The 118,659-nt window shown below is 47.8% G+C and overlaps 1 protein-coding gene across 1 annotated transcript; it reads left to right on the top strand.

Annotated features, from left to right (window-relative positions):
- The first annotated feature begins 21,865 nt into the window (after positions 1-21,865).
- Positions 21,866-94,679, top strand: SLC9A1 (solute carrier family 9 member A1). The gene is made up of 12 exons (XM_036746764.1): positions 21,866-22,741; positions 79,103-79,563; positions 83,813-84,063; positions 86,164-86,381; positions 87,471-87,673; positions 89,212-89,301; positions 89,915-89,985; positions 90,109-90,282; positions 90,722-90,836; positions 91,210-91,311; positions 92,051-92,123; positions 92,829-94,679. The coding sequence occupies exons 1-12, from the start codon at positions 22,396-22,398 to the stop codon at positions 93,149-93,151; spliced, it is 2,427 nt and encodes an 808-aa protein (XP_036602659.1). The 5' UTR covers positions 21,866-22,395; the 3' UTR covers positions 93,152-94,679.
- Positions 94,680-118,659: the final 23,980 nt, after the last annotated feature.

Raw genomic sequence — 118,659 nt, 5'->3', positions numbered from 1 at the left:
TGTGAGGGGGAGAAGATCCAGGCTCAACGCTGTGGGAAATTTGAGTGGAAAATCACTTTCAGCTGGGAAAGGGGGTAGAGAGGGACAAAAGAGGAGGCTTCGGTAGCACTTGGGCCTTGAAGAATGTGGTGAGGGGGAAACTTCAACAGACAAAGATGGGGGAGGGAAGGGTACAGCAAGGCATGGATTCCAAGCATCAGGAACAATGTGAGTCAAGATACTAAGAGAGAAACACAGAATTGTAGCTGGAAATAACCTTAGGGATTCTTTAGGTGAACCTCTTCATTTGACAAATAAGAAAATTGAGGCCCAGAAAAGTTAAGTGACTTGTTTAAGTTCTCATAACTAGGAAACAGCAGAGTCAGGATTTGAACCTAGAGGGTAGGATGAGGATGGAGTATGGAAATTAGTCCAATTTGACTAGACTATAGAGTATGTGAAGGATAGTAGTATGAAGTAAGGCTGGAAAAGTACGGTAGAGCCATGTTGTAGAGATCTTGAATGCCAGAGTCAAGAGTTACAACTTATTCAGTGGGCAATAGGGGTGGTGGGGATCACTAAAGGTTTTTTATTTTTAAATTAGAAGAGTAGCATGGCTCTAGTGGTATAATAGGCATCAGTATGGCCAAAAGATTGCTATTTACTCCCTATGAGTATATGACATCTCACCTATTTGGGCCTTGTTTTCCTTCTCTGTAAAGTGAGGGAGTGGGACTAGATTGATCTCCAATAGCTCTTCCAACTTTAAAGTCTGTGATCTTAGTTTGTATGCAGGTGAACCAGTTGAAGCTCTCTTAAAATAATTTATGTGAAAAGAGATGAGGGCTGTAGATCAAAACAGACACGGTGGATAGGGTGCTGGAGTTGGAGTCAGGAATATCGGGGTTCCAATTCCATTTTAGACCCTTATGTGACCCTGGGCAAGTCACTTCTCTATGCCTCTATTTCCTCATATGTAAAATAATGGGGTTGGAGTTGATAGGTTCCAAAGTTCCTTCCAACTCTAAACCTATGATCCTATTCATAGCTGCTCTTTTTTAGAAATCATTGATCAGAGAGTGGTTTAAAAAAAAGTGATGACACAGGAATGTAATAGAAGATTATTGCCCCTTGAAGAATGAAATATAAATAATTCAGAGAATCATTGGAAGACTCATATGAATTGATGCAGTTAAATAAGGAAAATCAAGGTACCTAATGCCTACAAGGATGTAAACCAAACAAAAATAAAACCAAGCTCAATGTTATATAATTATAATGACCGATCTTCACTTTGGAGAAAGGATGGAGGCAGTGTGAAGCCAAGGTGGTGGCATGATAAGAGTGAGCTCCAAACCACAAATTCCTCCAAACAGACCTAGAAAATGAACCAGATCAAATCCTGATGGGGAAATCCAGAAGAAGTCACAGTGAATCATTTGTCCAGCCCAGGTCAGCATAGGGAGACAGATAGGGAGATCTGTGGACACCAGTAATCAGGTTAGGTCAGGAGCACACTGTGTAGGGAGGACTTCAGTGTCCAGGACAAGAGGAGGTCCCAAACCCAAACTAGGGTACCACCACACCCTTACTTGGGTACTGAAATGGGGACAGGTCCCAACTGGCAACTTTGTTGCCCACTTTGTTGCCCAGTTCCATTACACAGATTCATATGGGACTGAGAAGGGGATCAGCTGCAGGGGAATGGAATTTTGGCTAGGGAGGCTCTGGCTATATTGAGAAAGAAGGAAGTTAAGAAGTCAGCAGCCCCAGCAGCAGCAGTGGTGTGGCTCAGATCTCAGGCCCAGAGCAAGGTCTAACTTCCAACATATAACCCAGGTTGCTGTTGTTTGTCCTCTGTTCTTGAAGATGACCATGACATCAGGAAGGTAATGCCATGACTTGCACATGAATTGGTTTTACATGAAGCAGGGCTGTGCAAAGTCACCAGCCTCACTTTCTCTTCTGGAGCTATCTGGGTCCAGTGGCAAGACATAGATCAGGGCAACTGGAAATGGCCCCCACATATATCCCAGCCTGCAGATGAATAACCAAGGCAGGAATCCCAGACCAAAGGGAAGCTTACAATTTTGCCATTCTGAATCAACATAGCTTTCCAGTTGCCTGATGGAGGCAGAGTGTAGCAATTTACTCTTACACAGATCCAAACCCAGGCCCAGAACTTTCTGAGCTCAGACTGGGGGGCAGCAATCATATTTTGCCTTGAAGTAAGTCCCTTGGGGAGGACTGAAAGCTTGTAGGTCCCCAGCCTGTCCCTCAAATCCTGCAATAACCTAACATCCAATAACCCAAGAAATAGCAGCAACAGGACCAGCCCAGACCTTCCATCCTGAAGTGCCACAGAGTCCAGCCCTAACATCGAGTCAAAAGTCAGGAAGGAGGATGAATGAATGGGAAAACAAAAAAAGAACCCCACCATAATGAGCTATCATGGTGGCAGGGATGTTCAAGACACAAACACAGAAGAGAATGACTCCAAAACATCTATAAGCATTGCCTCAGAGAAAAATGAAACTTGGGGCACAAACTCAACTAGAACTCCCAGAAGAGATGAAGTATGAGTTTATACAAAGAACTAAAAAATGTTTTTATAAATGGAATGAAAGTGTGTGAAGAAAAAAATTGGAAAAGAAATAAGAGTAATGGAAGAAAGAATGAGGAAGGGAATTAACAGCTTGGCACAAGAGATACTGAAAATTCAAATGAACCAAACAGAAGCCAGTGATTCCATGGTGCAACAAGAAATACTAAAACAAAGTCAAAAGACCGAAAAAAATAGAAGAAAATATAGGTACTTTTTTAAACCGACTGGAAATTATTTTGAGCAGAAAAAAAAATTAAGAATCATTGGACTATCTGAAGGCCATCACCAAAAAGAAGAGCTTAGATATCATATTTCAAGAAATCTTCAAAGAAAATTGCCCAAGACTTGTAGGACCAAGGAGCCTAAAGTGGAAATAGAAAGAACCCATCATCACCTCGTGAAGGAAACCCCAAAATGAAAACTCCCAAAATATCGGCCAAAATCCAGAGCTACTATGTCAAAGAAAAAAAATATTATAAACAGTCAGAAAGAAAGACTTCAAGTACTGAGGAGCCACAGTCAGGATCACACGTGATTAAGCAGTTACCAACATAAGTTATTCCAGAAGGCAAAGGATATGGGCTTCCAGCCAAGAATAACTTGCCCAGCAAAACTGAGTATAATGATCAGTGGGAGAATTAGACCTTTAATGAAAGAGAGAATTTCCAGGTATTCCTGAGGATGAAAAGAGCAGGGCTTCAGAGAAACTTTGAAGTTCAAACACAGGAAGAAAGAGAAACACAAAAAGGTAAACACGAATGAACAATGATGAGGAGCTAAACGAAAATACACTGCTTATGTTCAATTATAGGAAATGATACATATATCCCTTCTGACGCCTACCACCATCACAGCTCGTAGAGAGTGTCTAATTAGACAAGGCCTTCTAGTGTTCCTGCTATATCTTGACTATCTTAAGAAGAGAAAGGATAGAGGCGGGAACAGAATGCACTGGGGGTGAGGATTATCTCATGCAATCAGGGTGTACCAATATCTATATTGAAAAAAGAAAGAGGAGGTGGAAGGAGTAGCTGATACTTGAACCTCACTTTCACCTGAATTGTTCAAAAAAAAAAAAAAGAAGAGTATATACACACAGAGTAGGGCACAGGAATGTATTTCACTCAACAGGAAAAAAGGGAAAGGGGAATAGGGGGAAGGAGAATTAGAGGGAGGGTAGATTAGTCAGTTAGTCAATAAACATTTATTAAGGGCCAGGCACTGTGTTAAATGCTGGGGATACAAAAAGAGGCAAAAGACAACCTCTGCTCTTATGGGGCTTACAATCTGGTGAGAGAGACTACAAGCAAACAAATATGTACAAACAAGCTATATATAAGATAAATAGGAAATAGTTAACAGAGGAAAGGCACTAGAATTAAGAGGGGCTAAGAAAGGCTTCCTATAGAAGACTGGATTTTAGTTGGGACTTGAAGGAAGCCAGAGAAGCCAGGAGGTAGAGATGAGGAAAGAGAGAGGAACAAGAAAATACCTAGAACCAAGGGATGGAGTGTCTGTCCATGGAACAACACGGAGGCCAGCACCTCCGGATCAAAAAGTATGCAACAGGGAATAAGGTATAAGAAGACTGGAAAATGGTGGGAGGGGGGTAGGTTATAAAGAGCTTTGAATACCAAATTGTGTATACCAATTGTGTATTGATCCTGCTGTTTGGTTGGTTGTTGTCTTTTGTTCTCCAAGAGGACCAAAACTGTGATCCTATAGACAATAAGGAAACAGTGGAGTTTGTTGAGTAGGGTGGGGTAACATGGTCACACCTGCACTTTAGGAAAATCACTTCAGCGGCTGAATGGAAAATGGACTGGAGTGAGGAGACACCTGAGATAGGCAGACTCATTGGCAGCTAGAGCAATAGTCCAGGTGTGAGGTGATGAGAGCCCGTTCCAGAGTGGTGGCAACGTCAGAGGAGAGGAGGGGGCATATTGGAGATGGTGCAAAGGTGAAACTGACAGCTGTTGGCAACAGCTTGGATATGGCGGAGGAGAGAGAGTGAGGATCCAGGATGATGCCTAAGTTGGGAGCCTGAGAGGCTAGGGGGATGGTGTTGCTCTCTGTAGTAATAGGAACGGTGGTAGGAGTGAAGGAAGGTTTGGGGGGAAAGATAGTGGGTTCTGTTTTGGACATATTGAGTTTAACCTGTCTACTGGACATCCAGTATAAGATATCTGAAAGGCACTGGAGATGTGAGTTTGGAAATCAGCAGAGAGTCTGGGAAGGATAGGTAGATTTGAAAATCATCAGCATAGAGATGATAATTAAATCCATGGGAGTTGATGTGATCACCAAATGAAGTGGTATAGAGAGAGAAGAGAAGAGCACCCAGGTCTGAACCCTATGGGAAATTCCATGGTTAGCTGGTGTGACCTGGACGAGGATCCAGCCAAGGAGACTGAAAAGGAGCAGTCTGATAGGTAGAAGAAAAACCAGGAGAGAGTGGTGTCCCGAAAACCTGGAAAGAAGAAAGCATCAAGGAGGGGAAAGTAATCAAAAGACTGCAGAGATGTCAATAAGAATGAAGGTTGAGAAAAAGCCATTGGACTTAGCAGCTAAAAGATCATTGGTAACTTTGGAGTTACTGATGAATAGTTTGGAATAGTTGGAATAGTTTTAATGGAATACTGAGGTCAGAAGCCAGATTATAAGGGGTTAAGAAGAGGGTGAGAGGAGAGAAAGTGGAGGTACCTACTGTAGATGGCCTCAGCAAAACAAATTCTAAGGACGTACAAAAATGTTTATAGCTTTTTATGTGGTAGCAAAGAATGGGAATCTGAGGGGGTGCCCATAAATTGGGGAACGGATGAAGAAGTCATGCCATACAATATGATGGAATATTATTGTGCTGAGCTCTTCATCATAACAACCAACCAGGATTACAGAGGACCAATGATGAACCATGCCACTCACTTCCTGAAAGGGGGTGAGGGACTCAGTGCAGAGACAAATATTTTTTAGGACATGGCCAATGTGGAAATTTGTTTTGATTGACTATGCATGTTTGTAGTGGTTTTGTTTTTCTTGTGTTCTCAATGGTAGTAGGGCGGGGGGAGGGTAAGAGAGTAGATATTGGCTGATTAAAACAAAAGTTTTTTTTTTTTTAAAGAAAACTTGGGAACTCTGATCAACCCAATGACCAACTATAATTCCTTATGATGAAACATGCTGCCCACCTTCAGAGAGAGAAGTACAGGACTCAGAGTTCAGGATGAAACATATTTATTTAGACATGGCCAATGGGGAAAAATGTGTTTTGCTTGACTACATGTTTGTAACAGGGGGTTTATTTTATTTTTTGCTTTGTTTTGCTTGCTTTCTCAATAGGGGTCAGAAGTAGGAAAGAAGGAGGGAGAAAAAGCTGATTTTTTTGTTTGAAAATTGAAATTAAATTAAAAAAATAATAATCCTACAAAAATTTTAATGGGGAAATGCATTTCCTTTTATTGGAGAGGGAAGGGATTCTGGAATATTTCATCCACTTTCAGATGTGGTTGGCATGTTGGTTCGTTTTACTTAACTTTTTTGTCGTTATTAGGGAAAGTTGACTAGGATGGAGTTTTGAGAAATGAATATAACTATAAGTAAGTATGATATAAAAACAAAAGGTATTAGCAAAACCTTTTTTTTGTGTGAGGCAACTGGGCTTAAATGACTTACCCAGGGTCACACAGCTAGTAAGGGTCAAGTGTCTGAGGCCAAATTTGAACTCAGGTCCTCCTGACTCCAGCGTTGGTACTCTCTCTACTGCACCACTTAGCTGCCCCATTAGTAAAACTTTTAAAAGAAAAGAGATAAGGGACTGAACTGGGGTGCCAATCAGAGTAGAAAATAATAATAATAAAGAAAAACACCTATAAGTACAAAAATATTTATAGCAGCTATTTTCTGGGGGGCAAAGATTTAGAAATTGAGAGGATGGTCATCAATTGAGGAATGACTGAACAGATTGTGGCATGTGATTATGATGGAATACTATTATACTGCAGGGAATAATGAACAGGATGCTTTCAGAGAAACCTTGAAAGACTTACATGAGCTGATGCAAAGTGGAATGTACTGTGCACAAAGTAACCGCGCTATTGTAGGATGATCAGCTGTGAATGACTTAGCTATTCCCAGCAATACAATGATCCAAGACAACTCTGAAGGAATTATGATGAAAAATACTATCCATCCCCAGACAAAGAACTGATGGTATCTTGGCAGTCTGATGGCAGGTTGAAGCATACTTTTTAAAACTTTCTTCTAACTTCTTTTTTAACTTTATTTTTCTTAAGGGTTTTTTTTTTTTTGGTCTATGTTTTCTTTCACAACGTAACTGTTATGGAAGTGTTTTGCATGACTACATGTGTATAACCTATGTCGAATTGCTTGCTGTCTCAATGTGGGTGGCAGGGGGGAAGGAGGGAGGAAGAGAATTTGGAACTCAAAGTTTTAAAAATGAATGTTAAAAATTGTTTTTGTATGTAACTGGGGAAAAATAAGATACTAAAATAAATAAATAAATACATGAAGTAACTCTCTTTACAATTAAATAACCCTGGCAATTGAAAAAAGAAAATAATATTGATAATAATTGCTTGCATTTATATAGTACCTACTATGTGTCAGACACTGTGTTAAGCTCTTTACATATATTATAGAATGAAAGCCAGAGACTTGGCAACTGATTGGATGTAAAGATCTTGCCCTTCACAGAAAGAAGAGTTAAAAATGACTCTAAGGTTAAGAGCCTGGGTGAGTGGGAGGATGTTGGTGCCAGCAACAGAAATAGAGAGAGTGAAGGAAAAAGATGACTGCAATTTTAGACAAGTTGAGTTTGAAGTGTCCTGGCTATGGCCCAAAGCATGGAGTTGTAGGGATGGGGGATAGGCTAGAGGGATGACTTGTCTCATGCAACTTCTCTGACTGTCTTAGCCCTTCCTCCTTCTCCTACCTAGCAGCCCCTCTTCTGGAATCTGCCAGGATACTTTCCAAAACAAACTTCTATTTGTACCCTATATCTCTGTCTCTTCCCAGTCTGTGACATCAGGGAATCATGCCTTGAGGGTGATTCTCATATGGCCACTGATTCCCTTCTTTTATGGTCTTAGTCATCTTACCCAAGGCTTAACCCATCCTGCCATCCCGTCACATGTCTTTGCCCCTTTGGAGATCCAGTTCTGTCAATCATTTGGTGACTGTTCCTCTCAATGAATCCAGAGGAATCATGTAGCAAGGCTAAAAGCCTTAGGGCTTTCTGTTTCCTTTCAACGTCATACGGCACCTGAGATATGGGACTTAGTCCTTGAACTTTTAATTCATTTTTGTTCTCCCATTACAAGTGAAGAGAGTGAAGTCTTCAACCTCAATTGGGAGAACAAACCGTAAAACTTCAGGAAATGGAATCCAGGCAGAGTTTTGCAGCAAATGCAGCATTTGTGCCCCAAGGAGTGAGGAGCAACCTTTAGGAATGACCCTAGCCCAGAGGAAGGTCCCACCCAGCATTCATTCTACATCTAGATATGAACTCTGTGGGATCAATTCTTTGTAGAAATTGAGCTAAGTTCTGAGCTTATTTCCCCTGAGACCAAGGTGGTATACAAGAGACTATGCCCCAGAGGTATTGGGGGGAAAGCTTGTATTTGTTTTTGCTATGTCTGAGATATAAATATTCCTTTGCAAAAAACTACCTGATATTAAGTGGTTAAATGGAACTGGGATGCTGGTTAATGGTCCCTAACAATGTAGGAGATGGGATGGGAGGAGGAGGAGAACACAGCTAGTGGAAGCTCAGGTCAATGGTATTAAATAAATAATACACAAGAGCTTCTCAGTATTATCCTTTGGAACCCCAAAGGAAAGATGTAGCAATCTTAATTCTGGAAAAGAAAGCCAGAGCATACAAACTACATGAAGATGGCATCATAGTATAGTGAAAAGAAACAGCCTGGTGCAATGGGGAAAAGTGCTGGATGTGAGGTCAAAAGAGCTGTGTCAAATTCTAGCTTTAACAATCATTAGCTTTGGGTCTCTGGATAAATCATAAACTTCTCTGGGTATCACCTTCCTTATCTATAAGATGGAGATAATACCAACTTAACAACCTACCTCATACATTGATGCAAGTTTAAAGGGGGGAGGGTATGCCCCTTTCTTTTCAGGGGGACAATATCATTCAGAAGTCTGTCCATTAGTGCTCAGAAACTTTTAGCATCCCTGGTTTGAAAGGACAGGAATCTCACAGGGGGATGGAGCTGGAGTGAGAGGAAGAAGAAAAAAAATTGAAAGAAGCTTTCCCCTTGGTTGTACTTAGACTATCCTGGCAGGAGCATTAACAAAAGGAAGCAACAAAGTTTTTCATAATATTCTGTGGTTCCCAAGCCAAGAAGCTGCTCCTTCCATACAATGATGCTTTAGTATTTGTCCAAATGGCATATCTTTAACAACCTTTCTGGCCCCCAGCTTGCAGTGCTGTGAGTGCTAAGAAGCCAGTATGGGGAATAAAGATGAGAGAGTGAGATATTAATCCAGTGGAGATGCTTGTGGTCGCCAAATTCAACAGGTTGGTGCATAAGTGAAATTGCCTGTGCCCCTCTCCCATCGTACTGAAGATAAAAGATGAAGAGTGGACTCAGCCTCCATTTCTGGTGGCTTAGGAAGTGAATTTTTAGGAAGTACATGATAGCATTTGATGCTTGATTTAATTCTTTATTTACCCTGCCTTCTATTTTTCACTAAATGTTCTTTGCTTTAATTTGATATCATGAGATTTATTCTGCCTTGGTTGAAGAGATCCAGTGGAAATAGGGGCTTGTGAGGTAAGCATTGAGATAGACAATTAAGACTTGAGTACTATGGACTTGGGAGTAGCCAATGGGAGGACATGTTGAGGAGCAGCCAGGTGTTACATAGGGAAAGCCCTTTGAAAACTGTTACATACTATAAATATGTGAGCTATCATTACCATTCTTGGAATTCTTCTTTCCTGACCATGACCACCCTACCTGCTGTCTTTCCTATATTCTTGAACCCAAGCCCTCTGACATCCTCTGGGGCCTTGCTCCATCAGCTATCTATCCCCCACTATCTCCTGCCTCTTCGACCACTTCCCTTCTTCCAGGTCCTTCCTTTCAGCCTATAAACATGTTGAGTTTCCCTTTGACATTTCAATGGATCTGTGATTTCATTTGATGTGGGTACACTCCACAATGGCGCATACCACAACTTATCAGGGCCTTGTTATCCTAAGTACTTCTTGTCCATGCCCTCCTATAAATCCTCCACTGGGACCCCCCCCCCCCATCTCTTTCTAGCCCTTAAAACAATAGCAACTCAAACCCCACCCCCCAGCCCCTCCAAAAAAAACAATAGAGACTTCCCTTGACTTCATTATTTCCTTAAGCGGCTGTTCACTCTGACTCTGTGTGTCTCTGTCTGTTTCCATCTCTCTTTTCTATGTGTCTCTATCCTCTATCTCTCTGTCTCTCTGCCTCTTTCTGTCTCTGTTTCTCTCTCTTTGTTTCTCTCTGTCTGTGTCCCATCTTTCTGTCTGTGTCTTTCTCTCTTTCCTTCTGTTCCTTCCAAACTTTGATTCACTCACTTTACTTCCTTATCACTCTTGTTAACCTTTCAGTTTACCTTCTCTCCTTTCCTCTTTCCTCCATTAAAACTTCTCTCTCCAAAGTCACTCATGACCTCCTAATCACCAAATCCAATCATTTTTTTTCAGGTCTCCTCCTGTCGCCCAACCTTCTGCAGTTTTTGATACTATTAACCACCCCCATCCTTCTGAAAACTCTCTTTCTTTGTTTTTTTTTTTTTAACCACACTATTCTTTTTTTGTAAATATTTTTTATTCTACACTTAAATATGTACTACACTATTCTGCTCATTTTCTTCCATTCTCTCTGACTATTCTTCCTCCGTCCTACCTGAGAAATAGAGACATTCTTCAAAAATCCATCTTCAGTCCATGTCTTTCTTCACTCTTTCCTTGGCAATCTCATCTACTCCCACACTCTCAACTGTTGTCTCTGTGTGGATGAACTCTGGAGCTACATCTCCAGCTCTGATCTCTCTCCCGAGCTCTGGAATCATTTGCTGTCTGGACATTTCTGCTTCATTGTCCTGACATCCCATAATCAACGTGTCCAAAGATCAGTTCAGCCTCTTCCCTTTAAAACCAGTTACCCCTCCTGACTTCCCCGTTTCTTTTGATGTCACCATCCTCTCAGTCACCAGTCACAAAATCTTGGACACATTCTTGGCTCTTCTCTCTCTCTCTCTCTTTCTCACCCACCACATTCGATCAGTTGCCAAATCCTGCTAATTTTTCCATCATGATGTCTTTTGCATCTGAATTCTCTTTTCTCCCCACTGTCACTGCTAGAAGCTTAATTGAGAGCTTATTATTTATCCTTTGACTATGGCAATTGCCCTCCCAAATTTGTTCCTTTCCCTATAGTCTCTCCCCGTCCAACCCATCCTGCACAAGGCATCAGAGCACAATATTCTTTTGACAATATTCCCTGTTTATAACCTCTCAATGGCTCCTAATTAATTATGAGATAGAAAGAGAACTAAGCTAGTTCCAGAATTGAGTCACAAGACGGAGTCACTGTGGTTTGCTGAATTCCCACAATTAACCATTTGATGTCCTAATCCCCTTAATTCTCTCAATTTCCTCAGCTCCCCCTCTTGGGAGTGGGCAACCCAATTCCCCCCATGGATCACTTATGTATAAACCAAATTTATAAGGTTTTTTCATATATTCATTATCAGAATTATATAAGTCAAGTTACAGATCAAACTACTTAAAGAGCTCACAATGGACTAATTTTGGGAAGGGAAATTTACACGTCACCAAGGTAACCAAGAAAACTTAAACATAAACACCATGAAACAAAAGGGCAAAACAATACAATAATGATCATCAATATTAACTAACATCAAGTCTCTTTGTATCCTAGTAACCCACTCCCAAAGTCCATTTAATCAGCACATTTTTAGAGCCAGATGTCTCATGTAGTCAGCTGGTCCCTCGGATAGCTTCTCTTGGACATTCTGGAATCAGGACAGCTATGAAGGAGGCTTTGCTTCTCTGGTTCATTTCTAAATAATTCTGCTAGTTTACAAGACTTGATACAATTTAGTACACTCTCTTAAATTTGGTTTTCCAGACCTGAAACTTCAGAGAATTTCAGTTTTTATATACCACTTTCTGTTTTTATCCTTACCTAAACCCTGATAAAAGAATCTTTTAAAAAATTTTTAAGTGTCTAACTTACACAGTTAACCCTTCTGTCTTTTAAAATTATCAGATGCCTTAAAATGGAGAAATAATTTCAATTCTTTACAATTACAATTTTAGATGTAAAATCTTTAATCCAATTTTGAGAACTTATTAATATAACATACTCAAAGCCTGAATTTCCATATTAGATATGTTTGGAAACCAGTCGTATACATATGTATAATTCTTAGAGGAAACAGTCTAATCATACTGCTTTCTCAAAATTTACTATTCCATTTAATTAGAAAAATTTTACGTTACATCTCTGTCTGTTGACATAGGATTCAAACCCAGGTCCTATAATTACAAATTTTGTGCAAGCCCCCTACCTCTCATTGCCTCTCCAAACCTAGCTCAAATGCAACTTCCTCCATGAAACCTGCCCAGATTCCTCGTCAGAAGTGATCTCTCCTCTCTAGAAGTACTCCACAGTGCTTGGTTTACAACTCTCTTATGGTTGTTCCCCTATTATATGTCTTATATACCCTATTTTCCTATATGTGCCATGAGTGCAGGGACCACGCCATTCATCTTTTTTATCCCTCACAGCCTTGCATTTACCTAATTCCCAAAAGATGTCAGTTGATTGAATGAATTAGACTTGGCTCCTGCCCTCAAGGAACATAGAGTATAGTTGGAAAGACTATCAACCTTAACTCCCATTTAAAAAAAATAATAGATTTCTTTTTTTTGTCACCTACATTTCTCAATATATCACTTCCCCTTCTCCCAAAGAGCCATCTTGTAAAACAAAGAATAAAAAAGGGGGGAAAACCAGTTCAAGAAATCTACTGACATATCAGAATAATCTGACATTATATGTAATGTTCAACACCCATAATGCTACATCTATGCAAAGATGGTGGGGGGCAGGGTGATGGAATACTTTCTAATATCCACTCTTTGAGGACAAGCTTGGTCATTATAATTTTGTGCCATTCAGTTTTGTTTTGCTGTTGTCCTTTACATTTTTGTTGTAGTCTTTGTGTGCATTGTTTTCTTGGATTGGCTTATTTCATTTTGCATCAGTTCATATAAGTCTTCCCATGCTTCTCTGCATTCATCACATTCATTGCTTCTTATAGCTCAGTACATGCATGGACCACAGCTTGTTTAGTCATTTCCTGCTGAGGGATATTGACCTTGCTTTCTGATCTTTGTCAGCTTCCTTTTCAAGAGCCAGTTACAGTGCAATACTCAGAGAGGAAGCTAGGTGGAACAGTGTCTAGGGTGTTGAATATGGAGTCAGGAAGATCTGAGTTCCAATGTTTCTTTAGAATCTGTTTTCCCAGATTTTAATATTTTTTAAATAAAGTTTTATTGTATTTAAAAATGTAAAAGCTATTCTTATCTGGGATATACCAAAGGAGGCAGCAAGTGCATTTGGCTCATAGGTTTTAGTTTGCTGACCTCCTGCTTTTAGACAAGTATTAGCCAGATGACCCCCCACAAGTCATTTAAATTTTCTCAAGCTCAGGTTCTTTATCTGGAAAAGGGGGATAACAATAGCACCTTCCTCCCACAATTGTGGTGAAAACATATGTAAAGGGCTTTATTAATTTTAAAGTATTAAATAAATGCTAGCTATTGTTATTATTTCTTACCCAGTCAGAGCTTTCTTCCCAAAAGCCCTGGAAGTATAGGTATTCTTTCCCTCCTATCCCCATTTTATAGATAAGGAAAGTTGGATTTGGGTAGGGGTCCAAAGTTGTACAGCTAGAGCTGGGACTTGAACCGAGGTCTCCTGCCTTTCAAGTCCAGTGATTTTTCTATTTTGCTGTGGTATTATACAGTAGAATCATGTAGGATCACAGGACTTAGAGGTAGATGAGACCTCAGAAACCGCCTAGCTCAACCCCTTCATTTTAATGAGGAAGACAAAGGTCAAGCGGTTCATCAAGGTTACATAGGTGATAATGGAGTTGAAGTTTGTACTCACATCCTCTGTCTTCAGATATAGGGCTCTTTCTAGAGCTATCACTAGGAATTTTGGTGCCCAGGGCAAGCTAAACAACATGTGCCATCAACTCAACATTTTAAGATAAATTCAGTTGAGAGAAAGGGCAAGACTGCCCCATGGTGAGTATTTGGGGGTGGGAGTGGGGGGGGCAAGATCCCAGGACGCTGCAGTCAGTTATAGGATGCTGGAAGGCTTATGCTGAGTAGGTTGTTCAAAAGGCAAAACTGGACCAGGGTGGAGCCAACTTGGGGTATGACTCCAGTAGTGGGGTGGGGGGTGGGGGTGGGGGCAGGGCGGAGAGTGGCCACCTAGTAGCTTCTCATTTTAGCTAATTAGTATTGTTAACTAGACTTTAAGCTCAGTTGCTGCTGAAGGAGCAACAAATGATATCAATGCCTTCTATATTTCATTGCCTTGGGTTAAAATCCTGGTCATACCATTGCTGTGGCTCTGATTCTTTCCACTGTATTATGATACCATCAAATAACAGGCTAGCTAACTTAGTGCTGCTGGTATTCGTTGGAGGTAAAGATCAAAATGGGGCTGGCGTGGTCTAAAAAGGCTTCTCCTAAGTGGCACTTGGGTTGGGCATGGTGGTGGCCACCTCTAATGCCTCCTGTTGGTGGGAAGGCTGAGGATGACGGATCTCTTAAGCTCAAGAGTTCCGAGATTCAGTGGGTTATACCAATCAGGGGGTCTGAACTAAGTTTGGCAACAGTGTGGTGAGCCACTGGGTTGCCTGGAACAATCAGCCAAGATCAGAAACTGAGCAAGTCAAAGCTTCCATGACCATCTGTTGTAGCATTGGGCCTGTAAGTGGCCACTCTGCTTCCAGCCTGGGGATCCAGTCTTTAAAAAAAGAAAAGAAAAAAAAAAGGGCACTTGAGCTGGGCCCTGAAGAATGGTTAGGACTTTAATTGGAAAGAAGGTAGGAGGGCATTCCAGGAAAGTAAGGCCGGTTGACAAGGGGCTCTCTTGCACTTTGGAGACTGGCTGAACCATGTTATCATGAGAGTTGACTGTGGATCTTGATGAAAGGTACCCACTCTTCTCTGAAATCTTCCCCGGTCACACAGAAAATTGTGTGAAAATTTTCTTGGGTCATTTTGTTTGGAACTCTCCGTTTCCCCCATCATTTCAACAGATACACTCCATCCAGCTGTCCTTCTGAGACATCTGGCTGCCTGTCCAGATGCTGCCCCCTGATATTTTCTCCACCTGGATATGCATCCTCCAGATGGAACCTGTAGAAATTTTGGCCCCAGGCTCCAGGACAGTTGATCCACTCAGCTTTGGAACTTCTACCTTGAGACTGAGCTGTCTTGATTATCAAATGAGTAAGTGTGGGCTCACCTAGCCAACTGTACTGCCCCCACAACAGATCCAACTTCGAATCCCATCTAGCCATCCTCCCTGGCACTGTGTGGAGTGTGGTATTCCTTCTTCCTCCCTTTCTACCTCCAGCTCTGGGCACAGTAATCAAGTAAAAGGTATATTAAGCAGCTGCCCCATGGATCAAGCCCCATTCTCCTCTTGTGTCTCTTTACCATTTTAGAATGAGAATGTAAGCTCTTGGAAGACACCTCCTTCCTTCCCTCCTTCTTTCCTTCCTTCCTTCATTCCCTCCTTCCTCCCTCCTTCCTTCCTTTCCTTCCTTCTTTGCTTCTTTCCTTCCCTCCCTCCTTCCTTCTTTCCTGTCTTCTTTCCTTCTCTCCTTCCTTCCTTTATTCCTTCCATTCTTTCCTTCCTTTCTTCCCTTCCTCTCTCCTTCCCTCCTTTCATTCTTTCATTCCTCCCTGGCTGTGAGAGATGGGCAATTTAAAATCTCCCACTGCCAAAGACAGTCCAATGTAATGGACTGAGGTCTAGATGTAGAGATGTAGTGTAAGGAAGACCCAAATTCAAATCCTGTCTCAGACACTTTCTAACTGTGTTATCCTGGGTGGATCACTTAATGTTTCTAGCCTCAGTCTCTGCAGGGACAGATAACAGGGACAATAATAGTGTGTATCTGAGAAAACGTATGTAAAGTGTGAGAAACGTGGTTTTGGCGATCACTGGACTTCCTAGGCAGGGCCAAAGTCCTGAAGAAGAACCCTGTGATAATCCCTAGGGAAGGCTGTACAGACCACAGGACTCCCAGAGGAAGACCACGTGGTAGCCATCCCTTAATCTGTGGGGATCACAGGGCCTCCTAGGGGTCAGACCCTAAGGAAGACCCCAGTGATGGCCCCTTAGGATGACAGTAAGATCACAAGGCTCCCGAGACAGGGCCGGAAGTCCCATGCGATGTCCCCTTAAGAAGGCCGTGCAGACCACAGGGTTCCCCAAGGGAATCCAGAGTGGTAGCCCTCTTAACACCGCAGTGGGGATCACAGGACACCCCAAGACAAGATCCAGGAGTAAGCCTGGCGAGCTTCCGCTGCCTGTTGCTTCCCTTCACTTGACCTTAGGGAAATCCATGTGATTTGCCCATTCACACCCAAAGAATTCAGGACCAGAGTGGGCAGAGGAAGGCATTTTATTACGCTCCCCGGGAGAGCGGGTGTAGTGCTCGCGGGAACACTCACACCGCTACAGCTGCAGGAGCAGGGGTAACCATTCCCTCCACTCCTGCTAGAGTCATGGTTAGTTTACAATCTTTGTTTTTTTACATAGTTTTCCTAGGTTATATAGTTTATATAAATAGGATAATAAGGATACAGAAGCAAAAGTGAAGTTAATTAGATTTTCCTTGTCTTAGTTTAGGATTAAACTATATTCTTTTACTTCCCCTACTTTCCCTCTTTAACATATGCAAATGATGCAAATCAGTAGGCCTGGATTCTTGACCAAGACCAGACACTAGATAAGCTTGAACAGGTTCAAGTGGGTTTGGCCTCTCTAATTCCCCAGACTGCCTTCTCAAAAAGTATGCACATGCGTACAAGTCTCTGACCTCTCACCTGACCGACCTTGAGGCCTGGTCTCTGCTAAAGCTGGGATGGGGGAGGGCAGGGAAGCACACCTTTAGTTCTGTGGAAACAAAACTCCTTCTCCCATTTCTTACAAAAGTACTTTGCAAACCTTAAAATGTTAGCTGTTATCCACTTATAGGTACAGAAACTCACTTTACTTTATGGCAGACTCACAGAACCTCAGGGTGGAAGGGCCATCCCCATCGACCATCTAGTCCAGTCTTTACCTGAACAGGAATCCCCACTGTAACATCCCAATCACACAGGCCTTAAAGCCCCTACTCGAAGATCTCTTTATGGTTTAAAAAGGGCTTCCTCACAGCAACCCTATAAGGTTAGCAGCTGACTCTCCGGCAGCTAGGTGGTACAGTGGATGGAGAGGTGGGCCTTGACTCAGGAGAAGATCTGAGTTCAAAGCCCACTTCAGACACTTAAGCTTTGTGACCCTGAGCAAGTCACTTCACCTTTGCCTCAATTTCCCCACTTGTAAAATGGAGATCATAATAGTACCTACCTCCCAGGGTTGTTGTGAAGATCAAATGAGATGATATATAAGTGCTTACTTCTTTCTTTATCACCAATGTTTCAGCTGCCTTCTTACCCTGGAAAATCCCTTGGGTGAGTTCCTCCTAGGAATTTATATTTGAGGAACCATCTATGCCAACCACAGGCTCACTTCCAACCCCACCCAGCCCAAGCAGGGTTCACAGTTAGAGGGTGGAGAGTAACCTTTCTCCCCCTCCTCTCCCTCCTCCCCCTTCCTCTGCTCCACCCCCTCTCCCTCCTCTCCCTCTTCCCCTCCTCCCCCTCCTCTCCCTCTTCCCCCTCCTCCCCTCTTCCTCCTCCCCTCTGCCTCCTCCCTCTCCTTCCCCTCCTCCCCTTCCTTCTCCTCCTCCCCTTCCTTCTCTCCCTTCCCCTCCTCCCTCTCTTCTCCCTTCTCTCCCTTCCTCCTCTCCTCCCCCTCTCCCTCCTCTCCCTCTTTCCCCTCCTTCCCTTTTCAGCTTCCTTGTATTACTGTCTTTCCCCATTAGAATAAAATTTCCTTGAGGGTAGAACTATGTTTCTGCTTGTATTTGTATTCTAAGCACTTTGCCCAGTGCTTAGCATATTTGTCGTTGTTAAATCTTTTCAGTCCTCTGGTGGTGATCTCATTCAGGGTTTTCTTAGCAAAGATACTGGAGCAGTTTGCCATTTCCTTCTCCAGCTCATTTTACAGATGAGGAAACTGAGGCAACCAGGGTGAAGGGACTTGTCCAGGGTCACACAGCTAGTAAGTGTCTGAGGCTGGATTTGAGACCTGGCCCATAGGAAGCACTTAACCAATGCTTCTTGACTTGAGGCGGGGGTATGAGTAACATCCTCATTTTTATTCTGGGGGAAACAAAGGCCCAGACAAAGGAAATGATGGCAGGATCATAGATTTAGAGCTGGAGCAGACCTTGGAGGCCATCTAGTCTAATCCCTTCATTTGAAAGGTGAGGAAACTGAGGCTGACCTTGCCCAGAGTCATAGGGCTGGCACGTGTGTAAGGCAGAGGTAAAACTCAGGTCCTTCCGACTCCAAGTCCAGTGCTCTGTCTACTGTACCTCATGGCTGTCTCTAGGATACCCAGGAAACAGAAGTTGAGTGAGCCTATGTGATTTGCCTCAGTTCACCCAGCTAGTAAGTAGCCGAGTCAGGATTTGACTATCTGCTGCCTGGTGGCATGGCTGTTCCTGGGATAGATTTTCCCCCCTTGCCCACATATATATAGAGGACACACACATGTTTTTTTTCTTTCACACATGTATTTTTGCCAGGTGTGGCTAACTCTGGTGGTGCCTCCTGGCCTACCTTTTACAGCACTGTTGTTATAACCTTCTCCGGGCTGTTCAGCATCTCTGGGGCTGGTATTTCCTGGTCCTACTGCCTCAGGGCTGGGAGGACTGTCACAGAGATCGGGGTTTGGTTCCTTCCCTGGCTGGTACCCAAAGAATGGAGAAGAGTGGGGTCAAACAGGAAACAAATCAGTTTAGAATATCAGCTGAGATGATCCTGAGCCTGAGGAAGAATGGCAATTCTTTCTGTTGTTCCCCTTCCCCAGCTGCAGGACGATTCTTCCCCAGGACCCCCTGCTCTACTGCTTCTTGCTTTGGGTCCTGAACATGAGTCCCCTCATCAGCTACTGCCACCTCCCACTCATGAACTGTTCATAGATTTTATAGTCACAAGCACAACGGATTTAGAGTCAGAAGACCTGAGTTTGATCCCAGCTTTGACATTTATTAGGCAGAAAACTGTTTATCAGTCACTACCTTTCTTTGGCCTTCACTTTCCTGGCCTGTAAAACGAAAAGGTCAAACCTCTAGTTGGTTTTAGATCATCACCGAGGGACTCTGCATTTCCTACCAGCTACAATCCTCGCACTGAACTCTATTGTGATCATGCTCCTAAGATACCTCAATGCCAGGAAATTCATCATCCTGCCTTTGAGATTGGATCAGCTTTGGTACTCACACCTACCTCAGGACCCTATGCCTCTTGGATTGGAGCGCTAGAGCAAAGAACTCCTCCCCAAACCGCCTTTTAAAGAGGGGCTCCCAGGCCAGCAACTGCATTTCTCACTAGCTGCACTACTTAGTCTGGGCTCCACTATCTCCCCCTAGCCTCCCACCTTCAACCCCCCTTTTGGGTATTGTCTTCTATTAGATTGGAAGCTTCTTGAGGGCAGGGAGTGTTTATCTTTTTCTAATTTGTATCCCTAGCATTTAGCGCAATGCCTGGTACCTAGTAGGTGCTTAATAAATGTTTATTGACTGACTGACTGATTGACCAGTCCCCTCACCCCTATGAAAATGATTCCAAGATTGATTTATCCAGCCCTAGTCTTTCTGCTAAGCTTCAATTCCTGCATCACCAAATACAGTTTGAACGTCTTGAACTAGATTTCCCCCCAGCCTTCTCGAACTCAACATATTCAAAGCAGAATCCATGATCTTGTCTTGGCTCCCCCCATTCCACCCCTAACCTTTCCCTCTTTTGTACTGTCCTCCTGCTTTCCCGGACCCCTCTATCCTGACCTTCTATAAGACTTAAGAAAACTCAGATCTCAATTTCTGAAAGAGGTACAAGAGGTCTTTCCCCATTCCCCTCCCTCTGCCTAATGCCTATCCTTTGGAATTGACTCCCTTTTACATTGCATGTAAATAACAAAATTATTAGCACGTTGTCTCCATCGTTAGAGTGTGAGCTTCTGGAGGGCAGGAACTGTGTTTTTGCCTTTTTTTGAATCTCCAGAGTTTGGCACAGGGCCTGACACATAGTGCTTAATAAATTCTTGTTGACTGATTGAGCCCCCCTAGTCGCCCAGGCTCCCAGCCTCTGTGCTAGCCTCGATTCCGCTATCTTCCTCAATCCCACTCGTGGGCTCTCTTGCCAGATCTTCTCAAGATTGTTCTCTCCCACTCATTCAGCCACCACACCTGTTCGGCCTTGATCCCTTCACACCTAGACTGTTGTGATAACCTCCTACTTAGCTCATCTCACCCCACTCCAGTTCAGCCTCCACTCAGCTGCCAAGAGGATTTTCTTAACGTGTCCCAGGTGTGACATGCTGTGGCTCCCTATCACCTCTGGGATGAAATATAAACTCTTCTGTTTGGCATGTGAAACCCCAGACTTTCCCACTTTGCCAGCCTTCTAACACCTTCCTCCCAGCCATAATGGCCCACGGGCTTGTTGTTCCTTACCCATGACTCCCTATGCCATAACACTGTACTCACTGACCGTCCCTCATGCCTGGGATGCTCGGTCTCCTCACCTCTGCTCTTAGCTACTCTGGCTTCCATCAAGGCTCAGCTTCAACTCCATCGCCTGCCCGAGGGAGTGTCTCTGCCTCTGAGATCACCTTCCATACACCCGATAAATACAGCGTAAGTATCTCTTGCTTTCACGTTATCTCCCCCATTAGAGTGAAAGTTCCTCCAGGGCAGGGGCTGTTTTTGCCTTTCTTGGTATCCATAGAGTTTGGCACAGTGCCTGGCACGTTGCAAGCGCTTAATAAATGCATGCTGATTGACAGGTCCAGTAGCCACTCTGTTACCGCTATCTCCCTGCCCTTGACCCTTCAGGCAGTTCTCCTTGCACTTTCCGTTCCATTTCCAGGGAGTTTCCCTGGGGAAACTGAGGCACAGGGAAGTATAGATGAATTCCAGGTCCTGATGTCCCGAGTCCAGACTCTGAAGGAGACCGCCAAGAGCAAGCGAGGGTAGCCACTGGCTGCCGCCCCCAGCACACCTCCACCGAGCGCCGCTAAGAGGCGCTGTAGTGCGGCGGACTCCGTTGGTGTTTCTCTAGCCCGCCGCGCCGGCTGCTCTGTGGTACGTATAAAAGGCGGTGCCGGGTTGACGGTGGGCTCAGTTCGCTGCTGCCGGAGCTGGAGCCTAAGCCACAGGGGATCAGCAGGAGCCGTAGGGCCGGGGGCGCCGAGCTGGGGCCACGCAGCCGGCCACCGGCTGCCGCGGGCTCTCTCGGCCCTCTGGAGCCGCCTCCAGCGGCCGGAGCCCCTTCCCCGCCCCCGCACCCCGCCCTTTTTCGGGGAACCTCACCCCGGCACGCCCGGCCACCGGCCTCTTCCCCATCCCCGGTGCTGCTCTTACCTGCCCGGAGTCCCGGCCTCCTCCCCTCCCCAGCTGCAGGGTCCCAGCCTTCCCTTCCTCTTCCCAGCTGCCGGGGTGCCAGCCTTCTTTCCCCTTCCCCAGCTGCAGAGTCCCAGCCTCCTCTCCCCCTCTCCAGCTGCAGAGTCCCGGCCTCCTCTCCACCTCCCCAGCTGTCGGGGTCCCAGCCTCCTCTCCCTCTTTCTCCTGCGGGGTCCCAGCCTCCTCTCCCCCTTCCCAGCTGCGGGGTCCCAGCCTCTTCTCCCCCTCCCCAACTTCGGGGGTCCCAGCCTTCTCTCCCTCTCCCCAGTTACTAGGTCCCAGCCTCTCCTCCCTTCCTGTCCCCAGCTGCCGGGGTCTCAGCCTCCTCTCCCTCTTCCTAGCTGCGGGGGCCCAGCCTCTCTCTCCTCTCTCCCTCTCCCCAGTCTCCCTTCCCTCTCCTACCTTCTTCCCACCTGGACTCCTAACTTCCCTTTCTCCCTTCCTCCTTCCCTCCCTCTCCTCGCCAGTCCCCTCCTCAGTGGAGGGGAGACCTAGCTCTCTCTTCTTGTCCACAGCTGGGAATCCCAGTCCTCCCCCTTCTTCCCTCTCATCTCCTCAGCCCTGGGATTCCCAGACTCCTCAGCTTTCCTTTCCTTTCTTTTCCTCCCTCATATGGAAATCCTGGTCTCCTCTCTCCTCCTTCCCCCGTAGTCTGTGCACATACATCCCTTTCCACCTGACCCCACAACTCTCTTCCCTCTAAGAAGAGCAGTTCCTTAATCTTTTAAAACATGAGTTTTTCTTAGTAATTCTTGTTTTGTCTTCATTCCACCCCATCCCCCACCCCTCCTCAACCAGTCTGTCTCCTTTCTTTGGGCTCTCTTTGATTTCCAGACCTCTCCCTAGATTCATTGCTGCCTATGTCTCAGACTCTGCTTTTCCCTTGTTGAGGTGGGAGGGACCCTCCCCTCAAGGAACAGCATAAGAAGATGCCGGGGCCTGGCTTCTGTGGTCTCTCCCCACTCCGCGTGTTCCCCTCCGTGTTTGTGGTGGCTGCTTTGCTGGGGTTGCTTCCGGTACTGAGGAGCCATGGGCTGCAGAATACAGTGACATCAAAAGTGTCCACCATGGGCTTGTACATAGGCCCTGGGGATGGGGATGTCACCTCAGCTCCACCAGAGGTCAGCCATGAAGTCCGCCCAGTGACCAACCACTCAGGATCCACTCATGGGAAGCCACGCAAGCCTTTCCCTGTCCTGGACATCGACTATACTCACGTGCGGACCCCCTTCGAGATCTCCCTCTGGATACTGCTAGCCTGTCTTATGAAGCTGGGTATGTTGTATGACTTCTGTCTGGGCTGGGCAGTGGGGATTGGAGGATGTACTGTGCAAACAGAATCACACCAGTGGGTTGGAGAGAGCTCCCCACTCCCCCTTGCCTGGGGTTTTTGGGGCCAACTGTGAAGAGACCCATAGTCCAAATTCTTTCAGGAGGGCTGTTTTCTCCAGGGTCTCCGACAGTACTGCATGGGCAGGCCTAAGGGCATATGTGGTTGTGCTTTCAGTGTGTGTTAAGGGTAGTGAAGAGGGGGCTTTCACTGGGGTCTAAATTGCCAGACAGTTATTTAGTGGTGAGGAATGTGGTCTTTTTTGTGTCTTTGTTTTTGGTTTTGTTTTTTTGCTGTGGACACCTTCCATTTTGCCTAGTGGCAGTGATCTGTGGGACTGAGGCCCTGGGTGGGTTGTATGTCTCTTCTGGCTTGCTTGAATCCCAGGTGACTCTGTGCTTAGGTGGGCTAGGACTCTTCCCAGGAGTTTGTATACTTCTCAGCAATCCTCTGCCCACTTTGGGAACCCTAAGATATCTCAGCCACTGGGGCTTTAGGAGTTCAGAGGTTTACTCAGAAATGCAGATGTTTCCTGTGTCCATGTTCCACTTCCAAAGATTGCATTCTGGCCAGATTGGGAATAGCCTGGAGATGATTTGTGTGTCTACAACGCTGTCCTCTCTTCAGCTTGTGGGGCTGGGTAGACCTTGGGAATCTCTGAGCTGGATCTGTGCTTGGGGAGGAGCCTGTCTGATCTTGGCTGGTTACCAGATCAGTCCCAAGTGTGTACTTAGCTGTTTCTTAAAACTCAGCCTGTGCCTGGCCATGGTGCTGGCCTGGGAGCTGCTGGAGCCGGATGGATGGGTGAAGGTCTTAGTGCTATGTATGGGGCATCCTGGTTTGAGAAGGGATTGTGTTTGACTTGGGCAACAGTGGCTGGGGAGGATTAGTGGCTGAAAAGTGGCTCCTCCCTGGAGAGGCCCAGGTGGACTGAGCCAGTGTCACAAGGGTGATTGATGGACCAGCCTGTCTGGACCATGTGATGGCCAGCCATCCCAGTAACCTGACTGGTTTTGCGTCAGGGAAGCCTTTTAAGCTGGTTTGGCCCCAGGCCAGCTGTGGGAGTTTAGGTGACCAGGGCGTTACAGGGGCTTGGTGGAGAATCTTCCCAAGGACGTGCAGGAGTGATGTCAGGGTGTTAGGTTTTGGATAGTGATGCATGAAGGCAGTGATGTTTTCTCTGATTCACTGTATAGCCAATTTGGGATAGGAATATGCCCTGTGCCCAGGCAAGGTGGGTAGAAGTCATGCTGCCTGGGACCCTGGTCCTAGCTTACCCTTCTGGTGCCTCCACTGCAGCTGAACTTCCTGCAGGCAGCAGGACCTACTTACGAGGTAGTAGTCTGGAGGCAGGCAGCCTCATCTTCTGATCCAGATGATCCTGTGACCTTGGCAGGATGGAACTTCTCTCTGCCCCAGCCTCACCTTCTGTAAAGTGAGGGTGGTTCTTGAGGTAGAGACCATGCCAATTGTCTTATAAATCACTTTAGTCCATCGGGCCTTAAGTGACTGGTGTGGTGATGCAGTTGAATTAAAGCCGGCCTTAGAGCCAGAGTCAGGAGGGCCTGGTTTCAAGTCCTGCTGCTGACCTGGCATTGGCCAAGTGACCCTGGGCAAGTCCTTTGCCCTTTAGTGTTCTCAGCATCTCTCTTAAGACTGTTACAGAACAGTTGTCTGGCATTTTCTTACCAGGAGTTCCCTGTGTCAATGGAATCACAAGTCTAACCCAACATAAAAACGAGCACGGCAGCACGCTAGGTGCCAGAGACACCAAGAGGGAGATGAAATGAAAACCAGTTACTTTCCAGTAGCTTACATTTTGCAATATGTAAATGTAATTTAAGGAGGAAGGGGCTCAGGAAAGGCCTCCTTTTGGAGATGTGGTGCATGAGCTGATGCTTGAAGGGAACCAGGGCTTCCCAGAGGCCTACACTAGGAGGGAGCACATTCCATGGTGTGGGGGGAATGTATGGCAGTAAAGGCAGTTTGTACAAAGCCTTGGAGGTGGGCATTGAGGTTCTGGCTTTGGAGCACCTTGATGTGGCTATGATGTGTCAGCCTTTTTGAGTCTATGAAAAGAGACTTCAGCAGCATGGAAATAAATATAAGTGAATCATCCTCTCCTGCCACTGATACATTTGGGCAGGACCTCTGTGTGTGAGGCAGGGCTAAGCACTCACTACCACTCCTGCAGGTGCAACTGATTGAAAAATAGCCCAGGGCCTGAGTCTGCCTTCAGCTCTCAGCCAGTCTTCAGTATCTCCTTTAGGCTTAGGTTCTAATACCACCGAATCTCAGGGTTGGAAGGGTCCTCATGTTGTTGTTCAGACATGTCTGACTCTGTGAGCCCATTTGGGATTTTCATGGCAAAGGTACTGGAGTGATTTGCCATTTCCTTCTCTAGTTCATTTTACAGATGGGGTCACTGAGGCAAATAGGGTTAAGTGACTTGCCCAGGGTCACCCCACTAGGAAGTATCTAGATTTGAACTAAGGAGAGGAGTCTTTCTGTGCCAGACCTGGCACTCTATCCACTGTACCACCTTGATGCCCCTTGGGGCAGGAGTAGGGAATCTCCCTCAGGTTCTCATACCCATACCTGCACAGAAATGGCCTTCACAGCATCCTAGTTGAATGGTCAGCCAGCCCTCTCTGGAGGGGGACCGCCTGCTAACTACTAAGGGGGCCCATTCGGCTTGGACATCATTTTAATTGTAGCTACTTACTGGGTCTCCTTCCTTATAGATCTGCCCTCTGGTTCTTGCAGACAACTTTTCAAATACTTGATGACTGGCATCGTGACCCACTAAGTCTTCTCTTGAGTAAACTTAATACCCAGTTCCTTCCTAATAGAGTGGTAGCTGCACTTGGGGTTGGGCTGCTTCCCTAGTAGACCAGTCTGTGGTGAGGAGAGGAGTCCCTAGGATGCTGGGGACTCCTCCCACAGGCTTGTAATGCATTGCCAGCCACACTGAAAAGGCCCTCTGTGGCCTAGCATCATCGAAGTGTATGATTTAGTGGAAACAGACTCTAGATTTCCCAACCCTTCGAATTCTACAGGGGAGACACCTGGGCACCAGAGGGAAGTGAGGTGTCCAGAGGCACACAGGGTCAGAGCTGAGACCAGAACAGACGTAGTGTTTCTGCCATCATACAGTGGGGGAAGGGGGTAGCCAATAGATTTAGGGGACCCTACTGAGACTGTAGGATATGAGACAGCTCCCCCTTTCTATTTTCCCTTGCCTCCTGTTTTAAACACTTGCCTTGTATTCACAAATAGTCCCCTCTAACCCATGATGGTTGAAGTGTTACCCAGGATCCTAGGATTTAAAATATCTTATTCCAGGGAATCTTGAGGCAGCTGGTTTGGGGGTGTGGCTTATGGACTTTGTCCCTTTCTGTGAAGCTAGTTTTAGATTGGCTCTCAAGGGAGTTAATAAACTAGAGGTGAGGTGGGGTGCCCCTGGGGCTGCTAGGGCTGGCTCCCCTGACTTTTCGAGCAGATACCCAAGAGATCTAGTGGGCTATTTTAGGGCCTTGCCTTTTCTCTTGCCGCCCTAACGTAGGCAGGAACTGTGTGCCCCGAGCCCTGATTCTGTCATCCAAGGCAGCTGTTTCCCTGGCAAGGCCCCCTTCCTTTAAGAATAGAAAGTGCTCTGTGCAATGCTCCTTTTTATCCTAAAGCTTCAAATCAGCAAACCACACCTTGGGTGGTTATTGTAGGAGGAGGTGGTTAGAATCATACAATGTTAGAAGTGAAAGGGATCCTACTTAGAACATAGGATGGCAGAGCTGGAAGGGGCCTCAGAACAATGTCAGACCCAGGAGGGTTCTCACCTAGGTGTCAGTGCATACTTAAAATATCCCATCTAGAAGGGACCTTAGAACTCATCCAATCCAAACCCCTCATTTTATATAGCCTCCTGGATGGAGAAAAAAGGCTCCCAGGTTCTCTCCCAAATGTACTGTTGACTCACTCTGTGGAACCGGGAAGATTCCCTTCTCTTAGCTTTGTTTCTCTTTCTGAGAAGGAAGGAAAGGGAGGAAACAAGTACTTATTAAGCTCTTGCTACATGCCAGTCATTGTGCTAAGTGTTCTACAAATATATCATTTGGTCCTCACTACAACCCTGGGACGAGGTACCATCTCCATTTTACAATTGAGGAAACTGAGGCAAACAGGTTAAGTGACTTGCCCAGGGTCACACAGGTAGAAAGTATCAGAGGACGTATTTGAACAGGTCTTCCTGACTCCATCCACTGTGCCCTCTAGCTGCCTCTAGAGACGGGACTATCTGCTGTGTCCTCTGGTGAAGGTAGCAGGTTACATATATGAAACTTGTGCATAGTTGAGAGACCTCAGATTCCTGGGTAGAGAGAGCAGTTCCCCTCTCTGGGCTCAGTTTCCATTCGTGTAGAAGGATGGGCTTGGACTAGTTGGTCTCTAAGGTCCCTTCCAACTGACACCCAAAGATTCTGTGGACCTGAGAGAAAGTAGGTTTTTGGGTAAGTAGTTTACTAAGCCTCAGAAATATAGTTTGCAGTTTTTGTATTGACTTTAGGCCCCTGCAATTCCCCTCGTCCCCTTGTTGGCCCTGGGCACACAGCCTTTGCTTGGGAATCTTGCTGTCTGGTTGAAAATGTGTTCCTGGAAGTCCAGGATTGATATATTAGCCAGTACTGTGAGCAGTGGGAGACTTGGACGCATTGGATCTGAAGGCAGCTGGCTCTGCGAATGAGTTAGAAGACTCTACTAAGAGTATAATATGATCACTGGCATGTCAGAGCTGGTTGAGGCCTTTGAAAAGAGAATATTAGAGGTGGAACGGACCTCGGAGCAAAGACCTGCAAGAAGAGGAAGGGACCTTAGATCACAGTGTCTGAACCAGAAGGGGCCTTGGGACCCAAAATATCTAGGCTGGAAGATGCCTTAGAGCAGGAAATGTTTGTGGGAAGGGGCCTCAGTATTGAGAATTTGAGGGCCAGAAGGGGCCTTGGGACAGGGGATGTTGGTGTGGGAAGGGACCTTAGAATATCTGGACCAGAAGGAACTTTAGAACAGGGCATGTCAGATTTTGAGAAAGTCTGTCAAAGTAGTCTGTGAGAACAAATAGGCTATCACCATCCTTTGTTAGAACAAAAGATGTTGAATCTGGGAGGAACCTTAGAACACTGTAGGATGTCAAAACTGGAAGAGTCTTTAGAGATTACCAAGCCATGACAGATCCCCTGGCCAGGTCATGCAGGGTCATACAGTGAATTAGTGGCAAAGCCAGAACAGAACACAAGTCTCCCAACTCACAGGTCATTTTTCTTTCTTTCTTTCTTTTTTCCCCTTAATAGTATTTTTTCCCCCAATTACACGTAAGGATATTTTGCAAAATTCATTTTTGTAAAATTTTGAGTTCTAAATTATTTCCCTCCCTCCCCTCTCCCCACCTTTCTCCGCTCCCCAAAATGGTAAGCAATATAAAAAAGGTTATACATGCAGAACATATTTTCACATTAGTCATGTTGTGAAAAAAGAATCAAAACAAAAGGAAAAAACCACGAAAAAAAACAAAGAACGTGAAAATAGTGTACTTCAATTTGCATTCAGACACCATAATTCTTTCTATAATTCCAATGTCTTTTGGAATTGTCTTGAATCACTGTATTGCTGAGAGGAGCTAAGTCTGTCATAGTTAATCATCACACAATGTGGCTGTTACTGTGTACAGTGTTCTCCTGGTTCTGCTCATTTCACTCAGCATCAGTTCATGTAAGTATTTCCAGGTTTTTCTGAAATCTACCTGCTAATCATTTCTTATAGCACAGTAGTATTCCATTACATTCATATGCCACAACTTGTTTAGCAGTTTTTCAGTTGATGAGTATCCCCTCATTTTCCAAATCTTTTGCCACCACAAAAAAGAGCTGCTATAAATATTTCTGTACATGTGAGTCCTTTTTCCCTTTTTATGATGTCTTTGGGCTACAGACCTAGTAGTGCTATTACTGGATCAAAGGGTATGCACAGCTTTACAACCCTTTGGGCATAGTTCCAAATTGCTCTGTAGAAGGGTTGGATCAGTTCACAACTCCACCAACAATGCATTAGTGTTCCAATTTTCCCACATCCTCTCCAGCATTTATCATTTTCCTTTTCTGTTATATTAGTCAATCAGATAGGTGTGAGGTGGTACCTAAAGTTGTTTTAATTTGCATTTTTCTAATCAATAGTGATTTGAGCATTTTTTTTCATGTGATTATACACAGCTTTATTTCTTCATCAGAAAACTCCAGGCTGTTTTTTGCTCTTAGGACTGCATAATAACAGCTTGGCTTTATCATCCAGGATATTTGGGAACATTCAGGACTCTGTCCAGTTGAAGCCTAATAGATAATAAAGCTACTCTACTTATCCTCTGATTGGTGCTCAAGAGCTTCCATGATATCTTGTAGTCTGCAAACCTCTCTCCCTCCCCTTTTGTTGTTTTGTTTTGTTTTTTTTTTGGAGGTACATTTGCACCGTTGCCTCACTGCATTTGTATAACAATCCCTTGAGGCTGGACTGTTCTACTGAAGAAGAAACTGAGGACTAGCGTGACTTGCCTCCAGTTCCTCAGGCCATGGGCAAGAACTTGGGCCTCTCACTATGATTCCCAGAGGCCCCTTCTGAAGGCCTGGAAACATACTTTGCGTTTGCACCCCTAGATTGTTGCCTCTCCCCGTTAGAAGAACATTGGCTTCTCTGTCAGGCAGTGGAGGGGTGGGGGGCACAGCAGGGAGAGAGAGCAGAAAGAATGTAGGCTGATTAAGAACTAAGATGAAGATCTGTAGTTGACAGGGGAGATGGCAGCCCTGAGGAGGAGATTTTTTTTTTAATTTAAATTTATTTATTTAACATATTTGGTTTTCAGCATTGATTTTCACAACAGTTTGAATTACAAATTTTCTCCCCATTTCTACCCTCCCCCCGCTCCAAGATGGCGTATATTCTGGTTGCCCTGTTCCCCAGTCAGCCCTCCCCTCTATCACCCCCCTCCCCTCTCATCCCCTTTTCCCTTCCTTTCTTGTAGGGCAAGATAAATTTCTACGCCCCATTGCCTGTGTATCTTATTTTTTAGTTGCATGCAAAAACTTTTTTTCTTTTTGAACATCTGATTTTAAAACTTTGAGTTCCAAATTCTCTCCCCTCTTCCCTTCCCACCCACCCTCCCTAAGAAGTCGAGCAATTCAACCTAGGCTACACACGTATCATTATGTATAACCCTTCCACAATACTCACGTTGTGAAAGGCTAACTACATTTCGCTCCTCCCCAACCCATCCCCCTTTATTGAATTTTCTCCCTTGACCCTGTCCCCTTTCCAAAGTGTTTGTTTTGATTACCTCCACCCCCATCTGCCCTCCCCTCCATCATCCCCTCCCCTTTTATTTTTTTTTCTATCTTCCTCCCTCTTCTTTCCTGTGGGGTAAGATACCCAACTGAGTATGTATGGTATTCCCCCTCAGGCCAAATCTGATGAGAGCAAGGTTCACTCATTTCCCCCTCACCTGCCCTCTCCCCTCCTCCCACAGAACTGCTTCCTCTTGCCACCTTTATGGGAGATAATCCACCCCATTCTATCTCTCCCTATCTCCCTCTCTCAGTATGTTGCTCTCTCATCCCTTAATTTCATTTTATTTCTTTTAGATATCTTCCCTCCATCTTCAACTCACCCTGTGTCTGCTCTCTCTCCTTTACATATATATATATACACACACACACACACACACATATATATGTATATACACATACATACACATACATACATACACACATAGATATATACATACATACACATTCACTTATACATATACATAAACATATATATATATATATATATATATATATATATATATATATATATATGCATATTCCCTTCAACTACCCTAATACTGAGGTCTCATGAATCATACACATCATCTTTCCAGGTAGGAATGTAAACAAAACAGTTCAACTTTAGTAAGTCCCTTGCAATTTCCGTTTCTTGATTACCTTTTCATGCTTCTCTTGATTCTTGTGTTTGAAAGTCAAATTTTCTATTCAGTTCTGGTCTTTTCACTGAGAAAGCTTGAAAGTCCTCTATTTTATTGAAAATCTATATTTTGCCTTGGAACATGATACTCAGTTTTGCTGGGTAGGTGATAGATTTAAAGGCTTGGCAGTGGATCCAGGAACTCCCTCTCTCCTCCCCTTTGCTGTCTGTCCAAGTCTTCATCTTCCAGGAAGCCTTCCCTGACCACCACAGCCCACAGAGGCTCTCTGTCTCTCTATGTGTCTGTCAGTTATTGGGTGGTTGATCAGTTATCGCCTTGTGATAGATGATCAGAGATTTAGAGCTGCTGGGAGGGACCTCAGAGGCCATCTGGTCATGATCCTCATTTTATAGATGAGGAAACCGAGGCTCAGAGAAGCGAAGTGACTTGCCCAGGGTCACCCAGCTAATAAGTTTCTGAGGTAGGATTTGAATCCAGGTCCTTCTGGCTCCCAAGTCCATTGCTCTTTTTACACTCCAGCCCCTGCCTTCTTTACAAATTGGGCCCAGAGAAGTTTGGTGATTGGCCTGCTGTTGCAAAGTAAAGAAGCAGAGCCAGGATTCAGACTGGGATCTGATTCCAAATCTAGTGCCCTTTCTTTCTGCTCTATGCTGCTTCCTCACCTCTTCTTTCACTGTGCTTGTGTAGCCTTTCCCTGGTTTTGTGTCTTCCCTGCCCTTAAAAATGTATGTTGCTGGAGTCCAGGGAGCATGTATTATACATGACTTACCACATGGCCTCTGGCAAAGTCACTTTTGGGCCTCAATTTACGTATCTGTAAAATGGGGATTATGGCTGCCTCACCTACCTCACAAAGATCTAATAACAGATGGAAAAGTCCTCTGGAAACTATAAAGGGCTTTATGATTGGAAGGTGGTGGTATTATTTTTCTCTCCGGAAATCCAGTGGGGGTAGGGGGGTGACTTTGTGCAACCTCTGCATGGAGGTGGTCATTAAGCACTTGCTTGATTGGTGGTGGCCTGTTGGCGAATTATAGGTGGATAGGATGGCAGGTCATTTATAGCTCTTAGGAAAGGCAGTGTTAAAATGTAGAAATGTTAAACCTGAGTGGGACCCGAGAATGTAGAATTCTAAAGCTGGAAGGGGCCTTGAGGCAGAAAATATTGAACTGAGAAGAACCTTAGACCATAGACTGTCTGTGCTGGAAGGGACGGTTTTGTTCACCTTCCCTCATTGAAATGAAGCAACTTATCCAACGTCACACAATTGACAAGCAGAAGAACCCAGACTCAAACCCTCGTCTTTTGGCTCCAAGTCTAGTACTCTTTCCACTACGTTAGACCAAGAAGACTTGGACTGGTTGAGCATGGGACCCCTCTCCAGAGGACTTTTGAGCAGGCTGACCAAGGAGAGCCTAAGGATAGGTTTAAGTTTGTCTGCTTTGTGCCTATTTAGGCCTGGACCCAATCCCTATGATGGCAGAACTATACTCCCTAGCAGCTGGTCCCTGTTCTGAAATGGTAACTCCCACTCCCCACCTAGCTCTCTGCCAAGCCCTTTCTCAGAACTCTGAGTCAATGTTTGGACCTAAGAGGAAGGGGAATAAAAACAATTCAATACCAAAGACACAAACGTAAAAAACCCACAAACCTGACTTTCATAACTTAAAGAAACTGTAGACAATGAGCCAGTATTGATGTTAAATATATATAGCGTCTAAATTCATAAGGGAAAAATTAACTTAATTGCAAAAGGAACACAATAATAGGAGCCTTCAGTGTCCCTCTCTTGGAACTGAATATATTTAACAAACAGGTAAACAAAAATAAACTGAATTGTTGGAGAATTTAGGCCAAAAAAAAAATCATGGCATCTTCTGAATGAGACCAGTGAAGAATATACATGTTTCTCAAAGCACCTCATGGCATAGTTCCAAAAATAGACCACATGTTAGAGCCTAGGGAAATTATAAATAAATTTATTAAACACATCCTTTCCAGACCATAAAATAATATAAATAGTAATCAATACTGAGAGCACCACAAAAGATACAGACTCAAAAGGAGACTTGATAATGAAACCCTACTCAACAAATGTGTCAAAGAAGAAGTAAAAAAAAACTATTACCAGGGGAAAGACAGTAATGACGATGAGACAACATGCCAGCATTTCCGGGATCCTGTGAAAGTAATCCTCAGAAGAGAAATTATGCCCATAAAAACACACGTTAGCAAAATAGAAAAAGAGAGGATTCACTTTTTAAAACCAAAAATAAGCGCAAAAGAGGAAATGATATAAATTAAAGGAGAAATTGATAAATTGGAAATCAAGAAGACCGTAGAACTAAAATCAAAACCCTAGGGAATTAACTACAGCTTTCTCTTTCCCTAGTATCTGGGCCCTCCTCCCAGGACATCCCTTTGGCCTAGGGACAGTCAAGGATTCAGGGCTTAAAAAGTTACTATTGGCAGGAGAGCACTTTTACATAGCGGACCATGTTGTTGGCCTTTAGAAAGGGAAGGGTTTTGGGTTACCTTCTTTTATCCCTGGGCTAGAACACTGCCAGAGATTTGGAGCAGCTGGCACAAGTGAATCACTTGGACCAGAAAAACAATCCACCTTCCTCTGAGGGCAAGGAGGAGATACATTTGGGGCTTTCCAGGTGATGCCCTTGGTTTTAGAAGGTAGGGGTTTTTAGCTGTATGCTCAAATCTTTGAGAATGTGGTGATTACTATTGGGATTTTAGGGTGGGGAGGAGCTGTTTGGACAGATACCACAATTTGTGATGTGGCCTAAGGCAAGTCTGGAGCCCTGTGCTGGTAGGCCTGGGTTGGGTTTTGGTGGAAATGCCACTTCCTTTGTGAATGGGGGTGGAAAGGGTAGGAGGAAGGGGGTGATTGATGTATCCTCTCCAGTAGAAGGTCCTGGAGGAAACAAGGTAGTAATGGGAGGAGATTGTGGGGGAAGGGCCAACCCTGAACTTGAATGTTCCCTATAGAGCAGACTGGCCGAGATGGTTTAATTATTTCTTTCCCTTTCTCCCCTCCTCCTTCAGGATATAGCCCATAAAAAGAATCTATAGTAAAGAGAGGAGGGAGGAAGGGGAATGGTGGCTGAAGCCCTGTTGGGCCTGGGTCTTCCTGTCTTACCTCCTTCAGGCTGGGACTAAAGAATGAAATCAGTGACCTTGGGCTAATGCCAAGGAGATGGCCCTGGGCCGAGACCTTATTATATGACCTTAGACAAGCCATTTTCACTTTCTGACCCTCAGTTTCCTCGTCTGAAAAATGAAGGGGTTGAACGAGTTCATCTCAAAAGCCAGTTTCGGCTCTGACATCCTACATTCGAAGGCCTCTCCTAGCTCCGGCATTGGCTTCTAAGGTTTCTCTTCTAGCTCTGAAACTTTGTGTTGTAACATCTGTGTTAGAAAGTCACTTCCAGCTGTGATATTTCACAATTTTGTGTTCATTATTTCTTTTAAAGGCTTTCACATTTCAATTTTTGGCAGAAATTGAGATAGTTTTCTGTGTCCTGAAGTTGCCCTTCCAAAGTGTAAGGCCCAAAGCAGCCACTCCAGAGGTGGCTTCATTTCAGAAGAAATCTAGCACAGAAAGGGGAGAACTGAAGCTAAGGTGGGCCCCTGGGAACCCCAGGGGTGGCTTTGTCTCATCATAGCTCCCATCCCAGCCATGGCCTGCAGCTGGGTGCTGTGGAGCGGCTGCTACTCTGGAGGCCTGGAGCCTGGGTTCTTACTGAGTCATCCCCATTTGTGTCTCCTGGTGCAGCGTTCCTCCCTGCAAACATCTGAGTCAGGCCTGTCTGACCAAGGTTGTCTGCACAGACTACACTGGGCCAAACCATCTCTTTACATGCTGATAAACATCAAGTAATACTTTAAGATAGCCCAAGATTATATTTAGGTATTTTTAAATCTTATAGATCTAATTTTAACTGAGCTAAACATCTGACTGGGCCTGGAGCTGTGGGCTTCCCCCATCCCCTAGTCTAGCATCAAGTTGTTTGCTCTTGTTCTTTAGACCTTGCCCAGCAGGTCACGGCGTGGGTTTTTCAGGCAGAGTCAGTTTCTGGGGTCTATCGGGCCAGCCTGGGGCCTGAGTTATTTTAATACTTCCTTGCTTGCTGGAATTGAGCGGGCTTGTTTCCCAAATTATAGCAGCAGGCTATTTCCCGAGAAATTGCTTCCTTCAGCAGGGTCAAGGGGAGAAGCTATAATCAGCTGCTGCCCAGGATTTGGGAGAAAAACAGCACCTTCCACTTTTCCCTTCACTGCCACCCTTCCTATTCCCTGACTGTCCCTTGGGCAGTATGCAGATGTGAAGGTGAAAGTGCGATGCTGGCACGGTGATCTGTCTGGCCCTGACATCATTGGTAATAATGGGTAGAGACCACAGTCTTGCCCTGGCCTTGTTAGGGCCAATTGTGTGTGGTTGTCAGGGGTCACCTGGGTGGGGTGTGCAGGCTTAGGGAGATTGGTCAGTCAGCATCTCTTCAAACCAGGGTCAAGAGGACACCTCAGCTGAAATCAATCAGTGTTTGTTGAGCACCTACTATGTGCTGTTCCCTATGCTAGACAATAGAGACTCAAAGGAATGTAAGACCTGACTCCTTTCCCTCTAGGAGACTATAAGTGGGTTTGACCTTTAAAGTCCTTTCTAGTTCCCCTGGGCTGAGTCATTCCAGGACAGAAGAGCATAAACATATAAAAGGGACAGTCTGGAAAGGGCTAGAAAAATTAAGTGCTCCTGGAAATTCAGAGGAGGAATAGGGTTCATTCTAGGTTGGCCTGATGAGGGCTTCCTGGAAGAGATGGGCCTGGAGCTGAGCACTGGACATTATTTTTTAAGTGGAGTGTTGTATTTAAAAAAAAAACAAAACCCAAAACTTAACATTGAATATTCATTCAGAGAATTTACTATTTCAGTTAATTCTGACATATCAAATATCACAGCACCTTTTCACTTCCTCCTTCTCAGTCCCCATCAGGATCCTTGGCCCATTCATTCTCATTCCCTCATGATTATATGATTGTAGTTAGCGTGTACTTCATTCTTCTGCTTCTGCCTTTTTGCTTGGCTTTACTTCATAAGAGGTCTTTGCACATTTGCTTTCCTCGTACTTGCTCCCCTTAATTGCTTTATAGTATTTCCTTACATGAGTGTATCACAATCCGATCAGCCATTCCCCTTGCTGTTAAACATTTAGGTTGCTTCCAGTTTTTTCAGTTATATATCATGTTGCCATGAAAAAAAATCTTTGAGTAGATCAGCCTTTTTTTTAGACTTGAAATAAACAGAGGTCTGGAGGAGAGGGTGACACTGGCTTTCTTGCTGTCTCTTAAACGAGATGCTGCCACCTCGGAACTCCAGGCATTTCCCCTGGTGGTCTCTTATCCCTGGAACCCTGCTACCACATCCACATCCTGGCTTCCCCAACCTCCTAGCTAAAATCCCACTTTCTACAGGAAGCCTCTCCCCACCCCTCTTAATTCTGGTGCCTTCCCTCTGTTGATTATTTCCTATTTATCCTTTATATAGCTGGTTTGTACAGAGCTGTTTGCATGTTGCCTCCCCCATTAAACTGGGAGCTCCTTGAGGGCAGGAACTATCTTTTGCCTTTCTCTGTATCCTCAGCACTTAGTTTAGTGTCTGGCACATAGTAGGCGCTTAATAAATGCTTATTGACTGGCTGAGGATATTCTGAGATGGGATTGGATGTGTTTTCTTGGAGGGAAGTATTGCTCCCATCTGTAAAATGGGGCAGGTGTACTTGCATGGCCTGTCTTATGGTGATATTATGAAGAAAGTGGTGCATAGCTGTAGAAATGTTCACTGTTGCTACCATCTGGTTGGAGCAGACGGTTCATATAGAAACGTAGTGAGGAGATAAACATGGCACCAGACAGTGGAGGGCCTTGAATGCCAGGTGCAGGACTTTAATCTTGATCCAATAAGCAAGAGAGAACCATTGGAAATTTCTTACTTAGCTCAGCAGACTGATCTGTACAAAGCCATGGCGGTAATCGAACCACTTTGTGAGGCCCTGAGGTAGAAGGGAGCTGGAGAGTTTCTCAGAAAGGTCCGTTCCCTGACATGAGAGAACAGAAGCTTCTTACCAACCTCCTTCTTTTTTCATTAATAACAGTGTACTGAGTCGTAAGAATAGCTGACATTATTTAGTATGTTAAAGTCAGAAACAATCACATGAGGTAGGCACTTTAGGTGGCGTTATCTTAATTTTACAGATGAGCAAAGCCAGGTGCAGGGAGGTTGCTGCTTGTCCAAGGTCACAAAGCTCATACATTTTCAGAGGTGGAATTTGAACCCAGGTTTTCCTAACTAAGCCAAGACTACTTTTTGCTCGGCTCTGCTGCTTCTCTGTGAGCCCAGCTTTGTGTTCTGTGTCCTATGTGGGGTACGGAAAATGCAGGAGACACACATCTTGCCCATGACATCACATCCGCTGTAGGGAGATAAGAACAAATACATGAAACAGCTTGGAAATAGTTATAGGATGGCAGATAAATGTTTCTGGGGGCCTGTGTGCGAGCACCAGCCACAGATGGATGATAGGGTCATAGGGTCATAGCGTCATAGGTTTGGGGCTAGAAACAAGGGCCATCTAGTACATCCCCCTGGAGGTTAAGCAATTTGCCCAAGGTCATAGGAGCACAAAGTGTCAGAGCCAGAATTTGAACACAGGTCCTTGACTCCATAGCCAGTGGTTCTTCCATTCTAGCATGAGGCAGCATCAAGTAGGGGCAAGAGCCCTGGGTTCTGGTTTTGTCTGTGCCACTGATTCTTTGTGAAGTCTTGGGAAAGGCATTTACCCTTTTAGGTCCTCATTTTCTACTAAACCAGGGGCTTGGGCCAGATAAGCCCCAAGGTGCTATCTCAAGGTCACCCTGAGAGAGTCTGAGGCTATGGCCTCTCCCCCCAAATGGTGGCTCACTGGGGCTGGGGTCTCTCTTGCCCTGCTGTTCTCCCATGCTGCAGTGCTTGGCCAGACATTGCTGATGTGAAGCGGACGGCTCTGACCCCCTCTCTTTGCTCAGTGGTCTGGGCCCGAGAAGGCCCTTGTTTGGCCTGCCCTCTGCCTCTGCTAGGCAAAACAGGGAACAGGAGCTTCCCCAAGAGCTATTGAAAAAGGGCCCTAATGGAATTCACTGTTCTTTTTTTTTTTTTCCTTTTTAAATGTTTTATTGATGCTCTTTTCTTACATCGTGGCTCCTTCCCAGTTATTCCTTCTCTTGGAACAGATAAGTACAGTCAAACAAACCAGATCAACGCACTGGCCCCAATCCCTCATTCCTCACCTGCAGCCCACCTCCTCTGCTTTGAGGCAGGAGGCTGGCTTCCCTGGCAGGCCTTGGAAGCCACACTTGGTCACAGTGTCGGTGAGAGTTCTGGTCCTTCTGTGTTGTTTTCCCTTCCATCCGTGTGACTGATAAATGCTTTTCCAGGTTTTGATTAGTTCACGTTAGTTCATAGTAGTCTTCCCAAGTTTCGCAGAATCCTTCATCAGTGTCATTTCTTATGGCCTAGTGACACTCTGTTACATCTGTTTACCACATTTTGCTTGGACCCTCCCTGATCAGCAGGCTCCTGGCTTTCCTTTCACCTGTGCTACCAATGAGTAGTGCTGCTCCAAATACTTGGGAATGTATGGGACCTTTTCCTCTGTCTGTGATCACAGTGGGGTCTGTGCCTGGGAGAGAGGCCGCCGGAAGCAACAGGCCATCGTCAGGAGGCTGTGAAATAAGGAGGCCGTTTACCCTCAGGACCCGAGGCTGAGCACTCTGCACAGATTTATGTCTGTGTTGGAGGGCCGAGAGGAGGAAAACTTCTAGCTTGAAATCACTTTACTATTGAGGTGGACAACTTTAGTTTTAAATCATTCCCAGCATGTATAATGGGAATGACCCCAGACCTGGAGCTCAGCCCACCCAACTAGAAAAACCCTGTGTGCCTACATGGAATGGAATAAGCATTTATATAGTGCCTAATATCTCATTTGATCTTACAACCTTGGGAGGTAGGTGCTATTTTTATCTTCATTTTACAGTTGAGGAAACTGAGGCATACAAAGTTAAGTGACTTGTCCAGAGTCACACAACTAGTAAGTGTCTGAGGCTGGATTTGATCTGAGGTTTTTTATATATATGTGTATATATATATATATATATATATATATGTATGTATATACCTGTTCTGTGTCCAATGTGAGATGTTGGTCTGTGCTTTGTTTCTGCCAAACTACTTTTTAGTTTTCCCAGTAGTTTTTTTTTTTATTTCAAATGTTGACTTCTTCTCCTGAAAACCTGGGTCTTTGGGTTAATCAAACACCAGATTAGTGTAGTCATTTACTACTATGTATTGTGTACCTAACCTCTTCCACTGATCCTCCACTCTATTTCTAAGTGAGTACCAGATTGTTCTGATGATTATCGCTATGTAATATAGTTTGAAATCTGGCTGCTAGGCTTCCTTCCTTAACATTTTTTTTTCATTAATTCCCTTGATATTCTTGACCTTTTGTTCTTCCAGATGAATTTTATTATTTTTTACAGTTCTATAAAATAATTCCTTGGTAGTTTGATTGGTATGGCACTAAATAAGTAAATTAACTTAGGTAGAATTGTCGTTTTTATTATATTGGCTGGCCCTACCCATGAACAATTAATATTTCTTCAATTATTTAGATCTGTCTTTATTTGTGTGAAAAATATTTTGTAATTGGGTTCATATAATCCCATGGTTCGTCTCGGCAGGTAAATCTTCAAGTATTTTATGTTGTCTGCAGTGATTTTAAATGCTCATGATTTATGTGGGTTTATTTTATATCCTGCAACTTTGCTGAAGGTGTTAATTGTTTCAACTAGTTTTTTAGTTGCTTCTCTAGGAGCAGCTAGATGTCACAGTGGACAGAGCACTGGGCTTGGAATCTGGAAAACTTATCTCCATAAATTCAAATCCAGCCTCAGATACTTACTGTGTGACCCTGGGCAAGTCAGTTCCTCATCTGCAAAATGAGCTGGAAAAGGAAATGACAAACCACTTCAGTATCTTTGCCAAGAAAACCCCAGATGAGGTCATAAAGAATAAGACACAACTAAAATGACTGAGCAACAGCTAGAGTTCTCTAAGTATACCATCATTTCATTTACAAAGAGTGATAGTTTTGTTTCCTCACTGACTTTTCATTCCTTCCATTCCTTTTTCTTTTTTTTTTTCTATAGTTAGCACTTATAGTGCAATATTGAATAATGATGGTGGTAATGGACATCCTCACTTCACCCCTGATCTTATTGGGAAGGTTTCCAGTTTGTTCCCTTTAGAGATATTGCTTGCTCTTGGTTTTGGACAGATACTACTTATCATTTTAAGAAAGGCTCCATTGATACCTGTGCTTTCTAGTGTTTTTATGGGAATGGGGGCTGTATTTTGTCAGAGGCTTTTTCTGCATTTGTTGATGAAATCATATGATTTTTGTTGTTTTTGTTATTGATGTGGTTGATTATGCTGATATATCTAATATTGAACCAGCCCTGCATTCCTGGTATAAATCCTACCTGGCCATGGTATATGATCTTTGTGACATATTGCTGTAATCTCCTTGCTAGCATTTTATTTAAATTTTTTGCATTGATATTCATTAAGGAAATTGGTCTATAGTTTTCTTTCTCTCTTTTTGCTCTCCCTGGGTTTAGGTATCAAAATTATATTACTGTCATAAAAGGAATTTGATAGGACTCCTTCTTTAACCTATTTTTTTTTTCAAATAGTTTATACAGTAGTGGGATTAATTGTCCCTTAAATGTTTAGTAGAATTCATTTGTAAATCCATCTGATCCTGGGGATTTTTTTCTTAAGGAGCTCATTGATGGCTTATTCAATTTTCTTTTTCTGAGATAGAGTTATTTAAATATTCTAATTCCTCTTCTGTTAATCTGGGCAGTTTATATTTTTGTAAATATTCATCCATTTCACTTAGATTGTCAATTTTACTGGCATATACTTGGGTAAAATAACTCCTAATGATTGCTTTAATTTCATCTTCATAGGTGGTACATTTACCCTTTTCATTTTTGATACTGGAAATTTCGTTTTCTTTCTTATTAATCCAGTTAACCAATGGTTTATTTTATTGTTTTTTTTTAATAAAGCCAACTCCTAGTTTTATTTATTTGTCCAATTTTTTTTAACTTCTACTTTTATTAATCTCTCTTTTGATTTTCAGGATTTCTATTTTGGTATTTGATTAGGGATTTTTAATTTGTTCTTTTTCTACTTTTTTTTAGTTGTATGCCCAATTCATTGATTTGTTCTTTCTCTCTATTATTGATGTTTGCATTTAGAGATATAAATTTTCCCCTAAGTACTCTTTGACTTCATCCCACAAACTTTGGAATGTCTCATTGTTGTCATTCCTTTTAATTATTGTTTTCTATGATTTTCTATGATTTATTCTTTGACCCACTCATTCTTTAGGATTAAATTGTTTAGTTTCCAATTAATTTTTAAGATATACTTCCATAACTCTTTATTAAATGTAATTTTTATTGCATTATGGTCTGAAAAATATTCATTTCTGCTTTTTTGCATTTGGTTGTGAGGTTTGTATGCCCTAATACATGGTCAGTTTTCATGAAGGTGTCATAATAGAGCTGAGAAAAGGTACATATATATTCCTTTCTATTCCCATTATGTTTTCTCCAGAGGTCTATCATATCTAACTCTTCTAAGCTTCTATTCATCTCCTTAACTTCTTATTTATTTTATGGTTAGATTTATCTAGCTCTGAGAAGGGAAAGTTGAGGTCCCATGCTAGTATAGTTTTATTGTCTATTTTGTTGTGTAATTGATTTACTTTTTCCTTTAAGAATTTGGATGCTATGCCATTTGGTGTATATATGTTTAGTATTGATATTACTTCTTTGTCTATTGTACATTTTAGCAAGATGTAGTTTCCTTGCTTATACGTTTTAATTAGGTCTATTTTTGCTGTTGCTTTGTCTGAGATCATGATTGCTACCCCTGCTTCTTTTTTTCAACTTCATCTGAGCATAATAGATTCTTCTCCAGCCCTTATTTTAACTCTCTGCGTCGCTGTGTTTCAAGTATGTATGTCCCTTGTAAACAGCACATCGTTGGATTCTGGTTTCTAACCCATTCTCCTATCCACTTCCATTTTATGGATGTGTTCATCCCATTCATATTCACAGCTATTATTACTAACAGTGTATTTCCCTTCATCCTATTTTCTTCTGTTTATCTTTTCTCTCTCTTCTTTTATTCTGTCCCTCCTCTAAAGTTTGTTTTGCTTCTGACCATTGCCTTTTATCCATGTTCCCTTTTATCTCCCCCCCCCACCCCCCCACCCCCGCCCCACCTGCTTTCTTTTATCCCCTACCTCTCCTTCCTTGTTGGGTGAGATAGTTTTCTATTACCTGTTGAGTATGTATATATGTATTTTCCCTTTTTGAACCCTGCTTTCTTTTATCCCCTACCTCTCCTTCCTTGTTGGGTGAGATAGTTTTCTATTACCTGTTGAGTATGTATATATGTATTTTCCCTTTTTGAACCAATTGTTGCCCACCCTCCCCCCCACTTTCCCTTCTGCTGTAAAAGCTCTTCCTTGCATGCCTCTTTCTTATCAGATAATTTTCCCCATTCTTCTTGTCCCCCCTTCTCCCAGCACATCCCAATTTCTTGCCTGTCTATTTTCTTACATCATCCCAACAAAATCTATTCACTCCCATACCCTCTTTCTATATAGAATGCTTCTGCCTTACTAATGATTAAAATACTTAGAAGATATATGTATCATCATCCCATATAGAATGGTAAACAGTTTAACCTTATTGAGTCCCTTATGATTTCTTTTTCATGTTTACCTTGTAATGCTTCTCTTGAGTCTTATATTTGAAAGTTAGATTTTCTATTCATTTCTGGTCTTTTTATCAGGAATGTTTGAAAATCCTCTATTTTATTAAATGTTCATTTTTTTCCCTTGAGTGATTATGCTCTTTTGCTAGGTAGGTTATTCTTGTAATGCCAGCTCTTTTGCCTTCTGGAATATCATATTCCAAGCTCTCCACTCTTTTGCTGTGGTAGCCACTAAGTCTTGTGTGATCCTGACTGTGACTCCACCATATTTGAATGGTTTCTTTCTGCAGGTGCAGAGCTCTTTATCCACTTTGCCACATAGAAAACAATGGTCATGTGAACTTCATTCTTATTAAACCACAGAGTGTCAAAACTGGGAGGGCCCTTAGAACACATTGTCAGAGCTGGGAGTGTTGTTGAATCGTTTCAGTCATGTCCAGCTCTTCGTGACTCTATTTGGTGTTTCCTTGGTAAAGATAGTGGAGTAGTTTGCCATTTCTTTCTCTAGCTCATTTTACAGATGATGAACTGAGGCAAACAGGGTTAAGTGACTTGCTTAGAGTCACACAGCTAGTAAGTGTCTGAGGCCAGATTTGAACCCAGGAAAATGATTCCAGGCCCAGTGCTTTATCCACTTTATCCACTGTAACATCTAGCTATTGCCTAGCCTAGAGATACATTAAAACATAGAATGTTAAAGCTGAAAGGACTTTTAGAACATAGAATATTATAGTTAAAAGGGCCCTAAAAACAGAATGTCAGAGCTGGGAGGGGCCTTAGAACCCAGAATATCAGAGCTGGGAGAGCCCATAGAACAGTGTCAGAGCTGAAAGGGGCCTTAAAATATCTAGTCCAATCTTCTTATTCAAAGGAAGAACCCAAGTCCTAGAGAAATGATTGGCCCAGGACTACACCACTAGGTAGCATCAAAGCTTGGATTAGGAACACCCCCCCCCCCAATCTTCTGACTTCACATTTCTAGCATTCTTTGTGCATTGGCCCATTTCTTCAACCAAGACAACCCTTCTCTTGTTTTGGGAACCTAGTTGCGAAGTTGAGGTCTTTATAGCTTACATTTGTATGACACTTAGTTTCTTCTAAATAAATACTGGGATGGAGGTGGTACAACCAGTGACCCATTTTACAGACATAGCAACTGAGGCTCAGAGAAACATGTCATGCCCAAGGTTACTTCATGAATACCAGAGCTGGAACTTGAACCTAAGAAATGAGTCAGTTGCCCTTTCTTCTTTCTCATTCACTTGTGAACTGCGTGAGAACAGGCACTGGTTTTTGCCTTTCTTTGTATCTCCAGTACTTAGCAGAATGCCTGGTACATAGGAGGATTGTTGACCGAGTCTGTGCTATGCAGCCCCTTGTATGCAATCATTTAGTTTGTGATAGGGATGTTGATTCTCCCAGTGGGCCTTCATGCCTGAGGTTAAACCATCTGCTGGAACTTTGGCAAACTTCCTGTTGCCCTCCTGGGATGCCTGTGAGCCCTACCCAGAAGGATGTCCAGGATGAACCTTCCAAGGGGGTTGTCAGGTCAACCACCCACTGCTCCCCCCAGCCCCTCAGGGTCAGGCAACAGCAGAACTGAGTAAAGGATAAGGGAGCTTTCAGGCGTCAGCCTCTGAATTTCTGGGGCTTTTTAATACTTTTGAAAACAAATATTGAATTAGATACTGAGTTTTTACAATATCTTTTACTGTCTGGTGTGTGTGTGTGTGTGTGTGTGTGTGTGTACACACTCTCTCCAGTGTCCTGGAACCAACCCTGAAGGAATTTGGGTACCTCACTGGGGCAGGCTTCCTGCCAGCCCAAGGAGGCGCCATCACCCTGACTGAGCACAGCCATAACTGGGTGGACCCTTTACTCAAGTTACATGCAAGTTTTTGTTTTTTTTTTAGTAGATGGGTACCTCACAGTGCCTTCTACCCTAGGTATCTCAAGGTCATCTTTATTATGTTGGAGGGAAGATGTTACTGTGATGCCGGGACCCATGAGGAGCAGGGTGTGCCAGTTTGGCACCTGGCCTCTGGGCATGGCTGATGCATTGCCCTCCTGGTGGTTCGTGTCACTGTCTGGGGACACCCCAGATTTCTATTTTGGACTTATTTCTGTTGCTCTCTGTGATCCTATCTTCATCTGCAATGTGCAGGGCCTACATGGTTGCTCATTTTGTATAACTCTTTCCTGTTTGCAAAGTGTATTCCCAATACATCCATTCATATGAGATGTAAAGTAGTCAACTATTACCCTCCTTTTACAGAGGAAGAAACTGAGCTGTGAGGTGTCCAGAGATGTGAACGGCCTTGCCCACCCAAGGCCATATAGCTCGTGAGTATTGGAACCAGCACTAGAGCGCCTGCCTCAACGTTTCCAAGCTTGGTTCTCTTTTCCCAATACTTTGCATGGTCCTGTTTTTACAGATCATCCATTGGTGTCTCTCTGCTTTGCCCTGACTTCTTGAGGCTGTGTCCACAGAACATAACCTCTGGAAAGGCCTGCCAGTAGACTGTTTGTGGACTAAGGGACCAGCCCACATGTGGGGAGGCTCTGAGTCAAGGGCTTGGTCACCAAAGGAATTTCTTTTTGCAGGGGTGGGGTGGGTAAAGAAGATGCACAACAGCTCATGAAAGGCAACTTCCCATATTAACCTCCACCAGTGGGTGAAAATCTCTGCTTTGAGAATCCACGTCTTTTAAAGAAGTCGAAGTATTTTACCAATGAGGAAAGTGAGGTTCAGAAGTATATGACTTTGCCAGAGTCATAACATTGAATAAGAAGAAGAGTTAAGACTCAGAACCAGATCCCCTGACTCCATGTCCATGTAGCCTCCCTTTGCACCATGAGGTGCTACCTCTGTCAGGGAAGCTAGAAGAGATTGAGTATCCAGCTCATCCCGTAACCTTCATGAGCAGAAACTTCTTTCCATCAGTTTATGGGCGGTCAGGTTTGAAGAAATTCACAGGGAGAAAAGAAGGGCTGATCACCTTGGCTGATGGTTCCTGGATACCAGGAAGAGTGAGTGGGCAGTTCGGGGCTTTGGGCTAACCTGAGGTTTCTGAGTTACCTGGACATTTCAGTTGACTGTACCCCTTCCTCCTGTGGGTACCAAGAATGGAGAGGAGAGGGAACAAGGAGAAAACTCTCAGAATGGTCAGGTTCTAACACCATTATCCCTCTGCTTTTTGCCACAATGCTTGGCTCTGCCCACAGATTGCCTGTGGTTCTTGAGAAATAATGAGGCCTGTCCTGGTGGTCCTTGGGGTCTTTAGTACTTCCAGCCCCAGAATGTGGCCACAGGACCTAGGCTGAGCTCCAGGATTCTCCTCCTGTGCTCTTCAGCTGGATTCAGTGCTCTGATAGAATAAGCTCTCCATCCATGTCTGAGTTGAAATCAAATCTTAGAGTTAAAGGAAGATGAGTGAACACTGGCTTAGCTAACTGTCTGACACAGTTGGAATATTGTCTTCAGTTCTGGGCACTACCTTTAGGATCCACATTGATAAGCTAGAGAGTATCCAGAGGAGGACAGCTGGGGTGGGGGAAGGCCGGAGAAGGACTGGTTGAAGGAAATGGAGATATTTCGCTCTGGAAGGACTTGGGGCGGTCTTTGAATGTTTGAAGGCTGTTGCCTGGGAAAGGGATCGGAGCAGCTACAAAGGCAGATTTAAGGGAGAAAACCCTTTCCCAAACCTCAGGAATTAGAGAGCCATCCCAAAGTGGAACGGGCTGGCCCAACATTTGATGGATTGCCCCTCGATGGAGGTCTTAAAGGCTGGTGACTTGTTGGGTGTGCAGTAAAGGGGATTCTGGTTCAGGCATGGATCAGACTTGGTATTCTTTAAAGCCCTTCCCAGTTCCTTGGGTGTGTGTGTGTGTGCGCACGCATGTGCACATGTGTGTATATATGTGCTTCTCTGTGGTTTTGTTCTGACACAAGAGATGTTTTCCAAAAAGCATCTAGGCCAATCCTTTTACAAAGTATGCTCCTGAAAAAGATTATTACTTATTTACTGAAAGAGGCAATGTGCCCTTTAACTCTGGCAATAAGGTTCTGACGTTGACTTCTGTATTGGAGGAGGTCTTTTGATTGCCTGTCTCTGTGACTTTATTTACCTCATCCCCCTTACTGTATTATTTATATATTAGACAATCCTCCCAGAACATTCTCACAGAAAAGAGGATCCAGCCTCCTTGCCCTGGATTCATTATGGGAAAGGGTCCTGGATGTGTGGGCAGAGGCCCTGGGTTCAGGTGTCAAACTTCTCCTTACCATCTCTAGGTAAATCACTCCCCCTCCTGGCCTCAATTTCCAAATAACGTAAAGTCACAATCACAGAAGTTGAGAATTGGAAGGGACTTCAGTTCCAACTGAAAGACCTCTATAAGGTCTCCAACCAATGGTTGTCCAGCATCCACTTGACGGTTTGTATGTGTGTGTGGGGGTGGGGTGTGTATGAAGAGCGCAAATGTCCGGGGAAGTTCTATGAGGTCATAGGTCATAAGGAAGGCACCTTAGGGACTGTATAGTCCTGCCCTTCCTTTTTACATAGGAGGAGGTTGAGGTCTAGCCACAGGTACTGTGATTTGCTCAATGATATACAGGTAGTATCAAAGGTTGGATCTGACTCCAAAGCCAGCGGGGTCTTTTCACTCATGTCTGAGGGTCCCAGAATCACAGAATTTGAGATTTCGAAGTAACCTCAGTGATTTTGTCCAACCCACACTGTATCCCTACTCTAACATACCCAACAAGTAGTCCTCTAGCTCCTGTCTAGACTGTCAAGCATGGGGAGCCCACCCCCTCTCTGAGTAGCCCATTCCATTTTGGGGCAGCTCCCATGGGTGGGAAATTTTTCCTGCCATCAGTCCTAAAGTAGCCTCTTAACAACTTCTACTCATTGCTTCTGCTTCTGCTCCATGGGCCCAAGTCCAATCTCTCTGCCAGCATGACAGTCCTTCAGATATCTGACCATAGCTCTCCTGTCTCCCTGAGTCTCCCGCCTATTTTCTTTCTTTTTAATAAAAATTTTTAAAATTTATTTAGTATTTTATTTTTTTTCCCGTTTACATCCAAAAACTATTTTTGACCTTTGTTTTTAAGACTTTCCTACTTTCTTCCACCGCTCCTCCCTAAGGCATGGACTTAAGGGCCCCTCCTTAACCTGCTTGCTCTGGGATGTTCTCCAGCTAATCAATGCCCTTCTTAAACCATCGCTCCCCCCAAATTATACTCGTGAAGTTGTTTCTTGTTTCCAAGGGGAAGTTTACCTGTATCCCTGTCTAATTTCCTATTACTAGCCCAGGCTCTCTGTAGCCTATTGAGATGCTTTTGGATCCTGACTCTGTCATCCACTGAGTCAGCTATCCCTCCCTCCCAACTACATCCATCTGCACATTTGATGGGTCTTATCTGTGCCTTTATTCGAGTCACTGATAAAAATGTTCAGTATGAAGCCCAGGGCCCTGCCGCAGATCCCTGGGTTCTCCATTGGAGACTGTCTACTCTGCTGAGTGGGACCATTACCAACTAACAACTCTTTGGCCTGGCCCGTCTACCATTCTGAATCCCTCTCATCCTTTTGTCTTCTGCTACTCTTTATCTCATCTTGTTCCCAGGAATAATACGAGATAGTTGTTCAAGTAGCCAGCTTGATAGTTTATCCCTCTCAGCTCCCAGTCTGTGATGCCATGGCTGCTCAAAATATCTTGAAGGCAATTAACAATCAAATTCGGTGAACATTTTTGGATATAGATTGGACAAGTGGTCCTTGAGGTCCCTCCCAACTCTGAAATTCTGTGATTAAGCCCCTGTTGGTTGCAGGACCCAGTGCCAGATTGTGGTGATAATAGTGAGCATTAATATAGTGCTTTAAGGTTTGAAAAACACTTTACAAATATTATCTTGTTTGACCCTCACAACAACCCTGGGAGGCAGGTGCTGTTTTTATCCCCATTTTACAGTTGAAGAAACTGAGGCAGAGAGAGGTTATGGGACACTCCCAGAGTCACACAGCTAGTAAGTGTCTGAGGAAGGATTTGAACTGGAGCCTTCCCTCCACTGTGCCGCTTAGCTTAGTGCTGGCTGCTAAGAGAGACATAAAGATAGGTAAGAAGACCTAACCCCTGACCTTGTGGAACTGATAGCCTAGTGGAGAGTGATACAAAGACAAAGAATGAAACAATCCCGGGTGTAACTTTTTTCTTCACCACTTGGCAGATGATCCTCCGATATTGTTGTGGCCAAAAACTTCATCACTTTGTAGCCAACCTGGGGAGGCGCCTCTCCAAACAGTGCTGGTGGGGCCTTGGCAACAGACATGGCAAGATGTTCTGGCCTATTAAGACTTGAAGGAGATCCTACTCTACTCTTTGAAAACCCATACTCAGTGGGCTCCCCAATTAGGACATCACCAAGCATTTATTAAGCACCTTAGAGAGACAAAGATGAAAACCCTCCCAGCCCCCAAGGAGCTTGCATGGGGCGGGGGGAGGAGTTGGGAAAGACACAGCCTGTCTATATTGTGATGAGGGATCTAGGGAGAACGTGATACCTGGAATGCTCTGTGATGACACCTCACCAAGTTGGCTGAAGGATGAGGTCTTTCTTGCCCACATCTCTTGAGCACCACCAGCTCAATCTTACAACTGTCCCTAGTTTAGAGAGTGCTCCCGCTAAAGAAATTATAGATATTTAAAGTATTAGTGTGCAGCGCACTGGTAAAAAACTGTTAAGAAAGGCATACAAGTGATCTTAAGGTCAAAGTTTAAAGAAGGTTATTACTGACTTGGAATGCAGGCAATCTGAGAAGCCTTCCTGGAAGTGGCAGAGATTGGTAATTCACACTGATAGTAGGAATGTGAATAATCCCCAAACCACTGACCTTTGGCTTTGGGAATATGGCCACAGGCAGAAGAAAAAGAGGCCCATCCATGCATCTGTGTTCTCTGCTTCATTACCTTGGTTTAGCTGCTTGACCAGGCAGGATGGGTTGCAGACAGCTGGAAGCCATTAGACATTTCAGAACAAAGGAGCAATGCATGGAAAGCCCGTGTGTGGCCCCCAGATGTGTATTAGAGAGGTGCATCAGCAGGGGCACAGCAAATGCCTATGAAGATATATACAGCATAAATATAAAGGCAGTTATATTCAGGGTTGTTTGGGATGGAGGTCACTAGCAGTTGGGCAGAGTCTGGAAAGGCTTTGTGCAGAAGACAGTCCTTAAGCTGCTTGTTTAGGAAGAGAGAGACTTTGTGAAGCAGGGGTAAGAAGGGAGGGCATTGCAGGCGTCAGGGACAGCCAGTGCAAAGACTTGGTAACAGGAGATGAAGTGTCCTAGGTGAGGAGCAGAGAGGTCAATTTGGCTGTATGGCAGAGAGCAGCAGGAGGGGTAGTGTCCAGTGAGGCTGGAAGGATAGATTGGGGCCAGGTTGTGGAGGGCTTTCAAAGCTAAATGGAGAATTTCTATTTGATTCTGGAAGCGCTAGGGAACCACTGGAGTTGATTGAATAGGGGAGTCAACATGGTCAGATCTACACTTAAAAGAGACTTGAGCAGCAGGGATAGAATGGATTGGCATGGGGAGAGCAATTAGGAGGCTTTGTAATCATTTAGGCAAGGGGGGATAAGGGCCCGCACCAAGAGGGCAGCTCTGTAAATGGAGAGAAGGACTTGGATGCTTGAAATGTTGTGAAGGTAGGAACACAAGATTTGATTGGATGTGTGGGGTGAGGGAGAAAGAAGAGTCAGGATAATGCAGAGGTTACAAAAGCGGGGGCCTCCAAGGATGGTGGTTCCTGGGCAAGAATGGGGAAGTTTGGAAGCAGGCATGTAGTGGATACAATTTACCTATATTTCAGCAAAGCCTTTTAATGAAATCTCACAAGACAGATGTGGGCTTTTTTGTTGTTGGTCAGTTGTGTCCAACTCTTTGTGACTCTGTGGACCCATCCTGTTCATGGGGTTTTCTTGGCAAAGATACTAGAGTGGTTTGCCATTTCCTTCTCCAGCTCATTTTACAGATGAGGAACTGAGGCAAATAGGGGTTAATTGACTTGCCTAGGGACATACAGCCAGATTTTGAACTCAGATCTTCTTGACTCCAGGCCCAGTGCTCTAGCTACTGCACCACCTAGCAGTGCCAGACGTGGGCTAGATGATAGCTATAGTACAGTTAAGTGAGCTGGTTTGGTGACTGGAGTCACTAGCTCCAAAGAGCTGTTAGCTTGGAGGGAAGTCTCTAATAAAGCCCCCTCCCCAGACTTCAGGCCTTGGATCGCTACTGTTGAAAATGTTTCATATGGTACATTTATCAGATCTGTAGATGCCACAAATCAGGGAAGGATTACGGGATCCTGGAAGATCCCGACAGGCTAAATGTTGGGCTAGATCTAGGAAGAAATTTAACAGAGATAAATGGTAAATCTTCAACTCTGGAATGCAAAATCAGCTTCACATTCTCTAGTAGACGGCCAACTCATTGTGTCAGTAGGGTGATCTGGCAGTCAAGAAAATGGGTGGGATATTAGGCTGTATAACGATTTGTAGAGGGTCCAGAAGAAAGGAGGAGGTGCTAGTGTTGGTGTGCCCTGCCCCTGGTCAGTCACATCTGCCATGTTGTTTCAGGATGGGCATCCCATTTTAGCAAGGTCATGGATGAACTGGAGAGCAGCCAGAATGGGAGGGGTCTCCTGAGCATGCTTCCCATTAAAGGCACCAAGGATATTTAGCCTAGAGGTGGAAAAACTTGCATGGGGTAGGGAGGATGGGATGGCATCTTCAAGTATCTGAACTATCACAGCAAAGAAGAATTAATCTTGTTCTGCTTGGCCACAGGGGGGCAAAACTAAGAGCCCTGGGTATAAGTGGCAAAGGAGAAGACCTGGACGTGTTGTAAGGAAGGATGTGTTGTAAGCTGTCAAAAAATGGCACAGCCTGTTGCAAGTAGGTAGTGGGTTCTTGATCGCTAGTGGAGACTGGGCGGCTGCTCTCGAGGGGATCTTTAGTCAGGCATAGGTTCCACAGGGAGAGTGGAACGTCATCCCTTCCTTAGGCTTTGACCTCCGTGGCTCTGTGTGCTTGGAATTAGTCAAATGAACACAGGCCATTGTAGGAGGGGCTCCTAGCTGACCTCCATCTGTCTGCAGTGGGCACTGATGGCTTCCTTTGGGAACCCTAGGTGAGAATCTTGTGTCCTTGGTGTGTATCTTGTTCTGCCACTAACCTTGCCAAGTGACCTTGGGCAAGTCCTTGCTAGTGTGCTCAAATGAAGAGAAAGCCCTGAATCCTTGTGGCCCTTCGTGAGTCATTTACCTCTCTGGGCCTTGGTTTCCTCATCTAAAATGTCGGTCTGTGGTTCCTGTGGGGCCTCAAGTCGACAGTTGAGGCTATCTCTGCCTTGTTGGGGATCCTAAGTCATTTCTCTGTTAAGTGTTCCATTTCATTCCCCATCTCTCTCCTCTGAGAAAGGTGAAAGGGAATATTTTAGAGATTTAGCTTCATCTGACCTGGAACGGGGTGTACGAAAGGATGACTAGCTTCCTCCAGCAGAGAGCCTCCCTAAGGCCTCTCCAGGCAGCTCTGAACCATCTGATCAGGACAGGAGAGCTTAGGAAGCCAAGAGGAGGCTAGAACGAGGCAGGCAGTCATGACCTGTGTCTGGGGGAGAGCCAGAGAGCAAGATGAAGCCTGGATGCCAGAACCAGCCAGGAGCCTTGGTTCTGGCAGAACATTAGACTGACACCCAGGACCACAGCAAAGTAAGGGGCTGCTGTCTGGAGCTGACACCAGCTCCAAGTCTTGGTGATGGATCCTAGGGGGAAGGGAGGGGTGCTTCCCATCATTAGTTTGACAGCATCATCAGATGTGTCATGTGGGAGGTGGGGTAGGGAGGTGTGGATATTGCCACATCAACCCTTGTGCTGGTGGCCTGAGGGATTTCTCAGGAAAGGGAGAAGTTTTCTGGGAGAGTAAATATGTGTGTGTGTGTGTGTGTGTGTGTGTGTGTGTGTGTGTTCATGCATGTTCATGCATGTGCATGTGAGCATGCTTTGTCAACCATCAACATGTTATGCAGTGTAATAAGGCTATCACACTGCCCATTCTTCATCAGATGTGAATGATTCTCCACCCAGTCCTTCCCATCTATTCAGTCAAGACACTGACTGATTTCTTCCCCCAGGATTACTTTTGCTTCCTGAGAACTGACCCAATTGGAAAGTACTGGGGGTGTGTTGGGTTAGGAGAACGCTGTTAGTGAAAGATGTAGAGGTACTGCTGACTTCCCCTTTCCCCCTCATTGGCATGGTGGATTACTCCTAGAGCTTCAAGGATTGGTATTAGAGGCACTGGAGACTAGGCAGCAAGGCCTGTGTTTGGGGCCGATGGTCCCTGAGACCCAGAACCAAGTGTCTGGCTAGACCTCTGGTTATTGGCCAGAAGAGTGGAGCTGCTTGTGTCAGAGCTCCCATGGAAATGGAAGAGTAACAGAATGTCGTAGCTTGAAGGGACCCAAGGCTTCAAGAGCATCTAGTTTTGTCATTTTACCTAGGAGGACACTGAGGCCCCGTGACTTGCCTGAGGTTCCACAGTGAATTGGGACTCCATCTTGGGTATTGGGCGTTCCCAGCCCTGGGGCTCTTGGCTTCCCATATGCCCTTGATCCAGGAGTAGTCCAGCCTGAAGTCACTGTCAGAAGACTCCCAAGAAATACTTCCCCTTGACTCCTCTGGGGGTTCAGAATGGTGGAGCTGATTGAACTTGGAATTAAGAGACTTGCAAAGAAACATTTAGATCTTATATAAGGAAAAACTTTCTGAGATCGAGATGTCAGTAGGTGGGATGGACTGCTGGGGAGGTGGTGGGCTCCTCTCCTTCTTTTCCGGGGATGGGTTGGACCAAGTGGTCAGTGAGGTTCTTCCCAACACTGTCAGACCTTTGTTACTTCATATCTCGGGGGCTTTGGTCAATCCCATTGCCTCTCAGAACATTAGTAACTTCATCTATAAAATGCAGTGACCGGACTAAATGTTCTCAGAGGTTCCTTCGGGCTGGAAGTCCTATGATCACCTGGAAGTGCTTTATGAGCCAGAATGGACTGTGGAAATGTGAGCCACTCTTCTCATGCTGCCCCCTCCTTCCGCTTTGGTCCTCGGGAGAGAACCATAGGCCTTCTGCACCCCCCTCAGTCCCTCCACCCCACTGCCTTACCAGGATAAGTGGTGAATGCCAGACTTAGACAAGCGCCTTTGGCCTCAGGCCCAAGGAAGCAAGAGCTCTGGCTGGTACTGAGCTGTGCTGATGCTTAGCCTAGGTCAACCTCATCTCCCCCAGCAGGAATCAGTCTTTGAGAGCTACAGTGGTGGCTGTGATCTGGGGCCCAGCTTCCAGCCCCCTGCCCTAACCTCTTCTGCCCTTAGCAGGAACCTGGCCAGCCTCAGGGCTCTGTGGGCCAGAGCCTGCTGGGCTAGCCTCCTTGCCCTTTAAACAGATACTTTGTTTTAAAATTCACTTTATTTTCCATTCTTCTCTCTGTCTGTCTCTGTCTCTCTCTCTATCCCCCTCCCTCCCTCTCTTTCTCTGTCTCTGTCTCTGTCTGTCTGTCTCTCTCTGTCTCTGTGTCTCTCTCTCTCCCTCCCTCCTCCTCCTCCTCTCTCCCCTCTCTGTCTCTGCCTCTCATTCTCTCTCTCTCTCTCTTTCTCTCTTCCTCCCTCCCTCCTCCTCCTCCCTCCTCTCTCTGTCTCTGTGTCTCTCTGTCTCTCATTCTCTCTCTCTCTCTCTTTTTCTCTCCCTCCCCACCCCAGTCTCCTGAATGCCTTGCCCTGCACTCTGAGCCCATTCATTCTCTGTCAGGGGGTGGACAGTGTGTTTCATCATAAGTCTTCTGGAATCGTGGTTGGTCATTGCATCAATCAGAGTTCCCAAGTCTTTCGGAGTTTAAACAGACAGTTTTACTGAGCCCCTTCAGGCTCTGCAGAGAATTGGGCTGTTGGCTTAGCTTAGTAAAGTGGTCTGACCACAAGAGCCCGTGGTGAGGCCATTTAGGAGTTCGCGGCTTCCCATCCTGGGCCTTGGAGCCCTGCCTGCCACTCACGGCTGGCTCATGGTTGTTTTACAGGGAACGATTCTCTTGCAAGTGCTCTCAGACTTAGTAGAGCTAGGTTTGGCCCTGGCTTTCTCAGTCTTCATTTCTGCATCCTTAGAATCAGGTGCCTTCCCCTTCTAGGAAGCATAGCACAGGAGCCAGAATGTCGGACTTGGAGTCAGAAGCCCTGGGTTCAGATCCTGGCTGCCATTAATCGAGTGACCTTGTCCAAGGCTGTTCTGTGGGCCCCAGTTGGATTTGATTTCTGAGGTCCCTTCTAGCTCTTAAAATTCCATGAAACCTGTGACTTCCCACCCTGGGTAGATAGTTGACTGTTAATAATCAGAAAAATAAATTTTTACCCTGGCCTCATCTCCTGTAAGCCTCTCTGGTTACTTTGCAAAGGAGAAAAGTGCTGTTTGGGAATGAGCCTTCAATGGGGACTCTGTTCTGTCCTGGCTGCTTCCCAGCCCCCTCCCCCTTGTAAAAGTCACTAGTATCCCTCTGACTCAGGGAAGTCACTGCTGGGTGTCGGCCTCATGGACTGTTAGAGGTGGAATGAGTCTTAGAGAGATCATCCACCTAGTCCAGTCTCTTCATTTTACAGACAGTGGAGGCTGAGGCCCAGAAAGAATTCTTAGCATTGGTCAGAGGGCCAGGTCTCCCATGACTGTCATGGGGAGCAGCGGGAGGAATGGTGGTTATACCTAGTCCCAGGTATCTTGGCAGGAGACCAAAATCAGATGAGCTGCGTCCACATGGCAGCACTGATCCACACTACTTGTGTGATTTCTCTCTGTAATATGAAAGGGCTCGATCCCTACAATCCCTTCCACCCTCAGTCTTAGGGATCTTTGGGTGCTGGGCTCAGGGTGGGGCAAAGGCTAATCTTGTTCTTCCCATGGTGAATTCCTGGCTGGCTGCTTGGGTTGATAAACTTCAGTTTCCTGAGCACACCTGACCCTCTTCTCCAGGAGCAGCACAATCCTGCCCATGTATTGTTTAGTCATCTAAGTGGTACCAGGTACAAGGGAGAAACTCCTTGGGGCCCCAGTCCCTTTCAGAATTACCCCTGATTAAAAAAAAAAACCAACCTGATTCTGATAATGGAAGGAGGCAGGGGAGTGCCAGGTTGGCCTAGGGCAGTGGGGCAAGGTCTGGCTCCAGCCCTGAGCTGAGATAGGAGTGGCTGAGATTACAAGGCACATGGCTCAGGGGCAGTGACAGGCACAGATGACTAAGGGTGGCTGGTGCATTGAACTTGGAAGTTTAGACTCTTCCCCTGTGCTGCTTATGAGCCATGAGACCCACCTCAATTGAATGGGCCACTTCACCTTTGTTCCTTAATATGAAAGAAAGGGCTAGTTCTCAGCCCACAGCTGTCACAGGCAGGCTCACAGACGGAAGCAGAATTGGACTAGCCCTGACATTTGGGCAAATCATCTTCTCCCTCTGGGCCTCAACTTCCTCAGCTGTCAAATGAAGACAATACTGGTGAGGAAAGTGTTCAAAGCAGCTGTTAGTGTGAAGCAGAGAGGCCTTGTGAACTACAGAGCCCTGTGTAGCTAGAAGGCAAGATTGTCCAGAGCCCTCCCCTCCGTGTCCCTCCTCTGCCAGCAGCACCTCCCTTCATGGCTGGCCTCACTTCCCACCACAAGGGGAGCATGTGCACCCCGCCAGTTGGGCCACGTGCTGGCTGCTTCTGCAGACAAAGAGCCTGCAAGGCCAAGCCGGAAGTTGTGACTGACAAAGGCCCTCTTATCTCCTTCCTGAATGCTGGGGGGCGGGGGCAGGGGTGGGGGTTTGGGTTTAGACTACTAGTCCCTACTCCCAGGCTCAGGCAGCCATACTCTGAGGCCTCTCTGGCTATCTCCTAAAATCTTGTCATTCAGATAGTTCTTGCTTGACTAAGGACCTTAGGACAGAGAATGGCAGAGCTGTACAGGGCCTCGGAGCCCAGAAGAGCAGAGCTGGTAGCCCAGCGTCTGGAAAATAGTAGGTGCTGAATAAATATATCCTGAATTAAGACCTGTCTAGTCCCCTCATTTTGCAGGTGAGACTCGGGAAGGGAGATGACCAAGACTATACCTACCATTGGTTAGTGACCGGGTCCCTGCATTCCTAGTCCTCTGGTCTGTTACACTAGAGACTCAACTTTCCTTTAATCCATCAGCTGCACAGATGACCAAGACTTTCTGGCTCAGTGATCTTGGCATTCCCCTCCTTCATTTCTGCAGGAACCCCAAAGCACTTAGCTGTCACCCAGTGAACCCTGCATGCTCCAGCTCTCTGAATTCTGTGTGGGGGAGCTGAGAGCAGGAAGATGGGCTCTAGCACTGGATCCATGTCAGTAACATTCATGGCTTCTGGGCCTCCTCAGTGCTCTAGCCTGACTGGCAGTAATTGTCTCTGTCACCGTCCTGGTCTCTGTGCAGTGTGATTGACAGAGAAGGTGCAGAGTGTCCTGCCTTGTCCCTACAGAAAGGAACAAAGGGTCCAGTTCTTGACCCGATTATGGCTCTGCCCCGCTCCTCCCCACACTGTTCCTTTTCTCCTCAGCTGGAGGCCTTATGCTGCCCACCAAATTATGCCTTCCCTGCTCCTTCCCATCCCATCCCATCCCAGCCCCAGAGCTGGAGATTGCAGCGGGCTGGCTCCCTGGGGCTCCCCTCTGCAGTGTCCTTCTAAAGGGTGACCCTTCTGAGCATGCTCAGCTCTCCTATGTGCTGATCAGGCTTCTGGCTCTCCATGCCTTCCAGCCTAGGGTGTGGGGAAGAAGAAGCCTGGGACCTCTGAGGTCCCATATCCTCTTGGACTTCCTTCCTTGACTGCGTGGCCACAGATTGAGGAAGAGTGTCAGACTGAATTTACTGCCCTTTATTAGGACTTCCTTCCCCAGAAGCACTATTCCCCAGAGCCTGCTTAGTAAATCAATTTATCTGCAAGCATTTATTAAGTGCTAGCTATACTCCAGGAACTGTGCTAATCCATGTAGATAAAAAAATCAACCCTGCCCTCAAGAAGTTTATGTTCTAATGTGGCAGGCACATCTCAAATATAATCTATAATCTAACACATGTGCAAATGAAGCAAGATAGTTTAGGAGGGGCACTGGCAGCCTGGGTGCTAGAAAGTGCACCTTGAAGCTTGAAAGAGGTACTTGAATGAGGGACTCCCAGAAGGCTGAGGGGAGGGTGGAGAGCGTTCCAGGCATGTGGACTAGCCAGTGAAGAGGCAGAGAGAAGATGGCCCATGGGGTGCATGCTGTAGTGAGTGACTAGGCTCAGAGGGTTAAGAGGACTGGAAAGGCTGGGAGGGGCCAGTTTGGGAAGACCTGGAAATACCAAATAGAGAGTCCTGGAGAAAATAGGGAACCTCTGGAGTTTGAATTGGAGGGAAGGATAGGGCATGATCAGACCTGCATTTTAGGAAAATCCCTTGGGGGTTGGATATCTGAGAGGAGAGAGGCCTGAATCCCAGAGGCCCATTGGGTGGTTATGGAAATAGTCCAGGTGAGAGGTGATCTGGGCCCTAACTAGGGCGTGGGCTATGTGAGTGGAAAGATGGCATTGAAGACAAATGACAAGATTTGCGGCTAATTGGTTCCCTGAAGTAAGTGAGGGGATGACCCTGAGGTTTGGAGGCCTGGTGATTTGAGGGCCAAATTTGGGCCTGGACTGTAATAGGGATGTTCAGAAGACCTCTGGGCTTAGGGGGAGAGATAGTGAATCTATTGTGGACCTGTTGAGTTTGAAAGGCCCCCAGGACATTCAATTCAGGATGTCCAGGAGGTCTTTGGTGGTGTGGGACCCAAGCTCTGGAGAGACTTGGCTTGGAAAGAGCTCTGACATCCCCCCCAGCCAACTCCTCATTTTTCTCAGATAACCATGATTATCCTGCTGCAGACAGAAACTTTGGCAAACAGAACAGGTCTGACCACTTTCTCTGAGTATTTGATAAGAGAAAGAGTGCTGAGTTTGGAGTCAGACCTAGGCTCACACACCTTGGCTTTACCACTTACTGAATCATTATGTGACCGTAGCCAAGTCCCATAATCTCTCTGAAGTTCACCTTCATCTGCGAAATGGGCAGGTTAGACTTTCCTGACCCAGAAGGTCATTCCCAGCTTTAAATTTGTGACCGTAGAATTCCCGTGCCCTGTCTACTCAGCCTGCTTTGGGTAGGAGTGGAGATTAAGTTGGAATGGACCCCAAATACCTGGGTTTGAGTGCTGACTTTTTGCTCCCCTGATAAATGACTTTCTATTAAAACCCAGCATCGGGCCTCCTTCTCTGACCCCTTCTCTAGGTGACCTCAGCACCTTCGGGATCTCGACCTCCTTGGAAAGGGAGGGTAGCACATGAAGGCTCACTACTTCTCTCTGGGACTCAGTTTCTTTGTTTGTAAAATAAAGGGCTTAATGATTTCTCCTGTCGCTTCCAGCTCAGATCCCATGATCCTCGTCCTTTCCTCTGCCTCAGCCCAGCTAGCCTGCTCCCCGTCATCTGACCATGACTTTGACTCTCCTGTGTTCTGTTGCTTAAGCCAAGATGTCCCCATCACACTCTCTCAGCTCCTGCTGAATTTCTGCCCATCCTTTAATACCCAGCTCAGATACCACTTCCTCCAGGAAGCCTGTGTCCTCAATTGGTTATGACCTTGCCTTCAGATAGCCCTCACACGGCACCTGGCACCTCTCTGAGGCTGCAAGTATTATGTGTGTACTAGCTGTTTGTCTTAACCCTTCCTAGCCTGTAAATGAGATGATACTTTGGCTTTAACCAGGCCTTTGTATTTCTAGCCCAAACACTTTGTGCTCTGCCCAGCGTAGGGCTCAGTAAAGGTTTGTGGAATTGAGGTGTTCTGTAGTAGCTGGGCTTGGGGGCCCCGAGGGGCCATCAGCTTGACCCTGCTTCCTGCCATCTCCCCCAGTGCCAGCTAACTTCATCTGGGGAGCAGCCTGCCCCGAAAGCTCTTCTTCTTTCCCAGGCCCAAAGCTGGGAGGAGCAGTGGAAGACCTCGGGGTCTGGAGGCAGGGAGGGTACTGCAGGCCATGGTGGAGTGGGAAGAGGAATCAATCCAGCTGGCATTGATTAAGTGCATGCCCCACACCAGGCACCGTGTTGCCCCTGCCCCCAAGAAGCTCGAGTTGCTGAGGAACCTAGGTTCAGATCCCAGCTCTGCTCCTTGCCTGCCCTTAAGGCCTTGGCCAAGTCAGGATCCTCTGATTTGTCTCCCTGCTGTAGCAGGGAGGAAGGGCCTGGGGAGAAAGCAACCAGGGGATTCTAAGCCTCTTCAGTGAATGAAGTGCAAGGCTGTGGGTTGGACCCTCTTCCTTTATGACCTAAGGTGCGGTAGAGCCCTCCCAGGCCCTGCTGTTAGACCAAAGAGCAGCTTTACTACTCAGTGCTTTCCTGCACCTCCTTCTGGGTCTCCTTCCAACCAGCCTTCTTTTTCCTAGAAGTAAAACCCTGTAGGGCAGGGGTTCTTAACTGTGTTTGTGTCATGGACCTCTCTGGCAGGCAGTCTGCTGATGCCTTCTCAGAATACGGATTTTTTGGTCTTTTTTAAAATTCGTAATTGAAGAGAATGCTAAATTTTATTCCAGGTTAGTGAGTAAAGCTGTCAGGTTTTTTTTTTTTCCCATCGAGTTTGTGGAGCAGTTGAAATCTCTCCACATACCCCAGGTGAAGAGCCCCTGCTGTAGGGCTACAGCTCCCAAGCTCTGCGGCCCGAGGCTCTTACAGCCTGAACAGAACGAATGCTACATAGATTTGTTTTGTGTAGACTTTAAAAAAAATCAGCTTAAAAAAGCCAAATGAAATGAGCATTTCCATACACAAAGTAGAACAGAAACAAATTGTCATGAAATGGTGAGTCCTCATTACATATATTGTTTATTTTTCATTTTAAGGACATTTAACACATAACTTTCAAAACTTTGTGTTTCCTTCTGGCTTTCTGTGCATTTTTTAGAAACAACTGTGATTCCCCCCCCCTTTTCTTTTCTCTTTTCTTTCTCTCCTTTTCTCTTTTTTTATTCTTCTCTTTTCAAATCTATTACTAACCTTCTCTTCCTTACTGCTTTTCTCCCCATTCCCATTTAGAAAAACAAAACAAAAAAATTGAAAGAAACTATCATGTAACTTTTTTCCCCTACTTTCCCCCCATTGAAAAAAAAAAGACAAATTCCTGGTAACCAATATGCATAGTCAAATAAGCAAACTCTTACTTTGGCTGTCTCCAAAAAACTCATCTTGTTCTAAACCCTGAGCCAGGAGGTAGCAAGTACCATCGTCATCATTGGGCCCCTAAAATCATAGTTGGTCACAGTGATGGACAGAATTCTTGTATAAGTTGTTCTCCTGGTTCTGCTCACTTCATTCCTTATCAGTTCATACAAATCTCCTCAGGTTTCTCTAAAATTGGCCCTTTTATCATTTCTGACAGCATAATGATATTGCATTACCTTCATGTACCATAATTCAGCCATTTCCTAATTGATGGCTACCCCCTTCCTTTCCACTTCTTTGCTGTAATGGAAAGATCTGCTATAAATAATGTGCATTTAAATCCTTCTCCTTTCTTTGATCTCCTTGGGGTATAGGTCTGACAGTGTTACTGCTAGATCAGTTGGTACGCCCAGTTCAGTCACTTTTTGGGCGTAGTTCCAAATTGCTTTCCAGAATAGCTGGACCAATTCATAGCTTCACCAACAGTGCATTAAGTATGTATGTTTTCCGGCAGGACTTCCGGCAGTTGCCATTTTCCTTTTCTCTCCTCTTTGCCAGTCTGATAGGTTTGAGGCAGAACCTCAGAGTAGTTTATATTTGCATTTTCCTAGTTACTGGTGCTTTGGACCATTTATTTTCTGTATGACCGTTAATAGCCTGGATTACTTCCCTTGAGAAGTGCAAGTGCTTATTATCCTTTGACCGTTTGTCAGTTGGGGAATGGCTCTTGTTCTTACATGTTTGAATTAGGCCTTTATATATCTGTGATATAAAACCTTTATCATCATGCCAGAGAGAGCCATTGCCAGCTCTCTCTTGCCCTTGGCTTCTGTGGTGATAACTGTGTCTCTCCTCTGCTCAAAACAGACTCCTCATTCAGCTTGGCTTCAGAGGGCAGAACCAGGCCTGATGGGTGGAATTTGTAGGGAGCCAGATTTCAGCTCATATAAGAAAGTGACTGACAGGGCTCTCCAGCAGTCTAGTGGGCTTGTTCTCTTCCAGCAGAGGTTGGACTACCTCTTCTGGGTAGTCAGGGAGGCCCCTGCTTAGGTGGTTGTTCATCTGCTGATTCTTTCTCTGAACCCCTTGGCTTTAGGGAATCACTACCCTCTCTGGGCCTTGGTTTCTTTGTCTGCAAGCTGAGGGAGATGCAAAGCTTAGGAACTGGGGGCTTTGAATGAGATGATCTCTGAAGTCTCTCTTAGCCCTGACATTTTGTTATTACAGATCCTGGCATTCAAGGTCTCCGACCTCCTCTAGCCAGTTTTCTCTCTTCATTCTTCCCCCACTCTTCAGTAGGTAACTAAAGTCAGACCTAGGTTCAAGTCTGCTTTAACACTTGGTTAATTACAAAATGGGGGTGTTAATACTTGTGCTGCCTTCCTTGGTGTGAATGTGAGCAACCAGGATGCACAGAAGATCTTGTCCTCTGAGGATGAGTAGAAGGAAGTTGGAGATATTCAGCCTGGGCCTGAGTAGACTGAGGGGTGGATGATCACCGCCTTCAAGTATTTATTTGAAGGACTGTTATATGGAATCGCAAATAAACTTGCCCAGCTTGGTTCCAGAGGATGTCAACTCAACCAGACTTTATTACTCACTTACTAGGTGCCCAGCACATAGCCCTGCTGAGTGCTAGAAATATAAATACCAGACAGCCCTGCCCTCAAGGAGCTTAAATTCTAGTGGAGGAAGATTTTACTGGATGGGAGCTAAAAGGGGAGGGGGGAAGGCCCTAGTGGGAGTTGAGGTAGTGGAAGTTCTGAGAGTCCACGTGCTGGAGAGGGGGAGCCAGGAGCCTTGGATAGAATTGGAGGGGGGAGGCTAGTAAATCCAAGGAAGTGGAAGAGGTTGTCCCTGGAGCCTGTGATATCCATACCCCAGAGGCCTTCAGGAGGTGACCACATGATCACTCATGGTTGAGAGGATTCTCTCTTCCAGACTAGACTAGACTAGAATCAAGGCTCCTTCACTAACCTGGGAGCCATGAACTTTTCTTAATCTTTTTATGTCTTGATAACTTGGATTTCAGTCTAAGTGGTTTCGTGATCCTGGGTACTATATTTTATGCATTTAAAAGCACAGTTCTGAGTAGGGCTCCAGAAGCTTCACCAGGTGCCATGATATCAAAGAGGCTAAGAGCCGATGCACCAGACACCTGGTCCTGGAAGTTTCTGGTTTTGCCTGTAGGCGGACTGCCTCCTCGAGGCCCCACCAAAGCCCAGGGTGGGCAGACTGCCTCCTCGAGGCCCCACCAAAGCCCAGGGTGAGCAGACTGCCTCCTCCTGGCCCCACCACCAGCCCTGGGCGGGCAGGCTGCTTCCCGTTGACCTTGGGCCATGTTCCTCTGCTTTGCCCCTCTGCTTCCCACATCCCCTACCTGCAAGGCTATCCCAACACCCTTTCTCAGCCCTTCCTCCATTGTCATTCAGCCCACATTTATGGAGTGAGGCCCTTGATTTCCCCCTCCTCCAGAAAGCCTTCTCAGGCTACTTGTGCCCAGTTTTCTCTCCTCTTAACCCCTGAAGCACCGATTGCCAGCATCTGGCATCCTGGCCTCTATTGCCCAAGTTCTGGTTTTTATTGTTTTATGTAGGCTTGGATTCTAAGCACCAGCCTCAAGGGAGATGTAAAGTTGAGCTAGTGCTTACTACCGCCTAGGAGGCTGAGCTCCATAACAGTAACAGTAACCATCATCATCATCATCATCATCATCTGCATCGTCATCATCATCATCTTCTTCATCCCCTACAGCAGCAAGGGCACATGGCCAGGTAATCAGTTTAGAGCTAGAAGGGAGCTTCAAGTCCAGGCCCCTGCCTCTTGAGCCCCAGAGACATTAAGGGACTTGTCTCAAGATCATTTATGTTAGAGTCAGACCTTGACCCCAGAACCTGGGATTCCAAAGTCATCTCACTCCTTCCATTGCACCTCTCCAGTACATACTTATCTGTGGGGGAGCTCCCTGAGGGCAGGACTGGTCTCTCCCCACCCTACCCCCAATTTAGCATACTCTTAGACCCATAGTATGATAACATTTTAATTTTGTGAGGTCTTGGAGATGATCTAACTGGGCTACTTGGTTCCCTGTTCTCAACCTTCCATTTCCTGCCTCCATACCTTTGTACAGCTGGGTTCTCCTGTGCCTTGTGCTCTCACACCTCCCCTTTGCCTCTTGGAATACCTAACTCGTTCCAGCACTCAGCCTGAGCGCCACCTTCTACAAGGGGCTCTCGTGATTCCCCTATTGGACCTGCTTCCCTTTCCTGAAATCATATTGTTTCTATTTCGTGTGCAACCCCCAGGAGAATGTAAGCTTCTTTGTATCAGGGATGGTTTGAGTTTTGGGCTCCATACTGGCCGTACCAGGCCCAGTGCCTTGTGGAGAGCAGGTGCCAAATCTCTGCTTGTTGAATTGCTTTGGATCTAGAAAGTGGCTCTTCATGTGGTGGCAAAGACATGGAAACAGAGGGAATAGATGCAGGCCACTCGGGGAAGGGCAGAGCAAGGGATGAGACAGGAAGATAATGGGATGTATTGTCCTGGCAGCCGGGGGAAGGGAGTGGTTTCAGAGAAACCTGGGAAGATTTGTGTGAACTGATGCAGAGGGAAGTGAGCAGAGTCAGGAGAACTATTTATACAGTGACAGCAATGTAGTAAAGACAAAGAGCTTTCAAAGACTCAGGGACTATGACCTTGGTAGCGTTCCAGAGGACCCATGATGAAACATGGTGCCCATCTCCAGAGAGACAGAGAGAGAGAGGAAGGATGGACTCAGCTTACAGATTGAAGCCTTCTTTACTTTTTTGCACCTGTAACACAGAATTTTGTTTTGTATGACTGTACTTATTTGTAATAGTTTTGTTTGGTCTTCTGAATAGGTGGAGGGTGAGGGGAAGGAGAGGAGAGAATTTGGAATGAGATTAAAATAACAACAGAATTTTAAAATATAACTCACGGATTGCCCCCCCCCTTAATAAATAAATGTGCCTCTAGGGTATTTTCCCCTCCTTTCCATTTTATAAAAGGAAACTGAGGGGGAGGGGAGGGGGAAGTGAAGAGTGCTTTGCCCAAGCAACCGTAGTAAGCAGGAGAGCTCGGATTTGGACCCAGGCCTCCTAACTCCACATCTCGTGCCCATGCCATCTCTTTCTCTCCTCCCTGATTGTGGATTTGATTTGGATTGGATAAATCACATTTGAGATGATTTGGGCGTTGTTTATATAAACCATCTCACTGGATCTTTACCACAGTCCCTTGAGAAAGGGAGTTAGGAAGTATCTCCATTTTAGGTGTGAAAAATGGAGACCCAGAATACTTCTGTGACCACATAGGAAGTGGCAGGACCCCCATGAAGGGCTTCAGACTTAAAGTGCAGTCAACACCCATCCCTAGGCCCCTAGGATCATGGAGGGCTAGGCTTTCTTTCTTCCCATCATACACTTCTCTGAAACACTCCCCTTCTCCTCCCCCTCCTTTCTGCAGAGTAGCTTTGGGATCAGACAGCAGAAAACGGGACATGGCTCCCCAGATCCCTGAAGACTCATTGTTCTGCTAACTGCGGGGTCTCTCTCTTCTCTCCTCTTCTCTATACCCTCCCCCCCAAACCTCCCACTGCTTCCTTCCCCCACACAGTCACAAGTGTGATCAAGGACAAAATAAGTTAGGCTAAACATGTTTTTCTGTTACTAAACTACCCAAAATGATTATAGAACAATGAAGTTGCTAACACACACACGAACCCTGTATCTCTTGCATTTCTTTCAGTTTTCCCCCAAGATTCTCCCCCCACCCCAACCAGATTTACTACCAAGGCTTTATCATTTCTAGAAACATTGTGTTGTTGATTCAGCTTCCTTGCCTCCAGTCTCCTTTTGGGGAGCTGCTCTATGCACACTCCCGCTGGTCCCACATTTCGGGGGGCTAGGCTGCCTCCAGGTTATTTTGGTTCTTCCTAACTGTAAAAAATGGGAGGAGGAGTTTTGTTTCCACAGAACTAAAGGTGTACTCCACCCCGCACCCTCCCCGCACCCCATCTTTAGCAGAAACCAGGCTTCAGGGTCGGTCAGGTGAGAGGTCAGAGGCTTGTACGCATGTGCATGCTTTTTGAGAAGGCAGTTAGGGGAATTAGAGAGGCCAAACCACTTCAACCAGTTCAAGCTTAACTCGAGTCTGGTCTTGGTCAAGAATCCAGGCCTACTGATTTGCATAATTTGCATATGTTAAAGAGGGAAAGTAGGGGAAGTAAAAGAATGTAGTTTAATCCTAAACTAAGACAAGGAAAATCTAATTAACTGCACTTTTGCTGCTATATCCTTATTATCCTACCTATATAAACTGTATAACCTAGGAAAACTATGTAAAAAATAAAGATTGTAAACTAACCATAACGCTAGCAGGAGTGGAGGGAACAGTTACCGCCACTCCTGCAGCTGTATTGGTGTGAGTGTTCCAGTGAGTACTACACCTGCTTTCTCAAGGAGTGTAATAAAATGCCTTTCTTTGTCCACTCTGGTCCTGAGTTCTTTGGGTAAAAATGGGCAAATCATGTGGATTTTCCTAAGGTTAAGGAAAGGAAAGCAATGAGCAGTGGAAGCTCGTTTCAGGCTTACTTCTTGATCCTGCCTTGTGGAGTCCTGTGATCCCCACTGCTGTGTTAAGAGGGCGACCACTTGGGATTTCCCTGGGGAACCCTGTGGTCTGCACAGCCTTCTTAAGGAGATATGACTTGGGACTTCTGGCCCTGTCTCAGGAGCCTTGTGATCTTACCACCGTCCTAAGGGGCCATCACTTGGGTCCTCCTTAGGGTCTGACCCCTAGGAGGCCCTGTGATCCCCACAGATTAAGGGGGGGGCTACCACTTGGTCTTCCTCTGGAAGTCCTGTGGTCTGTACAGCCTTCCCTAGGGATTATCACAGGGTTCTTCCTCAGGACTTTGGCCCTGCCTAGGAAGTCCAGTGATCCCCAAAGCTGCATTTTCTCACAATTTGGGGAAGTCCAGTGATCCCCAAGACCACGTTCCTCACGATAACTACCTTGGCAGTCTCTCTGGCCTCTCCTCACCCTTCCCCCCACCTACCCCACCCTGACCTACCTGTTTGAAGGTAGAAATGGTTAGCCTGGGCAGCTTGTAGAGTGGCCGGGTTGGATAAGGCAAGGCATGGGTTCTGAGCTCAGAAACCATTCCCCCATTCTCCCTGACCCTTGGTACAGAAGGCATGGGGATTGGGGACCTCCTAAGAAATCATTCCATGAGAGGGCTGGAATGTTACCTTTGCTAAGATATGATTCTAATGAAAACATTGCCCCTTGGGCAGGAATAAGGGTGTGGTTAAAAAAAAAAAGCAACCAGGTCCCCTCCCCCCTTCACCCTGGAGTCTACTGGAAGATCTCAAAGCACTCTATTGAGTTGTCCTTGATGACGTTGAGGGAATAGACCAGCCTCACTGCCTTGTTCTGGTCCTGGAAGCTAAAGGAGGTCCTTGATCTGGGGGTGTTCTTCTGTCTTGTTCTGCACTTGATTAGAATGCCTCAAGTGGTCCTTGCCAGCTCTGCTGTGGGCCAGCTTCCCTTCCTTCCCTTCCACCCCAAGCTGACTTCCCAACTCTTGCCCATGGGGATGGGAGTGGGGTTTACTGTATCTGCCTCCTTTCTTGCTGGCCCCTGGGGTGGGGGTGGGGCATGATCACCCTTTTAAAGGCTGCATCTCGTCCCTCACCAGGCATTCTCCCTTCTCTCATTAACACATAAGCTGTTTACTTTCCTGCTGAAGCCTGTTTCCAACATGAGTCATACATAGCATTAACCCTTCAAGGACTGAATGGCACAGATTGGGGCCTTTTCCTCCTGGGCTTGGGGGTGCTGGGGGTGGAGGTCGGGGAGGGTCTGCTACTAGGTATGATTGGGTCCTAGGAATTGTAATACAAAGGTCCAGCCCCCTCATTTTCCTGATGAAGAAACTGAGACCCAGCTAGCTCATGAGTAACAGAACTGAGTTCCGTACCCAGGGGTCCTGGGTACCCTCTCTGCTCTGGGCTTCTAGAGGAAGCGGGAGGTGAGACCTGGAAGTGTGAGGGGAGAGGGAGATTTGAGAAGGAGGGCGGTGGGTGAAGAACAGGCAGACTATGGAGCTGAGTCAGTAATGCAGACTGAGGCCAAAGGTGGACGTGAGCTGGTGCAGGCATCTCCAAGGCATTTGAAGGAGGGGAGGGAATTTTAACCTGCTGCAGAAGGGTTATTGGATTAATGACAGAAACTGTTCCTCTCGTTTGCGAGTTCTTGTCCTGGTATTTAAGGCCCCGAATTGCCCCAGCCTACATTCTCAACTCCATCTCCCTCTAACCTTTTCCTCACACCCCAGTAAATGAGGAAGCAAGGAGGTGCCTATTCCCATTTTCCAGACTCAGTTAAGAGACTTGCCAAAGGTGGCCTGGTTAGTAAACATCAGAGACATCATACAGGCCAGACTTGAACCCAGGCCTTCTGAGGGGCTGCAGTCCTCTGCTGTACTGTGTGTCTACCCCCTGCTCCCATTTCTGACTCCTCGACATCCTGCAAGGCCTGCCTTGTGTCTCCGCTCCCATGAGCCTCCCTCCTGAACTCCTTTTGCAGTTACTGGATTCAGCAAACACCTGCTACTCCTGAGTGCTAGGAGAAAAGGGGGCGGGGTAAGGAGGAGGAGAAGAAGATGGGGAGGGAGGAAAGGAGGAGAGAGAGAGAGAGAGAGCACTTATAGGTTGGTTGCCGGGGAAATTCAACACTTACATTCTAATTTGTATTATATTTATTTGTGTACGTGCCTAAAAAAAAGTAGAAACAGCGCACTGTACTTTGAAATCAGATGAAGAATGGCCATTTTTAGCTGGGTGGGGAAAGGTGTAAGCCAAAACACAGAGGCAGAAAAGTATAAAACATAGTATCATAGGGAAGGAAGCTAGGCAGTCATCTAATCCATTTCACAGGTGAGGAAACTGAGACCCAGAGAGGGAAACAGCTTGGCCATGGTCATATAGCTGGTAAATAGAAGAGTCAGGATTGTTGCTCAGGTCCTTGGTCAAGCCCGGTGACTGTTTGGTAGTGGGCTTTGTCCTGGGCCAGGCCTGCCTTCAGAGACCTCCTCAGCACCTGGTCCAAGGGCATTGTCTTCTATTTACCTTTTCTCATTTCCAGATGACATTTGGTCTATTTGGTGACCCTCAGAGTGGCCCCCTCATCAATTGGGCCCAGCCCAGTAACTGGTAAAATAGCCCTAAAGGCTACAGTTGAAGGAGGGTGAGATGAGGGCAGGGCTGAAAAACTTGCCTGGCCTGTTGGCCTTCAGTGGCAAAGCCTTCACCTAATCTTCTGGTGTGGGGTGTAAAGTCCTCCCTCCCTCCCCCCCTCTCCTCTCCTCTTCTTCTACCCACTATCATCTCATAGATTCTTCCGTTTGTGGTGTGGTGGCAGGAACTCAGATTTGGAGTTGGGGACTTCAGCCTGGCCACTTCCTAGTTAGCTGTGGCCACAGCCATATCACCTCATCTCTGTCTCTTGATTGGATGATCTCTAAAATCCCTTTTAGCTCTGAATCCTCAGATCCTGGATGCTATGAACCCAACAGTCTGTAGGACACACACCAGGAGGCGTTGTCAGAATCCAAAGATCAACTTGTGCTGAGCCATCTACCTTCTTACACCCTCACCCCCTTGGCAGTGATGGCGTGATTTGTGAGATGGAAAGCAGAGATGCCAGACTCTGGGCCCACTCTGTTGGGTTAGGGTCCTTTTTGTCTCTCTCCTGCTGTGCCTAGGCCCTTGGATTGCTCCAATCTTCTCCCAAGTCTCCTGGCTTTAGTTGGGGCTCCTCCCACCAGGTCAAGTTTGGGCTTTGGAAGAGGTCTTTCCTAGAACTTACGGGAATAAGAAGATTCCCAAACATCTCTTACATGATACAAAATCGCAGTGTCACAAGGCACAACCACTTGTGTGGCCTTTAATTGGGCTAGCCTTTAGTGCTGGCTAAAGTAGCCTCTCTTTCCCATCTTCACTTGCATCAGGCCTGGTGACCACAGCACAGCTCCGTCATCCATAGGGACAGAGCCCTGCCCCTCCCTTCTCTAAATTCACCAGCCATCCAACTTTGATTCATTTAAATGCAAACAGTGTATCTGCCACCTGCCGTGAGTGTGTAAAGCCTGCTCAGCCCCAGGGGAGATGCAGAACCCAAGTATAGCTCTGTTTGGTGCAGAGGGAAAAGTGAGAACTAGATTTGGGGACCTGGTCACCACCCTCACATCCCAGATCTACACCTTGTGACTTGAGTCCTTGGGCCTTGGTTTCTTTATCTGTCAAATAAATTCTCTCCAGTCCATCTTCCACAGCCACCAAGTAATTTTCCTAACCCAGGACTGCTGACGTCACCTCCTCTGTTCCCCAAACTCCAATGGCTCCCAGTTATCCTCTAGAATCTAGTATAGATTCCTTCGTTTGACACTGAAAGCTCTTTTCAGCCTGCCCTCCCTACATTTCCAGTCATCTTATACATTACTCTCTTCCTTCCGGCTCTGAGATCCAGCCAGAATCGCCCACCGTACCACATCTTCTCCTTCCTCCTTCCCTTTGTTGACCTCCTGCCTGAAATGCACCTTCCTCCTCCCTCTGCCTGCTGGCATCCCTGGCAGCGTCCAAGTCTCAGCTTCAGCACCACCTCCTACGTAACGCCTTTCCAAGTGTGAGCGTCCTCTCCCCCAACCACTGGCCATCCGTTCCATACGCGTTACGGGTGCACATCTATGTGTGCTAGAACGGGAGTTCCTGGAGGACAGGCATCATTGCCCTTCTTTGGTCTCTGTCTTTCTGTTGCTTTGCCCAGTGCCTGGAAAGGAGTGAATGCTTAATAAATCAGCTGAGCCAGGCTGGCTGAGACAGTTCCAGCCTTTTCCAGGTCAGCCCCAGTGGCTCCAGCAGGGCGTGTTTCAGCCAGTTCTTCCCTGTGGAAGCTGGCCCTTCCTACAGTCTCTGGGGCCAGTCATTCCAGCCCCAGCATGCCCACCTTTGGCATTTCAGGAGAGCATGTTCAGGCTGCAGGAATGACTTTGGTTTAGGCAATTCCTCAGGTGAGAAAACTCCTTCTACTAGTGAAGGTCAGCAGCTCGCACCCAGGATTGCATGGGATTGCTATATGTATGAGATGGGACTTCAATTTGGGGCTTCCTGGTTTCTCTCTCTCTGTGACACCAGGCCACCTCTCAAGCTGTAAAACCGTGACTTAGACTCAGGTCCTTAAGACTTCATAGGGAGCTAGGTGTTGCCATAGTGTACAGAGTGCCAAGCCTGGAGCCAGGAAGACCTGGATTCAAATCCCACCTCAGACACTTACTAGCTGGGTGACCCTGGGCAAGTCACTTCACTCTGCCTTCTTCAGTTTCCTCCTCTGTAAAATGTTCTGGAGAAGGAATCTTTGCCAAGAAAACCCCAGATGGGGTCTCAAAGGGTTGGACGCAACCGAAGTGACTGAATGACAGCAGCAACCTTAAGATTTCATGTGCTTTCTTGCCACATCTGGCTGCCGAGTCAGTGTCCTTGTGGTCCCCTTCGAACCCTGTGGCACCTGTGGCTTCTCAGCAAGTCGACCTTACGGAAAGAGTGCTCCGTCCCTGACGTGGAGATGGGAGCCATAGCCATGGTGGAGCAGAGATGTTCAGAGCTCTAAGAAACACAGCTCCTGCCAGTCAGAGAATGAGCATTGCTTGTTCACACCAGCTGTATGGCCAAGGAGGAGGTTTCTCTCTATACACAAGACTCATTGACCTACGAGAGATAACTGCAATCCCAGCCTTGTTACCCTCGTTTGATAGCTGGTCCGGCCGTGGCTCTGTGTAGGCACCATGCCTACCTGCTCCACAACTTTGGGGCAGGGCACGTTTCGGTGCCAGCTTCTCATTGGTGGGAACTGTTGATTGAGGGGAAAAGGCAATGAGAGGTTACTCATTTAACAAATATTGGAGCGGGTGGGGTGGGGTGGGGTGAGGGGAGCAGCAAGGTACTGTGGGAAGAGGTCTGGCTCTGCAGGCAGATGGCCTGGCTTCACATCCTGGCTCTGCCATTTCTAACCGGGGTCCTCCTCTGTCCAGTGAAAGGCCGGGCCTGTCCAAGTACCTGCCAGCTACAAATGTGTGATTCTGTGTAAGACACTGTACTTGGCCCAGGGTTTCGTGGGCATGCCCTGCCTGTGAGATTGTCTTATCTGGCCTCTTTATCTCCTCCAATGCCTGGCTCTGATTCTGAACACACTAAGTGCTTAGTCATCATTTGCTGGAGATAAGGCTCGGCATATACATCTGTATCACACAGCAGAGTATGATCCATGCCACAGGAAGTCCAAGGAGGGACTGATTGATTACTTCTGGACTGGGTAATCTGAGAAGGCTTCCCAGAGGAGGAGGCAGCAGCATCTGAACTGGGCCTGGAATCCGTAGGATTTTTAAGGCCTAATAATAGGCAGCCTCTCGAGGTAAAATAGAGTGGTCAAAGGTGGGAGAACCATGAGCCCAAAGAACTGTATAACCCTCTAGGCTCCGTTTGGCCCAGCCTAGTCCTGAATTGCCCTGCCGGTTCTCCCCCACCCCTCACCCAGATACCTCTCTGTCTTCCACCCACGTTCCTCCAGACAGCTGCCTTGTTGCCAGGGCATTCGAGGAGGGAATTGAAGAAATGGAACGATTGTGTAGTGCAGGAGTCCCTGGGGCCCCAGCTGAGATGAAGTCCCAGAGTGAGCCAGACCTGGTACTCCAGGACCCCCTGGCCCCTTCCTGAAGAGCCAGGGGGACAGCCCCGCCCATAGGCATCCTGCTGGCAAACAAACACCAGGCCCAGAATGGTGCTCTGCCTGGGCCACAGTCCCATCCGCCTCCCCACCCCCTCACCCCGTTCCCGTCTATGTCAGGGAGGAGGGATGGAAAACGGTAACCGAGCAGTGTCTGGTCCCTTAGCAACAGAGGCAGTGACGTGAGGGAGGCCCATGCTAGAGCGCCTTGCTTGCCTCAGCAGATGGAGACGGGAAGGAGATGTAAATAAACCCTCCTTGCTGAGTGGGAGCAGCTGTGGGGGCCAGGTTCCGGAGAGCTAGTATTTTGGTGAAATCTGTTCATTATGGCTAGTTAATTTTTTTCATAATCACACCGTCGGGCAGAACAGGAGGGAAAACATCCTACTGTTCCATGGCCAAGGACCAAGCCTTTGGTAGCCTTTTGAGGTGGAACTGATCCCATGGGGTGCGGCGGGGGGGCGGGGGCCCTGCTTAACCTGTGGCCCAGCAGCACTAAATTTGACCCTGGTTTTTCCTCCCCTCCCCACCCTCCACAGCATCACTACCAATGCCTAGTATCCTGAATTTGCCCACACATCTGGGCAGAGGTTGGAGGGTCCTGAAGGATCCAGCATGGGATATCCAAGAAGCAGGTTCCCGTTGAGCCCCTCAGGGCACAGCAGGCACTTAGTGTGGTCCAAGCAATATGGCTGTCAGACCCCTCCAAGGCTTCTGCTCACCCTTTCAGGGGCCCTTCAGGGAGAGGGAGAGACTTTCAACTGGCAAAATATCAGGCCCTTAGAAGACATCTAGCTAAGCTGCCCTCATTAATGGGTGGGAAAGCTATGTCCCAAGAGAGGGTAAATGACTTGCCTGTATTCACAAAGTGAGTTAGTGATCACTGCCAGGATTCAAACGCAGGTCTTGTGACTGTTCTCTTAGCGTTCATAGAGACCAGAGGGTTTGGGGTGTTTGGGGAGGGGTCGATAGAAGCTGGGCTCTCAGAACCCTTCCATTCCGAGGAGAGGCTGCCACCGCGGCTTGCTCCCTGTTGCTGTGGTCAGGGGCAGTTAGGATCCTGAGCAGCACAGATACTGTCAGGCTCAACAATGTGGGGTACTGACAGAAGGAACACTGGGTTTGAAATTGGGGGAGGGGGGTGGGGGCTAGTTTTTCCAGGGAAGAGCTGTGTGATCTTGGGCAAGTCACTTGTATAATACTCAGTTTCCACTATAAGAAATACGGGTGAACTGGACAGTTTGTAGGATGTCCTCCAGCTCTAGATCCTTTGGTCCCTAGACTGAGAACAGAATCACATCCAGTACAAGCATAGAGTCTGTTCTGACTGCATGCAGTGCATTGTGGTAGGTTCTGGGTCTGCCTAGACAAAAATCAGTCCTCGCCTTCAAGGAGCCGATGTTCTAGTTGAGAGAGGTGAGGAAGCAAGAGGGGAAGGCTTCAGATGGGCAAGGTGTGAAGGGAAGGCGTTCCAGGCACAAGGCATAACCTGAGGAAAGGCCAGAGAAGGACAAGATGAGAGACCAAGCAAGGGGTCTGGTCTGGGTGGAACGATTGTAAGGGGGAAGGAGGGAGAGGGGTGTGTGTGTGTGTGTGTGTGTGTGTGTGTATAACAGAGACACAGAGAGACACACCCAGAAAGAGAGACAGAGAGACACACACACCCAGAAGGGGTGCAGAGCAGGGAGAGAGACAGACAGACAGATCTGGAAAGGGAGGCTCAGTAATTCAGGACATTAAAAAATGATGATGATGCTTCAAACCCCATGTCTCAGGAGAGAGAGGTGGTGAACAGTGAGTGCAGAATGAGGCGTACGCTTCAGATGCAGCCAGCGCAGTGATTGATTTTGCTTCTCAGTTACAAGGTAGATTATGGGGGCAGAGGGGTCGTGGGAAAGAGACACATAAAAGTGCCCCATAAAACATTTAAGAAGGTTGGGGGGGGAAGATAGATTTCATAGACTTTAGAGCTGGAAGGGATGTTTGCAGTCATCTTATGGAGATGAGGTAACAGGCCAAGGAAAGTGAAGGGACCTGCCCCAAGGTCACACTTGGATTAGTAGCATAGCCAGAACAGGGCTTCACATTGTCTTCCTCCCATACACCTTGCCACTTCAGTGTCTGAGAGCACTTCTCTTGTGTATGCTCTGTCTGTGTCTCTGTCTGTGTGTCTCTCTCCTGTCTCTTCTCTCTCTCTCTCTCTCTCTCTCTCTCTCTCTCTCTCTCTCTCTCTCCCCCCCCCTTCCACCCTCCTATCTCTCTCTCTGTCTCTGTCTGTCTCTCTCTCCTTCTCCCTCTCTCCCTCCCCATCTCCTTCCCCCTCTCTCAGTCTCTCTGTCTTTCTCTCCCCCTCCCCATCTCTGTCTCTGTCTTTCTCTCTCTCTGTCTGTGTCTCTGTCTCTTTATCTGTCTCTCCTTTTCTCTCTTCCTCTCCCTCCCCCTGTCTTTCCCTTTCCTCCTCCTCCTCCTCCTCCTCCTCCTCCTCCTCCTTCTTCTTCTCTGTCTCTCTCTCTCTCTCTCTCTCTCTGTCTTCCTCTCCCTCTTCTCTCTGTCTCTGTCTCTCTCTCTGTCTTCCTTTCCCCCTTCTCTGTCTCTCTGTCTGTCTCTGTGTCTCTCTCTCTATGTCTCTATCTCTGTCTGTCTGTCTGTCTCTATCTCTGTCTCTCTCCAAGTATTCCTCTTCCCCAGCCTGGGGCCAGATTGTGTTATACCAGTCCTTCAATAGGTGGAAAGCGCTTAGCACAGTGCTCAGCACACAGTAGGCGCTTTGCTATTAAATGCTTATTCCTTTCCTTACCCTTTGCTTCAGGAAGACTAGAGAGTTTGTATTTTATCCCTCAGGTAGTAAGGGCCAGAGTGGAATATTAGAGATGGGGACCCCTGGGAGCCAGATCCAGTGCCCTCCTTCTGGAGAAGGCCTGGGGGCCTTGAGACACTGGGGCTGGGGACCAGATGGTGTGCAGACCCCACTGGAGGCAGCCATTTTAACACGGTGCCGTGGAGATGGCCGGGTTTGGGGTCCCAGGACCTGTACCGGCTGTCACTTCTTGCCTTTGTGACCTCAGGCAGGTCACTTTACCCATACCTTTGGGCCTCAGTGTGGTTATCTGCAGTAACAGCCAGCTTTTCTATAAATGGCACTTTACAAATATTACCTTATTTTATCCTCAAAACAGCCTTGAGAGGGAGGTGTTATCATTATCCCCATTTTACTGGTCTGTATAATAAGGAGGTCGAACTGTGGTACATTCTATCTAGAAATCTCTGGTCCTATGAATTACTTCTTCATAGCTTCCATATCTGCGGCCCAGAAAACCTGCCTCTCCTCCCCTCCCCCAGAGCAGCAGGGCTGAAAACAGGAATGTCTTCAATCGCTCAATCAGCAAGCATTTATGAAGTGCCTGCTGTATGTCTGGTACTACACTGGAGGAAATGGGAATTCTCCTCAGTCTCCACAAATGAATGGAGGGGTTGGGGGTGCACAGGGAGGTGTACATGTTCCAAAGATCTCAATTCCAAACCCAGGGAGGCCTTTCTTAGCTGCATGACCCCGGGCGGGGCAATTAGCTTTCTCTGGGTCTAGTTCCTCTTGTAGGAAGTGGGGTGATTAGAGCACCACCCTCTCCCCGTGAGGTTCGATTGAGGTAACTTGAGTCAAGTACATTGCCAACCAGTGAGCACCAATCAAGTGCTTATAATCATTGGCAGTTGTTGTTTCTGATGATTCTGAAGGGAAGTGTGGGGTAGTGGGAAGGAGTCAGGAGATCTGGCTGTGAGTCCAGTGGGCCAGGTGACCCAGAGCACAGGGCACAGTGAGGTGAATGCTGCCTCCTTGGCCCACCTCTCTCCTATCCCACAGGCCTCTTGGGGAGGCTCTGGTGGCTTCTGTGGGATGGGCCACCATGATAAGGCAGGGGTACTGCTTGGACTGAGTGCCCCTGGAGTCCTTCCTGGCTCTGCAAGGTCACGATTCTGGGCATAACCTCCCTCTGCCCCCAGCTGTTGGTCTTGCCTTGGTTCCTGAGGCCGGTTTAGCCTGCCTGGCCCTTTGTGGGGGCCTTGGATGCCCTGCCTTATCCCAAGGCTAGATGAAAGCTCTGTTTTCCCTGCAGCCCTAGGTCATACCTGTAGTAATTGTAGCTTAGCAAAGAAATATCTGTTGACTGGAATGAGTGAGAGAGGGTGGGAGTGAATGGACCCAGGTAATGAATTGGCGTGCAAAGGTATGGCAGGTATGGCATGGTAGAAAGCGGGTAGGACCAAGAGGCAGGAGACTTGGGTCCAAATCCTGGCTGCGTTACCTTGGCCAAGTCACTTCCCCACCCTGGGCTTCAGTTTACTCATCTGTAAAATGAAGAAGGTCCATTCTAGCTGTAAATCCTGGGGTGTAAATGGTCGCTTTCAGGCTTGGCTCCCCAGGAGAGGTATGAGAACGCATTCCCTTCTTTCCTTCTGCAGACATGTAGGGTGAAGGCTGTGGAATATTGCCTGTAATGTCACATCAGCTTTGCTGGACCGGGTAGTTTTTTCCTTTGTTGTAGGGGATGATTTTCTGGGAGGGAGAACAAGGAGAGAGATATTTGGAAACTAAGGTGGTATTTTGGAGAGATGGAGACTTTCTTTTAAATCCTCTGTTCGTGTCTCGCTGTGGACAGGATAGTCACTGCCACGTCATGACTATGACATTGTGGGTCAATGGAAGGGGTGTTTGCTTTGGTGACAGAGGACCTGGGTTCGAATTCTGATTCTACCCCTTCCTACCTACATGACCTTGGATAAGTCACCCTTCTCCAGGCCCCAGTTTCCTCATCTATGGGATGACAGGTTGGACTAGATGACCTCAAAGGTCCTTTTGAGTTCTGAGTCTAGGACCCTGTAACACTCCTTGGAACAAGTCTGTGTTTCTTTAGCTCTTCCTGTGCTAACACTACCACCACCACCTATGCCCCCCAAAAGAGAAGTCAGGCAGCTGGCAGGATTCCACTCCACAGCAGCACATTTAAAAGGACTCCCCAGTTAGAAAAGCCAGCAAAATGCAAATCCACTGCCAAAGAGACATTGGAGGCTCGTCAGCAGAAGTGAGCTATTGGGGAGGCAGGAGAGGGGATGCTTGACCTGTACTTGGCTAGGGGACTCTGTGCCTGTGGGGGGTTCTTCCTCTGCTCCAGACACACTCGAGGGAGCACAGGTGTGGGAGGGGTGAGAGGGTTCCAGAGGGAAGTGGGCTGCTCAGTGACCTTTGACTGTAAGGGACAGGGACACAGCTCTTGGCCTCCTCAGTGGAAAATGACTCATGAGCTAAACTGACCCAAGCAACCAGGCCCGGCTGCCTGGACCTCTTTAGAGACAGACCAGGAGACCTCAGTTCTCCTCTTCCTCGCTCCACTCCCTTTTGTTCTCTGGTCCTGGGCTGTTTCCAGGCAAATGTTTCCCCATGAGGCCTTAGGGCATGTTGTCTGACCTTGGCTCTCTGGGGAGGCTCCCTGTGTTGAGAGGTTTTTCTCCTATCCAGCAGCAGCTTTGGACTGAACGTACTACTTCATAATGACCCAGCTTCAGAGGCTGTCTCAGGCACTTGCTAGCTTTTTGAACCTGTCTGCCTCAGTTTCCTCATCTGTGAAGTGAGAGGGTTGGGCTTAGTCTCCATAGAGGGCCCTAAATCTATGATCCTGTGATCCCAGCATGTCCTGGCTATGCTTGACCTGGGACTGTAGCCTCAGTTTCCCTGACTGTATCTGTGTTTGTATCCTAGTCCCTGTCTTCAGGGGAAGAAGCATCTCATGCAGGCTGCATTTCCCCAGTGCTCTGCACCCGGTGAGCTTGGAATCCATTTCTCTTCTCTTCTGTGGTGTCTCCAGGGGCAGAGAGAGGTTCAGGTGAACCCCTGTTTCTTCTGTCCAAAACCTCCTCCTGTTTAGCTGCGACCTTGAGTGAGTCGTATGGGAATAGAATCCTCTGACTCAGAATTGAAAGAGCCCTCAGAGGACACATAGCCCAACCCCCACACTCTGTAGAGAAGGAAACTGAAGCCTAGAGAGGAGGAAGGACTTTGCCAAGGTCTCCTGGTATAGGCCACAGAACAGTGATTTGAATGCAGGTCCTCTGACTCCCTGCTCTGATTGAGAGGAGGTGCTCTCTCCACTCCCTCCTGCCATCTCATTTTGGAGTGCTTAGACCTTTGTTTTCTACCTCTTGAGGCCACTGTGGGCAGAGAAACATGAATTCCTATTGTGATTTTCCTGCAGGTTTCCATGTGATCCCCACCATCTCCAACATCGTCCCTGAGAGCTGCCTGCTCATCGTGGTGGGACTGCTGGTGGGGGGCCTGATTAAAGGAGTCGGGGAGAGCCCCCCTGTCCTGGAGTCAGACATCTTTTTCCTCTTCCTCCTGCCCCCCATCATCTTGGATGCTGGCTACTTCCTGCCCCTGCGCCCGTTCACAGAGAACCTGGGCACCATCCTGATATTCGCCGTGGTGGGCACGCTGTGGAATGCCTTCTTCATTGGCGGGCTCATGTATGCCGTGTGCATGGTCGGGGGCCCGCAGATCAATGAGATCGGTCTCCTGAACAACCTTCTGTTTGGCAGCATCATCTCAGCCGTGGACCCAGTGGCAGTGCTGGCCGTGTTTGAGGAGATCCACATCAATGAACTGCTGCATATCCTTGTGTTTGGGGAGTCCCTGCTCAATGATGCTGTCACCGTTGTAAGTGTGGGGACAAGGGGCTGGGGAGGGTGGCAGGGGTAGGCCCTTCAAGACCAAACCATATTCATACACACACATGTACACAATGCAGGGCCCAGTTCTTGATGTTGGAGATAAAGAGGCATGAGGTACAGTCTCTGATCTCAAGCACCTTATGGCCTAATGGGGAAGGACAAATCTAGAAAGAAGCTGGTACCCAAGGGTAGGAGGAAATAATGTGCCAAGGAGAGGTTTTTCTTTGGGGCTGGGCTGTTGGGAATGGTTTCCTGGAGGAAGAAGGAGCCACATTGGGTCTTGAAGGAAGTCAAGAAAAAGACACTTGGTTGTGGCCTTGGAGTACGGAAGAGCTGTCAGGTAGGAGACAGCAGGATGGGAAGCACCAATGGAGAATAATCCACTTGGGCCTGAACATCCCAAGTATGTGGGAGGGAAGGCCTCCCAGGATTCATGGAGCCAGCAGACAGGAAAGGGCTTTGCGGGCACAGTCCGGAGGATCATAGGCAAGAGCTTACCCATGATTTGGACAGTGGAGTGACGGATAGATTCAAGCGGGGATGAACTGGAGGCCGGAGTCTGGTTAGCAGACCCTTACAGTAGACCAGGAGAGAAGAGGCATGGCCTGAGCTTGGAGGGGAGGGAGGAGGAGATGTTCTGCAAGTAGAATAAGCCAGGATTTGGGAGCTGACTGGGGACATGCCCGCTCCTGTGCCCCGAGGAGGGCTACCGGTGTTTTGAGTCCTTGCAGAGGAACCAAAGCTGTCAGGTTTAGTGAATGAATTGGAATACAAGACCCAGATCCCCAAAAGATCTCAACAGACTGCAACACTTGGCCTAGTCTGGTGAACCCGAAGAAGGGCCTGGGTGAGGGCAGTAGTGACAGCCTTATCTGGCATCTTTTGCCCTGGTCTGACCACCGTCACCCTGGATGGACACTGCTCTCTAGGGAGGAGACACAGAAGCTGGTGTGAGCTCCCACTGACAGCAACTGCAATGGAAACATGTCATCAGCAGGCTAGTTGGAGGAATTTGGGATATTTGATGGAGAGAGAGAGAGAGGAGGGAGAGGAAGACAGAGAGAGAAGAGGAAGAGGGAGGGAGGGAGGGAGGGAGAGAGAAAGAGAGAGAGAGAGAGAGAGAAGGAGGGAGGGAGAGAGAGAGAGAAGGAGGGAGGGAGAGAGAGAGAGAGAAGGAGGGAGAGGAAGACAGAGAGAGAGAAGAGGGGGAGAGAGAGAGAGAGAGAGAGAGAGAGAGAGAGAGAGAGAGAGAGAGAGAGAGAGAGAGAGAGAGAGAGAGGGAGAGAAGACTTCTGGAAATATCACTATTTTCAGATATCTGAAAGGCTGTCATGTAAGATCACACATTCTGCAAGGCCCCCAGGGATAGAGTGAGGATTAATAAGGGAAGATCACCCAGAGCTGCAGGATTTGCCCAGAATGCTTAATGATTAGAACTGTCCAAGAATAGACAGGGCAGCTTTTTGGGGTAGTGAGTTACCTGTCTTTAAAAGTGTTCAAGTAGAAACTGTTCAGTCTTTGTTAGGGATGTTGAGGAGAGACAGACAGAGACAAAGAGATGGTGCCTTGAAAATGGGCTGGGTCAGATGCTTTCTGATCTCCCTGCCAGAATCCTATGAGTCCCTCTCCAGGAAGAAAGAACACGTGTCCTTCTGCCTTCTCTCCACTTCTTACCTCTGCTACAGGAGCTGGAGCACTCAGGAAGGACAGTGGTGTTTGGCTGACCACAGCTGTCACTTCCCCTTGCTCAGTGCTCCACGCTAACAGTGGCCTCCCAGGCTGCTCTAGGAAAGAGCCCCTGCAGAGAGATGATGCCCAGAGACCCCTCAAGTCTCCGAGCAGGCCTGGATCATGGAAATCTGAGGTTCAATCACAGCTTAGCCACAGTGAGAGGGGAAAATGTGCCCCTGGGGACATAGGACAAAGAATCTGTTTGTGTCCCCAGACATCCTTAGAAGAAATGAGAGCATTGCGCAGAAAGAAAGAGAAGGGCGGACAGTGCTCAGCCCAGTGGAGGTGGGCTTTGGTAAGGGGCAGCAGGGACTCTTAGAGCTCATTGCTGTCTTCCCCCTCCCCCCAAAGTCACTGGCAGTAACCAGGAGGACACAAACACACAAACAGAGGAGAATTTATTTGGCAGGGAGACTGTAGCTTCCAGGCAGACCCCTGCCCAGTTTAGGGGGAAAAACCCCTCCCTTCTAATTTCCCCATATTGGACTGGAGTTGGGAAATCTGCTCAGCCCCTAATTTATAATGTGACCTTGGACAGCTCACATGACCTTGCTAAGCTTCCATGTCCTCATCTGTGAAATGGGCGTCAGCAGCAATATTGTGACAGAGAAACCCCCGGACCAGGAGCGGGGAACCTGTGGCAGGATTTGTTCTCTAAAATTTGGATTCAGTTCAGAGGCCGAGCTTAAGGATCTTGAAGGTCGTATGTGGCCTCGAGGCCGCAGGTTCCCCACCCCTGCCCTGGGTGGTTGGTGTCACACTTCTTAGTTATGTATCCTTAGGATCATTTTCCTCTGGGCCTCAGTTTCCTCATCTGTGAAGTTGGACTCTGAGTGAAATGCTGGTGTGACTTGCCCCTTCTGCTAGACATGCTCTTTGTTCCAGCCTCTGTGATCTAGAGACAGAGCTCACTAAGGTTGGACCTGAGGAATACTGACCGTGGGGAGGGAGCTTTTGGTTTAAAAGCAGAGGGCCTCCATGTACATGCAGGAGAGCTAGAAGAAGCTCTGCTAACACGAGTCACGACTGGCCTTGGCGCTTAAAGATGATTGAGCCCTCTACGATGCCAAAATAAGCCGCCGTATGCGGCAAAGTGTGCACAAGCCCCAGAAGTTCCCTCTCCTTCACTCTGCCCGGCAGATGTAGATCCTCATTCCAAGCAACCTGACCCCAACCTGACCCCAACCAAGTGACCAGGAAGACTCTTTGTATAGGGGAAAGACATGAAAGAAAGTGGCTACCTCAGAAGCCAGCGTGCTCTTAAGTCGTGCTGTGTTAACGAGCACCACAGAACGAGCGACCTGGCTGGTCCCAGCCTCACCCTTTTTTAACGGTTACCATCAGGGACAGACTCAGTTTGTTGGACTTTTTGCTGATTTCCTTAAAATGTTTGTATCTATTTTTAATGAAGAACAGGCCACAAATGAATGTAATTACCATGGGGAGGAAATGAGTTTAGGAGAGATGGTATCTAAAGGCTCTCCCAGGTGTGCTCAGCCCACCCCTGCCCATGGAGCTCCCAGGATTATGTTGTGAGGGCCAGCTGAAATCCCTTTGGGTTATGGTGGGTCCTGAGGATCACAGAACTCATCTGGAAGAGACCTTAGGGACCAGCTAGTACAGCTGTGTTCTAGATGGGGAACCTTGAACCCCGAAGAAGGGAAATTACATGTCTAAGGTCACATAGGTAGTCACTAGTGGGGCCTCTATTTCAGGGCCTCAGACTCTAAATTCATCTCCTTTTAACCTGCGCCACCCTGCCTTGGAATTATGAAGTGCTGGACAGAGGGCACGTGAAGAAATGGCCTCTGTTATTGCCATTGACGGTGATTTTTTTCGGCTGGTGGTGCAGTGGATAGTGCACTGAGCCTGGAGTCAGGAAGACGTGAGTTCAAATCTGGCTTCAGACACTTCCTAGCTGTGTGACTCTGGCAAGTCACTTAAGCACTGTTTGCCTCAGTTTCCTCAACTGTAAAATAGGGATACCAATAGCATCTGCTTCCAAGGGTTGTTCCAAGGATCAAATGAGATGGTAATTGTAACATGCTTGGCACAATGCCTGGCACGTAGTGGGTACTGGGAACAGATTCCTGTTCTAGAGGCCATCTGGAAAGAGAATCTCAGAATGTCAGAGCTAGAAGGGTCCCTGGAACATAGAATGTTAAAATAAATGAGATGGTTAATCTAGATGATCCTTGAGATCCACTCTAGCTCTAAATCTATAGAATGTAAAGGCTGTAAGAGACCTTAGAAAGTTAAATTGTTAGCGTTGAAAGGGGCCTTAAAACGCAGAATGTCAGAGCTAGAAATAAAACATCTAATTTACCTCCCTCACTTTACAGAGGAACATCCAGAAATCCAGAAGGAGAAAGAGATTTGTTCAAGGTGATAACACTAGTGAGTGGCAGAGCAAAGCCCAGCCCACTGGCCCCAGCCTAGCCCCCATTCCCAGCAGAGCAGGCACATCTGCCCTCTTTGCTGAGCTTTGCCCCCGGCCTCCCCAGGTGCTGTACCATCTCTTTGAAGAATTTGCCGGCATCGACCAAGTGAACCTCGTCGACATTGTCCTGGGCTTCCTGAGCTTCTTCGTGGTCTCGCTGGGGGGGGTGTTTGTGGGGGTGGTCTACGGCATCATCGCAGCCTTCACCTCCCGCTTCACGTCCCACATCCGGGTCATCGAGCCGCTCTTCGTCTTCCTCTACAGCTACATGGCTTACCTGTCAGCTGAGCTCTTTCACCTGTCTGGCATCATGGCGTGAGTCCCTGGGCCTGGGGCTCCCTGTCACCTGCCCACTTCCTGAGTGCTTAGCGCATTGTTTGTGGAGCTGACATGGCCATAGCCTCTCACTAAGTAGGATACGAGTTTTCATGCAGCAGCTCATGTTCCTAAAGTCTAGGGGGATGGGGTCACCCACATTTCATGTGGCTGGAGGTAGAGGGGGACGGCTGCCTAGAAAGGTAGGACCCAAATCCTGTACTTCACCTGACCCTTAAGGGTGGGACTTTGGCCAGTAAGGGGCACAGTGGGAGCAGATATCCCAGGAGTCAGAGTTGGCATGGCCCCCTCATTTTACAGATCGAAAGACTGAGACCCCAGGAGGGTAGGTAACTTGGCCAAGGTCACACAGGTGGCAAGTAGCAGAACCTCTGGCCTCACATCTACTGCTGAATGACTAGGAGATGTTGAGGAAGGCTTTGAGTGAGGAGATTGTCACATAGTGTGAGCAGAAATCATACCTTAGTTGGTACTAAAGATAAAGTTTGATCAGTTCCTTTCAGCAAGCATTTATGGCCTGTGGTGTACCCCGCCTGGTGCTAGGCCCTGAGAATACAGAGACAAAGTAGTTTCTGACCCTGAGGGAGAGAGGTGGAAAACGTGTCCACATAGTAACATCAGCAGCAGTCGTGACAGTACCTAGCATTTGTATGTGTTTTATATCTCATTTGATCTTTGCAACAACCCCAGGAGGCATTTTGCAGATGATGCAGCGGAGGCTGCCAGCTGGTGTGAGGCAGAGTTTGAATCAGGTCTTCTGATTCCCGATCCAGTACTCTCCCACTATGCATCAATACAAAGTGTGTACCATGCAAATCCAGAGGAGGCAGAGGGATGAGAAAGGGCGTTGTAGAGGCCAGCCAGTGCTCCTGCAGGGCAGAGGTGATCAAGGGGAGCCATTCCAGGGCCCCTGAAGGTCTGGAGGTGGAGGCACAGAGCTAGCCTGCAGTTGCGGGTGTGTGAAGGGCAGTCCTACACATAGGACCAGAGTGGTAGGTGGGAGCCCAGTTCTGGAGGGCTTTCAGTTGCAGACTGAGACACTATTTTATCCCAGAGTCATTGGGGCATGGAATGTGGCCTGATCTCTAAGAGGCAAGGAGAGCTGAGTCAGAGAATCTGGGTTCAAATCCTGACTTTGTGCTTTATTAATCTGTGTGACCTTGGGTAAGTCCCTTTCTTTCCTCTGTGCCTTCGTTTTTCTCATCTGTAAAATTAAGAGGTGATCTTGGTCACCTTGATCCCTAAAGGTCTGTCCAGCATAAATCTGTGATCTTGAGATTCCCAGTTGGTGGCTGTCTGAGTAGAGAGAAGGGGCAAGATGCCAGAAAAGGATGGATTGAGGGAGCAGGAATCACAGCCAGCTTGCAGTTTGCTCACCTGGGTGTCCACAGAGAAAAAAGGATCCTCTCGGGAGGAGACTGTAGAAGACTTTGGATGGCATTGAGGCAGAACCTTTGGCTAGTTATTACACAAAGCTCGTGGGAAAGTGCCCGCCAGCCCTACCCCGACCAAGGGGAAAGAATGGTGCTGCTCTCCGAGAGCTTGTGATCTGGGTGAGGCGCCTCAGTGCCCTCCTGAGGAGGGGGACAGAACCCCCTGGGGGGAGGGATGAGCGCCCTCACCTTGGCTGATATATGGCCGATAGCCTCAGGAGAGGTGCGATCACCTAGTGGGTTGGGGCTGTGAGGGCTGGGGAGCCCATCACAGCCAACAGAGCCAGGCAGGGCTCCCCTCTGGGAAGATTTCTCTGGGACAGGGGACCGTAGTGCCTGTCTCATGTTATTCTCAAGATGGTCCTAGGAAGTAGGGCTGTTAGTCTCCTTTTACAGGATGTAAGCTTTTCCATCCAGAAACTGCTTCTTTATCGTATCTCTAGGACATGTCATGTGACAAGTGCTTGTGGAGTTAGACTGGATTTGAGCAGAATTGGAAAGACAGTGAAAAGGCCATTGGGAGAGAGGAGTGGGAGATGAGACCCTGACTTTGCTCCCAGCCACCCCCTCCATTCTTCTCCCTGTCTTCCCCTCGGGGCCCTGCCTGTGGGTCCCCGAAGCTCCCTCCAGCCCTCTGTCCCCACAGGCTCATCGCCTCAGGGGTGATGATGCGTCCCTACGTGGAGGCCAACATCTCCCATAAGTCCCACACCACCATCAAATACTTCCTGAAGATGTGGAGCAGCATCAGCGAGACCCTCATCTTCATCTTCCTGGGCGTCTCCACCGTGGCTGGCTCCCACCACTGGAACTGGACCTTTGTCATCAGCACGCTGCTCTTCTGCCTCATTGCCCGGGTGCTGGGTGAGCGTGGGGGGCTTAGGTTGTGAGAAAGCTTTTGGTTCCTAAGGCCAGAATCCTGGAGGCCAGCCACTTCTCCGGGGCTCAGTGTTAGGGAAGCAAGGCCCTGACGTCACACTGCAAAGCCTCAGTCTGGCCCCCCAAGCCTACTGTGAGCTTAGCAATCCCCTGGGCCCTGGCTACGGCAAGGGCATGGTGGGAGGACAGAGGAGAATCACATGATTCAGCCCCTGCCTTCAAGGGTACAATCTCTTTGGGAAGAGAGAACACACATACACACTTGATACAAGCATTTGAGCTAATAGCAGTACAAACCATAGAAGGTATTATGGCACAAGAAAGAATTCTAAGGCCCTGGCACCTATCTTCTGGGGTTTTCAGCCTCCGTTTCTTTATCTGTAAATGGAAGGGCTTAGAGCAAGTGATATCTCCAGCTCCGACATTCTGTGTTCTAAGGTGTCTTTGCCCCCCACCCCACCCCCACATCTTGTGTTCTAAGGGCCCTCCCAGCTCTGACATTCTTCTGTGTTCTAAGTGCCCTCCCAGCTCTGACATTCTGTGTTCTAAGAGCCCTCCCAGCTCTGACATTCTGTGTTCTAAGAGCCCTCCCAGCTCTGACATACTGTGTTCTAAGGGCCCTCCCAGCTCTGACATACTGTGTTCTAAGGGCCCTCCCAGCTCTGACATTCTGTGTTCTAAGAGCCCTCCCAGCTCTGACATACTGTGTTCTAAGGACCCTCTCAGTTCTGATACTCTATTTTCTAAGATTTCCCTCCCAAGCTCTGATATCCTGTGTCCTAAGGACCCTCCCAGCTCTAACATTCTCTGTTCTAAGGCCCCTCCCAGCTCTGACATTCTGTGTTCTAAGGCCCCTCCCAGCTCTGACATTTTGCATGACAGGTACTAAGGCGACCTGTAAACAAGTGATTTGGATAGAAGGCTCCATAGGGAAGAGAGGTGCATAGATTGACACTTGGGGAAGAGTGGAAGTCAGTGCACAGGTGAAAGGAGGACCCCCACTTAAGGAAGTCCCTCTTAGCTGGGCTGTTCTCATGGTGCTGCTTGTCCTGCCCCTCTTCGTCCCCTCTCCAGGTGTGCTGGGCCTCACGTGGTTCATTAACAAGTTCCGCATCGTGAAGCTGACTCCCAAGGACCAGTTCATCATCGCCTATGGTGGCCTCCGTGGGGCCATCGCCTTCTCCCTGGGCTACCTCTTGGACGTCAGGCACTTCCCCATGAGAGATCTGTTCCTCACAGCCATCATCACCGTCATTTTCTTCACTGTCTTCGTGCAGGTTGCTTGGGCCAGGGCTGAAGGGTGGGGCTGGGAGGTACAGGCCCCTGGTGTGTCTGCTGTCCTCTAGGCCTTTGTCCTGCTTCAGATGGTGTCCAGAGGCACAGCTTTATGCCATCTGCAGGGAGGTCAGTACCCAGGACCTCACCCTCTGCTCTGGACTGTCCTCACACCCATTGTGTGGCTTCTGGCAGGTCACGGATCTCCCTGGGCCCTAGTGTCTCTGTCTGTGAAGTGTGGGGGGATGATTTTCGCCCCTTCCCTTCTCACAGGCTCTTCAGTCTTCATGAGATGCCAAAGGCTTTGGGATCTCAGGGAACAGAGCAGTGGAGATTAGACGGTGGCCCAGTGGAAAGGTCCCCAGCGAGCCCCTTCTCTTCCCTGAGCCTCAGCGTCATCTTCTGTGAAATAGGGACAGTCGGGCTTGTACACTTCTCCTGCCAGGGTCGTTGTGAGGCTTCGAGTGTTGCTTGTTGTGACTCGGGCCTGAGTCCTTTGGTATAAGCCCCCCTAGAAGCCTCAGAGGCCTGCGGTTAGGCTGGAGTTCAGAGAAGAGCTCTTAGTCGGGGTTAGATTCAGAGGAGGGAGAAATCTCTTCCGTCTGAGGAGCTCAAGGAGAGCTTTGAGGAGGTGATCCTCTGGTAAGGCCTTGAAGGATGGACGAGATTTCAACAGGTCAAAGTGAGGGAAGGCCTGGGGTGAAGCCCGAGACAGCCCAGAGTCAGCCTGGTTTTGCTGGAGGGAGGCCAAGGAAGGGCAGGGCCTTTAGTGCCAGGAGGGGATGCCAGAAAGGCAGCAGCAGCCTGGGAATTGGGGAGGCCTGTGTGGAGACCCTGGGCTCCAAGACTTGACTGGCCTGTGACAAGAGCTACTGTGGGAATGGGAGAATTAAAAAAATCGTTGTCAGGCGCTAATGCTGCCTATAAGGTACCTGGTGTCCACACAACTCCAGGTACACCTGGCACCCCCCTTGGTGAAGGAAGTGGCTTTGTGGGCTTGGAAAGTGTTTTCTTCACTCACTCACGAGCAATGGCCCCTTCTCATCCACTTAGCAGTTTGCTTTCTTACCCCACTGAATCCTTGTCTGGCCCTCACGTATTCAGTAGGGCAGGTGGTGTTAATCCTCACTTTGCAGAGAGGGAAAGATTTGCCCACACAGCCAGGCGGTGGCAGGGCCAGGATTTGAAGACCGGTCCCTTGATTCCTCCAGCCTTTGCTAAACACTTATGTAGCTTGTTTGAATGGGTTTAAATTCCTTATCTTCTCTCTCCTTTCCAAGGGCCAGCTAGGGCCAAAGAAAGAACAGGAATTGTTTGTCCGTCCTTAAATAAGGGAGAACCCACAATCTCCCTTGGCTATCTAGAGTTTGGGGCCCTCCCCCCCAGGTAAATTTAGGCATTGAGGTGGCCGTAGCAGGGCCCTGTGTGCAAGGTGTGCCCGTAACAGTAGAGATTTGGGGCCCTGCTCTTTTTGGGGGTGGGCTCCCTGGAGGGGGGGCCTGACCCCCCGAGGTGATCCTCTGTCCTCTCTGGCCTCCAGGGCATGACTATCCGGCCTTTGGTGGATCTGCTGGCTGTGAAGAAAAAGCAGGAGAGCAAGCGGTCCATTAATGAGGAGATCCACACCCAGGTAGGGGCAAGACAGGCCTGGGGTGAGGGCCAAGGCAGAAGGGAGAGAAGGAAGGGAAAAGGCCTTCTGGAGATCAGAACTGGCCCAAAGCAGGAAGGAGAGCCAGGATAAAGGCTGGATGACCAGGTGTCGGGGACGTTGTCAGGGGAATAAACCTGGGGCCCCTATCAGGTCTTATGATTATTTCGTGAGTTGGAGCCTGGAAAGCCAGGTAGAGCCTTCCCAGGGTGCTGGTGGTAAAGTGACTGGTCCTGACAAGGTCACACATCCAGTGTGGGCAGCAGCTTAGGAAGGCAGCCAGGGGAGGAGAAGGGCACCCTCTGGGAAAGGGAACACCCTCTGTGTTCTCCTTCAGGCTCTTCCTCCTGAGTGGGAATCCCCTGGACCCAGGCTCTGGGGCTGGGGAGGGGCGGGGCGGTGCCGCGTGAGGCTCTGCTGCCACCTCCTGTCCATTCTTGGAAATGCTCTGCAAGCCCAATCACGCCGAGCTCTTGGGTCTCCTCGAGCCCAGAGCAGGGGATGGATGTCCATGGCTATGGGAGAGCGGGCTGTTGGGTGGTGGGGAGCGCCTTTCAGAGAGGCTCCAGCCCTCATGGTCTTGATTCAATTTCAGTTCCTGGATCACCTTCTAACGGGCATCGAGGACATCTGCGGCCACTACGGCCACCACCACTGGAAGGACAAGTAGGCAGAGGGAGGGGATTGGCTGAGGTGGGGAGTGCCTAGAGGGCTGGATGGCCAGGGAGGCAGGGCCAGCAGGTGCATCTGCCTCCAGTGCCTGCAGAGGGTCTGCTCTCCATCCCCCAGACTTAATCGGTTCAATAAGAAGTATGTGAAGAAGTGTCTGATCGCTGGGGAGCGCTCCAATGAACCCCAGCTCATCGCCTTCTACCATAAGATGGAGATGAAGCAGGCTATCGAGCTCGTGGAGAGTGGTGGCATGGGCAAGATCCCTCCCGCTGTCTCTACTGTCTCCATGCAGTGAGTGTGGCTGCTCGGGGGTGGGCCTGCTAGGCCATGGCAATCCCATCTGGCCCAACCTCTCTGTACTGCCCATGGCAGGCCTCTGGCTCTGAAGGCCACAGGGGCCAGGGAGAAAGAAAGGAGCCAAGGAAAGTACAGGAGTTTTTATTGGAATGTCTGATGGGAGGGCTTGAAATTCCTGGGACTTAGGGGAAGAATTCTGGGCTTATGGGAGGTTACTGCTTGGCCTATGTAGTTAGAGGAGCTCCAGGAAGGCTTTAGAGACTGGAGGGGATGCAGGCGAGCATGCCTCCCTTTCCCCTGAGTGCCTCAAGTCATGCGGGTGAGATGCAGGCTTGGTGCCCTCCATCTCCAAACCTGCCCAGACTCCATGAGGATGGAGGGCTTTGCACAGAAATGAGGCTGTGCCTAATCTTGGATATCTGGATGTGCCCAGAAATATCCATCCCAAGGCCCTGCCTGCAGAACGAATTCTGCCAGCACTGTCCAAGGATAAGGAGGAGGAGATTAGAAAGATTCTGCGCAACAACCTACAGAAGACCCGACAGCGGGTAGGAGTCTGGCCCTGTCACACTTCCCCCATCCCCCGTTAGAAGCTCTCTGCACCCCTAACCTGGGACCTCCCTCGGCCCCACTTGGCCCACATTAACTTTGCCTTCTGGCCCTCACCCTTTCATTTTGGAATCTCCCAAGTTTTCTTTCCTCTTTGTGCGCCCCCCTATACTGGAATTTCCCTCCCCTCCCACTTTCCTCTACTGGATCTTCCCTCTCCTCTCCCCCTTCCCACTTTCTCTGCCCCCCCCAATATTGCAGCGTTCTCTGGCTCCGTATTGGAGTCGCCCTCTCTTTGCTTCTCCTCTCCCCACCCCAATACCAGTGTCTCCCTCTCTGCCCACCCACTAATCTTCCCCCATCCCCCGGCAGTTGAAATCCTACAATAGACACACATTGGTGGCTGATCCTTTTGAAGAAGCCTGGAACCAGATGCTGCTGAGGAGACAGAAGGTTCGGCAACTAGAACAAAAGGTAGGTGGGCATGGTCTGAGGAGCCATCCTGGGCAGGGCAGAGTGTGGTCCAGCCCCTGCCTCAGGACTGCAGACCCTCTCCCCACCCTATCTTTCCTTTTGTCCTAGCACCTAGAGCCCTCAGCAGGATAGCCCTGGCTCCCCAGTCCTCCCAGCCCTGGCCCCTCAGCCCCAGCCTCCAAGCCCCCCAGTCCTCCCAGACCTTCAGCCCCAGCCTCCAAGCCCCCCAGTCCTCCCAGACCTTCAGCCCCAGCCTCCTGGCCCCCCAGGCCCTCAGCCCCCAGTCGTTCTAGCCCTGGCCCCACAGCGCTGTAGCCTCCCAGTCCCCCTAGCCCCCTGGCCCCCCAGCCCCTCAGCCCCAGGCCCTCAGCTCCAGCCCCCAGGCCCCCCCCCCCCTCAGCCCTGGCCCCAGTGCTTTCTGGGTGCCAGCTGTCCCTACTACTGGCTGAGTGGCGGGGAGGGGTGTGATTTCAGGGGGCTGGGCTTCAACCTCCACACCAACCCCCAACAATATCAGAGATGAAAAAGACCTTAGAAGACATGAAATTCAACCCTTTCTTTGCACAGGAAAGTGAGAGTCAGACAAAGAATGAAGATCAAAGGGATAGAACAAAAGCGAGTAAAAAAGTGAAGCTTAGAACCGGGCCTTCCGGGCCTCAGCTCAAGGCGCACTCTGTGGCACCGAGTGCCTTGTAGCCCACTGCCGAGTCTGCCATGTATCTCTCTCTCCCCTCCTCAGATAAATAACTACCTGACAGTGCCGGCCCACAAGCTGGACTCTCCTACCATGTCCCGAGCTCGGATTGGCTCAGGTATTGTGGATGGGGGCAGGTGCTGGGCTCTAGTACAGGGGATCCCAGGTCCCCCAGCCTGATCATCTCTCAGGTCCTGGGCGGGGAGGTCTGTGCGCCCAACCCCCAGGATTGGTATGCTCTGCCTCTGCCGCACCCTTGGGGTTTGGGAATGGGCGAGGAAGCAAAGGCAGATGATTTTCTTTCACTACCAGCTGTCTAACAGGGAGAGCCCAGGTTGGGGGAGACGGAGACAGAGACACTGGGTCAGTGTCCCTCTGGTGCCCTGGAGGGGGTGGTTGAGGGTGTCCAGAGACTGTAGGATTGAGAGACTTGAGTTCGAACTCCTTTAATCACTAGGCCCACACCCTGAGGCCCTGAGGGAGGCATGAGGGAGGGGCAGGAATCATCTGCATTGCTGCTGCTCTCCAGCCTACATGGCGATGGGCTCCTGCCATCAGCCACTGAGTCCCCCCACCCAGAGGCCTCTCCTGCTGCTATGGTAGGCACAGAGATCCATCCATATGCCCAGAGTGAGAGAGGAGACCCAGTCTTGCCCCTTTGAGGGCGAAGTGGACAAGATGAGGCCGTGTGTGCATGGCGGAGGGAGCTGAGTTGGGATGAGTCAGGTTTGACTTCTGGAAGGAAGGCTGGGCAGAGCGAGGCTTCGCTTTGAGGGGACAGACTGGTCTCCTCCTCCCCCTGACCCTTCCCATTGACCCACAGATCCCCTAGCCTATGAGCCAAAGCCTGATTCAGAGAACCTCCCTATCATCACCATTGACCCCGCCTCGCCCCAGTCCCCTGAGTCTGTGGACCTGGTCAATGAGGAGCTGAAGGGCAAAGACTTGGTGCTGGAGGAGGAAGAGGAAGACGAGCCTGGCCTTGTGATGCACCCCAAGGAACCCTCCTCCCCAGGCACAGATGACGTCTTCACCCCTGAGCCAGGGGATAGCCCCAGCACCCAGCGCATGCTCCGATGCCTCAGCGATCCTGGACCTCGCCCAGAGCCAGGCGAGGGAGAGCCCTTCATTCCCAAGGGCCAGTAACATCAAGGCCAGGGGCCACTGAGGACCCATGGGAGCCTCTCCCCTTCCTTACAGCATGGCAGCTGGGCTCCAGCACGGCTTCCCACACCCGCCGGGCAGTGCCCATCTCTCCTCCCAGCACCAGCCCTCAGAAGGCAGCACAGTGGATACCACTGAAAAGCTTTACTCCCTTCCTCTCCTGCTGAGGACAGTGAGGCTGATTGCTGTGCACATCCCTCCTTGGGACTGCACCAGCAGTTGGCATTAATAACTTCTCCCTCTTTAAATTTTCTGTCATCTTCAAATGCTGGATTTTCAGAACTCTGGGGTCCTGGCCAGGGCATGAGGCTCTCCATAATGGCCCTCCATGGTTGGCCTAGACCCTCATTACCCAGCAGGCAAGGCCTTCCTCCTCTGCCTAGTTCCAATAGGCTTTTGTTCTCCTTAAACCCTATCAGTGTCTGTAACCAAAGAACCTTCCCCTCCCTGGCAGGTGCTCCCTGCCCAACTGGTCACCTTGATCCTGCTCTGGCTGGGGGTGGGGAATCTAGAAGCAATGCAGCTGTTTACCCTGCCAGCCCCCAGCCCCTAGTTCAGTTCACCCCGCAGGGCTCCGTGTGCAGCACGGAGCCCACAGAGGAGAGAGGACAAGACTGAAAGAGAAACCAGAGTGGCCCAAGAGAGGGGGAGTGGGGGGTGTCAATACTGGAAGGCTTCTTTGGGGCCAGCTGGGGAGTCCTGCCAGCCCAGCCTGGACTGAAGCTTCTGAAAGCAGGTTGTTGTGAATGCAAGTTTATCCCCTTTCCCCAGGATCCAGAGTTCTCAGCCATGAACCCCACCCCCACCCTCACTGCCCCCACAGGCTCTGCTTTACAAAAGGAAATGCTGATACCCCCCATGGTGTCCTGGTCCTCCCCATTCCGATTGCCCGGGATTTCTGGGCCTAAGCCAGTGGCACCCACCTAGGGGACCTTCTTCCCACAAATCTCTGTTCTGTGCCTCCCCGTCGGTCTCTGACTCCCCCTGCTTTTAATGTCTTTCTGGGGACTCCCCTCCCCACAGTATGTGTCAGTGTATTCCTAGGGCTCCCCGGCGCCTCCCCGAGGGAGGGTCAGGAGCATATAGGGCCTCAAGACCACCTCCCCTCCCCAGGGCCAATAGAAGCAGGTGCCCACGGGTCCTGCCATCCTCCACACACAAAACCCTGCCAATAGCTCTCAGCTGTCCTGATCCTGCTGTCTAAGTGTCTGTGATCCCAGAGGTGATCAGGAGGTCAGGGGCTGTTCCACAGCACCAGGCACAGGGTGTTGTGAGGCCCCCTCTTCTGTCCCTCAGAATATACACCACCCTTTCCCCCACCCCCACATTGATTGTGCAATATTCTGTCTTCCCCTCTATAGCCCTCACCCCCTTGGGCCTGCCTGCCCCTCACCACCACCACCCCCACCCCTTGCCTGGGTGCGCACGCTGTCCCTGGAAGAAATATCTAAGCAATGAGGAGGCTGCCTGGGCATAAGGCTGTGGTTGCCACCTCCCCCTCCCACCCCACCCCACCTCCCTGTGTATAAAATGAAACAAATCTTTTTTCATATTCTAATAAATCAATGTGACTTTTTAATATGGTTGGGATTATTCCTGGGGAATGGGGCAAAAATAGGAAGTGTGACTGTGGGTTTTAGATTCCCCAAGGAGCATAGCAGGTGAAGTGATCAGAGTGGGGTACAGTCAGGCCCCACCCCCGTACTGACTGGTCCCTGGGCCCTATGAAGGTTGGGGTGCAGTATGCCACAATATCCACCAGGGGGCAGTGGAGTCCCATATTCCCCCAGGCACCTAATAGAAGTTGAATACCAAAGTTTCAGAGACACTTCCCTGAGCTGGCCGGGGAGGTGGGGGGGGGGGGTCCGTCCCTCTTCCTCCATCCTCTGCTTACCCACTTAACCTAGGTGACTTGAAGCGAGTCGCAGGCTCCCCTTTGGCTTCTCCATCTAGAAGGAGATAGCTGTAATGAGGATTTGCAAAGCACTTGACACCTCTTGTTCCTTACAAGCCTGGGAGCTGGGGCCGTCCTCCCTGTTCTTCAGATGAAGAAATGGTTGGCAGACAGAGGTTTAGTGATTAGCCCGGGGTCTGCTCACTAGTGTCTGAGACTGGATTTGAACTCAGATGTCACTGACTCTAGGTTTCATCCACACAACATTGTATCTTGGGGTTCCGGGGGGGGTGGGAGGACAGTTCTGGGGTAAGGGGGCTCATCTCTCCGTTATGGATCACCAGATCAAAGATGCCCAGCAAGAGACTAGGAGGAAAGCACTGACCATTAGCGTCCAGGATGTGGAGAGGAGGATCCCAGGCCTGGGCCCCAAAGGGCCCCTGAATTGCTCCAGAGACAGACCCTAGCACCATAAGCCCATACTAAATGCTTTCTATGCTGACGATTCTCAGATCTATTTATCCAGCCCTGACTTATCTCCTGACTTCCACCTTTGTATCACCACCTACTTCTTGGACATCTCTCCATGGATATGCCATATGATGTGTCCAAAGCTGAATTCGTTGCTTTCCTCCCCCCCCCCCCGCCCCAATCCTCCCCTCTTCCTGACTTTCCTATTATGGAGCAGGGTGCCATCGTCCTCCCAGTCACCCAGGCTCACAATCTAGCTGCCACCCTCAACTCCTCACCAGTTGCCAAATGCTCTTTCTAGCTTCCTTACATCTCTCCTACGCTCTCCCTTCTCTCCTCTGAAACTCCCAGTATTCTGGTGTATGCCCTCATCTCCTTGTGCCAGGACTACCCCACTCTGGCCTCAAGCCTGTCCCACCCCAGTCTATCCTCCACTCCCCTACCAAAGTGACTTTCCTAAATCCCAGGTCACTCCCCTACTCAACAAACTTCGTGGTTCCTATCGCTTCCAGGATCAAATAAAATCCTTAGTTTGGATTTTAAAACCCTTCACAACACTCTCCAGTTTTCATTACTCTCCATTCCCCCCAGTGTACTCTAAGGATGCAGCTATACCAGCTTTCTTGCTTTTCTACCCTTAATAACGCTGTACTTCAGCAGCTCCAGATCTCGGCTCCCCTCATGGCTCATCCCAAATCCCACCTTCAGTGAGGTGCCTTTCCCAGTCACACCATCCCCTCTCCCATGCCTTTCTGAGACTACATCTCATTTACCCTGTAAATGTCTTGAATGTACGTTGTTGTTCGCATGTTGCCTTCCCCCATTTAAAGGTGGGCCCCTTAACGACAGGAGCTATTTTTTCCCTTTTTTGTATACCCAGGGCTTAGCACAGTACCTGGCACATTGTAGCTGCAGCTCCCAGGAAACAATGGGGCTGGCAGCCTGACTGTTGAGCACTGCCATTCAGGAGCCCTGGCAACCCCAAGATAGCATCCCTCTTTACTCGTCCCCAAGCAGATGGCTTATGGTTTATGGGAGGGGGTCAGAAGTCCAGAAAGGGATAACCACTTAGCCCAGAGAGTACAACATAAAGCAGGATATGAAACCAGAAATGGTAGAAATCCAACTGTTCCCATGCCAGGGTATTTGCTGAGGGAGTTTCCCACACTAATTGGGTTACATGACCCAGCAGGGGATGGGGAATAAGAAGAGATTCAGACTCTTCCAAACACACTAAGTGTAACATGACTACCAGACAAGGGAATTGTCCAGACTGGGCATGTAGATAGCATGAGTTGATGTTGGTTCCCAGGGGCATTGAAACTCTGCTAAGTACTTTGAGATCATCAGAAGAGCACTAAGAAAGATTAATTATTCTCCACCTGGCAGCCACCTCTGCAACTGCCTGGATGGGGCAGACTACCATGAGTAGTCTCGCCCCTGGCTCTTGGCGTTCCGTCGTAGGCTCATTGTCAGCTGGTCAGTCAGTAAGCATTTATTAAGTGCTGACTAGGGGCAACTAGGCTGCGCAGTAGAGTCAGGAAGACTTATCTCCATGGTTGCCAATCTGGCCACAGACCCTGAGCAAGTCACTTCACCCTGTTGGCCTCAGTTTCCTCATCTGCAAAATGAGCTGGAGAAGAAAATGGCAAACCATTGTTCTCCCTCTCCTCCTCCTTCTCCTCCTCCTCCTCCTCCTCCTTCTCCTTCTCCTTCTCCTCCTTCTTCTTTTTCTCTTTCTCCTCCTCCTCTTTCTCCTTCTCCTCCTCCTCTTCCTCCTTCTCCTCCTCCTTCTCTTCCTCCTCCTTCTCCTTCTCCTTCTGCTTCTCCTTCCCCTTCTCCTTCTCCTTCTTCTCCTTCTCCTTCTCCTCCTTCTCCTTCTCCTCCTCCTCTTTCTCCTCCTTCTCCTCCTCCTTCTCCTTCTCCTCCTCCTTCTCCTTCTCCTCCTTCTCCTTCTCCTTCTCCTTCTCCTCCTCCTTCTCCTTCTCCTCCTCCTTCTCCTCCTCTTCCTCCTCCTCTTCCTTCTCCTTGCCCTTCTCCTCCTCCTCCTCCTTCTTCCTCCCACTGTGCCACCTTACTGTAGTACACAGTATCTGAATCCAAAGCTAAGGCTGTTTCCAGTTCAGGCACTCATCACCTCACCCAGACTATTGTCTTCTAACTGTTACCAAATTGGTCCATCACACACATCCCATATTCAAAAATAGAAATTCTTCAGTCTGGCCTTTTGGCCTTTAAAGCCTGCTACAGTCTGGCTCCCATCCATTCACTTTCCATTCCAGTCTAGCCAGCCCAGTATGCAACATCTCTCATCTCTATGTCTTTGCACAAGTGGTGCCTCATGTCTGGAAGGCACTTCTTCAGATCTGCCCCGTCCAATTCCCAGCTTCTTCCAAAGTGCCACACCTAACAGTACATCTTCTTCCCTCAGAGCAGGTGTCATGGTAGGTACACACTGTACCAGCCTGCACCTGTTCTCCGGAGTTCTCACTGGGCATCAATAATCATGGGGAGGGATTGGACTGGGGTGTGTGACTGAGGTACCCATCAAGGGGAGCCAAGGCTTGGTTCTTCCAAGGAGATTCCCTATCATGTTAGAAAGTACTCTGGGCAGTCCAGGTTGGTCTGGTAGTCTTAGAGTGTGCTCATGGGAACAATGGGCCTTGTCAGGCATAGGTAGGACCATTAGGTTGCCCTTTGGGGCAGAGCTAGACCCAAGCAACACCAGGGATTCAATTCAATTTTGCAGATATTTACTGAACACCCAAGCCAACTGGATGGCAGGGGACCCTTGTTCATTTGGACCCAGGAGGGCCATTGCTGCCCAACCCCTGGCTCCATACCCCTAATCTGTGCCTACCTCAATGGTACCTACTTGCATTCACTTGTCCGGGCTCTCCCAGGTCAGGTGCCAAGGGACAACTTCCCCACTCCTCTCCATCAGGGAATAATAATGACTGATGTATATATAGTGCCTTAGGTCTCCCAAAGTGCTTTATATACTTCATCTCATTTGATCATATAGATGAAGTGAATGGGGGCTCAAAGAGAAGGAAGGTGTCTGAGGCAGGATTTGAACTCAGGAAGAGGAGGCTTCCTGACTCCAGGCCTGGCAGTCTGTGCACTGTGGTGCCCCCAGCTGCCCTGTGATTGTTCTGTGAAGGGGATGGACAGTCAGTAAAGGGATTAATTCATTAAGTCCCATTGAGTCTCATCTCTATAAAGAATTCCCATGTCGAGCCTCCATTTTGTCTCCACCCCACCTTGAGTTCCCAAACTGAGTATCCTTCCCTCTGCCCTCATCTTCTCATCAAGACCCATTGCTTTATTCAGTACCCCCATCCTCACTGAGTCCCCTACCCCTGTCCACTCACAGATGCCCTATCAGCCATTTTGAAGGAGGAATGGTCTCCTGGGGGCATCATGGGTGCTCAGAGAATAGGGGCCCAGATAGAGGAATGAGGCACAGAGATGGAACATGGCCTATGGAATGAGGGGAAGGAGGGATGGCTAAGGGTAAGGGTTCCATGGGGTCCTAGGGGATGGATAAGTAAATGGGCACTCAGTAAAATGATGGGGTGGAGGAGATGGGCACTTCATGAGCGAGGATGGTGATCTAGGATGGTGACAGAGGCCAGGGGGAGGTGGGCTCATCCACGGGCTCAGTGAGAGAAATGCAAACTGACCCTGTGAGGGGAAAAGGACTTATGAGAGCCTGAGAATATTAGGAAGCAGAATGGGGGTCACTTAGGGAAACAGGAGTCAGTGTAGGGGAGACAGTGTTTGAATCAGAATTGGAGCTTATTGAGGAGGTAGGGGCCCAGTGCAGAGGTGGAAAGAACATTTGTAATAAAAAACAAGCCCGGTTCAGTCTGAGTTCTGCTACTTATTATCCAGGGGCAGCTTGGTTGGTGGCGCAGTGGACAGAGTGCGCAGCCCGGAGTCAGGAGGATCTGAGTTCAAATCCAACCTCAGACATTTACTAGTCGTGTGACCCCGGGCAAGTCATTTAAACCTGCCTCAGTTTCCCCATCTGTAAAATGAGCTGGAGAAGAAAATGGTAAGCCATTCCAGTATCTTTGCCAAGAAAACCCCCAAAGGGGGTCATGAAGGGTCCAGTCGGACCGAAACAACTCAACAACACTTACTACCCGTGCAATGTGTCATTCCTCCCGATTTCCTCATTTATAAAATAATTTCTAATGTCCCTTCTAGCTCCAAGTCCTGGGCCTATGGGCCTACAACGAGGACCATGGGGAGGATGTTGAGAGTTCACTGGGGACATGAGGTTAATTGAGGGGAATGGGAATTCAGGGAGAGGGAGGGAGATTTAATGAGGGGGACTAGATGGCAGGGAGGAGATAAAGGTCTGGGATTCTGCGATATTTGTGACAGCGTGTCTCTCCTGGTCATTCCCTTGAGTTGTCTCATTTTTTAAAAATTTCATTTTGTTTTAAGTTATCATTTACTTTCTCTCCCCATTTAAAATAAAAAGAAAAGAAAACCCCTCATAATAAAGGCCTTTTTCAGCTTTGCCTTTTGTATCACCCAATGCCTACCGTACAGCAGAGGCTTCACAAACTGCTCCTAATAAATTTTGATTTGGGTGGTCACTCATCTTCTCAGGGCCTTCAGTTCCTCCTTTAAAAAAAGAAAGCAGGCGTGGGAGGGTGGGAGAGGAGGGTGGGGGAGGCTCAGGACTGATCCTCGATAAACTCCTTTCCCCCGACAATCCTATTAGCCTGGGATGCTAAGTGGATGGGACTCTGTGAGGGATTAGAATCGGACTGTAATGAGGGCTCTTTTCTTATTGAAAAGGTTGCTCAGTGCAGGGACGGGGGCTCAGCTGGGACACGGGAAAGGGAGGGGGGCTCCATCGGGGAATAGGATTCAAGCAAGGAAAATGAACCCTTAATGAGGGGATTTGGGGCTCATTGAGGGGAGCTGGGGATGAGAAAAAGATGGGAGCCAATCAGGGCGGGGGTGATGGCTGAGTGAGAAGGCAGCAGATGAGTGGGGGTGGGGTAGATGCTCGGAGAGATGCCCAGGGAGGCAGAGGGGGCTTATCGTGGGAATGGGGGCTGAATCAGGCCTGAGGGAGAGGATGGAGGCTTAAGGGAATGAGGACCCAAGCAGGACAAGGCCTCAGAGAGAAGATGAGGGGTCATTAAAAGGAGAGGGGAGAGATCAGTGAGGTGTGTGGGAGCTGAGCAAAGGAGAAAGGGAAGCTGGTCTCCGCTGGGGTTTTTTTTTTTTCACTTCCATTTTGTCTTCTTCTCTTTTTTTGGTGTCATCATTGCTAAGGTTGGTGCTTCATGCTTCTGGGGAGGCTGAGGCTGGTGGATGGCTTGAGCTCAGGAGAGCTGGGGCACAGTAGGACTCAAGCCACTCTGGTGTCCTCACTAAGGCTGGCACCATTATGGTGAGAGCCTCCAGGAGGAGAGGGCCACCTGGCTGTCTGAAGGAGGGCTGAACCAGCCCAGATTGGAAAACCAGAGATTAAAAGTTCTGTGCCAATTGCTATGGAGATCAGTCTGTGAATAGCTGCTACTCCTTTGTAGGGGATGGGGGAAAATTAGGAGGGGGATGGGAACTCTATGAGAGTATGTGGATTCCATTCAACTCAAAAAACACATTAAATAACTGATGGGCACTGGCTTTTGGGAGGGGTAGTGTGGTCCGGACCTGGGCTGGTAGGGGCAGCTAGGTGGTGTAGTGGCTAGAACAATGGGCCTGGAGTCTGCAAGACTCATCTTCCTAAGTTCAAAACTGGCCTTGACACATACTAGCTGTGTGACCCTGGGCAAGTCACTTCACCCTGTTTGCCTCAATTTCCTCATCTGTAAAAAGAGCTGGAGAAGGAAATGGCAAAACCCCTCCAGTATCTCTGCCAAGAAAACCCCAAATAGGGTCATGAAGAGTCAGACACAACCGAAGTGACTGAACAATAGGAAGCTAGAGTGTGTGTAAAGAAACTTCCTCAACCAATCTCTGCAAATTACAGTGTTTGGGAGTTGTCTGGGGTCACAGAGAAGGTCATCCACTCACCCATGGTCATCTAGGCAGTATGTGTCAGAGGCAGGATTTGAACCTCTCGCATCGTGACTCTGAGCTGAGTTCTCTATCCACCACTCCAGGATGCCTCCAGCAGGGGATATACAGACTTATAAAATAACACAGTCTCTGACCTCAAGGAGTTTAGAGGAAATGAGGACTTAATTAGTGGGAAAATAGGCTCAATAAATATGATAGGCAGCCTAGCATAGTGGGGATAGAGTTGGCCTTGGAGTCACAAAGACCTGGGTTCAAGTCCTGACTCTGATGTATACTGGCTGACCCTAGGTGAGCCAATGAACCTGTCTCTCAGTCCCAGGCAGCTGTTCTCTAAGACTAGATTGTAAGTTACAGAGCAGGTAGCAATTTGAATTGGCAGAAAATCTTTCAGTGGGAAGTCTCATTACCAATGAAGTCAGGTGGCTTGAATGAGATAGGAATTACCAACTCTGTTCCTGCCAGTGAGATGGATGTTCAGGAAAAGGATGGAAGCTTGCCATCTGCTCTGCCTCTGTGCCCTTTGGAGCCCTGGCACTGCCACCTGAGCTACATCATGATCTCACTTAAGGCCACTTGGGACTTTGAGGCCTTGTGATCTGATTTGCAGCAGAACTTTCTTTGATGGGTTATCTCTTCCTAGTATGAGCAGGAACTGTCTTGATTTTTCTATTTGTATTTCTAGCAATTTGCACAGTGCTTGATACACAGTAAATGCTTAATAAATGCTGTCTCATTTGCTCATTCAGCCATGTTCAATGTAGGGGATGGGAGCTGATTTAGTAGATAAAGGGTCAGTGGGAGCCTGGGAGCTCAGGAAGTGGAAAGAGACTCAACAGAGTGTTAATGAGGGGCTTTGGACCAAGTGAAGGCTAACAGAAGGAAATGGGGTAGGGATAGCTAGGTGGCACAGTGGATAGAGTACTGGGCCTGGGGTCAGGAAGACTTATCTTCAGGAGTTCAAATCTGGCCCCAGACACTTACTACCTGGGCAAATCACTTAACTCAGTTTCCCCATAGGTAAAATGAGATGGAGAAGGAAATGGCAAACCACTCCAGTATCTTTGCCAAGAAATCCCCAAAATCTGACTCTCAAAGAGTCAGATACAACTTAACTCATTAACAACAAAAGGATGGAAACCCAGAGAAGGAGCAGCAGAGTATGGTATAAACAACACTGGATTTAGAACCAAGGACTTGAGTGTGAATCATAATTGCCACTTACCTCCAAAATCTCTTCTATGATTTTGTGATTATGATAATCCCATGAACCCATGAGGAGCACCTTGTAAGGGAACTGGGACCCTGTATGGCCGGCCCAGGAACTCAGGAAGTATTGGGGGGGGATTCATAGAGGAACTTGACTTAAGGGTTAGGGACTTAATAAATGGCTTCCTGAGGAAATGGATAACTAGTGAGAGAAATGAGAAGCTCAGTGAGGGGGCTGGGTAGGGGGCTTGGGAAGAGAGCTCCTTCACTGAGTCCCCAACCCCCTCACTGAGCTTCTCATTCCTCTCCCTGAGTCATCTATCTCCTTGGGGAGAAGAATCCTCCGTCCCTACACTGCAGCCAAGGCCCCTGTCCCCACTGATGGGCATCTTGCTTTATAAGAATTCTCATCTCCCCACTGAGCCCTGAGTATGGAGAGGAGGGTCCCATGTGCAGCATTGAGACCCAGGGACGATAGAAATGTGTATGTAAACCGGATTGCACACCGTCTTGGGGAGGGGGGGGAAATTTAAAACCTATGGAAGTGAATGTTGAAAAATAAAAACAAATAAATTAACTTATTTTAAAAAAAAGACTCAGTGAGGAGATGGGAGCAAATAGGGTGGCGAGGGGGGAGATTCAGTGAATAGGATGATATGGATTCAAATCTTATTTCTGAGTGACAGTCTAGGAGGATGGACAAGTCCCATGACCTCCATAAAGGTGGGTGTTGTATTTGATGGCCTACACATTGGGCAGATCCCTTAACCTCCCTATGCCTCAGTTTCTTCATCTGTAGAATATTGATAGCCGGCATTTAAATAGTGCTTCAAGGTTCACAAAGTGCTTTCCAAATTTTGTCTTCATAACAGCCCTGGTGGGCAAGTGTCATTATTATCCCTGTTTTACAATTGGGGAAACTGAGGCAGGGGTGAAGTGGCTTGCCCAGGATCCTAAAGCCGGTAAGTATATGAAGTCAGATTTAAACTCAGGTCTTCCTGACTCCAGGCCCAGTAAGTACTCCAACCACTGAGCCACCTAGCTGCCTCTGTAAAATAAGATATGACTAGTTGGTTCCTGAGGTCCCTTCCAGCTATAGATCTGTGATCTTAAGTAATTAATGGGTATGAGATGTAAAGTAAAAGAAATGGGGATGAAGGGTATTAAATGGGGCATTAGTGAGTGAAATAGGGACTCAGTGAGGGGGATTGGGGAGGTCCATGAGGATGAGCCTTCTCCTCTAGGCCCCCTGTACCTCCCAGTCTCCCCATTCTGAAGCTCCACAACCATCTCCCTCTCTCTGAGGTCCCCCCCATCTCCCCAGGGCTCATTCCCAAGGGCTCCTAGCCTGCTGAGAAGGCTCCTCCCTGAGACCCATGTCAGGGTGTGAATGTCCTACAAACAATAGGAAGGACTTCCCAGATGGAAGGGGCCGTGTCGGTAGGAACAGGGCCTCAGCCCAGGGCCAGTGGGACCAGATGGGAAAACCTCCCAGATGTGGCACAGGCCTTTCCAACCTTGATTTGTAAAAGTTGTCACAGCAGGAAGAATCACTATTTGACCTGAAGGCAAAGCCTCACAGAGGCCAGGGGATGGGTGGAAGGATTACCCACAGCCTCTTGTTCTCCTACTGCTCAGGGGAGTAGTGAAGGAAGACATTCTGCCACCTTGGACAGCTCGAGTCATCAGCACCGAGGCCCTTGTGAATGAAGGAATGGATGGATGGATGGATGGATGGATGGTGAATGAATGGGAAGGGGTTCTCTTAACTCCCTTCCAGCTGAAAGATTCAATGATTCCCCAGCCATGGACCTCGACTCAGCTCATGACATAAATTAGTACTGATTAGTTCCAAAGAAGAGACACAAACCTCATTATTCCTCATGAGGTCATAGCTGGGGGACTTAGGAGGTGCAGAGAGTGAACAGGGTAAATGTGAGGAAGCGTCCAGAGGACTTGGAGTCAGAAAGACCCGGGATCGAGTCCTGCCTCTGAAGCTTACTAGTGATGTGACCCTGAAGCATTGCTCTAAGCCTCAGGTTTCTCCTCAATAAATGGGAATAATCATGCCTATGGGTTACCTACCTCCCAGAGTCTCTCTCTCTCTCTCTCTCTCTCTCTCTCTCTTCCTCTCCCTCTCCCTCTTTCCATCTCTCTCCCCCTCTCCCTCTCTTTTCTCTCTCTCTCTCTCTCTCTCTGTCTCTCTCCCTCCCTCTTCCTCTCACCGCCATGTATGTGTTTTTGTGTGTGTGTGTGTGTGTGTGTATGGTGCTTTGCAGTCTTTAAAGCTGTAGATAAATGTTAGTTATTTGAAGAGAGGTGGTGTGGCCCAGTGGATAGGGAGCCATCCTTGGAGACTGGAAGAATTTGATTTTGAGTCTTGCCTCTGAAACAGGACTATATGACCCCGGGCTAATCACAACCTCCCAGTGCTCTAGGCAAAGGTCAAAGACTGGAAACTTCAGAGAAGGTGCCAGTCTGCCTTGGTAAAGTAGACAGCCTCACCTGGGAGTTCCCTATATCAGTGAAACTACAGGTCCAGAGCCCGTAATGATAATAAAAATGTTGGGAGTCGTTAAAGATCCTAGATCCAGAGCTAGCTGGGAGCTGGGCAGCCACCTAACCCAGACTCCTCATGGTACAGATGGAGAAACTGAGGCTTAGAGAGATTCAGAGGATCACAGGTCTAAAGGGGCCTCAGGAGTCTAGTCCAATGCTCTTATTTTACAGAAAAGGAAACTGAGGTTCAGAGGGATGAAGTGTCTTGCCCAAGACTACACAGATAGAAAGCATCAGAGGTGAGATTCGAACACAAGTCTTCCCATTCCAAATCCCCATTTCCATTGAGCGGCCCTGCCTCCCCATGTAGTGGGAAGGGTTAAAGTAAGCATGTTAATCACGGCTGTATCATCTGATTACTTTCTTTTTTCTTTCTTTCTTTTTTTTTGGGGGGGGGCAATCGGGGTGAAGCGACTTGCCCGGGGTCACGCAGATAGTAAATGTCAAGTGTCTGAGGCTGGCTTTGAACTCAGGTCCTCCTGACTCCATGGCCCATTTAATTACTTTCATGTTTTAAATTTTCTCCAAGGCTCAGCCCCAGTCCTGCTTCCTCTAGGAAGCCTTTCCCAAGCCCCTCATCCCATCCTAAGTTCTCCCTCTTCCGAATTCCCGTAGTCCTCACTGTCCCGGCCCCTCATTTGATCCATAATCGAAGTACTTTGTCCAGCCCTGGTCACATTTTAAGAAGGATATTGACAAGGAGAGAGCCTCTATCTGGAGCAAAGTGAGGGGACTGGGGACCAAACCATAATAGTAAGAGCTGACACTAACATTAGCATCAAGGTTTGCCTAGTGCTATACGAAATAAAGAGCTGAGAGGGGAACCTTAGAAAACAGAGTGTCAGAGCTGGGAGGGGCCTTAGAACACGGGATGTCAGAGCTGGGGGGGGCCTTAGAACACGGGATGTCAGAGCTGGGAGGGGCCTTAGAACACGGGATGTCAGAGCTGGGAGGGGCCTTAGAACACGGGATGTCAGAGCTGGGAGGGGCCTTAGAACACGGGATGTCAGAGCTGGGGGAGGCCTTAGAACACGGGATGTCAGAGCTGGGAGGGCCTTAGAACACGGATGTCAGAGCTGGGGGAGGCCTTAGAACACGGGATGTCAGAGCTGGGAGGGGCCTTAGAACACGGGATGTCAGAGCTGGGGGAGGCCTTAGAACACGGGATGTCAGAGCTGGGAGGGGCCTTAGAACACGGGATGTCAGAGCTGGGGGAGGCCTTAGAACACGGGATGTCAGAGCTGGGGGGGGCCTTAGAACACGGGATGTCAGAGCTGGGGGGGGCCTTAGAACACGGGATGTCAGAGCTGGGGGAGGCCTTAGAACACGGGATGTCAGAGCTGGGAGGGGCCTTAGAACACGGGATGTCAGAGCTGGGAGGGGCCTTAGAACACGGGATGTCAGAGCTGGGAGGGGCCTTAGAACACGGGATGTCAGAGCTGGGAGAGGCCTTAGAACACGGGATGTCAGAGCTGGGGGAGGCCTTAGAACACGGGATGTCAGAGCTGGGGGAGGCCTTAGAACACGGGATGTCAGAGCTGGGAGGGGCCTTAGAACACGGGATGTCAGAGCTGGGAGGGCCCTCAGTACATAGAATGTTCTAATACAATCATGTATTAAATTATTTGATCTTTCCAGTGTCCCTGTGAGGTACTTGTTGCTATTATGTACAGATGAGAAAACAGAAGCTGAGAAAGGTTAAGTGACCTACCCAGAGTCACACAGCTAGTAAGTGTCTGGAAGAGGATTTGAACTCAGATCTATCCTGACAGCTGACCATTAACTGCCTCACAGAATACTGATTACAAGAAGTTGAAGTGTTTAGCATGGGAAGGAGAGGGCTTAGGGGCACTGGCTCTCTGTCTGCAAATACCTGAAGAGCTCTCCTTGAGGAGGAAATAGTCGACGAGCATTTAATAAATTTATTTTCTTTGGCTCCAGGAAGTTACAGGAAAGAAGATTTCCATTCAATATAAGGATGTTCTTTCTACTATTCAGAGCTATTAAGCAGTTGAATAGGCTGCCTTGTAAAATAATGAGTTTCCTGTCACTGCAGGGATGCAAAAGTCAAGAACGCTCCCAGCCCCCAGTCAGATACTTTGTAATGAGCATCATATTAATAAATTAAATAATAATAAACATTATTTATATAATATAATACTATATCATAATATAATATAATATTATACAATAATATATAAATATATATATAAATTTAAAATAAATGATAAATTTTAAAATGAATAAATAACGAGATCAGGCATTTTTTAAGCTCTTGCTGTGTGTCAGGCAGCCAGGTGGTGCAGTAGAGAGAGCTAGGCCTGGAATCAGGAAGATCTGAGTTCAAATGTGACTTCCAATTCTAGCTGTGTGACCCTGGGCAAGTCACTTAAGCCTGCTGGCCTCAGTTTCATCCTCTGTAAAATGAGCCGGAGAAGGAAATGCCAAACCACTCCAGTATCTCTGCCAAGAAAACTTCAAATGGGTCATGGAGAGTTGGACATGATTGAAGGACAACGGATGTCAGGCATTGAGCTACATTGAGGATACAAAGAAAGGTATTAAGCTGTTGAATGTCATTTCATTGTTTTTAGATGAAAATGGGGTGATATGATGCAGAGAAAGGGTTGGACTTGGAGCGAAAATGATTCAGAGGCTCCCCAGACGAGCAGGACAGCTTCGAAAGTTAACTATATGAGGTGTTTGAGAAACAACGCGAGCTATGCAAGCAGAGATTCAAAGTCTCCCGTACAAGTCCTTCCTTCGGCCCTACAACCCATTTGTTGCCTTTTAGTCGCATTGAGAAACTTTCAGGTTGCTTTTATATGGTCGCTTTAAGGTTTAATTGCATTTATTTTTCCCACTTACATGTAAAGACAATTTCAAAGTTCATTTTTTTATAAGATTTTGAGTTCCAATTTTTTCTCCCTCCCCTCCCTGAGACAGCAAGCAATCTGATATAGGTTGTGCAGGCACAATCATGTTAGACATATTTCCACATTAGTCATGTTGTGAAAGAAGGATCAGAACAAAAGGAAAAAAAAACCAGGGGAAAAACCAGGAAAGAACACAGTGAAAATAGTGTACTTCGATTGGCATTCAGACTCCATGGTTCTTTCTCTGGATGTGGATAGCATTTTTCATAATGAGTCTTTTGGAATTATCCTGGATCATTGTATTACCAAGAAGAGCTAAGCCTATAAAAATCAGTCCTTGCACACTGTGGCTGTTGCTGCATAGGATGTTCTCCTGGTTCTGCTCACTTCACTCAACATCAGTTCACATAAGCCTTCCCAGGTTTTTCTGAAATCTTCCTGCTCGTCATTTCTTATAGCACAATAGTATTCCATCACATTTATGTACCACAGGTTGTTCAGCCATTCCCCAACTGAGGGGCATCCCCTCAATTTCTAATTCTTTGCCACCACAAAAAGAGCTGCTATCAATATTTTTGCACATGTGGGTCCTTTCCCTTTCTTTAGGACCTCTTTGGGATACGGCCCCAGAAGCGGTATTGCTGGGTCAAGGGGTACGCATGGTTTGGTTGCTCCGTGGGCATATGTACAACACATTTGGATATAGTGATAATGATACCTAGCATTTATATAGTGCTTTAAGGTTTGCAAAATGCTTTACAAATATCTTATTTTGTTCTCAAAACAACCCTGGGGAGCTAGGGGGACTCATCTGATTTTGATGTATGTTAAGTTCAAGAATTTTTAAAATTATTATTTTTTTAAATCAGAGGATTATAGACTTAAATGGGACCTCAGAGTCCTCTCTCTAATCCAGTCCTTGGATCTGAATTCAAATCCTGGAGCTCTGATGCTTTCTAGCCGTGTGACCACAGATGGACTAGTCATTTCATCTCAATGGGGATAATATCCATAGTGCCTATAGTACCATTCTCTAAGGATGGTGACAAGGAGCAAAAAAGATCAGGCAGGGGCAGCATATAGTAACCAAGGTTACTATAAAAAAGACCTCTCTATTCCCTCTCCTTGCCTTATGAGCCCATGTCCACCTCTCGGTCTTGTTCTGGGGCCCGTCATCAGGTCAACACAGCGTGATGTTGCCCCCAGAAGGTCATGGCGATCTGTGCCCAATGGCTCCCGCCCATCCCTGGGGCTGCCCAGACTAAGGCTCCCTTCCCTGAACACTTCTTCCCAATAGCTGATGTATCCACCCCATCTCCCCCAGAATGTAAGCTCTCTGAGGTCAAGGACTGTCTCACTTTTGCATGTCTAGATCCAGTACCTGGCACTGATGAAAATGCTTACTAAATGCTTCTTGATTGACTGAGTTCTTGCTTCCAACCCTTACTAACTTGTGATGTAGGCAAATCATTTGGTCTTCTGGAGCGCTCTGTTTCCTCTTCTGTAAAATGGGGGTGATAGCATCTGTAGTATCTATCTCCTGGGACTGCTATGAGAACAAATGCATTCATTCGTTCAACAGTTATTAGTTCATGACTAAAACCACTCAACAACAGCACTGTGTGCAAGGCACTATGAAAGGTGAGGGAGATACTGCACAGAAAGCACTTTAAAAGCCTTAGAGCGTTATATGTGTCAGCGATGTTTAATTATTTCTGAGTAGGAAGCGTCTTCTTGTTGTTCGGTTCTGTTGGACTCTTTGTGACCCCATTTGGGGTTTTCCCAGCAGAGCGGTTTTGCCATTTCCTTCTCCAGCTCATTTTACAGAGGAGGAAACCGAGGCAAACAGGGCTAAGTGACTTGCCCAGGGTCATACAGCTACCAAGTCTCTGAGGCTGGATTTGAACTCAGGTATTCCCAACTCCAGGTCCAGCACTGTATCCACTGTTCCACCTAGCTGCCTGGTCAATGTTGTCTGATGCTAATGAGGATAAAGATGGGACTCTCACACTGGCATTAACCAAGGACTAGCTGGGGATCCAACCTTCTATGGGGATAGGAGAATAACCTTCAGATACCAGGTCATCTGAATTATGGCTGGACAGGTAAAGGATCTAACAGATAACCTGTAAGAGATGGAATTACTTAAAATATGGAATGTCAGAGCTGGGAGGGCCCTTAGAACACAGATGTCAGAGCTGGGAGGGGCCTTAGAACACAGAATACCAGAGCTGTGAGGGCCCTTAGAACGCAGGATGTCAGAGCTGGGAGGGCCCTTAGAACACAGATGTCAGAGCTGGGAGGGCCCTTAGAACACAGGATGTCAGAGCTGGGAGGGGCCTTAGAACACAGGATATCAGAGCTGGGAGGGCCCTTAGAACACAGGATGTCAGAGCTGGGAGGGCCCTTAGAACACAGATGTCAGAGCTGGGAGGGCCCTTAGAACACAGGATGTCAGAGCTGGGAGGGGCCTTAGAACACAGGATATCAGAGCTGGGGGGGTCCTTAGAACAGAGAATGTCAGAATTGGGAAGGGCCTTAAAACAGTGCCAGGGCTTGGAGTGACTACTTAGAACCCAGAGTTTTGGAGGTGGAAGGGATCTTATGACCTAGAATGTTAAAGCTAGAAGGGCCTTTGATACATAAAACATCAGCCAGGTGGGCCTATAGTCCCTGCTACTGGGGAGGCTGGGGCTGGGGGATCACTTCAGCTTCAGAGTTAAACCCCCATACACTAGGCCAGTGGAGGGCCTGCATTAAATCTGGCACCAATATGTGGGTCCCCATTGGCTGCCCAAGAAGGGGGTGAACTAGCCCTGGTCAGAAATAGAACTGGTCAAAGTTCCCATGCTAGTCAGTAGTGCTGCTGGGCACATGCATGTATACGCTATTTTGCCCTAATACTCCCCTACCTCTCTGCCAGGAAGAAGGAGGCCCGCTTCATCTCCTGTGCTTGGAGACTCTCGTTGCACCTTTTACTCAGATGTTGGTTTCCTTTGAGCAGTCTTTCCATCTACATGGTTGCCAGCAGTGTGTACACTGTTCTCTTGATTCTGTTCATTTCACTGTAGCAGTCCATACTAACCACCCCATGTTTCTCTGAATTCTTCCTAGTTGTCATTTCTAACTGCCCCAAAATATTCCATTCCATTCATACAGCGCAGCTTGTGGCCATCCCCCAGTCACTGGACACCCACTTTGTTTGTGGGCATGGGGATGAGACCATTTCAGCATCTCCCTCAGAGAATTCAGTCATTGTTCAACATTTATTAGGCACCTGCTCTATGCTATGTCCTGCTAGGAAAAGTCACGAGATCATTCAGGTAGCTATTTGCAACCCCAAGTAAGGCCCCTGTCACTAGTTTGGCTTCTTGGTGCCATGGTTTCTGCCTTTATACTCCTTGGGCATATACCCAAGAGGGAGTCCACTCAAAGTTCAAAGTGCACGGACAGATTAAACACTTTTTTTTTTTTGCCAGAGTCCAAACTGCCCTTTAAAAGGGGACCTTGAACCTAGATTCAGGGAGATTCTTGAGTCTTTGAAGGTCCTGGCCAAAGGCAGGCCTAGGTGGCCCATCTCCTGTCAGCCAGGTGGGACCAAGGCCTTTATTAGTTATAGCATCCGAATTACCATCCCACTGATGTCGGCTGGCATAATGATGGAGCTGAGCTGGTAGATGGCCCTCCCTCCCCTGGGAAGGACAGCCTTGGGATAGGTCTACAGACAATAGGTCCTTCAACATGTACTTGGATAGAGCCATAATGACAGGCCAGGCAGGCCAGCCAGCACCCAGACCAGTTCTGCTGGCTACTAGAATTGCCACAATAAAAGCAAGTGGCCTTTCTTTACCCGGCTAATCGTCCAGGGCCGTAATACTAGGAAGATAGACCAAGACCCTGGGCAACCCTGCCCCGGGGGAGCATGGGCACTGAGAATTCCTGGGACACACTCCATATAGTGATTGGAGCAGGGTAGAGGCAATTCATCTCTCCACTGGGGTGAAGGAGTTCATGGATGCTGGAATCTCTAGGTGAGGCTTAAGATGCCTACCGCTTGCATCCAGTTTTCCATCCCACCTGTAGTCCTTATAACTGACAGGGTTCAGAGACCGAGCTAGTGCCAAGGGCCTGGGGCTGAGCCAAAGTTCGGGTGTGATAGAAGGGGTAATTAGATGCTTGGTGTGCCTTCTCCCAGGCTGAGCCCTTACCCAGACCACAGACTGAGCTGTGACCTTAGTCTTACATTGAGCCCTCCTCCCAGCCACTGGCTGAGCCATTTCTTGGCCACAGAGCTTTAATCCAGCATGTAGATTGAGCCCTCTCCTAAGCAACAGAATGAGCCCTAATCCTGGCCACAGATCTTAAACTGTCACCACCATGGCCACAAACCAAGGTCTAATCTAGAGACTGAGCCCTAACCTTAGTGGTAGACTGAGCTCTAATCTTGGTCACTAGCGGAACCGCAATCCCAGACTGGGCCATAATCCTGGCCAACACACTGAGCTGTAACCACAACCCCTTGCATTTGCTCCCTAACCCAACTAGGGTTGAGGAACCTGCCGCAGCTTCCCCAGACAATGACCCCCAAGCAATAAGTACCAAGCATGACAGCCACGACTGGAAAGAAACAGGATGTACTTTCCCCAAAAGGGGGAGGTAGTGAGTTCCTGGTCACTATAGCTCAGATGGGATTCATGTTTGGGGTATGTCATTGGACTAGACAAGGTCTGAAGCACTTTCTGATTCAGATAGGCCTGCCCCTGGTCACCAGGGTTGTCAGGTGAGGGAACAGGCAGCCCAGTCGCCTACAGGTATCCTTCCCCTTCCTCCAAACACAAGTGAGTCAGAGGAGTACATCTGTCTTCTATCCCACTTCCCCACCACAGAAACAGTGGTTATAAGAAAGGTTTTCCTTCTGTTGATAGTTCCTTTTAATAACTTAAGAAATCATTAGAAAGGGCAAATTGGATTTGGGGGGAGGAGCTTATAGTGTCTACAGACCTAACCTGCCCCCCAGCCCCTATCCCTTGGGATTGATCTCTCTCCTCACTTTCCCTTTGAGCTGGAATCCCAGGACTTCCTGAGTTCCTGAGGCAGAGGACAAGGAACTAGAAATAGCTTGCTTTTCTCTTTCTAGCTAAAGATTGCAATGCAATCCTATGTATTTTCTCATTTCAGCATCCCAATATCCTTGAGAGATAGGCACTATTATAACCCCCATTTTACAGGTGAGGAAAATGAAGGTCAGAGAGGGTGGTTGACTTGTCCAGAGTCACACAGCTAATAAATGTCACCGACAGGATCTGAATCCAGATCTTCCTGATTCTACTTCCTGACCTCCCTCAGCTCTGCTCTCTTGGCTGCTTCCTTATCATCCAACATGGCCAGGCAAGAAACCAGTAACAAGCACCTACTATGTGCCAGGCACTGTGCTAAGCACTGGGGATACAAAGGCAAAAAATGGCTCCTGTCCTCGGGGAGCTTACAAACTGAGGGGGAGACAAAGGGATATCCAGTGTGAGTGGAGGGCACTGGCAGCGGTGGAGGGCAGGAGACCCTACCTCACAAGGCCACCCCAACATGCACACATTTACACAGAGCTAAAGGCCAGGGGACTAGAGGGAACAGCACCACCCCAGGGATGCCCTGAGACCTTCCCCTCCTCTCTCCCTTCTTCCTCTAAGTGTCAGGGCTTGGTCACATTCTACATCAGTCTGACAGGCCTGCAAGCCAAGAGACAGAGGTCTCTAATCCTGGGCTTGTCACAGGCTGATGGATGACTGACTGGAAGCAAGGAACTTCAAGTCTCCATGCCTTGGTTCTGTGGTCTGTAAAATGAGGGGGTTGTCAAAATGGGGGGCCTTCACAGCTCTGACGTTCTCTGTAGAGGTAATGGGTGGCAGAGTGGATTAGAATACTTGGTTAACCTGGGATCAGGAAGACCTGAGTTCGAATCTTGCCTCAAACATTTACTAGTTATGTGACCCTGGACAAGTCACTTCATTCTGTCTGCCTCAGTTTCCCCAACTGTGTGATGGGGGTTATAATAGTACTTGTCTCTCAGGGTCATTGTAAGGGCAAAATTCTTAAAGTGGTTAGCACAGTGTCTGGCACACAGTAGGTACTTAATAAATGTTTGTTTCCCACCCCTCCCCCTATGTTCTGAAGTCCTTCCCAGCTCTGACATTCTGTGTTCTAAGGGCCCTCCCAGCTCCGACATTCAGTGTTCTAAGAGCCCTCCCAGCTCTGACATTCTGTGTTCTAAGGGCCCTCCCAGCTCTGACATTCTGTGTTCTAAGGGTTCTCCCAGCCCTCGTGTTCTATGTCCTGAGTTCTCTTCTAACATTCTATCACTCCATAACTGGTCTATCTTCTCCTTTGCTAAATTCGAAGTTGGGTTTTTGTTTGTTTGTTTGTTAGGATGGGAGTCTTGTTCTCTCTCTCTCTCTCTCTCTCTCTCTCTCTCTCTCTCTCTCTCTCTCTCTCTCTCTCTCTCTCTCTCTCTCCCCCACAGTCTAGAATAGAAGGCTGGACATATAGAAAGTGATTGACAAATATGAGTGGGATGAACAATGGAAGCAAGGATCAGCATCAGCGGTGGGTCTGTTGCTCAAGGTCAACGAGGGCAGTCTACACTGGCAGGGCTATCCTTGCCCAAGGGGATAGAGTGGGTAAAGAGTCCTCCTATCCTAGGCTGGCTTGCTCTTCAAAAACAGGTCTTTGACCTGGAGAGTTTCTATCTGCCCCTCTATCTTCCCTCCCTGCCCTTAGGCCCATTCTTAAGGAAACTGCTCCTCCCGTGGGAACTGCTGCGGTGGCCGAGAGTCGGCAGGGCCCTGTGGCAGCTTCTGCTTGGGGAGGGGCCAGGAATGAGGCCAGGACAGGAGGCTGGGACCTCAGACAGGGTTACTCCAGGCGTTCACCCATGGCCCTCCAGGAGTACAGACACCAGGCCTTGTCCAAGTTAGAGGACTGTAAGACAGAGAGTACCAGGAGGCCTCAGAGGCAGGACAGCTTGCAAGAAAGGGCCCATATGGCTCCCATGACCCTCCAGCCTGAAGAAATAGGGTTGGGGGGAGGGGGATTTGTTTCTCATATCCATCCCCTCCTGCCCTGGTTCAAGCCCTCATCTCCTCTCACCTCGTAATGCAGTCTCCTAACTGGTCTCCTGGACTTGCATCTCTCCAGTCCATCCTTCCACAGGCTTCATGGGAGTCTATCCATTCCACAGCTCTGGTGCGGGCACTACTCTCCTCAGAGATCTTTGATGGCTCCCTCCCAGACACAAGATCCAGTTCTGACTTCTTGGGACTGCCTTTCAAGGCCCTCCCCAATCTGGCCCCCAATAACCTTTACCATTGATTTCTGGTGAGCGCTCCGCTTCAGCCTAAGCGGGATTGATTTGTCAATGCTTTCGCTCGCCATTTCCTCTCTGCCTGCTGTCTCTCCTGCTGTCCTTTCTTGAGTCCCTCCCCCATACATCAAGGCTCCCCGCTCCAGTGTCCCATGACTCCCAGGATCTGCCTTGTTTTCTAGCTATATATACCCCTGTCTTATCTCCGCTGCTTCAGTTCCTTTAGGGTAGGGGCTGGCCATTCATTTCTGCCTCCTGACCAGCACAAAGACCAGGGCCTTGAACCCACTAGGTGCCTGCAAAACAAAAGGATTGGGAATGCATGCAAACTGTAGTCATCTAGCCCACCGGGGTACAAAAGCAACTGTTGAGTCATGCTCCTTGTGACCCCATTTGGGGTTTTCTTGACAGAGATACTAGAGTGGCTTGCCATTTTCTTCTCCAGCTCATTTTACAGATGAGGAAACTGAGGCAAACAGGGTTAAGTGACTTATCCAAGGTCCCACAGTTAGTGTCAGAGCCAGGATTTGAACTCTATCCACTGAGCCACCGATCTGCCTTCTGTATTTTAAGGATTCTCATATTTGAGGAGGCTATGTTGGGGGGCAGCTAAGTGGCACGATGGTTGGTTGGGGCACTGGGCCCGGAGTCATGTTCTTGAATTCAAATCCAGCTTCAGACACTCACTAGCTGTGTGACTCTGGGCAAGTCCCTTCACCCTGTTTGCCCCAGTTTCCTCATCTGTAAAATGAGCTGGAGAAGGAAATGGCAAACTGCTCCAGCATCTCTGCCAAGAAAACCCCAAATGGGGTCAAGAAGAGTTGGGCATGACTGAAACAACTCACCAACAGCGATAGAACACAATATGTTATATGAGAGACCTCCTGACGGGATGCTTGCTCATTGGGAGACTTTCTGGACTCCCTGATCTTGTCCTCTATGTGGAGTTTCTGATAGCATTCAAGTTTTGGAAAAAAAAAAAAAGGCTTCCCAAAAGGAGGTGAGAGGGGGAAAAAGAGAAACCGCAAGAAACAACAGCTTGTTGAGACCTTTTTGAAGCTGGTGAGTTAGACATGTGGCAGCTGGGTGGTGGGCGTGGCTCGATGACTGGATGAGAGACGGGATGATGGATGGCATGGGAAGGTGATGGGATGCCACTGTGCTGGAAGAAATGAGGAAGGGGATGCTCTCAGAGAAACTTGGGCAATGGCCAAAGAGCCAAATGAGCGGAACAAGGAGAACCCTTTATACGATGACAATAATTTTGTAAAGATAAACAACTTTGAAAGATTTAAGAACTCTGATAGAGGCTATGACCAGTCACGGTTCCTGAGGACTCATGCTGAAACATACTAGCCACCTCCTGGGAGACAAATAATGGACTCAGGGTGTAGCCTCAAACAAACATCTTTTGGATGTGACCAATGTGAGAATTTGTTTTGCTGGAGTATGTGTATTTGTCACAAGAGTTTTTCTCTTTTTTCATTAAGAGGCAGGGGAGAAGGTGAATTTTTGCTAATTGGAAAAAAAATTAATTTTAAAAAAGGTCAACTCAGAGACAGTGTAGATAAGCTAGCGTATCTAGACAAAGTCTAGCACGCAGCCTAGACGCCAAAGGTTTCTGGATCCTCACCTCCAGAGGCACCTGGGCTGATAGTACTCTCTTCCCTCTTGGGCCAAAAAGGGAAGGAGAGCTGGTAAGGCAGTATCACCCCAGCACCAGCAGTACGTGATTAAACTGACTGTGTTCTTTTTCCCAATGTACTAGAGACACCGAGGGAATAGAATGAGGGACTGACTCATAGCCTCCCTTGGAGGCATGGGAGGTGGCTATCTAGGTATGGGTGCCAAAAACATTTGCTGTTTCATCTAATTCCTTGCTATAACCTGTCTTTCCTCTCAGAGGTGCGTCATGGAAAGGCAGAAGGGCAGAAAGTTGGAGAGGGCTGGTCATTCTGAGAGCCAAGAGTCCTGTTGGCTGGGCACCATGGTCATGGGGTGCTGGACTCCATCTTGCCCAACTGTCCAGGGAGCAGAGTGATGGCGGGTCTTTATTCCTGGAGGAGCAGCCATGAGTGGGAGACACTGGGGCTGGGGACCAGATACAACTGACAGCAAAAAGACCAGGCCTGGCCAGAGACGACCAATAACCGTGTTCTAGGCATGTTACCTATGTGATGCCCGGGTGGGTAGAAGCCCCCTTTCCTACAGGGAGCTTAGATCTTGGAAACCATTACACATGCCCCATTTGTTTTTCTGACCAATTTCTTCCCATTACCCCTACAAGACTGAGGAGGGTGATGGAAACAAGGAGGAGAAAGGAGATTCAGAGACTGATCCCCCCTCCCCCATCCCACAGACTGCAGCCTACAATAATTGGGAGGCTACTTATTTAAATGTTTATTTGTATTTCTAAGCTCCTATTACACCATTTTGTTGTTGTTGTCCAACTCTTCCTGAACCCTTTTGGGGTTTTCTTAGCAAAGGTACTGGAGGGGTTTGCCATTTCCCTCTCCAGTTCATTTTACAGGTAAGGAAACTGAGGCAAATGGGGTTAAGTGACTTGCCCAGGATCCTACAGCTAGTAAGTATCTGAGGCCATGCCTATTTAATATGGTATGTGTCCAAGTTTTGGTGTGTGAGGCTTGAGAGTGGGAAAGAGGGATTCAACTCTAAAAGAAACATTTTTCCTTAGCTTAAGCTGGGGTGGAGGACCTGATCCTATGACAGAGAGAGAGACAGAGACAGAGACACAGAGAGAGAGACAGACAGAGAGAGAGAGAGAAGGGAGAGAGAGAAGGGGAGAGGAGGGAGGAGAGACAGGGAGAGAGAGAGAGAGAGAGAGAGAGAGAGAGAGAGAGAGAGAGAGAGAGAGAGAGAGAGAGCATTTTCTATTCTAAATAATTTCCAGAGTATATATGCATACATTCCTGACCATATCATACCTTCCAGATAGCTTTTTTTGAATCCAGTGTGAGAACAGTTAGCAGAGAAATGAGTGTAGACATGTTGGGAGGGAGGGAACAAGCATTTATTAAGTCTCTATTGTATGCCAGACACTGTACTAAGCACCTTA

This window comes from Trichosurus vulpecula, chromosome 2 (assembly GCF_011100635.1).
Source record: "Trichosurus vulpecula isolate mTriVul1 chromosome 2, mTriVul1.pri, whole genome shotgun sequence".
In the NCBI taxonomy this organism is placed as follows: domain Eukaryota; kingdom Metazoa; phylum Chordata; class Mammalia; order Diprotodontia; family Phalangeridae; genus Trichosurus; species Trichosurus vulpecula.
Note: the sequence above shows the minus strand (reverse complement) of the source record. Positions and strands in the feature narration are given on the sequence as shown.

What these genes read in the sequence shown, in the direction of transcription:
- SLC9A1 (XM_036746764.1), top strand. Translation starts at nt 22,396, where the DNA reads ATGCCGGGGCCTGGCTTCTGTGGTCTCTCCCCACTCCGCGTGTTCCCC. An exon ending in CCTCATTGCCCGGGTGCTGG is followed by an intron (nt 86,382 to 87,470) that starts GTGAGCGTGGGG and finishes TCCCCTCTCCAG; the next exon opens with GTGTGCTGGGCCTCACGTGG. An exon ending in CCGAGCTCGGATTGGCTCAG is followed by an intron (nt 92,124 to 92,828) that starts GTATTGTGGATG and finishes ATTGACCCACAG; the next exon opens with ATCCCCTAGCCTATGAGCCA.